The 133,686-nt window shown below is 45.7% G+C and overlaps 1 protein-coding gene across 1 annotated transcript; it reads left to right on the top strand.

Annotated features, from left to right (window-relative positions):
• Nucleotides 1-30,594: 30,594 nt before the first annotated feature.
• Nucleotides 30,595-96,710, top strand: TOP2A (DNA topoisomerase II alpha). Its single transcript, XM_073572624.1, has 35 exons — nucleotides 30,595-30,832; nucleotides 40,793-40,945; nucleotides 48,051-48,141; nucleotides 55,212-55,275; nucleotides 55,377-55,522; nucleotides 58,888-58,985; nucleotides 59,549-59,761; nucleotides 59,877-60,050; nucleotides 60,134-60,235; nucleotides 60,670-60,807; nucleotides 61,454-61,592; nucleotides 61,705-61,862; nucleotides 62,065-62,190; nucleotides 62,333-62,443; nucleotides 62,534-62,639; nucleotides 63,073-63,182; nucleotides 63,367-63,459; nucleotides 63,539-63,653; nucleotides 63,730-63,851; nucleotides 64,249-64,397; nucleotides 64,499-64,730; nucleotides 64,811-64,945; nucleotides 65,019-65,219; nucleotides 65,298-65,493; nucleotides 65,880-65,971; nucleotides 66,539-66,682; nucleotides 66,813-66,896; nucleotides 67,053-67,250; nucleotides 67,970-68,114; nucleotides 68,193-68,339; nucleotides 68,592-68,751; nucleotides 68,864-68,940; nucleotides 78,192-78,350; nucleotides 95,418-95,608; nucleotides 95,781-96,710. The coding sequence occupies exons 1-35, from the start codon at nucleotides 30,812-30,814 to the stop codon at nucleotides 95,928-95,930; spliced, it is 4,740 nt and encodes a 1,579-aa protein (XP_073428725.1). The 5' UTR covers nucleotides 30,595-30,811; the 3' UTR covers nucleotides 95,931-96,710.
• Nucleotides 96,711-133,686: the final 36,976 nt, after the last annotated feature.

Raw genomic sequence — 133,686 nt, 5'->3', positions numbered from 1 at the left:
TGGTGATCCGATGGTGCCTTGGGGTCCACTGGGTGGTACCCTTCTGGGAGGTGTGGAATCGGGAGCCTGGTTTAGCCCTGTTTTGTCTATGTACTGTGACTTTACTTTAAGTAAACTTTATTTATACCTGAAGTTGTGCGGTGTTATCTAGTCCTACGTGTCTTCTTTGTCCACATGCTCAGCTGCCACAGTATCCCGGTCGCTGCCCTTCCCTAGTTCGGGTAGGCCCGGGTCTCCCTCTGTGGTATAGAGGGTCCATATTGCGTCCCCGGGGATGCCCGCCCTTCGCCATCGGCGTGGAGGCGCCTGCTGGGCCGCAGTCGGCTGCAGTCATGACAGATTCCATAGCAACTGATACACATCCAACAAGATCCTATCGAGGCTCATCACTGGTTACCTCCATGCCAGGGACCTCATAATTTAGCAAAATATTTACCTCTATCCCTTTTGAGGTATATCCTTTTTTCCAATGATATGAGGGACTCAGCTTGATTAATAAACTCTCTGGCTGTCAGGGGAGTTGCAGAAATCCAGTTTTTAATAATCAGTTTTCTAGCCATGTATAGTAATCACGCTATGGCAAGTTTCCCGGTCTCAACAGTACATTCATTTACATATCCCAGTATGCAGGTGAGAGGATTACTAGTCACCACGTACCCATAGGTTATAAAGTATTCTAATTTACTGAGATAATGACTTTTGGGTTTTCATTGGCTGTAAGCAGTGGCGGATTAAGTGGACCATGGGCCCGGGGCTGTTCATAAAACCTGGGCCCCAGTACCCCCCTTCCCAGGAAAACATTTTCTGTCAAAATTTTGTGGCTCTTCTCACAAAAACACTGCATATGCTGATTTTTAGGTATACAAATTGTAACATTTATTAGACCATAAAAACAAATAAAAATTATTTTTTCTCACAAGAAATTGTATTGTATGGTCAAACAATATAAATAATATTAAATATTCCTCAAAATCAACAGTCAAAATATATAATGTGGCATATACTGGCCTGTATTTCTTCATACAAGGTAAACATAAGGCTACATTCACCGTACCACATGTAAGTGCAAATAGGAACATGTAAACATAATATTAAACAATAATTCAACATCATTATTTATCTATACAGATGTATATCTGTGTGGGTGGTAGCCTAACAGGAAAAGTGCAATGATCACAGGCAACAATTTCTTAATGGACTAGAAACTCGGATTTTTTTTGACACTGAAGATCCTAAACTGCTCACAGACTTTTTCGGCGAGATTTTTTGGTGCTAAAGTCGTTGATGATTTCTGAGAGGTCTAGACTCTTCAAAAGCTCTTGTTCAATGCTCATTAAAGAGAGATGATTGAGTCTGTCTTGTCCCATTTGACTCCTCAACTCATTTTTAATTCGTTTAAGTTTTGAAAAGGATCTCTCACATGTGCAGTTTGAAACCATCATGCATAAATACAGCTAGCTGAGCGCTGCGGTCCCTGTGCGGGAATTGACAGCCGTACGGACCGCAGCACTTGGTTTGCTGCGGGTCCGTATGGAAAACCCGCCACCATTCCGCCACGTGTGGACATGGCCTAAAAAGACGTTGCACATAAGCTGTAGGCCTACGGCCAATACGCACAAAATCGCCCAACGTGAACCTGGCCATAGGGGACGTGATGTGAGGACCTGAATGGGTTACGTTACATAATGCGTGCAGTGCACTGCTCACTGGTCCAAGGCTGTTCCTAAAGTCTGGGCACCCGGCACCCCTCTTGACCAAGGCCCCCCCCTGCCCACCCCCCCCATGCCCCACACATCCACATAAAGTAGGTGAGAGAAAGATGTGGTAGGCAACTAAGGGCTAAAACACGTGTGCCGGCGATCAAGGATGGAGGCCCAGATGTTATGCGGTGTACTCTTAGAGGGTAATCATCAATAGGCAGGAAATGTACATTCAGTTTATAATATTTAATGAGCAATCAACATAGGGATAAAATACATGTATAACAAAGAGTGTTTTTCCCCACATCCACATGAGTCAGTCATGACATACCTCCGCCCCACCCTGCTGCGACTTACCCCCAAGTTCGGAGAGGTGAGGAACAGGCAGTGCTGCTGCTGCAACACTGTCTACCAGGCACCAGAGAGTTATTCTTCCTCCTGTGATACACAGCGTCGGCTGGGCTGTCAGTTGCCGGGCCCCGCTGTATCTATGGACACCAACGAAGGGGAGGGAACAGAGGAGCCGCTGCCAGAGTGTGAGTGGCCAGCGTCACTCTGATGCAGCCAAAGTGATGCCAGTTGCTGGCCGGAATGAGCGCGGACCCTGCGGAGATAGGGAAGGAGGAACAGGTGACCGATCCAGCCATTCAGCGCAGTGCAGCCGGCGACAATTGCCGCGACACGAGACTATTGGGGGAAGCCAAAATTGCGCTGCGGCGGCGGCTCCGGATTGGCCCCTGTGCCCCCAAAAAACCTTGGGCCCGGGGCGACCGCCCCATCCGCCCCTATTAAGATCCGCCACTGGCTGTAAGCCATATTCATCAACATTAACAGAAATAAACACATGAAAAGGATCACTCTGTTTGTAATGACTCTATACAATATATGAGTTTCAGTTTTTGTGCTGAAGAACTGAAATAAGTTAACTTTTTGATGATATTCTAATTTAGTAAGAAACACTTGAATATTGATAAAACTTTAAGACTGTTTGTGAACTCCTTAACCCTTACATTAGAGACACATCCGACCTTCTTAAACTGGAGGAAGTTGTGATCAAAGAGCAAGGCCGGTGTCAGCACCCGGGTAAGTGCTGAGGCCCTGAGCAGGTGGGGTGGCCCACTCACCATCGGGAACACTGGCACGCTATGGGGGCACCCACCCTGATTGCTCAGGGCCTTGGTACTTGCAATACTTACCTTTCCCCATTCCTCCGCTGCGGCGTCTTCCGACTTTATGATGTTTCAGGTTAGAGTGTGTGATGACGTGACTAGTGTGCGCCCTCTGCCTGAGCAGTCACAGTGCAGAGAGCCGGAAGACAGTGAAGCTGAGGAGTCCGGAGCAGAGCAGTGGCCAGCAAGGAGAGGTTTTTTTTTTTTTTAAATTTGTTTATTAACCAAGCAAAAAGAGAACATGTCACAAATGCATACACCAAGATAATACAAGTGCATTTTGTCAAAATAATTATGGGAAAATAGCAATTCGCACATTAAATTGTTTATACAATTTTAGTTTCACAGGTCTATGAGTTATTGCTTAGATAGTGAATTATTGAACAGATGAACAGAAGCATTGTTAAGCTCTATATCTTTGAGAGTACATATCACAAAAGCACTACCAATCTAATTAAACTACAACTATACCTAACACGCTACCTAGTACATTACACAATATTAAAAAAAATGTGATGCCATAAATATATCTCAATATATTTCAACTATAACAGTCACGATGGTACCGAGCCTCCACTCCCCGATATAGTGAGATGAGAGGAATTCCATCTGTCCCAGATTTTCCCTGATTTTTGTTGAATTTCCCTAGACAGCCCCTGTTCTGATAAAGTGTTCGCTCATATGGAATGACCGAGTTTATCAGGTCAATACAGGCTATGAGAGAGGGGTATGACCCTCCCATCCAACGTAGCGCCAATACCTTCCTGGCCAAAAAAAGTGTCTCGCGTAGAAAAATCCTACTATAGTGTGCCCAAGTCTCCTCGTCTAACACTACACCCCAATTAACAAACTAATGGACTGAGAGGGACAGGAATTTGCACTAAGGATGTTAACAACGATGTTACTTCAGACCAGTAGGAAAGGACAATGGGGCATCCCCACACCATATGTACAAAGTTTGCTTCCATTATATGACACCTCAAACATTCCGAGCATTGGAAATGACCCATCAGAGGTATTTCATTTCATTTTATGTTTGTAGCTTTATATGGGGCCAAGGATATACTGGAGAATTATATGGGGCCTATCATATACTGGACATTACATGGGGCCCATCATATCTTGGAGCATAATATGATGCACATCACATACTGGAGAATTATGATTGGCCTAGCATATACTGTAGCATTATATGGGGGCCCATCATATATGAGGCACAGCAACTAAAATGCTCGGGTGCTCGACTCGAGTAACAAATATAATGGGAGTCAATGGGAAACTCGAACATTTTTCTGGAAGACCCACCTAGGAGGTCTGAGGGGCAGTAAAATCACTATAAGGCTTTGTGCACAGGTGCAGAAATGCTGCGAAAATGTCCGCAGCATTGCTGCAACTCCCGCCACGGGTAAAACGCATGCAAATTCGCATGCGTTTTTCCTGCGAAAAACAAGCATTTTGCAAACGTTTTTCGCTTGCGGAATGCTTGCGCATTCCAAGCATAGCTTAGAAATGTGATTGACAGGTTGGTCTCACTTGTCAAGCATAGTGCTTGACAAGTGTGACCAACTTTTTACTATTGATGCTGCCTGTGCAGCATCAATAGTAAAAGACAGGATGTTAAAAGTAATAAAAAAAATAAAAAATATTGTTATTCTCACCTTCCGACAGCCCCCGATCAGCTCTGCGGCGCTCCCGGCATCTTCTGGTCCCAGTAATGCTTTGTGTGAAGGACGTCAGATGACGTCACGCTCGCGAGAGCACGACGTCATTAGAGGTCATTCGCGCAAAGCATTACTGGGACCAGAAGATGCTGGGATCATGGTGAGAGGCGGGGAGGACTTCGGGGGCCGCCGGTGGGTGATTATATCTCTATTTTTTATTTTTATTCTATTTTTTTTACAAGATTATGGTGCCCAGGGCCTGGAGGAGAGTCTCCTCTCCTCCAGACCCTGGGTACCATACGCACACTGAGTGCTCACTTTACGCATGGTGGGCATAGCCACATGCGTAAAGTGAGCGTTTCAATGCAATCCTATGGGTGCGGAATCACCATGATTCCGCAAAAAGAATGAGCATGCTGCATATTTTTCCGCTATGCGATTCCGCAGTGGAAAAATCCGCAGCATCAGCACAGAATTGCGGAATCCCATAGGATTGCATAGGATGCATTTTTTTTGCGTTTTCGCGGCGATTCCGCAGCGGAAAAACGCCGCAATAACGCAAATAAAAGCAACGTGTGCACACAGCTTAATGGATGGAAAAAGTGCTCAAATGGAATAGGAAAAGCATGGGGAAGATGCCTTAACACATCTCTGACTCAAAGGTTGCTAATGGGAACAATGTTGTCATGGTATTACACAACTTTTACAAAGTGACAATAAAACATCCAAAACCGAAGATAAAATAGATTTTAGAGGAAAAAATATTAGGAAACATTTTTTCCAATATAATGACTTGTATATAAGACAAATTAAAAAAGACAAAAAAAAACCCAGCCTCCTCCACCCCTCAGGCTATGTTCACACATAGTATTTTTGCACTTTCTCATTGCTTTCAATAGTGAAAAAAAGTCCACCAGTAAATCTAATTTTAACATTTTGCTAACTTATCTGAGCATGTAGTGAATGTGACATGATTAGACACATCTTGTTAATTTATGAAGAAGGCACTCTAAATCTTACAACTTACTAATTTTTGGCAGTTCTTGCATTGAATTGCCAAAAATTACAAGGAAGAGCGACTTCAATACAAACTGTATTGAACTGTACAGACATAAAGTAGGGCATCATACACATTCTTTTAAAATTGTTAGGTAGTTGGACTCCTAGACTCATAAAGTCCACACACTAAATGTAAGGATTGCCAAAAATTAGAAGGAGGGCCTCAGAATAAATTATTTGACAACTGTTAAAAGATTGTGAGTTTAAATTGTAAAAGATTGGGACTTTTACATTTTTAAAACATTGTATAAAGAGAGAGAATTTGTCAATGAATGCATGCATAGAAGCTATCATGATGTGGACTGTGGAAGAGATGTATGTGACCAGAAGGAACACTCATTTCTATCAGGTGATACTGACATATGACAATGAGAAATGCAACAAAGATGGGACAGGCAAGGACTTCACTTGGCCTCAGAAAATTTTTTTGGACAGTTTAAAAAAAATTATGAATTGAATAGGAAAAAGACTGAAATATAAGGCCCTCCCCCACGACTACTGCGTACACATTAATGGTACAGTGAAACTATGAATGGTCGCCTGGTACTTAGTGACCTTGGACGTATGAACACAAGTAGGCGATTTTGTGTGCACAGAGGCTGTGCTCGTGATCACCACCAGGTGTCAGCTGATTCTGAAAGCGGACACCCGGCTCTCAGTGCCAGGAGAAGTGCCTGCACCACTCCCGGCACTTTAACCCCCTAAATGCTGTTATTGCTGCTAACTCACCATTTAAGCAAGCAGGCAGAGAGAAGAAAGCCCCCCTACTCTTGGACCGGAGACCCAGCGACGTTATCATGGGGTTCCGATTATTGCCATGGTGACTCGATGTCATCATGACTACATTCGGGTCACCAGGCACTAGGAAGTTAGTTAGATCATGCACAGTGCATGATCTAACTAACTTGCGACAGCAGAGCTGACAGGTTATAAGTTAAAAAAAAAAAAAAAAACTGAGGCAAAAAACTATGCTTTAACATCTACCGCCAAAGAGTCCAATAAAATGCAATCAAAAAGCCGAAAAATGGTATCGCAGAAAACTTCATCTTGTCCCCCAAAACACAAGCTGCCACACAGCTCCATCAGCTAAAAACTAAAAGTTATAGCTCTCAGAATAAAGCAAGGCAAAAATAATAATTTTTTTCTATAAAATTGTTTTTATTGTGGAAAAGCGCCAAAACATAAAAAATTATATTCGGCCTCCCAAAAATCAGATTGGAAAGCAAACAAAAAATTTCATGACCTGGAAAATGGTACCAATAATAACGTAAACTTGTCTCGCAAACAACAAGCTGTCACATGACTCTGTAGGCCGAAATATGGAAAAATGATAGCTTTCAAAATAGGGCAATGCAAAAATTAGTCTTTGAAAAAAAGCGTCTTTTAGTGTGTGACAGCAGCCAAACGTAAAAAAAAATAATACAGAAATCTGGTATAGTTGTAATTTCACCAACCCGAAGAATAAAGTCGTCTAATTACTTTTACCGCAAGAGGAATGGCGTAAAAAAATAAAACCAATTCTTCACCTACTGTTGAGTTGTTCATTCTACCTCCCAAAGATTGCAGTAAGGCTCGGCGCATATTTATCCTGCGCTCTACGCTGAGCATTTGCACAGGGTTTCTGTGTAAATTTCTGAAATATGTGATTCAAACGGAACCCCTGGTGGCAGATTCCCTAAAATTAGAGTTGAGCGAAACGGGTCGGTCAAATTCTTAAGTCACCGACTTTCGCTGAAGCATAACGTGAGGTCGGCCACGAGGTCGTCAACCAGAGGGCCAAAGTCACGTTTCAAATGATGCTTCCAGCGCCCTTTTTCAGCCAATGATGGAGGACGCACACTGTGGGCAACGCAATGACATGGGCATCGGTCACCACCATCTTTGAGAAGGGCATGCAAGTGATTGGCTTGCTTTGTGTGGCATCACAGGGGCTATAAAAGGGCCTGCATGCCGACCGCCATCTTACTTCTGCCGATATTAGCATTAGGGAGAGGTTGCAGCTGCTGATTCTGAATAAGGGAGAGCGTTAGGCAGGGAAAAAGAACAAAAAAACTGCTTCTGCTGTTAGCGATTTCCACTGTATAACACAACAGTTTGTGTGCAGTGACAGGGGAGGCTATATTTTTGTGCATCAGCTCTTTTGGTTATTAGGCTGCCTTATAAGGCTCCCTGATAGCTGCATTGCTGTTTGCACACTGCTGTGCAAACTGCTTTTTTAAAAGCAAAAATACTTTTCTTCCTCTTTTCTGCACAGTTACCAAACGTTCATTTTTCCACACTTTTGGGTGCAGCAGTCCTGCTTATTAGGCTGCCTGCTGCCATACTTGGACTGAGAGCATCATTGTCAGCCTCCTAAAATCTCTAGGGAGCTTCCAATTCTCCCCAGTACTATATACACACCTTGTACTTTGACATACACCAGCCAATTTCAGCCTGTTAAATTGAGGTGTAATCTATAGTTGGCCTGAGATAATAGTTCAGCCTCCTGAAATCTCTAGGGAGCTTCCAATTCTCCCCAATACTATATACACACCTTGTACTTTGTCATACACCAGCCAATTTCAGCCTGTTAAATAGTGGGCCTGAGATAATAGTTCAGCCTCCTAAAATCTCTAGGGAGATTCAAATTCTCCACAATACTATATACACCTTGTACCTTGTTTTACAGTACCACATAGCTGGTGGTATTTTGGGTACATTTTTTCAAAAATGAGGAAATATGGTGGAAGAGGCCATGGAAGTGGGCAGGGGTTGCCAGCTGGTACTGATGGTAGTAGGGGTGGGGGTGCATCTGCTGGTAGTGGCAAAAGCACAATAGCACCGAAGGCAGGAGGTGTTGAGCCTGCGTCATCGTCTGGCTCCACAAGGCCTCGAAGGCTCCCTTTTCTGGGAGTAGGTAAACCGCTTTTAAAGCAGTAGCTTCAGGAACAAGTTTTGGCTTACATTGCTGACACAGCCTACAGCTCTATCGCCTCCTCTTCTGAAGTTTCAAAAAATAAAAGCACTGAGTCGTCAGTGGAGGCTCCTGATCAGGAACAACACATTTCCTTGTGTCCTTCATCCCTACCAAAAGTGAAGGATGCGGCAGGCCACGCTACAGATTACTCCATGGAGCTCTTTTCACATACCATGCCTGGGTTATCAAGTCAAATCGTGAATTCCCGAGTCCAAGATGAATCGGACATGGAGTGCACTGATGCACAGCCACTGCTAGATTTTTCTGCTGGTACATTCACTCAGAGCACTACAATGTCCTCGCAGTGTACCGAGCCAGAATCTGACCCTGATGAAACTCAGGTGCCCCTTCCCGCATACTATACCACCTTACACGGTGACACAGAGGAAGGTGCACATGAAATTGAAGAGGAGGTGATGGATGACCCTGTTGTTGACCCAGACTGGCATCCATTGGGGGAAGAGGGTGCCGCTGCCAATAGCTCAGAAGAGGAGGAGGAGGATCCGCAGCAGGCATTGACATCGCAACAGCTGTTATCTGGCAGGCCCGTAGCAGTCCAAAAACGGTTTACAAAAACCCAAAGAGTTGCAGGACAGCTTGTCCAGACGGTCAAATTAGCACAGCTTGCAAGGCCTCAAAATGTCTTCCATAGTAGGAAGAGTGCAGTGTGGCACTTTTTTGAACAAAATCCTAATGATCAGGCAAAGGTTATCTGTAAGAAGTGCGCAAAGACCTTTAGCCGAGGGAAAAATCTGAGAAATTTGAATACCATTTGCATGCTTAGACATTTAACCACCATGCACTTGCAAGCGTGGACGGACTACCAAACCTCACGTACCACATGTGCACCTGCTTCGAATGAAGGTAGTCAGCAACGCTACATCGCTTCCCCCACTGTAAGCCCACCGGTTAGCACACCACCAGCAGCAAACGTTGAGGTGTCGTCACAAGGCCAAAGCAGTCAGGGAATCACAATGTTATTGCTACGAAAGACTGAATTTAGGCCATCAGCAAGACCACCAACACCATCACCATCACCAACCCTCTCTCAGTCCGCCATGTCCACCGCTAGTTCCACCATATGCAGCTCTCAAGTCCAGCTCACCCTACCAGAGACTCTGAGGACAAAAAAGTACTCATCCTCTCATCCGCGTACACTGTGTTTGAACGCCCACATTGCCAAACTAATCTTGTGATGATGCACTATCGGTTGGTTGAAAGATAAGCGTTCCGTGAGCTCATGGCCTACGCAGTACCACTCTATGACCTACCCAGTCGGCACTTCTTTTCTCGAAAAGCCATCCCAGCCCTCCACCTGCATGTGAAAGACCGCATTGTCCATGCACTCAAGCAATCAGTGAGTGGAAAGGTGCACCTCACAACAGATGCATGGTCCAGTAGGCATGGCCAGGGCCGTTATGTGTCCATCACTGCGCACTGGGTTGATGTGGTGGATGCAGGGTCCACAGGGGACAGCGGCGGTGGGACAGTGCTGCCTAGCCCACGGTATAGGAAACAGTTGGCTGTAGGCGTTCGACCCTCCTCCTCCAGAAGCGAAAGCTCGTCCACAGAGCGCAGTCGCACGAGCACTCCATCCGTAGCTGCCAGTGTTGCACACGAGGTGTCCCACTATCGAACAGCTAGTGGTAAGCGTCAGCAGGCTGTGTTGAAGATGATGTGTTTGGGCGACAACAGACACACCGAGGAGGTACTGGCCGACTACTTGCAGCGACAAACTGAGTCATGGCTGGGCAGTCTACATCTTGAGACAGGCAAGGTAGTTAGAGATAACGGCTGGAATTTTGTGGCAGCCATAGCCCTTTCAAAATTCAGACACATACCTTGCCTGGCTCACACCTTGAACCTGGTGGTGCAGTGCTTCCTCAATAATTATCCGGAGTTAACAGCCCTGCTCCATAAGGTGCGAAGACTGTGCTTGCACATCCGCCGGTCGCCCGTACACTCCAGTCGTATGCAGAAGTTGCAGCGATTGCTCCACCTTCCCAAGCACCGCCTAATTATCAACGTTGCAACAAGGTGGAACTCCACCCTGCACATGGTTGAGGCTGTGCAAACAGAGGCAGGCTGTAATGCATTTGTGGGAGGATATGTATAAAATGAGGATGAATGACCTCATGGAGATCAACATCCAACACTGCGGAGACACCATCACATGTTTCTCAACGCAGTGATGCTAGAGCAATGCCCCCATCCCTTATGGGAAATATGCAAAAACATGTAAATCAAGAGCCGCGGAGACACCATAACATGTTTCTCAACGCAAGCAATGACTAGCCAGGTCTTTCACCGGGAAGGAACAACCACGGGAAGGGTAGTCTCCAATGAAGGAAATCACCTATGCCAAAACATGGTATCCATCCACAGACAGCTGTTTCGGGGTATTGCCCCTCATCAGTGTGGAGTAGGAAACTGGCTAGTGGGAGCAATGCCTAGTAAAGACTGTGTAAAATGAGGATGAATGACCTCATGGAGATCAACATCCAACACTGCGGAGACACCATCACATGTTTCTCAACGCAGTGATGCTAGAGCAATGCCCCCATCCCTTATGGGAAATATGCAAAAACATGTAAATCAACAGCCGCGGAGACACCATCACATGTTTCTCAACGCAAGCAATGACGTTGCAACAAGGTGGAACTCTACCCTGCACATGGTTGAGGCTGTGCAAACAGAGGCAGGCTGTAATGCATTTGTGGGAGGATACACGGGCAGGCAGTTTGAGGGCAGACATGGAGTTGTCTGGTGTGCAGTGGTCGAAGCTGAAAGACCTCTGTAAAGTCCTTCAGTGTTTTGAGGAATGCACACGGCTGGTAAGCACAGACAACGCCATCATAAGCATGAGCATCCCACTTATGCGTCTGCTCATGCAAACTTTGACGCACATTAAGGAGCAGGCGTCTGCAGCCGAGGAGGAAGAGGAGGAGGGAAGCCTTGATGACAGTCAGCCATTGTCTGCTCAGGGAAATCTCCTGGACGAGGTGGAGGAAGAAGAGGATGAAGGGGATGATTATTTAGGGGAGGAGGATGCTTCTCAGGGGGCAAAAGAAAATGTTGGCTTTGCAAGGTCAGGTACAGGGTTTGTGCGTGACTGGAGGGATGTTGATTTGCCAGAAAGTGCTCCTCCACCCAGCACTCGCAGTGCATCATTGACACCTGGAACATTGTCCCACATGTGTGATTATGCCTTGCAGATCCTAAAAAGGGACCCCTGCATTGCCAAAATGATGAACGATGACGACTACTGGTTGGCCAGCATCCTGGATCCACGCTATAAAGGCAAATTCCAAAACATCATGCCACAGGAGAACCTAGAGCTAATATTGGCTAACAAACAAGCAACTCTGGTAAACCGTTTGTTTGAGGCATTCCCAGCACACAGCACGGTGATGGTTCTCCCACAAGCCATAGGGGGCAACATGGAAGAGGTGTTCTTGGTGCACACAGCCGAAGTGGCGTTGGACACAGGGGTTTCATGACCATGTTGTGGACTGATTCTTCAAGTACCGCTCACACGACTGGTAATACTGCATCGATTGAAAGTAACAGGAGACAGCAGTTGTCAACTATGGTTACAAACTACTTCTCCTCCCATATCGATGTTCTCCCTCACAGGTAATTCCCCTTTGACTATTGGGCCTGTAAACTGGACACCTGGCCTGAATTGGCACAATATGCCTTACAGGAGCTCGCTTGCCCTGCTGCTAGTGTGCTATCCAAAAGAGTCTTCAGTGCTGCTGGATCAATCCTGACAGAAAAAAGGACCCGTCTGTCGACCCAAAATGTTGATGATCTAACCTTCATTAAAATGAAACATGCATGGGTTTCAAAAGATTTTGTCCAACCTTCCCCTGCTGACACGTAGGTTGCCAGAAAAATGGCTCGCTTTTGTCCTCCTCTTCCTCGGACTTCTCCAATTCCTCCATTTGCAGCTGCTGAATGTCCAACATCAACATATGCCATTTTTTCAACCTCCCTAACTGGGCTGCCTCCCCCCAGGGCCGGGGTCACCACCTGGCGCACGCACCCGTGCGAGTGCCGTTGCCCTGGACAGGTGGGTGGGCCCACTCTTGGGTGACGGCACTGGCACAGGGTCCCTCATAGTACAATCAAGTGTCTTTGATGGCGGGGGTGCACACCCGCCGTCAAACACACCGGCGTACTATGAGGGGCTAACAAACTATATTATGCCAGTACCGCCGCCCACGAGTGGGCCCCCCCTGCTTGCTCAGGGCCCCAGCACTTGCAATACTTATCTCTCCCTGCTCCACCGCTGTGTAGTCTGGGCTGTTAAATCCTTCACTGGGACTGCCATTACAAATTTGGTGAACTGATAGATGATGGTTAAGACGTAGCTATGCCCTGTCCTGCTGGGCTCTATCTTCAGATGATCAATGGCTTCCATTTGTTATGGACATCGACTCACAATGAGATGCAGTGGTGGTTTATCATCAGCTTTCACGGTTTTCCTACTCACAGACGTGTGACATTCCTGCCCACATTTTTAAATGTGTCCCCTCATGCCAATCCAATAGAATCACCTACGGCCTGTGGCTTCTGTCTTTTGCACTCCAAAGTTACCTGACAGATCATGATAGGCAGTGAGGACAATGTCTACATCTCTCCCTGTGATCACAATTTGATGGTGATGAGTAACGGTGATGGGATCCATGGTACTGAGATACCGCAAACCTTTCTTCACAAAGAACTGTTTTCGCTGTCTCCATAGACAAAGTAATTGAGGGTTAGCATCGCCTCTGAGAATTCTCCCGGGAGTTTTTCCCGTGATTAGTAATTCCAAAATTTCTGCAATTAGTCGACTTTCCGTCTGTACTTGTATCCATCTCGTTTTCTCTTGCGGAGAGTCTGGACTGTCTTACTGAGACTGAAATATATATGAAGATTGAAAAATACCCCAACAGTGTATACTGGTGTACGCTTCGAATACATTACCCTTTTTCTACTTTTTAGATTCTTGTCTAATCCATACTGAGGCTGTGAGTGTCTTTGTCGGACTCCGGAAATATACACGGAGATTTTTAATGTTTAAACTATGCTATATATACCTGTTATCCGGTGATACTGTACCCTTTATCAACTTTCTACAATCTTGTTGAATCCATACTGGGCCTGAGACCGTCTGAGTCTGCCTCCTGATTAGAGATGAGCAGTGTTCGAGTCGACCTGTTTGCCAAGTTCAAATTCGAGCTGTTTTGGGAGGTGTTCGAGCCGTTCGTCGAACTCGAACACTTTTCTTAAAATTCGGCTGTTCGAGGTTCTGTTCGAGAACGGTTCGTTCACCAAAAGCGTAACTTTATTTTCACATTAATAATGGTTTTAAATGTTAAGACAGTTTCATGGCATAGTAGCGGTGTCTGGTAGCCAGCGGTGTAGTGTACCTGTCAAAGAGCTACACCGTGTGTATTTATAATAATTTTTTACCGCATCTTGTCCAGAAAATCCTTTTGGGCTTGTAGCACTGTCTGCTACTCAGCAGAGGAGCCCACCCGTGAACCTAGCTATGCCGTCTGTTTATGAAAGAACCAGTTTTTGACTGCATTTAGCCTAGTTAATAATTTGGGCTTGTAACTGTGTCTGCTACTCAGCAGAGGAGCCCACCCATGAACCAAGCTGTGCCGCCTGTTTATGTAAGAACTATTTTTTAACTCCATTTAGCCCAGTCAATACTTTGGGCCTAGTACCTGTCTACTGCTCAGCAGAGGAACCCACCCGTGAACCTAGCTATGCCGCCTGTTTATGTAAGCACTGTCTGCTACTCAGCAGAGTTGCCCACCCGTGAGCCAAGCTATGCCGCCTGTTTATGTAAGAACTGCGTGCTACTCATCAGAGGAGCCCAGCTGTTAAGCAAGCTACAGCACCTGTGGTTTGGACAATTAATTTTTTCACATTCTTTCTGGAATGCCGGTTAGGCCTAATTCCGGAATTCCGGTTGACCTGTACTTACTGGGAAATCCTCGTTCACGGGGAAGAATTGGAATCCCAGATCACCATCACCAACGGGGTTCAGCGGGTTATCCGCACCTGTAAGCGACACACGCTGGTCCTTTCAGTGTAGCGCGCATGCAGCCCCTGTAAGGGCATGACAGACCTGTTATTGCTCGATCTCGCGTGCCAGAGCCTCGTGTGTCCCTCTAGTAAGCTGGACGCGGACCGCGGGGGCATGCCGGAGTCTCGTTCCTTAACGGAATTAAGTTGACAAATCACTAGCACAACTAAAAGCGGCCATGCACCACCACCCACAGAATCAACAAAGCTTGCAATCTGTCCATCTTTTCCGTAACTGGCATGGTTGAGGTTGCCCGTGTGGAGTCTAATTAAGCCGCAGGCTCCACTCCTGGTGGTGCCCTTCTGGACATTCCTTTAACCCCTTCACTACCAAGGGTGGTTTGCACGTTAACTCCCGGGTCAATTTTTACAATTTTGACCACTGTCCCTTTATGAGGTAATAACTCTGAAACGCTTCCATAGATCTCAGTGATTCTGACATTGTTTTCTCGTGACATATTGTACTTCATGTTAGTGGTAAAATTTCATTCCAATAACTTGTGTTTATTTGTGAAAAAAACAGAAATTTGGCGAAAATTTTGAAAATTTCGCAATTTTCCAACTTTGAATTTTTATGCTCTTAAATCACAGAGATACGGCACACAAAAAACTTAATAAGTAACATTTCCCACATATTTACTTTACATCAGCACAATTTTGGAACAAAATTTTTTCTTTCTTAGGAAGTTATAAGGGTTAAAATTTGACCAGCGATTTCTCATTTTTGCAACACCATTTTATTTTTACGGACCACATCACATTTGAAGCCACTTTGAGGGGTCTATATGATAGAAAATACCCAAAAGTGACACCATTCTTAAAACTGCACCCTTTAAGGTGCTCAAAACCACATTCAAGAAGTTTATTAACCCTTCAGGTGCTTCACAGGAATTTTTTGAATATTTAAAAAAAAAAAAAATGAACATTTAACTTTTCTTCACAAAAAAATACTTCAGGTTCAATTTTTTTTTATTTTACCAAGGGTAACAGGAGAAATTGGACTCCAAATGTTATTGTGCAATTTGTCCTGAGTACGCTGATACCTGATATGTGGGGGGGAACCACTGTTTCGGTGCATGGCAGAGCTCAGAAGGGAAGGAGCGCCGTTCGACTTTTTCAATGCAAAATTGGCTGGAATTCTGATCGGACGCCATGTCATGTTTGGAGAGCCCCTGATGTACCTAAACAGTGGAAACCCCCACAAGTGACACCATTTTGGAAACTAGACCCCCCAAGGAACTTATCTAGATGTGTGGTGAGAAGTTTGAACCCCCAAGGGCTTCACAGAAGTTTATAACGTACAGCCGTACAATTAAAAAATCATATTTTTTCCACAAAAATGATCTTTTCACCCTCAATTCTTATTTTTCCAAGGGTAACAGGACCCTAAAAGTTATTGTGCAATTTGTCCTGAGTACGCTGATACCCCATATGTAGGTGTAAACGACTATTTGGGTGCATGGCAGAGCTCGGAAGGGAAGCAGTGCCATTTGACGTTTTGGGCTGGAATTGAGATCGGACACCATGTCGCGTTTGGAAAGCCCCTGATGTACCAAAACAGTGGAAACCCCCCACAAATGACTCCATTTTGGAAACTAGACCCCCCAAGGAACTTATCTAGATGTGTGGTGAGAACTTTAAACCCCCAAGGGCTTCACAGAAGTTTATAACGTACAGCTGTACAATTAAAAAATCATATTTTTTCCACAAAAATGATCTTTTCACCCTCAATTCTTATTTTTCCAAAAGGACCCTAAAAGTTATTGTGCAATTTGTCCTGAGTATGCTGATACCTCATATGTGGGTGTAAACGACTATTTGGGCGCATGGCAGAGCTCGGAAGGGAAGCAGCGCCATTTGACGTTTTTGGCTGGAATTGAGATCGGACACCATGTCGCGTTTGGAAAGCCCCTGATGTACCAAAACAGCGGAAACCCCCCACAAGTGACCTCATTTTGGAAACTAGACCCCCTAAGAAACTCATCTAGATGTGTGGTGAGCACTTTGATCCCCCAAGGGCTTCACAGAAGTTTATAATGCCCGGGTGTGAAAATAAAAAAATCGTATTTTTTCTACAAACATGATCATTTAGTCCCCAATTTTTTTTATTTTTCCAAGGGTACCAGGAGAAATTGGACTGCAAAAGTTGACCCAAAATGTTGATGATCTAACCTTCATTAAAATGAAACATGCATGGGTTTCAAAGGATTTTGTCCAACCTTCCCCTGCTGACACGTAGGTTGCCAGAAAAATGGCTCGCTTTTGTCCTCCTCTTCCTCGGACTTCTCCAATTCCTCCATTTGCAGCTGCTGAATGTCCAACATCAACATATGCCATTTTTTCAACCTCCCTAACTGGGCTGCCTCCCCCCCAGGGCCAGGGTCACCACCTGGCGCACGCACCCGTGCGAGTGCCGTTGCCCTGGACAGGTGGGTGGGCCCACTCTTGGGTGACGGCACTGGCACAGGGTCCCTCATAGTACAATCAAGTGTCTTTGATGGCGGGGGTGCACACCCGCCGTCAAACACACCGGCGTACTATGAGGGGCTAACAAACTATATTGTGCCAGTACCGCCGCCCACGAGTGGGCCCCCCCTGCTTGCTCAGGGCCCCAGCACTTGCAATACTTATCTCTCCCTGCCCCACCGCTGTGTAGTCTGGGCTGTTAAATCCTTCACTGGGACTGCCATTACAAATTTGGTGAACTGATAGATGATGGTTAAGACGTAGCTATGCCCTGTCCTGCTGGGCTCTATCTTCAGATGATCAATGACTTCCATTTGTTATGGACATCGACTCACAATGAGATGCAGTGGTGGTTTATCATCAGCTTTCACGGTTTTCCTACTCACAGACGTGTGACATTCCTGCCCACATTTTTAAATGTGTCCCCTCATGCCAATCCAATAGAATCACCTACGGCCTGTGGCTTCTGTCTTTTGCACTCCAAAGTTACCTGACAGATCATGATAGGCAGTGAGGACAATGTCTACATCTCTCCCTGTGATCACAATTTGATGGTGATGAGTAACGGTGATGGGATCTACGGTACTGAGATACCGCAAACCTTTCTTCACAAAGAACTGTTTTCGCTGTCTCCATAGACAAAGTAATTGAGGGTTAGCATCGCCTCTGAGAATTCTCCCGGGAGTTTTTCCCGTGATTAGTAATTCCAAAATTTCTGCAATTAGTCGACTTTCCGTCTGTACTTGTATCCATCTCGTTTTCTCTTGCGGAGAGTCTGGATCTGGACTGCCTTACTGAGACTGAAATATATATGAAGATTGAAAAATACCCCAACAGTGTATACTGGTGTACGCTTCGAATACATTACCCTTTTTCTACTTTTTAGATTCTTGTCTAATCCATACTGAGGCTGTGAGTGTCTTTGTCGGACTCCGGAAATATACACGGAGATTTTTAATGTTTAAACTATGCTATATATACCTGGTATCCAGTGATACTGTACCCTTTCTCAACTTTCTACAATCTTGTCGAATCCATACTGGGCCTAAGACCGTCTGAGTCTGCCTCATGATATATAGACATAGATTTTTAATGTGTAAACTATGCTATATATACCTGTTATCCGGTGATACTGTACCCTTTATCAACTTTCTACAATCTTGTTGAATCCATACTGGGCCTGAGACCGTCTGAGTCTGCCTCCTGATTAGAGATGAGCAGTGTTCGAGTTGACCTGTTTGCCAAGTTCAAATTCGAGCTGTTTTGGGAGGTGTTCGAGCCGTTCGTCGAACTCGAACACTTTTCTTAAAATTCGGCTGTTCGAGGTTCTGTTCAAGAACGGTTCGTTCACCAAAAGCGTAACTTTATTTTCACATTAATAATGGTTTTAAATGTTAAAAGACAGTTTCATGGCATAGTAGCGGTGTCTGGTAGCCAGCGGTGTAGTGCACCTGTCAAAGAGCTACACCGTGTGTGTTTATAATAATTTTTTACCGCATCTTGTCCAGAAAATCCTTTTGGGCCTTGTAGCACTGTCTGCTACTCAGCAGAGGAGCCCACCCGTGAACCTAGCTATGCCGTCTGTTTATGAAAGAACCAGTTTTTGACTGCATTTAGCCTAGTTAATAATTTGGGCTTGTAACTGTGTCTGCTACTCAGCAGAGGAGCCCACCCATGAACCAAGCTGTGCCGCCTGTTTATGTAAGAACTATTTTTTAACTCCATTTAGCCCAGTCAATACCTTGGGCCTAGTACCTGTCTACTGCTCAGCAGAGGAGCCCACCCGTGAACCAAACTATGCCGCCTGTTTATGTAAGAACTGCGTGCTACTCATCAGAGGAGCCCAGCTGTTAAGCAAGCTACAGCACCTGTGGTTTGGACAATTAATTTTTTCACATTCTTTCTGGAATGCCGGTTAGGCCTAATTCCGGAATTCCGGTTGACCTGTACTTACTGGGAAATCCACGTTCACGGGGAAGAATTGGAATCCCAGATCACCATCACCAACGGGGTTCAGTGGGTTATCCGCACCTGTAAGCGACACACGCTGGTCCTTTCAGTGTAGCGCGCATGCAGCCCCTGTAAGGGCATGACAGACCTGTTATTGCTCGATCTCGCGTGCCAGAGCCTCGTGTGTCCCTCTAGTAAGCTGGACGCGGACCGCGGGGGCATGCCGGAGTCTCGTTCCTTAACGGAATTAAGTTGACAAATTGCTAGCACAACTAAAAGCGGCCATGCACCACCACCCACAGAATCAACAAAGCTTGCAATCTGTCCATCTTTTCTGTAACTGGCATGGTTGAGGTTGCCCATGTGGAGTCTAATTAAGCCGCAGGCTCCACTCCTGGTGGTGCCCTTCTGGACATTCCTTTAACCCCTTCACTACCAAGGGTGGTTTGCACGTTAACTCCCGGGTCAATTTTTACAATTTTGACCACTGTCCCTTTATGAGGTAATAACTCTGAAACGCTTCCATAGATCTCAGTGATTCTGACATTGTTTTCTCGTGACATATTGTACTTCATGTTAGTGGTAAAATTTCATTCCAATAACTTGTGTTTATTTGTGAAAAAAACAGAAATTTGGCGAAAATTTTGAAAATTTCGCAATTTTCCAACTTTGAATTTTTATGCTCTTAAATCACAGAGATACGGCACACAAAAAACTTAATAAGTAACATTTCCCACATATTTACTTTACATCAGCACAATTTTGGAACAAAAATTTTTCTTTCTTAGGAAGTTATAAGGGTTAAAATTTGACCAGCGATTTCTCATTTTTGCAACACCATTTTATTTTTACGGACCACATCACATTTGAAGCCACTTTGAGGGGTCTATAAATCTGGAGCCAGCCCTACCCCCCCCCCACAACTTTAGCCAAATAACCCCCAGTTTTCAATGCCTAACTATTATAAAGTAAATTAAGGTTGACAAGCTTAAGTAATAAGAATTGATGTTTTTGACATTAAAATGGGCACTGTAGGTGTTTCCTGTCCTCCACTCACTGCCGACTTTTCTTCCCCATTGACTTGCATTGGGTTTTGTGTTTCAGTCGGCCTTCGACTTTTCACGATAATCGGCCGATTTCGTTCGACCCGACTTTTGCTTAAGTCGGGTTTCATGAAACCCGACTCGATCCGAAAAAAGGCAAAGGCGCTCATCTCTACCTAAAATGAGGCAGATGCAGGCTCTGTGGACGCTGTCTGATCTGTGATCCAGCAGTTACCGTCTTTTTTTTTGAGTGCATAAAAGTGCCATTGGCCACAGTTTTGTGCACCTCTGAAAAAAGGGCACCACTCAACAGAGGCCAGATGGAGTCCAGAGTAACTCTGCTGCCTCATTATAGTGAATGGATCTCTCGTTGGTTTCATCTGTCATGTCACTCAGAGATTTAGATAGACACCCCAAAGTAAGTGCTCAGCGTAGAATGCCAGATAAATGTGATCCCAAACATTATGTAAAATGTTTCCAATAAAATCTTCAACTAAATCCACAAAAAAGCAAGTCCCCACTCAGGTCCATCATTTGTCAATGGAAATATAGGGGGCTTCCACATTACTGGTAGTACAAAGGCTCTGGAAAAGTGAAATGGCCCTCGTCCCCAAAAGAAATTCAGCAAATTTTCTGCTCCTAAATCCAAATGCCCCCTCCCTTCTGAGCACCACAGTGTACCTAAACCACATAATGCTTGCACGCTTTTCATTTCTGAAGCAATGAGAGCCCGTCTAACTTACGGGTGCATGCTTCCAGAAGTTCGGATTGGGTATAACATACTGGTCACTACAACAACAGTTTGCAATTTTCACTCGGCAACATTCATTGCTGCTTGTTTCTGGAAAGTACCCATGGAGTCAAAATTGTCACTACACCTGTATATAAATTCCCCAAGGGGTATAGTTTCCCTAATGGGTGACCTGGGGGGGGGACTCTGCTTTTCTAGCAATTAGGGGCTCTGCATAAGGAGTCCACAAACTGTTCTAGGAAAATCTGCGCTCCAGGAGGCAAATAACGAACCATTCCTCCAGCCACACATGGGGTATTGCTACGTTCAGTAGAAACTGTGGGACAAATTTTGGTGTCATTTTTACCCACTGGTGTGAAAATGTAAAATATGGGGCTAAAACAAAATTTTGGTGTGAAAAAATGTAGTTACGGTATTTTGTCTTCATTGCCCAATGGTATAAAATTCTGTGACACACCCATGGTGTCAACATGATCACTGCACCCATAGATGAATTCATTGAGAGGTGTAGTTTGTGGGGGGCTCTGCTGTTCTGGCACCTCATGGGCTCTCCCAGTGGGTCATGGCACCTGCAAACCATAACAGTAAAATCTGGCGCTCCTTGCCTACTGAGTTTTGCACTGTGCCTGAAAAATATTTCCCGATTACATGTAGGGTATTGGCGCACTCAGGAAAAAATGGAGCTCAGTTTGTTGTAAAAAAAAAATTCCTATTAGCCCTTAGAAAAATTAAAAACTTGGGGCTAATACATTTTAGTAGTATAAATGTAATTTATTTTCTTCAACGCTCAGTAGTATAAAACTCTGTGCGGCACATGTGGTGTCAATATGATCACTGCACCCCCTAAATGAAATCATTGGGGAGTGTAGATTGTAAAATGAGTTTACATATAGGGGGTTTCTGTTGCTCTGGCACCTCAGGGGCTCTAACAATGTGACATAGCACCCTCAAACCATTCAGCAAAATCTGAACTCCAATATGGCGTCTCTTCCCTTCTGAGCTTTGCACTATGCCTCAAAAGTAGTATTCCCCCCCCCCCACACATATGGGATATTGGCGCACTCAGGAGAAATTGCACAACAAATTTTATGGTGTAATTTCTCCAGTTACCCTTATGAAAATGCAAAATTTTGTGCTGAAAACATATTTGTGGGGAAAATTTGATTTTATTTTTATGGCTCAACGTTATAAACTTCTGTGAAGCACCTGAGGATTCAATTTGCTCACCAGACATCTAGATCAGTCCCTGAGCGGTCTAGTTTCCAAAATGGTGTTACTTGTGGGGGATTTTTACTGTTTAGGCACATTAGGGGCTCTCCAAATACGACACGACGTCCGCCAATTGTTCCAGCAAATTTTGCATTCAAAAAGTCAAATGGCGCTCCCTCCCTTCTGAGATCTGCTGTGCGCCCAAACACTGGTTTTCTCCCTCATATGGGGTATCTCATGCTCAAGAGAAGTTACACAAAAAAATTTGAGGTCCATTTTTTCCGTTACCCTTGTAAAAATAAAAAAACGGATCTGAGTTTTGTGTAAAAAGGTAAATAATTTTATTTTTCAAAAAATTCCTGTGAAGCACCTGAATGGTTAATACATTCCTTGAATGTAGTTTTGAGCACTGTGACAGGTGGTTTTTAGAATGGTGTCACATTTGGGTATTTTCAGACCCCTCAAAGGGACTTCAAATGTGATGTGGTCCCTAGAAAAAATGGTTTTGTAAATTTTATTGGAAAATTGAGAAATTGCTGATAAACTTATAACCAGGGCTGTGGAGTCGGTAAGCCACAGTTGCGACTCCGACTCCTGGATTTTATCAGGCTCCGGCTCCGACTCCTTCATAAATGGCCAATTCATAACAACAAATTTACTGTTGTAAAATATTAAACATCGTGCTTATTCAGTTTCTCACCATCATATAAGTAATCAGACCACTTAGAGCAAAAACTACATTTATTAGAATACAATTAGAATATAGCAAATAACTTTTATAAACTTTTCTAAACTGTAAATAAATATGCAATAAACACTTTTATGCAGTTAATAAGAAATCTATAAATTTGTCCTCAGAAAAAGTATTGCCTGTCAGATCCTCCTTCATGGATGCCCTTAAATCTGATCTAATTATTTTGAGAGCAGAGAACAACCTCTCTACACTAACTTGTGTTGGTGGCAAAGCAGTAACCACTCGGGCAACATCTCTGACAATGTCAGGATACAGAGGAATCGCTTGTTGCACTGTTATTTTTCATGAACGGTCAAATTTCTCAATTTCTTTTAGTGCACATGAAAAATTCTGCTGAAATGTACTGGCTGTGTTCCTTGATGGGGATGACTATTCTTCTATGCAGGAACGCTTTGCACGGTCCTTGTGATCCAAATATTTTTCGAAATTAAATTCTTCATCAGTTAATGATGAGGGTGAAGATGTGGCAGGACGACCAAATTCTTCTTGTTCCTCCTGACTGTTCTGCAACCCTTTCATCCTTACTGCTATTTCAAACAGAGCTTCTTTTCCTTTACTTAGCTGTTGATCATCTAGAAGAATCCGATGCATTGGGTCTACATAAACAGCTGCCAAAAGAATGTTATTTTGTAATAGTAGCTCCTCTCTCCGTTTCATTGATGTAGCAATGCCACTTGCAATTAACCCTCCTCTTTGGGACAGGCGAAACATCAGGTTCTTCCACTCCTTTAAGCAAATACCTGGAGTTAAGTCCTCTGCTTGTAATTTTTTAGTCACTGTAAATGGGTGCTCTAGCAATTTTTCCAGCTCAGTCACCTGATTCCACTGACTTTCATTTAGCGTCAGTTGAGGGTTAGCCATGTCTACAAGAAAGGTTTTCAGTTCAACCAAGCGCTGAATCATTAAGTACTGCCCCATCGTGTGGCTTGATCAATAATTGCCCCTTTTCCAGCACGTCTCTTCAAAATTGAGTCAACTTTAGGGGTTCTGGCAACAGTAGCCAATTTTCTCACCTTGCCAAAAAGTGCAGCAGCATGTCCTTCTTGCAGACTGTCTCTTATAGCCAGCTGTAGCGTATGCTCAACACAGCGCATGTGATGAATGAAAGAACATATTGACACAGTTTCAACAAGATCATCTAAACTATCATGTTGCTGTTCATCTGAAGCAACTTCAGTTTGCTCCTGTTACAATACTGTGTTCCTCTATTTCAAACATTTCTGTGTCTGTGGACCCAGAATGTTCTTCTAGCTGCTGGTCACCATCATTACTCTCATTCATTAGCTTAATAGTACTTATCATATTTGAAGCATTGTCAGTTACGACAGAAAGAACTTGCTCTTTTTTAAGTTCATAGTCTTGCAGAACCTTTTCCACCAAGACCTGGAGAAACTCACTGGTGTGATGAGCTTTGGTGTCTTTTACTGCCAATGTCTTGGTAACTATTTCATTTTTGTCACAAACAAATCAGACATTAATGGCAAAATAGTTCACTCTGTGACGTGTGCAGGCATCCATTTTAAGAAACAGAAAGCGTCCCTTGAGAGTTTAAGTTCTTCCTTTTGTTTAAAAGCTTCTTCGATTACTAATTTTCTAATACTCTCTCTCTCCAGAGAAACACCAAGCTTGCGGGCCATTTCCCCATTCAGACACATAAAAGCTGGCCGTGAAAATAATGAAATAGGCACACTATCCTTTACAACAAGCTCTATGATCTGTTTTTTTAAATGTATCTACTGTCATTGTCACAGTAACTTTGTCACTGACAAAATATCTTGCAACTGATGGCTGCAAAGTTCTCTGCTCCTTTGTTTGGCTGGAAGAGCTGGGCACTGGTTCATTGGTTTGGATGCAGTATTTCTCATCCACTGCTTTCAGTACTTCTGGATGAAAGCGCTGTAAATGTCTCTTTAGATTAGAAGCTCTGGTAGGAGCATTTTTATCTTTGCCTGAATATGCACTCATCTTGGCTTCACAGCATTTGTTTTCGTCTGGATCATTTGTTATACACTGACAGACATAATGTTTTCTATCTTGAGTGATGGTGAAATGTTCAAATACAGCTGATTTAATGTGATGCTTCTTTGACATTCTCAGGTTTTTAATTCTGCATTCACAATCCAAATGACAATTGTTTTTCTGAAAAACAATTGTACAAAATTATTGCCAGGTCATACAACTGATATAGTGGTCAGTAAGGCCGGTTTCACATTTGCGTTTTTGTGCGCAGCGCATCGTGCGCACCCGTGCGCATGCGCACTGCGCACCTATGTTTAACATGACGTGCGCATGTTTTTGCGCAAAATTGCGTTTTCGTGCGCATGCGTTTTTTTTGTCTTTTGCGCCAGGTGCGCCAGACGCAACATGTTGGATTTTTTGGTGCGCCCTGTCTCGGCAAAAAAACGCATGCGCACGCTTGCGCACGGAATGCGCAAAAACAACACATTGAAGTCTATGGTAACGCATGCGTGCGCATGGTCTTGCGCACGGTTGCGTTTTTTTACGCATGCGTTTTTGAGTGAAACAAGTCTAGAATGTTCTCTAGACAATGGAAAAAATGTCACACCTAAAAACGCATGTGCATAAAAAAACGCAGACGCATGCAAAAACGCATGCAAAACGCAAGCAACGCTGCGTTTTTTTGACGCATCAGCATGCGCATGACGTTAAAAAAACGCGCGTTTGTTTTGCGTTTTTCTTTGCGTTTTTTTCGCACGATGCGCTACGCAAAAAAACGCTAATGTGAAACTAGCCTAATACTGTTATTATTCCTCATGTACTCACAGTTAACTGATGCAAAGTTTGTTGAAAGGATAATACTTCTTACAGTCTTCCTCTTCTGAGTAGCAGGCAGCTGTGAGATGCTTGGAAGACGCACACCTAGTATGATCTAGTCTAGAGGAGGAGCTTTACTACTAAGAATTTGCAACACATTTTCACTTTCAGTTTCATACATTGTAAGTAGGGGGGTTGGGGCAGCATGAGGTTAACCAAGTATAAGATTAGATAAGGGCAGTGGAGAACAGTGACACACAAGAAGTAAGAAATGTCTCTATCTCCAGCAGAACTGCTTATCACTGTTGTTCATAGTTTGATAGAACATATATATTTGGGTAACATTTATAAAATTCATATGAAAGTTCAATTATGAAATATTAATACATTTTTTTTAAAGCTGGAGTCGGTACATTTCTACCGACTCCGACTCCAACCAAAACTAACTCCGACTCCACGACTTCGACTCCACAGCCCTGCTTATAACCCTTATAGCTTCCTAACAAAAAAAAGTTTTGGTTCCAAAATTGTGCTGATGTGAAGTAAATATGTGGGAAATGTTATTTATTAAGTATTTTGTGTGACATACTGTATTTCTCTGTGATTTAAGGGCATGAAATTTCAAAGTTGGAAAATTGCGACATTTTCCAAATTTTCTCCAAATTTTTGCTTTTTTCCCAAATAAATGGAAGTCATACCAAAGAAATTTTACAACTATTAAGAAGTACAATATATCCCCCCCAAAAAACCCTCATAATCAGTGGGATCCTTTGAAGGATTCCAGAGTTATTGCCTCATAAAGTGATAGTGGTCAGAATTGCTAAAATTGGCCTTGTCATTAACGTGCAAACCACCTTTAGGCTCTGTACCCACGTATGCAGTAAATTCCTGACTGAAAACCAGACTCCTCAGAAAACGCACGTTTTTTCCGCGATTTTTGCACATTTTCGCAGTCTCATAGAATATAGTTAGAAATTAGGATTTTTCCTCAAAATTAATGAGCATGCTGCGTTTTTTACCGTGATGCGTTTTTTCTCGACGAAAAAAAGCATCAATATGCACAAAAAGTGCAGAATTCATTAAAATGAATGGGATGCCTCTTCTAAGCGTTTTTGCTGGTAAAAACGCTTAAAAATGCGAAAAAAAAACGCTTTTGTGTGCACACACCTTTAAAGGGGATAAACATCTGCCCCCAGCTTTCACTCTGCTGGTTAAGAAATTACACGGCAGCCCACTTTATTTTTTTCAGAAAAATATTCTTTTATTAACCCCTTTCCGACAATGGGCATAAATTTATGCCGATGTTGGACTCACTCCATTTGATGTGGGCTCTGGTGGCGAGTCCACATCTTTCCCGGCACATGTCAGCTGTTTTGGACACCTGACATGTGACCAGAACAGCCGTGGGTGGAATGATGATCCACCCGTGGCTATTAACCTGTTTAATGCCGCTGTCAAACGTTGACAGCAGCATTTAACATGCGCTTCCAGCAATCGTGCCGGAAATCCTACCCGCCGGTGACCCCGTCATGTGATTGTGGATCACCGATGGGTTGGCATGACAACAAGAGGCCTCCTGGAGACCTCTATGGTTGTCACTGCCGGATTGCTATGAGCGCCACCCAGTGGTCGGCGCTTATAGCAAGTAATTTTGCTGCATACATGTGATCTGATCATCACCTCTATGTAGCAGAGCCGATCGGGTTATGGTATCTTCTAGTCTCCCATGGAGACTAGTGAAGCATGCCAAAAGTTTAAAAAAAAATGTTTTGAAAAATATTAAAAAATACATAAAAGTTCAAATTACCTCCCTTTCGCCCTATTCAAAATAATCATCAGCTTGGCATGCAAAATGTAAGCCCTCACCCAACCCGAGATCATTAAAAATGGAGACACTACGGGTATCGGAAAATGTCATGAGAGAGAATTTCTGTCCGCCAGAAATGATTTCAGGGTTAAATTTACGGCTGACTTCATTCCTCCAGGCATGCGCACTATAAAAATGCGGATCCTGCAGGCAAAAAAACGTCGCATGGTCCGTCCAGGCATCTCGGCGAATGGAAAAAAAATTGACGGATCCGCAAAAAAATGGATCCAACGGATGGCCATCCGTCAAGATCCGCCGGTAATGCAAATCAATGGGGAAAAAAATGGATCCGCAAAAAAAAAATGGCGGATCCGTTTTTTTGCAAAATCGGCAGATTTTGACTGATGGTCAAAAACGGAAGTGTGAAACAGGCTTTAGATAAAAGAGAGCCTAGACATGTTTGGTGTCTATGATCTCGTAATGACCTGGAGAATCATAATGGCAGGTCAGTTTTAGCATTTAGTAAACCTATTAAAAAAAAAAAAAAAAAAAAAAAACAAGTGTGGGATTGCACTTTTTTTTTGCAATTTCACCACACTTGGAATATTTTTCCCGTTTTCGAGTACACGACATGGAAAAAAAAAAGTACAACTCGTCCCGCAAAAAAGCAAGCTCTCACACGGCCATATTGACAGAAAAATAAAAAAGTTATGGCTCTGGGAAGAAGGGGAGAGAAAAACGAAAAGGCAAAACCAAAAATACCTCTTGTCGTTAATTAAATCCATGTACAGTAAGCTGCACACACACTGTACTAATTGTATTTGTCACTGACATGTATATATCTACCTATTCTATATGGAGTTACTGTATGTAATCTTTCTATTCTATCCTGTCGGCTCCTGCAGTGATTTCACACTATCCGACTGCTGAATTCCCGGGTTATCAAAGAACAACGCTGTGTAAAAATTGGACGGCGCACGCATGATCCGAGTGCCATGCGATTTTTTTTTATCACACCCATTGACTTGCATTGGCGAGTCTTGTCAGAGACATGAGGACAACTGCTGCATTTTCTCAGTCCGAATTAGCTTTAAGCTGTGAAAAAAATTGCAGGAGCTGAGTATGAGCCCATAGAAGCCGGTGTGCAATTCCTCAGAGCATAAGGCTATGTGCACACGGTGCGGATTCATCCGCGGATTTTTCACAATTTACCTGCGGATTAGCCTGCGGTTTATCACCTCCACAATGGAGATGGCAAACCGCAGCAGAATCCGCAGAAAAGAAGGACATGTCAATTCTTTCTGCGGATTTGAAACCGCAGGCAAAACCGCGCGGAAAAATCTGCACAGCGGTTTCAATTTCCCATAGGCTAGAATGGTACTGTAAATCACCTGCAGGGCCAAATCCACTGTGGATCCGCAGCAGAATCCACACCGTGAGCACATAGCCTAAGGGTATGTGCTCACGCTGTGAATTCTGCTGCATTTCCGCAGCGTTTTTGGCCCTGTGGAAATGCAGATTTTGCTGCGTTGTACAGTACCTTTATTTCCTATGGAAATAAAAAAACGTTGTGCACATGCTGCGGATTTTTCTGCGCGGTTTTGCTGCGGTTTACAATTTTGGCAATTCTTTTGTGCAGAAACGCTGCGGTTTCACACCTCATCCATTATGAGGTGTAAAACCGTAGGGCAAAACCGCAGATACTGTGGATTTATCTGCGATTTTCACTACAAAATCCGCAGAGCCAAAAAACTCTGTGGGCACATATCCTAAGGCTATGTGCACACGTAGTTTTCGGTGGTGCGGATTTTTCCGCGCGGATTAGCCTGCGGTTTCACACCTCTACAATGGAGATGTGAAACCGCAGCGGATTCCACACAATAGACATGCTGCGGATTGTAACCCGCGGAAAAATCGTCAGCATGTGCACAGCGTTTTTGGCTTTACCATTGGAAACAATGGTACTGTACAACACATCAGAAACTGCTGCGGACCCACAGGGCCAGAAATGCTGCGGATCCACAGCAGAATCCGCACCGTGTGCACATAGCCTTAAGGCTACGCGCACACCCTGCGGAATGGGGTGCGGATTTTGTAAAAAAAAAAAAGACCCGCGGTTTTTTATCTCCACAATGGAGATGGCAAACCGCTGCGGATTCCACAGAAAAAATTGACATGTCAATTCTTTCTGCGGTTTCAAAACCGCAGAAAAACCGTGCGGAAAAATCTGCACCGTCTGCACTGCGGTTTTTAATTCCCATAGGGAATAATGGTACTGTACACCGCAGCAAAAACTGCTGCGGGTCCGCAGAGGCCAAATCCACTGCGGAACCGCAGCAGAATCCGCAGCGTGTGCACACACCCTTAGGCCATGTGCACACGATGCATTTTTCCTGCGGATCCGCAGCGGATTTTACCGCGCAGAAACGCTGCGGATCCGCCAAGTGATTTACAGTACAATGTAAATCAATTTTTAAAAAAAAACCGCTGTGCAGACGCTGCGGTTTTTGTGCGGTACAAAATATGCAGCATGTCACTTCTTTTGTGCGGTTTTCCACCTGCTCCATTCTCCAAATCCACAGGGGGAAAACCGCACAAAAACAGGTAGGCTATGTGCACACGTTGCGGATTCTACTGCGTTCCGCAGCGGTTTTGGCCCTGCGGAAACACAGCAGTTCCGCTGACATGGTACAGTACAATGAAACCCTATGGGGTTTTACAAACCGCAGCATGTCAATTGTTTGGGCGGTTTCACACCTTTAACATCGTAGAAATCCGAAATTACGAGTTCATAGACACCAAACAAGAAGAAATCCGCAGGTCATTTGACTTGCGGATTTCTTCAAATCTGCGCGGAAAAATCCGCAGGAGGAAAATCCACGTGTGCACTTAGCCTATCCTTCTCTCAGCCACCTCAGAGCATACACAGACCCGAACAAGCCGCCATGCAGGTAGTGCGCGTCTCGCGAGCTTTCGCGTATTCACCCAGAAGCTGCCGAAATACAAAACCCAAGCGCAGTATAACCCGCTCCACGCACCCGCACAGCCATTCGGTAGTGAGTCAGTGACCAGTACTATTCCCCGCATTCTATTGGCCCGGTCTTCCTTCAAATTTGACAAAAGTTCCGCCCATCCCCCCAATTTGTCCTCTGATTGGCTATTTTTTTTTTTTCAAAAACAAGGAAAATTACCTCAGACTACGGAAGCCCGCTCGTAGGAGCTCCGCCCTGTTGTCATGTGATTCGAGAATTCAATCCCGGCCTGGCCGCGGATTGGCGGAAGGGTTTTGGCGCATTCTCAGGTTTGAAGTTGTTACTCGTAACGGCCCGATCTCAGTATTCACTTTGTGAGGAACGAAACGAGCGAGCTGTGGGCGAAGAGCCGGAGTGTTGTCGCGATCGACTGTGTCGGTTAACGTTACAAGATGGAGTCTGAACCGCTTAAAGTGAGTATGCCCTCGGCTCTGTCACCGAGATGTTACACGAATTTCTGTTTTATTACACTGGAGCTCGTACACGCCTGTCGCTATGTGCACAGCCTTGAGAGACTTCGCGTGTGTGGAACTACAGGTACCAGCATGCTCGCTTTTGAGGAAATCATTTCAATGTGGGAATACTGCACGATGTGTTCCAGCACACACTGAGATTCAGTCATGGAGCTGCGTCACATAGGATTAATAGTCCTCAGCTGGTGTGATACTACAGCTCCCAGCATGCTCAGTACTGGTCAGATGGAGGTAGATGTGATACTACAGCTCCCAGCATGCTCAGTACTGGTCAGAGGGAGGTAGATGTGATACTACAGCTCCCAGTATGCTCAGTGCTGGTCAGAGGGAGGTAGATGTGATATTACAGCTCCCAGTATACTCAGTACTGGTCAGAGGGAGGTAGATGTGATACTACAGCTCCCAGTGTCCTCAGTACTGGTCAGATGGAGGTAGATGTGATACTACAGCTCCCAGCATGCTCAGTACTGGTCAGAGGGAGGTAGATGTGATACTACAGCTCCCAGCATGCTCAGTACTGGTCAGATGGAGGTAGATGTGATACTACAGCTCCCAGTATGCTCAGTGCTGGTCAGAGGGAGGTAGATGTGATACTACAGCTCCCAGCATGCTCAGTACTGGTCAGAGGGAGGTAGATGTGATATTACAGCTCCCAGCATGCTCAGTACTGGTCAGATGGAGGTAGATGTGATACTACAGCTCCCAGCATGCTCAGTACTGGTCAGATGGAGGTAGATGTGATACTACAGCTCCCAGTGTCCTCAGTACTGGTCAGATGGAGGTAGATGTGATACTACAGCTCCCAGTGTCCTCAGTACTGGTCAGATGGAGGTAGATGTGATACTACAGCTCCCAGTGTCCTCAGTACTGGTCAGATGGAGGTAGATGTGATACTACAGCTCCCAGTATGCTCAGTGCTGGTCAGAGGGAGGTAGATGTGATACTACAGCTCCCAGTATGCTCAGTGCTGGTCAGAGGGAGGTAGATGTGATACTACAGCTCCCAGTATGCTCAGTACTGGTCAGAGGGAGGTAGATGTGATGATACAGCTCCCAGCATGCTCAGTACTGGTCAGAGGGAGGTAGATGTGATGATACAGCTCCCAGCATGCTCAGTACTGGTCAGATGGAGGTAGATGTGATACTACAGCTCCCAGCATGCTCAGTACTGGTCAGAGGGAGGTAGATGTGATACTACAGCTCCCAGTATGCTCAGTGCTGGTCAGAGGGAGGTAGATGTGATATTACAGCTCCCAGTATACTCAGTACTGGTCAGAGGGAGGTAGATGTGATACTACAGCTCCCAGTGTCCTCAGTACTGGTCAGATGGAGGTAGATGTGATACTACAGCTCCCAGCATGCTCAGTACTGGTCAGAGGGAGGTAGATGTGATATTACAGCTCCCAGCATGCTCAGTACTGGTCAGATGGAGGTAGATGTGATACTACAGCTCCCAGTATGCTCAGTGCTGGTCAGAGGGAGGTAGATGTGATACTACAGCTCCCAGCATGCTCAGTACTGGTCAGAGGGAGGTAGATGTGATATTACAGCTCCCAGCATGCTCAGTACTGGTCAGATGGAGGTAGATGTGATACTACAGCTCCCAGCATGCTCAGTACTGGTCAGATGGAGGTAGATGTGATACTACAGCTCCCAGTGTCCTCAGTACTGGTCAGATGGAGGTAGATGTGATACTACAGCTCCCAGTGTCCTCAGTACTGGTCAGATGGAGGTAGATGTGATACTACAGCTCCCAGTGTCCTCAGTACTGGTCAGATGGAGGTAGATGTGATACTACAGCTCCCAGTATGCTCAGTGCTGGTCAGAGGGAGGTAGATGTGATACTACAGCTCCCAGTATGCTCAGTGCTGGTCAGAGGGAGGTAGATGTGATACTACAGCTCCCAGTATGCTCAGTACTGGTCAGAGGGAGGTAGATGTGATGATACAGCTCCCAGCATGCTCAGTACTGGTCAGAGGGAGGTAGATGTGATGATACAGCTCCCAGCATGCTCAGTACTGGTCAGATGGAGGTAGATGTGATACTACAGCTCCCAGCATGCTCAGTACTGGTCAGAGGGAGGTAGATGTGATATTACAGCTCCCAGCATGCTCAGTACTGGTCAGATGGAGGTAGATGTGATACTACAGCTCCCAGTATGCTCAGTGCTGGTCAGAGGGAGGTAGATGTGATACTACAGCTCCCAGCATGCTCAGTACTGGTCAGAGGGAGGTAGATGTGATACTACAGCTCCCAGTATGCTCAGTGCTGGTCAGAGTTAGGTAGATGTGATACTACAGCTCCCAGTATGCTCAGTGCTGGTCAGAGGGAGGTAGATGTGATACTACAGCTCCCAGTATGCTCAGTGCTGGTCAGAGGGAGGTAGATGTGATACTACAGCTCCCAGCATGCTCAGTACTGGTCAGATGGAGGTAGATGTGATACTACAGCTCCCAGCATGCTCAGTACTGGTCAGATGGCGGTAGATGTGATACTACAGCTCCCAGCATGCTCAGTACTGGTCAGATGGAGGTAGATGTGATACTACAGCTCCCAGCATGCTCAGTACTGGTCAGATGGAGGTAGATGAGATACTACAGCTCCCAGCATGCTCAGTACTGGTCAGATGGAGGTAGATGAGATACTACAGCTCCCAGCATGCTTAGTACTGGTCAGATGGAAGTAGACGAGATACTACAGCTCCCAGCATGCTCAGTACTGGTCAGATGGAGGTAATGTGATACTACAGCTCCCAGTATGCTCAGTACTGGTCAGAGGGAGGTAGATGTGATACTACAGCTCCCAGTATGCTCAGTGCTGGTCAGAGGGAGGTAGATGTGATACTACAGCTACCAGTATGCTCAGTGCTGGTCAGAGGGAGGTAGATGTGATACTACAGCTCCCAGCATGCTCAGTACTGGTCAGATGGAGCTGTAGTATCACATCTACCTCCCAGTGTCCTCAGTACTGGTCAGATGGAGGTAGATGTGATACTACAGCTCCCAGCATGCTCAGTACTGGTCAGAGGGAGGTAGATGTGATACTACAGCTCCCAGCATTCTCAGTACTGGTCAGATGGAGGTAGATGTGATACTACAGCTCCCAGCATGCTCAGTACTGGTCAGATGGAGGTAGATGTGATACTACAGCTCCCAGCATGCTCAGTACTGGTCAGATGGAGGTAGATGTGATACTACAGCTCCCAGCATGCTCAGTACTGGTTAGATGGAGGTAGATGTGATACTACAGCTCCCAGTGTCCTCAGTACTGGTCAGATGGAGGTAGATGTGATACTACAGCTCCCAGTGTCCTCAGTACTGGTCAGATGGAGGTAGATGTGATACTACAGCTCCCAGTGTCCTCAGTACTGGTCAGAGGGAGGTAGATGTGATACTACAGCTCCCAGTGTCCTCAGTACTGGTCAGAGGGAGGTAGATGTGATACTACAGCTCCCAGCATGCTCAGTACTGGTCAGATGGAGGTAGATGTGATACTACAGCTCCCAGCATGCTCAGTACTGGTCAGATGGAGGTAGATGTGATACTACAGCTCCCAGCATGCTCAGTACTGGTCAGATGGAGGTAGATGTGATGCTACAGCTCCCAGCATGCTCAGTACTGGTCAGATGGAGGTAGATGTGATACTACAGCTCCCAGCATGCTCAGTACTGGTCAGAGGGAGGTAGATGTGATACTACAGCTCCCAGCATGCTCAGTACTGGTCAGAGGGAGGTAGATGTGATACTACAGCTCCCAGCATGCTCAGTACTGGTCAGAGGGAGGTAGATGTGATACTACAGCTCCCAGTATGCTCAGTGCTGGTCAGAGGGAGGTAGATGTGATACTACAGCTCCCAGTATGCTCAGTACTGGTCAGAGGGAGGTAGATGTGATGATACAGCTCCCAGCATGCTCAGTACTGGTCAGATGGAGGTAGATGTGATACTACAGCTCCCAGCATGCTCAGTACTGGTCAGAGGGAGGTAGATGTGATATTACAGCTCCCAGCATGCTCAGTACTGGTCAGATGGAGGTAGATGTGATACTACAGCTCCCAGTATGCTCAGTGCTGGTCAGAGGGAGGTAGATGTGATACTACAGCTCCCAGCATGCTCAGTGCTGGTCAGAGGGAGGTAGATGTGATACTACAGCTCCCAGCATGCTCAGTACTGGTCAGAGGGAGGTAGATGTGATACTACAGCTCCCAGTATGCTCAGTGCTGGTCAGAGGGAGGTAGATGTGATACTACAGCTCCCAGTATGCTCAGTGCTGGTCAGAGGGAGGTAGATGTGATACTACAGCTCCCAGTATGCTCAGTGCTGGTCAGAGGGAGGTAGATGTGATACTACAGCTCCCAGCATGCTCAGTACTGGTCAGATGGAGGTAGATGTGATACTACAGCTCCCAGCATGCTCAGTACTGGTCAGATGGAGGTAGATGTGATACTACAGCTCCCAGCATGCTCAGTACTGGTCAGATGGAGGTAGATGTGATACTACAGCTCCCAGCATGCTCAGTACTGGTCAGATGGAGGTAGATGAGATACTACAGCTCCCAGCATGCTCAGTACTGGTCAGATGGAGGTAGATGAGATACTACAGCTCCCAGCATGCTTAGTACTGGTCAGATGGAAGTAGACGAGATACTACAGCTCCCAGCATGCTCAGTACTGGTCAGATGGAGGTAATGTGATACTACAGCTCCCAGTATGCTCAGTACTGGTCAGAGGGAGGTAGATGTGATACTACAGCTACCAGTATGCTCAGTGCTGGTCAGAGGGAGGTAGATGTGATACTACAGCTCCCAGCATGCTCAGTACTGGTCAGATGGAGCTGTAGTATCACATCTACCTCCCAGTGTCCTCAGTACTGGTCAGATGGAGGTAGATGTGATACTACAGCTCCCAGCATGCTCAGTACTGGTCAGAGGGAGGTAGATGTGATACTACAGCTCCCAGCATTCTCAGTACTGGTCAGATGGAGGTAGATGTGATACTACAGCTCCCAGCATGCTCAGTACTGGTCAGATGGAGGTAGATGTGATACTACAGCTCCCAGCATGCTCAGTACTGGTCAGATGGAGGTAGATGTGATACTACAGCTCCCAGCATGCTCAGTACTGGTTAGATGGAGGTAGATGTGATACTACAGCTCCCAGTGTCCTCAGTACTGGTCAGATGGAGGTAGATGTGATACTACAGCTCCCAGTATGCTCAGTACTGGTCAGAGGGAGGTAGATGTGATACTACAGCTCCCAGCATGCTCAGTACTGGTCAGAGGGAGGTAGATGTGATACTACAGCTCCCAGTATGCTCAGTGCTGGTCAGAGGGAGGTAGATGTGATACTACAGCTCCCAGTATGCTCAGTACTGGTCAGAGGGAGGTAGATGTGATACTACAGCTCCCAGTATGCTCAGTACTGGTCAGAGGGAGGTAGATGTGATGATACAGCTCCCAGCATGCTCGGTACTGGTCAGATGGAGGTAGATGTGATACTACAGCTCCCAGCATGCTCAGTACTGGTCAGAGGGAGGTAGATGTGATATTACAGCTCCCAGCATGCTCAGTACTGGTCAGATGGAGGTAGATGTGATACTACAGCTCCCAGTATGCTCAGTGCTGGTCAGAGGGAGGTAGATGTGATACTACAGCTCCCAGCATGCTCAGTGCTGGTCAGAGGGAGGTAGATGTGATACTACAGCTCCCAGCATGCTCAGTACTGGTCAGAGGGAGGTAGATGTGATACTACAGCTCCCAGTATGCTCAGTGCTGGTCAGAGGGAGGTAGATGTGATACTACAGCTCCCAGTATGCTCAGTGCTGGTCAGAGGGAGGTAGATGTGATACTACAGCTCCCAGTATGCTCAGTGCTGGTCAGAGGGAGGTAGATGTGATACTACAGCTCCCAGCATGCTCAGTACTGGTCAGATGGAGGTAGATGTGATACTACAGCTCCCAGCATGCTCAGTACTGGTCAGATGGAGGTAGATGTGATACTACAGCTCCCAGCATGCTCAGTACTGGTCAGATGGAGGTAGATGTGATACTACAGCTCCCAGCATGCTCAGTACTGGTCAGATGGAGGTAGATGAGATACTACAGCTCCCAGCATGCTCAGTACTGGTCAGATGGAGGTAGATGAGATACTACAGCTCCCAGCATGCTTAGTACTGGTCAGATGGAAGTAGACGAGATACTACAGCTCCCAGCATGCTCAGTACTGGTCAGATGGAGGTAATGTGATACTACAGCTCCCAGTATGCTCAGTACTGGTCAGAGGGAGGTAGATGTGATACTACAGCTCCCAGTATGCTCAGTACTGGTCAGAGGGAGGTAGATGTGATACTACAGCTACCAGTATGCTCAGTGCTGGTCAGAGGGAGGTAGATGTGATACTACAGCTCCCAGCATGCTCAGTACTGGTCAGATGGAGCTGTAGTATCACATCTACCTCCCAGTGTCCTCAGTACTGGTCAGATGGAGGTAGATGTGATACTACAGCTCCCAGCATGCTCAGTACTGGTCAGAGGGAGGTAGATGTGATACTACAGCTCCCAGCATTCTCAGTACTGGTCAGATGGAGGTAGATGTGATACTACAGCTCCCAGCATGCTCAGTACTGGTCAGATGGAGGTAGATGTGATACTACAGCTCCCAGCATGCTCAGTACTGGTCAGATGGAGGTAGATGTGATACTACAGCTCCCAGCATGCTCAGTACTGGTTAGATGGAGGTAGATGTGATACTACAGCTCCCAGTGTCCTCAGTACTGGTCAGATGGAGGTAGATGTGATACTACAGCTCCCAGTGTCCTCAGTACTGGTCAGAGGGAGGTAGATGTGATACTACAGCTCCCAGTATGCTCAGTGCTGGTCAGAGGGAGGTAGATGTGATACTACAGCTCCCAGCATGCTCAGTACTGGTCAGATGGAGGTAGATGTGATACTACAGCTCCCAGCATGCTCAGTACTGGTCAGATGGAGGTAGATGTGATACTACAGCTCCCAGCATGCTCAGTACTGGTCAGATGGAGGTAGATGTGATGCTACAGCTCCCAGCATGCTCAGTACTGGTCAGATGGAGGTAGATGTGATACTACAGCTGGTCAGATGGAGGTAGATATGATACTAGAGCTCCCAGCATGCTAACTACTAGACAGATTGGGGGTATATGTTACAGAGCTCCCATCCTCACTACTGGTCAGATGGGGAGAGATGCGTTATTAGGCATGTGCACACGTCCGGAATTCCCGCGGTTTTTTTCCGCAGCAAAATCGCATCACAGAAACATACACAGCAGGCTCATTCTTTGTGCGAAATCGCGGGAATCCTGCACACACAGAAATCCATTGTTTCACTTACTTTCCGCATGTGGCTATGCCCACCATGCGCAAAATAAGCGGAAAATGTGCGGATGGTACCCAGGGTCTGGAGGAGAGAAGACTGTACTCCAGGCTCTGGGTACCATATCCCTGTAAAAAAGAGAGAATTAAAATAAAAAATGGGGTTATTCTCACCTTCTGGCGTCCCCCGCAGCATCACCAGGCCTCAGCGATGCTCCTGCCATCTCCCGTTCCCAGCGATGCCTTGCGACAATGACCTTTGATTACGTAGCGGTCTCACGAGACCGCTACATCATCAAAGGTCATTGTCACAAGGCATCACTGGGAACGGGACTTCCCGGGAGCATCGCGAGGATCGGAAACGCTGAGCTGGACTCCGAAAGGTGAGAATAACACCATTTTTTATTTTTAACTTTATATCTTTTTACTACTGATGCTGCATAGGCAGCCTTAATAGTAAAAAGTTGGTCACACTAGTCAATCAGTTTTCCAAGCGATGATACAGATTGCTTGCAAAATGCTAGTTAAAACGCGGGAATTACACATGCGGAATTCTAGCGTATTTCGAGTTGCGGAATTTGTGGGAATTACGCAACTTGTGCATATAGCCTTAGAGCTCCCAGCCTCCTCACTACTGTTCAGATGGAAGCTGATGTGGTACTAGAGCTCCTAGCCTCCTCACTATTGGTCAGATGGGGATACAAGTGGTACTAGAGCTCCCAGTCTCATCACTACTGGTCAGATGAGGAGAGATGCGGTATTAGAGCTCCCAGCCTCCTCCCTACTGGTCAGATGGAGGTAGATGTGGTATTAGAGCTCCCAGCCTCCTCCCTACTGGTCAGATGGAGGTAGATGTGGTATTATAACTCCCAGCCTCCTCATTACTGGTCAGATGGTGATACTGTCTGCTGAGCCGTGCATCTAATCCTATCCTGTGTGATGCTGTCTGCTGAGCCGTATATCTCCTATCCTGTGTGCTGAGCCGTGTATCTAATCCTAACCTGTGTGATACTGTCTGCTGAGCCGTGTATCTAATCCTATCCTCTGTGATACTGACTGCAGAGCTGTGTATCCCTCGTGTGTGATACTGTCTGCTGAGTTGTGTATCTAATCATATCCTGTGATACTGTCTGCTGAGCTGTGTATCTAATCCTCTCCTGTCCGATCCTGTGTGCTGAGCCGTGTATCTAATCCGATCCTGTGTGCTGAGCCGTGTATCTAATCCGATCCTGTGTGCTGAGCCGTGTATCTAATCCGATCCTGTGTGCTGAGCCGTGTATCTAATCCGATCCTGTGTGCTGAGCCGTGTATCTAATCCGATCCTGTGTGCTGAGCCGTGTATCTAATCCGATCCTGTGTGCTGAGCCGTGTATCTAATCCGATCCTGTGTGCTGAGCCGTGTATCTAATCCGATCCTGTGTGCTGAGCCGTGTATCTAATCCGATCCTGTGTGCTGAGCCGTGTATCTAATCCGATCCTGTGTGCTGAGCCGTGTATCTAATCCGATCCTGTGTGCTGAGCCGTGTATCTAATCCGATCCTGTCCGATCCTGTGTGCTGAGCCGCGTATCTAATCCGATCCTGTCTGCTGAACCGCGTATCTAATCCGATCCTGTGGGTTACTGTCTGCTGAGCCGCATATCTAATCCAATATTGTGTGCTGAACCGTGTATCTAATCCGATATTGTGTGCTGAGTCGTGTATCTAATCCTATCCTGTGTGATACTGTGTGCTGAGCAGTGTATCTGATCTGATCCTGTGTGTCTAATCCTATCCTATGTGATACTGGGCTCCCCCTGCAGTCTGTGTCAGAGTGTGGTCTGTGTCAGCACGGTAATAAATTATTTCCAGCTTTACAGAAGGACATAACACCATAGAAATAAGAATAATATGGCTCATTTACCACAACTGTTTATAAGGAAAACTGTTGCTGATAGCAACCAATCACATCTCAGCCTTCATCTTTTAAACAGCTCTGGTGAAATGAAAGATGCTTAGTGATTGGTTGCTATGTGGAGTTGGTGTGGCTTGATACACATACATACAGTGCATTTGGCAAAGTTATGAAATGTCCTATAAATGTGTCCGCTCTATTCCTGATCTTATTAGATCAGACTTAGTTGAGATGAATCTGTGCTGCACTTTATGTACATTCTCAGTAGTGGTCAGTGCTTTGCAATCGCATTTAGGGAAATTGAGGATTCTGTGGATTGGCTTACAGACCCTGGTGGTCATGATAATGTATAAGTCCCTTAGTTCACATAATTTACAAAATGGCAGCGTATCAATAAAAAATTGACAGTAGCCAAAGTTTAACTGCAAATTGGCTTGTTGACTAGTGGACAGCTCCTTATTAAGAACACAAATGGGCTGCATGAAATATCTACTTTCCTCCTGGATGGCACACTGTTCTCAGCGCTGTCACATGGCGGTCGTGTGATAGAAGGGACAATATTATTCTGCTTTTATGGAGAATGTCTGTGTGTTGCTGGTATGTAAAACAGTAGGTAAACTCTGCCTGTTACTTGTTCCTTTGTTTATGGCTGTTCTGTTTTCTCTTCCAGCCCCTCTTTGACAATAAGACCACATTGGATAAAGTGAAGAAAGCTGACAACAAGCGCCTGTCTGTTGAGAGAATTTACCAAAAGAAGACTCAATTGGAGCATATATTGCTCCGTCCTGATACCTACATTGGCTCTGTAGAGCCTTTAACTCAGGTGAGAATAAAGAGCCCAGTCTTCCTTCGTATGAAGTGGTAAAGTTTTGCCTTGGGTGTTTGTCAATGTCCATTGTATCCTACAGAGTAATAGGATTTGCTTGGTCTGAGGTTTTAAAGGGAATCTGTCACCCTTTTTTTGGCCTATTAGCTGCCGGCACTGACATCAGGGGCTTATCTACAGCATTATGTAATGCTGTAGATAAGCCCCCGATGTAACCTGAAAGATAAAAAAAAAAAACACGTTAGATTATATCACCGGAGTGGGCGGTCTGGTCCGATGGGTGTTGCGGTCCGGTCCAGCGCCTCCCATCTTCATACGATGCAGTCCTCTTTTCTTCCTGTAGTGGCTATGGCGCAGGCGCACTGCTCTTCCCTGTTGAGGGCAGAGCAGAATACTGCAGTGCACAGGTGCCAGACTTCTCCCGGCGCCTGCACACTGCAGAACTCTGTTCTGCCCTCAGAGCAGTGCGCCGGAGCCATGACAGGAAGAAAAGAAGAGGACTGCATCGTATGAAGATGGGAGGCACCGGACCGTCCACTCCGGTGAGTATAATTTAATTTTTTTTATTTTATCTTTCAGGTTACATCGGGGGGCTTATCTTACAGCATTACATAATGCTGTAGATAAGCACCTGATGTCAGTGCCGGCAGCTAATAGGCCGAAAAAAGGGTGACAGATTCCATTTAAGTATATTGACTATGAGTATTTACATTATTACCATGAATAAATGTCATACAGTATAATAAAGGGGTTGGGCAGAACCACTTGATTTTTTTTTTTTATTACACACAACTGCATGCTAAATGAAACAGTGGGCAAGGCAATTTTGACACCTAGAAAGTACCTTATATGTGGGTTTTCCAACATTGTAATACGGGTAGCCTATGGGATAACTTTTCAACATCGGATCTTGTGGGGTCTGATGCCCAGCACCCTCTCCAATAAACGTTTGCAGCACTCGTAGAGGCCAGATGTGAACTATGTACAAAGGGGAACACTATTGCTGCGCCACTATGAGGTTGCTGCCTGGTAATGTTTATCGGCTCCTATTTGGATAGGAGCCGCTGTTGTACGCGTCAGCAACCAATAAACAGTCTGGGAGTGTTGGTTCTTGCTGTGTATATCCAGCACTGCAAACAACTAATTGGTGGGGAGGTCCAGGCTATGGAGGAGGCCTTGATTTTAAACTTTTATTTATTGCTTCATTGGGGGACCCAGGTTACCATGGGTGTATGCTGCGGTCACTAGGAGGCTGACACTAGGCAAAGAGAAAAAGGAAGTAGCTCCTCCCCAGTAGTATACACCCACTGAAAGGAGCCAAGAACCTCAGTTTGTGCTTAGTGTCTGTAGGAGGTGGACCTGGATCTTCCCAGCTAATCCTTTATTCCTTTCAGGTTTTATTGTGCGTTACTAATGTTTTCCCTTTATTTTTCCGATACAGCTTCAGGGAAACAGGGTGTAAATTCTCACCCTGCCTTCCGATATTTATGCGGCAGACCGAGCAGTGTGGTGTCATCCACATCGCAACTCTCAGGCCCGCAGGCAGGACTCTATCCCCTGTCCCCCTCACGGGTGCTCCAAGGTGCATTCCGGTGGCTGGTCCTCACCAATTCCCCTCCTCACCCCTCTCCTCGGGAAGGGCTGAGAGAAAGACGGTGGTCACCAGCGGTGACCTCCACACCCCCCCTTCTCGTAAGGTGTTGACGCCGTCTTCTACACTGTCCGGACACTGTGCAGGAAGGAGGATCTTTGTTCCCAGCGACCCTGTGGAGCCGGACATCTTTCAGGTAAGCGGATGCTCTTCACGGCAGACTCCCCTCTCGAGCCCCATAGAAATCAACATTGTCTGCGCTTCACTTTAATCTTTGTGCCAGCACTTTCAGTCCCCGGGTCCCCCTAACTCCTCCAGTGCCCTCACTGTAATTTGAATTTTGCGCCTTTTTAGGCATGCGCCTCTCCAGCTTCCGGGCCCCGTAGTGCCAGAAAATTTCTCTTTCTTAAGGCCCTGCTTGCGGCGGCCATAGCATCACTCAGGTCACATTTCATCCTTGTAATCCTGCATAGCGGCGGCCATTTTCCCTGGCCGTCCTCTCGCTCAGTGGCCCACTCTCCCCCCCTCCCTTCTCCCTGGCCACACCTCCTGCTACCTCACCCTGGCCACTCACCAACTGCGATTTAGAAACGCGTGCACTTAGCCAATAGAAGGGCTTGCCTTGCCGGCAAACTTGGCCACGCTCCCCGCTCCACAGCGCGCCTAATCCCGGCGCACTTTTGCTCCTATCACGAAGCATCCTCTCCTGCCGGTACACACCCCCCGGCGATGCACCAATCGTAGGGATGCCTTCTTGCCGGCCGGCTTATCTTCCTGGCTGGACATGCCCCCCGACTTGTCAGCCAATCAGATTATCACTTTCTTAGCTACGCCCACCACTCTGCATCTTGTGGCTGTAACGCTGTTCAGCCAATGCTTCATCAGTTCTTGTGCTTCAGCAGGAGTTATTCTGTCTGAGACACTACTCCGATAGTTTATGCACCCTCGGTGTCGGACCCTCATTTAACTGTGGAACACCCGCGGTAGGGGAGGACACCGCTATCCTCGCAGCATCTACTCAGTCACTGCCATTGGGTAGCATCTACCCTCTCCCTCAGCTCATTCTCAACAGTATTCCCACAACCCTGCAGAGATTTTCCATTACTTATGCGGTTTATTACACCTGTACCCTTTGTTTAATAAAGTGGTTCTCATGCCGGTTCTCCCTTTTCTCTCCTTCCTGCAACCCTCCTACCATGTCTGCACAGGAACAACTCTACTCCAGGAATGACTGCACACCCCTCCCTCCGGAGTGGGCTGTTGCCATGTCACAGTCGGTCTCGGTTCTGACTAAGTGTATAACAGTCCCAGGTCCTGAATCGTTCTTCACATCCGTCTGCCGCCACCAGTGCTCCGAATGCCTCTCACTGTGATTCGTATGCACCTGACCACGACTTTATGCCTGGGATGAGAGCACACCCCTCCCTCCGGAATGGGCTGTTGCCATGTCACAGATGGTCTCTGACCCGCCAAAATGTATCGCGGTCCCTGGAACGTGTTTCACATCTGTCTGCCGCCACCAGTGCTTCGAACGTCTCAGTGATTCGTATGCACCTGACCACGACAATCACAGGGACAGACTGGGCACAAACCACAGGAAGCGGTCTTTTTCCAATTCCCCTTTAGGATGCCCTCCTCTACCCAGGCCCCCTCCTCGGAGGCAGCCTTTGGGTCGGTTTCCCAGTCTGAGTCCAAGATGGACCAAGTCTCAAAGACACAGGTATGGTCTATAGCATTGGTCTCCACCCTTCCTGACCTCGCGAGCCACATTTGACACTGAGAGAGGGGAGCGAGCCACATCCAGCATCCAGCTCCCATCTCCTTCAAAGTAGTTTCAACCAAAGCCCTCATTACAGGTAACCAAAGCTTTTCCACAGAAATCACTCCAAAGCAGTACACGGAGATCCAGGGGTTCCCACAATACCCCCATTCAGTATTCTCCCATCAAGGACACCCAACACACTGTCACATCCAGCTTTGAGCACCTCCTCTAACAGGAAGTACAATCCTCCAGCGTACCATACCTAAAACATCTCTAAACCCCCAAGACCAGTAAATGTGCATCCAGATCTGTTCTTCTGTGCAGGGCTACTCACAAAACTCACCATTTTGAGATCTACTCTTCATACCTGTTTTCTAGACCTGGACCTAAAGCACCAAGCTGACAGACAGTTGCAAACCACAATTCATGGGACCACGAGCCACATGTGGCTCCCGAGCTACAGGTTGGGGAACCCTGGTTTATAGCCTTATCTTGGCAGCTATCAGATCCCTGAATCTCAGGGAGAACGAGCCACTTGCTCAGGAGCACTCCGTTTCCCTCAAGGGGGTAAAACGTCCCTCCCGAACTTTCTCATATGAGAGGGAATTTGAATCTATCGTGGCTAAACTTTGGGAACATGCTGGAAAGCGCTTTCTGGGAAAGAAGCAGCTAGACATGATCTAGTTGGTTAATGGGCAGAGTCCACTAAAGTGGACCGCTGATTTCTTGCCTGTCTTCCTAGACAGTCTTGTCTCTGCTGCACAGCGTGTCTTAAGGACACTATGGATAGGCAGATTGAGTCTCTATCCCATCTTTGCCTCCGCCTGGTGGCAAAGTTCATGTCTGCCTAGGCAAGAATGTTTCGCCAGGGCATCCTAGCGGCAGCTTCTCTGGATGAGATGGCGGATTTGGCAGAACAGATTGCCTATGCTGGCAAATATCTTTTAACCGCCTCTCTGGATGCAGCCTGTTGCTCCGCTGGGGAGAACGGCAAGACCGCCTCTCTGGATGCAGCCTGTTGCTCTGCTGGGGAGAACGGCAACATCATTGCTGCATGCCGCATCCTCTGATTGAAGGTTTGGATTACAGATCCATCCTCACAAAAAAAAAAAAAAAATTTCAAGAATCAACCTTTTTTGGGTGAACGTCTCTTTCGGTCTCGTTTGCTCATACATCTGTCGCAGGCGTCAGAGGTTTTTTAGGCTGTTTCTTCCCTGCTACACTCAAGTGTAATCGTACCGTTTCCCTGGAAATATCGCTTTTCAGGGTTCAACTCTAATCTTTTCGTAGTCCCGGAGAAAGTCGGATCTCTCCATCTGATTTTAGACTTCAAGCAATCGAATCCCTCACCCCAGCCCAACATCGATGTTTCTGGGATGAGGTTTGACATGGCACAAACCATTTCTTCTTTCTAAACTTGAGTTCTTATCCCTCTACTGAGGGATCCGCACTCTAAGCAACCAGAGTGCGGATCTGTATTCCTACAATACAGTATGAGAGTTCTGGGGAAAATAATTACTGCCATGGAGACATCTCCCTTTGCCCAATTTCAGACCCGTTCTCTTCAGCTGGCCCCCGTGTCGGCTTGGAACAAGAAGACTCTTTCCCTAGACCGACCCACTCTACTGCCTCTTTAAGGGAGCCAGTTCCTAACCTGGAGGACGTCATTAGCGTCAGTCCTTCGAATGAGGTCCTTCCACCCTCTGGTGGCAGGTCTTCACTACTGATGCCTGTCTCCTCAGTTGGGAAGGGTTTTTTCTTCATTATTCAGAGCCGGGTCGCTGGAATTCCTAAGTAGCCGCTTTCCCCTTCAATCTCCTGGACATCAGGGCAATTATTTTTTTTTCTTCTTGCCCTTCGCCACTGTCAGTCCTACCTAGCAAGCCAGCAGGCCCGTACAAAATCGGACGACGTCTCTGCCGTGGCTTAAATCAAGGAGGGACCCGCAACAATCATGTGTTGGCAGAGGTAGCGAGTTCTGCGACGGGGAAGCATCTTGTTCCAGTCATATCAGCTTTACACTCTCCTGAGGTGGAAACTCGGGCAGCCTATTTCCTGAGTCTTCAGGGTCTCGCACCGGTCAAGTGGTCTTTCATTTCCGCCATTCTCGATAAAATATGCCAGAGTTGGGCTCCCCAGACGTCATCCTCCTGGTGTCTCGGATGAACCAAAAGGTTCCTTCGTTCATAGCCAGGTTCCGGGATCTGCTTGTCATAGGATTTGATGCACTAGTGACCACGTGATCACTTTTTCAGTTGACTTATCTTATCCCAGCCTCCAGGTCCACTATTGCCTGTTCCGTTTCATTCGGCAATGTTGGAAGCATACCTCGTTCAGGTCTATCAACTTCCTCCGAGGTTAAATGCTTACTCCACTTCGGCATTGGCAACTGCCTGGGCAGTTTCTCACCAGGCTTCGGCTTAACAGATTGTTAGCTGCGGCCTGGTCTTCATTGTACACTTTTGCGGCGTTTTATACGTTTCAACAGGCGGCGGTTATGCAACGGCTGACCTAGGCTTTTTCTTTGCATTTTTTTTCTGTTTCCCACCTTTGGGACGTCCCATGGTAACCTGTGTCCCCCATTGAAGCGATAAAGAAAGAAGGATTTTTGGTACTAACCGTAAAATCTCTTTCTTGGAGCTGTCATTGGGGAACACAGCACCCTCCCTAATTGTTTGTACCGCTTTTTGGGCCTACGTGCCTTTTGTTGCTGAGTTGGTACATATGTCGAGTTTTTGGTTGCTTCTCCTACTGCTTTAACACTAAAGGGCCTGTCACACTAAGCGATATCGCTATAACGTCACTGGTTTTTGTGACGTTACAGCGATATTGCTAGCGATATCGCTATGTGTGATACTTACCTCCGACCGCTCCCCCGCTGGTTATCGCTGATCGCGCGAGAACGTCCTGGACCGTTTCTCGTCGTCAGCTTCCTGCTGGGCTTCCTGCTGTGGAGACGAGCAACGCATGGACGCGGGCGGGAGGACGTCAGGATCGCCTCGTCTGACAGGTAAGTAGCGACCCCTGGACCCCTGCTATGTCGCTGGTGAGATCTGCCTGTGTGGCAGCTCACTAGCGACCACTTAGCGATGCACCAGCGATCCTGACCGCGACAGTACCTTAATTGAGGTACTTGGTTCCTGTCAGTGGATGTATACTACTGGGGAGCAGCTACTTCCTTTTTCTCTTTGCCTAGCGTCAGCAGCATACACCCATGGTAACCTGTGTCCCCCAATGAAGGCTCCAAGTAAGAGATTTTACGGTAAGTACCAAAAATTCTTTTTTTTTTTTTTTTTTTTTTTCCTTTATCTTGGTAAACCCATTTAAGGCCATTACTATATGGCAGGATGATTTGTTGATCTTATGTTACTGTCATTTCATTCTCCCGAAATGTTGACCATTCCAACGAAGGAAGTAAACTCATTTGATAGCATCTTTTATCCAGACAAAAAAATGATCTCTGCTGGTAGCACGTCACCTCATGTAAACTAGATCTTCTGCCAACAATGAAGCTGAATGTAGAAGAATGGTTTTATGAACATTGTTTTGATAATATTGCTGTAAATGGAAGCAAATGAGCCCAAATGTTCTTAATTGTTTGGCTGTTGTTAGAAGTAGACATTCTGCCTGTGTGAATGGGTATTTACCAAGTTTTGACAGTAGCAAAAATGTTTTCAATGCTCTCGCATCTTCCTGCTATGCCAGATTCCTGATCCTGAAAGTACTGAAGTCTGTTTTATGTCTTACAGCAAATGTGGGTGTATGATGAAGAGGAGGGACTAAACTGCAGAGATGTGACATTTGTCCCTGGCTTGTATAAGATCTTTGATGAAATCTTAGGTGAGTTTCCTTGTAATTTGCTCCATAATTATTTCTCTACTAGTCACACTTTATAAGACAGGTCGGTTGCTCAATCCTCTTAATTTTCACCTAAGGTCTTTGGTTTTGTTCATATGTTTACCATTTAAAACTGAAACCGTGTGTGCCAGAACTGACATCCAACGGACCCAAGTGGGATCTGTTTTGTTCTGTCATAATGTCAGACTTTTTGCTGGAAGAGGGTCCTGTATGCAGAACTTGTCAGAAGTGTCTGACAGTGAGCCTACAAGTCAGATGTATAAAGAGCTATGGATTACATGAGCACAACATGCTCAGTCTGCCCAACCTTTAAAGGGGATGTTACATTTCTAAAATAATTTGTCGGTTTCTGCAGTATGTTTAAAGCACCACTCTAGTGTTTTTGTTTTTTTAGTTATTATTGCATTGCTGGGATGGTACTTTAAATGTAACTTCCTTGTCTCATACTTGCCTACCTCCGCCTTGAGCTGTTTCGACCGTCGCTCCTGACTACTCGTATCTGACGAAAAGTGACATGGAGGTCACTTTTTCAATGCAGCTCTCTGAGAGCTTCGTTCTAGCTCTCATAGACTTCCAGTGAGCTTTTGTGACGTAGCTTCTGGCCTGTCCGAAGCTACTGTCACGAGAAGGCACCATGGGACCGGAGCTGTGCCAAAAAAGTATTAAGGCTGCTTTCACACCCGGCTTTTTGAATCCGGCACTATGCGGCGAAATTTGGAACAACTGGATCCGGTTTTGTTCCATAGAGTTGTATTGTCGCCGCACCGTGCCGGTTGGGTATGCGGCGCATCCGATTTTTGCCGGATACGGCAAAAAGTAGCCGTCCGGCGTTTGCAAAAAACGTTCGCTGCAACGTTTTTTGACAGCGCCGGACCGGTTTTTCTCAGAGCGCATGCGCGGAGACTGAGTCTCGCGCTGCTCTTTTAAATATGGGCGCCACCGTATCCGGCCACACAGGCATCCGGTGTCTCCGGATCCGCCCCTACGGCTTTTCGACGCACGGCGCTGGAGACACAAAGCCGGATGTGTGAAAGAAGCCTAAGACGGGGCAGTGGACTTATGTTGAAATCCCCACTCCAGTACTGTAAAAAAAAAACAAAAAACGGAGTGGTGCCTAAAGAAACATGCTGTCTTCACCATTTGGGCTACCCTTAAATCTTCTCTGCTACTGGTGTCTGGCACTGGATGTGGTTTTGGTAACTAGAAGAATTCATCTAGGGGGATGTTCACATAACTTTAAAATGTGGATGTGCAAAAAAAAAAATTAAAAATTATGCCCCATATTTGTAATTTTCACAATGGTTAATGGCGAAAAAAGGACCGCAATTTCTTCTAAACATGATACCCTATGTGTGCTAAAACTGCTTTGTGAGCACATGGCAGGACTCGGAAAGGAAATAACGCTATTTGATTTTTGGAAATTTGTCTAGAATAGATTGCGAATGCCTTGTCGCATTTGCAGAGCCCCTGGGACATGCCAAAACAGCAGAAACTCACAAGTCTCCCCATTTTAGCAACTAGACTCCTCAAGGAATAGGGGTGTACTGAGCACTTTTAACCTACATGGGATACACAACTTTATATACCGTATATACTCGCGTATAAGCCGAGACTTTCTGCCCATTTTTTAAGGCTGAAAGTCCCCCTCTCGGCTTATACACGAGTCATATACGGCGGGGGTGTCAGGCTCCTTCCTTCAGTGGTCTTCAGATTACTATGGACACTCTGGTCCATGTCAGCTGGAATATATGAGAGAAAAGTCCTCCTTTCCTTTATTATATGAGTGACCACATGATGCACCAGCCTAGGGACATATAGGAGCATTAGGGCTAGCCGTCGAGAAGCGGGGGCGACAATCTCGTTTGTGTGTTGGATGCCAACCTCCGCTGGTAGATTGTTTGTAATTGGGGTTCACATTTAGGATTATGGTAGCCAGCACGTTTGGTTGGCTTGGTAACGTCTTGTGTTTTAATAAGCATAATAAAAGGTAATTTTTACCTCATATAATGTATATATAAGGTTCCTTGACAGAATACCTAGTGTCAGCCTCCTAGCGACAACAGCATACACTCATGGTTACCCGAGTCCCCCAATGAAGGCTCCAAGAAAGGTTTTGCGGTGCATACCAAAAAATCCCTCTTCTACAGAAGTGAATTAATTTGTTTTTGTATTACCATATTCTAAGAGCTGTAACTTTTTTTTTTTTTTTTTTGTTCTCCTGAATGAGCCATATTAGGGCTTGCTTTTTATGGGACAATTTGGCGTTTTTACCTATACTCCAGACTCAGCAATACTAATTATGTGGGTTTTTTTTTTTTCATAAATGCAGAATTTTTAGTGACAAAACACTGTTCTTTTTCCTGTGATATTTTATTTATTTTTTTATTCACTTTTTTACTATGGGACATGTACAATTTTTATACTCCTGATTTTTTTTTTTTTTTTTTTTTTTTCTCTCCATATAGCGCTAACATATTCTGCAGCGCTTTACAGTTTGCACACATTTTCATCACTGTCCCCGATGGAGCTCACAATCTAAAATTCCCTATCAGTATATCTTTGGAGTGTGGGAGGAAACCGGAGCGCTCGGAGGAAACCCACGCAAACACGGGGAGAACATACAAACTCCTTGCAGATGTTGTCCTTGGTGGGATTCAAACCCTTGGTCTCATGTACTCCAGGGCCGGAGGACTGGTCTGTGAGTCACTGACAGCCTGTGTGTCCTTGCTTATAGCTGAATCTCAGAGGTCACCATACCTTGAGGTAATTAGATGACCTAAGTGTACCATGGCAACAATCGACACCCATGAGGGGTCAATCCTGCCATAGTGGGTCTTTTAACCACTAAGATACCACTGTTGCGATTTACAACGGTATTTAACCCCTTCACCCCCAAGGGTGGTTTGCACGTTCATGACCGGGCCAATTTTTACAATTCTGACCACTGTACCTTTATGAGGTCATAACTCTGGAACGCTTCCATGGATCCCGGTGATTCTGACAATGTTTTCTCGTGACATATTGTACTTCATGTTAGTGGTAAAATTTCATTCAAATAACTTGTGTTTATTTGTGAGAAAAACGGAAATTTGGCGAAAATTTTGAAAATTTCGCAATTTTCCAACTTTGAATTTTTATGCCCTTAAATCACAGAGATACGGCACACAAAAAACTTGATAACTAACATTTCCCACATGTTTACTTTACATCAGCACAATTTTGGAACCAAAATTTTTTTTTGTTAGGAAGTTATAAGGGTTAAAAGTTGACCAGCGATTTCTCATTTTTACAACACCATTTTATTTTTAGGACCACATCACATTTGAAGCCACTTTGAGGGGTCTATATGATAGAAAATACCCAAAAGTGACACCATTCTAAAAACTGCACCCCTTAAAGTGCTCAAAACCACATTCAAGAAGTTTATTAACCCTTTAGGTGCGTCACAGGAATTTTTTTGAATATTTAAAAAAAAAAATGAACATCTAACTTTTTTTCATAAAAAAAATACTTCAGGTTCAATTTTTTTTATTTTACCAAGGGTAACAAGAGAAATTGGACTGCAAAAGTTATTGTGCAATTTGTCCTGAGTACGCAGATACCTGATATGTGGGGGGGAACCACTGTTTCGGTGCATGGCAGAGCTCAGAATGGAAGGAGCGCCGTTTGACTTTTTCAATGCAAAATTGGCTGGAATTCAGATTGGACGCCATGTCACGTTTGGAGAGTCCCTGATGTACCTAAACAGTGGAAACCCCCTACAAGTGACCCCATTTTGGAAACTAGACCCCCCAAGGAACTTATCTAGATATGTGGTGAGAACTTTGAACCCACAAGGGCTTTACAGAAGTTTATAAAGTACAGAGGTACAATTAAAAAATCATATTTTTTCCACAAAAATGATCTTTTCACCCCAATTTTTATTTTCCCAAGGGTAACAGGACCGTAAAAGTTATTGTGCAATTTGTCCTGAGTACGCTGATACCCCACATGTGGGGGTAAACCACTATTTGGGCGCATGGCAGAGCTCGGAAGGGAAGCAGCGCCATTTGACGTTTTTGGCTGGAATTGAGATCGGACACCATGTCGCGTTTGGAAAACTCCTGATGTACCAAAACAGTGGAAACCCCCCACAAATGACACCATTTTGGAAACTAGACCCCCTAAGGAACTTATCTAGATGTGTGGTGAGCACTTTGACTCCCCCAGTGCTTCACAGAAGTTTATAATGCCCGGGCGTGAAAATAAAAAATTCGTATTTTTTCCACAAACATGATCTTTTAGTCACCATTTTTTTATTTTCCCAAGGGTACCAGGAGAAATTGGACCCCAAAAGTTGTTGTCCAATTTGTCCTGAGTATGCTGATACCCCATATGTGGGAGAAAACTACTGTATGGGCACACGTCGGGGCTCGGAAGGGAAGTAGTGACGTTTTGGAATGCAGACTTTGATGGAATGGTCTGCGGGTGTCATGTTGCCTTTGGAGAGCCCCTAATGTACCTAAACAGTGGAAACCCCCCACAAATGACCCCATTTTGAAAACTAGACCCACTAAGGAACTTATCTAGATGTGAGGTGAGCACTTTGAACCCTCAAGGGCTTCACAGAAGTTTATAATGCCAGGGCATGGAAATAAAAAAATCGTATTTTTTCCAGAAACATGATCAATTAGTCCCCAATTTTTTCATTTTCCCAAGGGTAACAGGAGAAATTGGACCCCCAAAAGTTGTTGTCCAATTTGGCCTGAGTACGCTGACAACCCCATATGTGGGAGAAAACTACTGTATGGACACACATCGGGGCTTGGAAGGGAAGCAGTGACGTTTTGGAATGCAGACTTTGATGGAATGGTCTGCGGGTGTCATGTGCGTTTGGAGAGCCCCTGATGTACCTAAACTATTGAAACTCCCCACAAGTGACCCCATTTTGGACACTAGACCCCCCCATGGAACTTATCTAGATGTGTGGTGAGCACTTTGAACCCCCAAGTGCTTCACAGAAGTTTATAACACTCGGACGTGAAAATAAAAAAAATCATTTTTTTCCACAAAAATGATATTTTTGCCCCCAATTTTTTATTTTCCTAAGGGTAACAGGAGAAATTGGAACACAAAAATTGTTTTGCAATTTGTCCTGAGTAGGCTGATACCCTACATGTGGGGGTAAAACACTGTTTGGGCGCATGGCAGAGCTTGGAAGGGAAGGAGCACCATTTGACTTTTTCAACTCAGAATTGGCTGGAATTGAGATCAGATGCCATGTTGCATTTGGAGAGCCCCTGATGTGCCCAAACAGTGGAAACCCCCCAATTATAACTCCAACCTAGCCCTAACCCTAATGGGAAAATGGAGATAAATACTTTTTTTTTAATTTTATTATTTTTTCCCTAACTAAGGGGGTGATATCGGGGGGTTTGATTTACTATTTATGGCGGTTTTTGTTTGGCGGCTGTCGCACGCTAAAAGACGCTTTTTATTGTAAAAATAGTTTTTGCATCACCACATATTGAGAGCTATAATTTTTCCGTATTTTGACCCACCGAGTCATGTGAGGTCTTATTTTTTGCGGGACGAGTTGACGTTTTTATTGGTACCATTTTCGGGCACGTGACATTTTTTGATCGCTTTTTATTCCTATTTTTGGGACGCAGAATGAACAAAAACCAGCGTTTCATGAATTTCTTTTGGGGGGGTGCGTTTACACCGTTCCGCGTGCGGTAAAATTGATAAAGCGGTTTTATTCTTCGGGTCAGTACGGTTACAGCGATACCTCATTTAGGTCGTTTTGTTATGTTTTTGTCGGTTTTATGCAATGAAAACTATTTTATATAAAAAATAATTATTTTTGCATCGCTTTATTCTGCGAGCTATAACTTTTTTATTTTTTCGCTGATGCTGTGTGGCGGCTCGTTTTTTGCGGGACAAGATGACGTTTTCAGCGGTACCATGGATATTTATATGCGCTTTTTGATCGCGCGTTATTACACTTTTTGTTTGGCGGTATGATAATAAATCATTATTTTTTGCTTCGTTTTTTTTATTTTTTAAGGGGTTCGCTAAAGTGGTTAACTAATGGGACAGTTTTATAGGGCGGATCATTACGGACGCGGCGATACCTAATATGTGTACTTTTATTGTTTTTTTTTTTTTTTATTATTATTATTATTTCCAAAAAATGGATTTATTGGGGGAATTTTTTTTTTTTTCTAATTTATTTGGCGATTTTTTTTTTTTTTTTTTTTTCTTTATTAAATAGTCCCAGGTGGGACATCACTGTCCTGTGACAGATCGCTGATCTGTCACATCACAGATCACTGTGACAGATCAGCGATCTGACACAGGCACTGCAGAAGGCTTCCTCATGCCTGCGCTTTGCAGGCACTGAGGAAGCCAGCTTCCTCAGGCCCCCGAAGGCCCCCGTCGCCATCTTGGATTCGGGGGCCTGGAGGAAAGGAGCCCCCCGCAGCAGCGCTGCACATTGTGCTGCCGTGGGGGGCTCAGGGAAGCACGGAGGGAGCCTCCCTGCCGATGCTTCCCTTTAACCCCCGGTACACCGCGATCATCTTTGATCGCGGTGTGCAAGGGGTTAACGTGTCGGGGGCGGTCTGTGACCGCCCCTGACACATTGTGCCGGGTGTCAGCTGTGATAATCAGCTGACACCCGGCCGCGATCAGCGGCGCTCACCACGTGGGCGCCGCTGATCGCGCCGACGTACTATCCCGTCCATGGGCATAGGGGCCCAGGGCACATGGACGGGATAGTACGTCGGATGGCAGAAAGGGGTTAAGGATTTAATCAGCTCCAAAACTGACCGGGCAAATACAGCAGGGGTGTCAGCTGTCACCGGTAGGAATTCCGCCTGCAGGGTGGCGTTAGTCTCTTAATCCCAATCGCGTTTTAAAAGGCCCCTTGTTATGCGTATTGGTGGTCATTAAAGGGTTAAAATAGAATGCAGCAAACGACAAATGTTCAATATGACAACACTAATTCTTTATTAAAATGATGCATTAATTTTCAGTAGCTATAACTTTTTTGTTCTTTCTCTCTCCAGTAAATGCCGCTGATAACAAACAAAGGGATGCAACAATGTCATGCATCAAGGTCACAATTGACCCGTAAGTAACTTGCAATTTGTGACCTTTTATCTGCCCAATATGTTGTAATAAAGGAACATTACTGTACTTACTGCAATTTTTTTTTTTTTTGTGCCTTACAGTGAGAATAACATAGTCAGTGTATGGAATAACGGGAAGGGTATTCCTGTTGTGGAGCACAAAGTGGAGAAAGTTTATGTTCCTGCCCTCATCTTTGGGCAGTTATTGACCTCCAGTAACTATGATGATGATGAGAAAAAAGTTACAGGTCAGTGTAGCTCTTGGCCAACTCCCTTGTTGGCTAAACAGTTTTAAATGGACTCTTTCAGCACAGAATAACTGTTGAAACAAAGGACCGGTGCTTGGCGCCTCACGTTGGGGGTCAATCATTTAAATACCGTATATACTTGTGTATAAGCCAACCCCGTTAATTTTGCCACAAAAAACTGGGAAAACTTATTGACTCGTGCATAAGCCTAGGGTGGAAAAATGCAGCAGCTACTGGTAAATTATAAAAATAGATGCCAATAAAAGTAAAATTAATTGAGACATCAGTAGGTTAAATGTTTTTGAATATCCATATTGAATCAGGAGCCCCATATCATAATGCTCCATACAGTACATGATGGCCCCATAAGATGCTCCATGCAAAATATGCCACATATAATGCTGCACAAAGGTTAATAATGGCCTCATAAGATGCTCCATAGAATAATATGCCCCATATGCTGCCCCATAAAGGTTATGGCCCCATAAGATGTTCCATAAATTATGCCCCATATGCTGCCCAATAAGATGCTCCATAGAATATCCCTCCATATGCTGCCCCCATAAGATGCTCCATAGAATATGCCCCCATATGCTGCCCCCATAAGATGCTCCATTGATTATGGCCCCATAAGATGCCCCATAGATTATGCCCCCATATATTGCTGCTGCCGCTACTGCAGGTATTTAAAAAAAAAAAAAAGACATACTCGCCTATTGTCACTGGGGGCCAGGTGCTGGTGTGCTGAGCAGGCGGAGACACCGGCGCGCTATGGGGACAGGTGTCGCCGCTGGCTCAGGACCTGGCACCTGAGATTCACCTGTCCCGGTTCCAATGCTGCTCGACGCTGTCTGCCGGCTGGGTCCCTCTGTCAGTGACTGTTCAGGCAGAGGGTGTGCACTGACAGTATGATCTGCTGACACTCCCCCACCTACCCCCTGGCTATATGACTCGCTTATAAGCCGGGGGGGGACTTTCAGCCCAAAAAAATGGGCTGAAAATCTCTGCTTATACGCGAGTATATACTGTACATATTCCCACCTGCTTTTTTTTCACACTATCTCAGCTCTCCCTTTTTTTTTTGACAGCTTTGGCTTTGTAGAGCCATGAAAGGGCTAAGACTGATGCAGACCAAGAAGGTGGGAGGGTGCACTTAAATGATTGGCCACACTAGGATGTGCTGACAGTCTCCTTTAAAGAAGTGCTCCCATCAAAGTTTTTAACCTCTTAATATATTGCAATCATTGCATTATATAGAACTGTGTACTTGCAATTGCTCATTTTGACTTTCTACCCAGCTAATTCTTCTCTTTTCCTTTAGGTCTATGACATCACATGTATAAAAAAACTGACTAGCTGAGTCCTTCTAAGATCTATGTAAAAACAGGAGGTCAATATTCCATGTATGAGTCATGAGTTGCTGCAAAAGTGCCATTGTAGGGGGGAATGGTAGCTCCTGGGTCAGGAGTTGGAGAGGGAAATGATGAATGCAGGGACAAGAGACCTCCTCTTTCTATATAGGGCATATAAAAGAAGAATTTACTGGGTAGAAAGGCAGAATGAGCAATTGAAAGTACATTGTGCAATATACGGTAATATATATTAAGAAAATAACTTCGGTGGGAGTGCTTTTATCATTTTTGAGGTACTAATGTCACATAGTAGCATTAAATGAGGCCTCAGTCCTGCAACGACGTGAATCTGTTGGAATTAATAGCAGTTAATGAGAAAAAGGATTTTCATCAGTGTGTTACGGCTGGTTCTTCCTGCCTCCTGCTAGATTTGTTGCTTGTGACTGTGCAGCCATCTACATGTGTCTTTTGAGGATTCAAAAAATGTAGTAGTGCCATGGACGTCCACCCTGAATTTGGCAGGGTAGATGGTGTACTTCAGGACCTGCTCCCTTGTCTTCTTATGTCCAGAAACTGGGACCTTTTGCACTGGACCTCAACTGAGAAGTCTGGGAGGAAAAAAAAAGATTTCTGTCCCCCAGTTTAATATTCTGCTTCCATCTTGTTTCCTTAATGTTATTTCAGTCTTTGTAGAGGTAGGGGGGTGTCTGCCCGCTGGGCCCAGTCATGTGGGGTGGACCCTGTGAACTCTCTCCACAGCAAACAAAGGATTGAGGGTATTTTTGCCAATGGTATCCAGTAGCCATTTAAAAAAAGAAAAAAAAATCATCTGGGTCATTAACCACAGCCTTTTCAGGATCCACAACCAGTCTAATATGATTGCGTCTGACTGTTTTGTAGGTCATCAGCCTTAGCAATAAGTGCTGTGACTGCCTCGGTGTGACTCAGTATATCTTTGTGGACTTGGCAGAAGGGCATCTTCCAACTCACTAACTATCTACTGCTGTGGTGCGGTTTGTCCCTTTCTACGTGTCATGATGTATTATAGAAATAGATTCTTGTATATGGCCAACTTGTTCCATCAGAGTATTGAGAGTAAAGTTGCATTTATTGACTGCATTGAGGATATCTTGTAGGGTCCCCCTGGGAAATTTCTTCCCAGGATATCATTTTTCCCTTTAGGATCTGCAGTAGAACAATTACCGTATGCCTTTTTAGGGGATGCCTCTAGCTCGGAGGGATTCAGGATTCAGTCTTCTCCAGAGATAATTCCATAAATTGGGACCCTTCACCAGGTATTCCCTGTGTAGCAGCAGACACTGCCCTCTTGAGCGGGGTACTAGTGGAAGAGAGGCCTGTGGGCAAACTGCTGTAGCTGCGCAGCCACATCTCCTGTGACATCTGTCTATACCTGCCGGGAGTGTGGGCGCCAGCTTGGTTTTCGTCCGGTACCGCATTTTAATTTTTCCCCTTCTTTGGGAATGTCATAATGCTGCAACAGCCCTGAAATCAGCTCTCTGATGTCCAGTGACTTTAAGGTAGTTGGTGAGTGAATCGCTGGTCCCTTCCTTTGCCTCTAAGTTATACTTTCAGGATGAGTGCAGCGGGGACTCGGGGAAGGGACATCTCACCACTCAGCCACAGCCCCAAGTGTGCTTCCATAACATTTTTTTTTCAGTTACCTCATATGTGTGACTTATAGTATTGTGCAAGGTGTTGTATATGATTATGGCAGACAACGGAAATGCTTTGGACCATTGTAGAGACGCGGAGAACCCAATTGGACCCATGCCCTTTAACTATTGTGAGAATAGCACCAGTCCAGGACTGCTCATTTCAAGGAAATATACATTCACCAAGCCCATCTTTGCTGGGCAGCACTATAATGATGGGGGGAGGTGTGAGTTTGATGTACATGTGGTCCTCAACTATCTGTATGTCACAGAAATGAGTGTTCTCTCAACTTACATTTGGCGCCCTGTTTTTTCTTCACCAATTGTCCTCTGTGTGCAGGTGGCCGCAATGGCTTTGGTGCCAAATTATGTAACATCTTCAGTAACAAGTTTACTGTGGAAACTGCATGTAAGGAATACAAGAAAGTCTTTAAACAGGTAGGTTATCTCAAACAGGCCTTGTGAATTTGTATAAGGCTTTATTAAGAAGCTGAAGAGTCTGTTGAATATCTTTTCCCAAGTGTTTTGTGTAAAGTAAATACACACCCAACCATTGCCAGTGGGTGAAAAGATACAATAAAAGCAGATGGTTTTCTGTGGGCTGCTAAAAGGGATTGTTCACATTTAGGAAAGTGGATCTCAAATGCTGTAAAATACCTAATATAACAGAGAAGGTACTTGCGGTGATGTCTCTGACAGCATGCATTACCGCTGCAGTTAATCTTTTATCTCGGTGCTGGACCGAGGTAGATGGCGTGAGCCGCTGAACTCAGGAATTGGCTGCAGAAATGATTTGTGCTGTCGATTTGATGTCACCGCTGCAGCCAAACCCTGAGACTGGAGCAGTGAAAGGTGAGTACCTCCTGTGTTTTTTTTTGTTTTTTTTTGTTTTCTTTTTTAGGTATTTTATAGCTACAGTTTCCTGAAAGTGATCAATCCCCTTTAATTCTTCTAGCTATTTGCTTTTAATTCGCTGTTATTCCTTACTCTGTCTATAACAGACCTGGACCAATAACATGACTACAGCCGGAGAGTCTAAAATCAAAGCCTTTGACGGCACAGATTATACTTGCATCACTTTTCAACCAGATCTCAGCAAATTTAAAATGCAGATTCTGGATAAGGACATTGTGGCACTTATGTCTCGGAGGGCCTATGATATAGCAGGAGCTTCCAAGGGCGTGAAGGTGTTTCTTAATGGCAAGAGACTTCCCGTAAGTAGTGCATTCCTGTTAGTTTGTAACTAATTTCCTTTCATTAGATTAATTTTCAAGTTCGCCCTGTATATTATTAAATTGCCGTGATGTAATCTTATTCCCTCACCCCCAGATCTCTGGCTTCCGCAGTTACGTGGATTTGTATGTCAAAGATAAGGTAGATGAGACAGGTAACGCTTTGAAGGTCATCCATGAAATCGTGAACGATCGATGGGAAGTGTGCTTGACTATGAGTGAAAAGGGCTTCCAGCAAATCAGCTTTGTTAACAGTATTGCTACCACAAAGGTATGGGCCCATAGAGGTAACATTGACTGGATGCAAATTTCTGGTTTAACCATGGTCTTAATGCATTTTTCTTTTGTCTTTAGGGCGGTAGACATGTTGACTATGTTGCTGATCAGATTATCGCCAAAATAATTGATGTTGTGAAGAAAAAGAATAAGGGTGGTGTTTCAGTAAAGCCATTCCAGGTACGTCATTGGTGTGAAACATTTCCTAAAATTCATGAAAGGATTGTGTGGACTGCAGTCTTTATTGTATCCCTATACAGGAGGAAAAATACATCTTTTTTTCAATTGTTTTGCAGGCAAAAAACAATTCTACTTTCCCCAATGACCCTAAGTGAGTCAGACTAGTGATTTGGTCTGTACCCCCCCCCCCCCCCCTCACTCTGTGCAGGAAATTCTAACATTGCAGTATAGGGTGCCCCCCCCCCCTCTATAATCATGCAGCTTGTGGTGGGGACATGGTACAGGCTAACATATCATCAGTGCATTGACTGGAAATCCCTTTTTATTTTTTTTCTATGCGAGATCCAAATAAAAAATAAATATAGATAGATATAGTCTGCAGTGAGTAAAAAGTTCAGATTATGTGAAAAAAATTACTGTATTTCTTTCCTTAGGTGAAAAACCACATGTGGCTTTTTGTGAACTCATTAATTGAGAATCCGTCTTTTGACTCCCAAACAAAAGAGAACATGACACTGCAATCAAAAAGTTTCGGATCTAAATGTGTGTTGACGGAGAAATTCATTAAAGCAGTAAGTATCTTTTGTGAATTATTACTATGAGAAAAAAGTAGCGTCTTGCCTTTCCTAGTATATGCATGTTGCATCAGCACACTTAGACTAATGAATACATGACATTAACGTTAAAAACGTAAAGGTACTTAACATTTATTGATCAAAGAGCACAAAAGCCATCCAACCACATTAAGGAGACCTTTTAATTTGGATAGGCCCTAGCCATTGTCTTATCTCGAGTGCCAAAACAGCCTCATATGAATGGGTAGTGTAAAGGGGCCCTGGAGGAACCTCTTCAGGACTCAGCACCCTTATCCAAACATCCTTCCCACATAAGGTTTTAATTGCAAGCTATGCTTAGATGGTTTGGCACATATGTAAGACCTGTAGTAGCTAGGGACCTTTCACATTAAAAGGTCACTGACGTAGTTGGATGGCTTTTGCGCCAAGTACCTTTTAAGTGTTTAACGTTTTGCAGCAATATTGGAGTTCATGTATTCATTAGTCACTGTGTGCTGAAGCTTCTTGTGTATGTTAGTATATTGGCCACATAGTGTTTTTATGCACCTGTGCATTAATTTAATAACTTTCCATTCCTAGTAGGCAGCATTAACCTGGGCATTAAGCAGTTTGTTTAAATATGTTATCAAATTTGTTGTTTTAGGCAACAAGCTGCGGTATTGTGGAAAGCATCCTAAACTGGGTCAAGTTTAAAGCCCAAACACAGCTGAATAAGAAGTGTTCTGCAGTAAAACACACTAAGATTAAGGGGATCCCCAAACTGGATGATGCTAATGATGCAGGTAATTGTCCTAGAGCTGGTTGGAAAATGGTATAAATTTATATTTACTAGTAGTAAATTACTATTGCACCACAGGGAGCGAAAAGCTCTCAAGTTTGCTTTTTCCATTTTAGGTAGCAAGCACTCTGGGGATTGCACACTTATTCTCACTGAAGGAGACTCGGCCAAGACATTGGCTGTTTCTGGCTTGGGTGTTGTTGGAAGAGATCGGTATGGTGTGTTTCCGCTAAGAGGCAAACTTCTAAATGTCCGGGAAGCTTCACACAAGCAAGTGAGTTATACTGGCTATTACTAGTTCATGATTTTGTGGACAAATGACTGTAATGTCTCTAGATATGAATTTTTATGAACAGATCATTTTGGCTTTGGATTTTCTAAATGCTGTAAAAATTCTCATTTGACTATGTATCCTGTTAGCATAGTCTGGTGACTTTCAGCCTCTTGTGTTACTCACTGGCTTGTACATTGTTTAGATTATGGAGAATGCTGAGATAAACAACATTATCAAGATCGTTGGTCTGCAGTATAAGAAAAATTATGAAGATGCGGAGTCCCTGAAAAGTCTCCGCTATGGAAAAATCATGATTATGACAGATCAGGTGAGGCCTGCATTCAGGCACTAGATGCTAGTCTCATGGATATATTACCATTTGGTGCTTTAAAGAAATGTGGAATTTGTTTTCTGCATTTGAGTAGAATCTATAAATCTGGTATATAAATGGTGATTCCTTATCTTTGTAGGATCAAGACGGCTCCCATATTAAAGGCTTGCTGATCAACTTCATCCATCATAATTGGCCATCTTTGCTGAGGCATCGTTTCCTGGAAGAGTTCATCACACCTATCATTAAAGTGAGACATGTGCCTCTTTTAATGCTTATGTGTTGACAGACTTTTGTTGTGTCCTATGTACATCTGATCCCCCTTTTCCCATCTGTCTAGGTGTCTAAAAATAAGCAGGAACTGGCATTTTACAGTATTCCTGAATTTGAGGAGTGGAAGAATGGCACTGAAAGTCACAAGACCTGGAAAATAAAGTACTACAAAGGTTTGTTCCAAAACCCTGTGTGGTAGTGCTGGCAGGCAAGTAAGACTCTGTTATGTACTCTCATGGTGAAGTGTTCTCACACTGGTGTCGCCTGTTACTCACACATTACATGTGCTAGAAGTCTCTGATCTGTTTTTAATAGGAAAAAAAAAGTTTAGATTTTAGAATAAACTATGATTTTGTAGCCCGGATAAAATAAGTAAGATTATATTGAAGCGATTGAGAGCGTTTTAAGTGTAAGTGCATAGAAATGTCTCTTAAAGATACGTATATATAATGTACTCTAGTGGTCTGCTTTTAGTTGGTAAAGGGGAAACCATGTTTAATTTTTAGAGATTTTTTTTTTTTTTTTTTTTTTTTTTTTTTAAATAGCCAAACTTTTTTTTTTTTTTTTTTTTTTATAAATGTAAACATCTTAAACGTGATTTTATAGGTCTGGGGACCAGCACATCTAAAGAGGCTAAAGAATATTTTGCGGATATGGAGAGACATCGAATTCCATTCAGATACAGTGGCCCGATAGATGATGCTGCGATTACCTTGGTAAGACATGTCTTTTCAGATTTGGACCTTTCCAATCTTCTTATTTTTAATGTTTCCCATCAGCACAAAAGTAGTAAATTTAAATTTTTAGACTGGAGCATGCATATTAATAAACACCATTCAGATTAATATTGAGAAGGGAAAAACGGAACAAATCCAAGTTGTTTTTCTTTAAAACATCCAGGCCTTTAGCAAGAAGAAAATTGATGATCGTAAAGAATGGCTGACAAACTTTATGGAAGACAGAAGGCAGAGGAGAATTCATGGTTTGCCAGAGGTACGACCTTCACCAATGAGATTTTTCTGGAAGCAATATGTTCATGGAAGTGTAAATTATGGCTATCTGTCGTATACAGGAATACCTCTACGGAAAAGCCACCAAGCACTTGACCTTCAACGACTTCATCAACAAAGAGCTGATTCTGTTCTCCAACTCTGACAATGAACGATCTATCCCTTCCTTGGTTGATGGTAAGAAACGTTACTTTTAGTCTCATGGCTCTTATTTAATATGTTAAAGATATGAGCTAATATCACTTTTTAATAGGTTTGAAGCCAGGTCAGAGGAAGGTCCTATTCACTTGCTTCAAAAGAAATGATAAGCGAGAAGTGAAGGTTGCTCAGCTGGCTGGTTCTGTAGCTGAAATGTCTTCGTATCATCATGGTGAGGTAAGAGCTTGGTCTGGATTATGATAAGCCTCTGGTAGATTTACAAGGGCATGTTCGCTGGGACCCCCCCAACAATCCTGTGTAGAGAGGTTGTCTGTTAAAGAAAATTTGTCGCCAAGATTATGCTGCTCAATCTATGGGTAGATAAAATAGTGACAGACCTTATTCCAGAATAATTTGCTTAATTATTGTTGTAATTTTCATGAAATCACTAGTTACCGGCTGCACTGAGCAAAGCGCTTGTCTGACCGGTATTCATGCTCATCTGTCCATTGGTTATAAAATGCACAGAGAAAAGTGCTGATCAGAGTTGGGTGGGAAGAGCCACAGATATTTGTGTGTCAGTAGCTGCAAAACAATCTGCTTTTGAACAGGTTTTTTTTTTTCCCCTCTGTAGGCCTCCTTAATGATGACCATTATCAACTTGGCTCAGAACTTTATGGGCAGCAACAATGTGAACCTCCTGCAACCTATTGGTCAGTTTGGTACTAGATTGCATGGTGGTAAAGATGCTGCCAGCCCTCGATATATCTTCACAATGCTTAGGTAATAAAGACCATAATGCTGGCGATAGTCAGTTTGGACAGTTATTAGTTTTATAAATGAAGCTGTGACTGCAAGTAATGTTTCCTTTATTCATTTTGCAGCACGCTTGCTCGTCTCCTCTTTCCTTCTATGGATGACAGTGTCCTGAAGTTCATATACGATGATAACCAGAAGGTTGAACCTGAATGGTATATTCCTATTATCCCCATGGTACTGGTGAATGGTGCTGAAGGCATTGGCACTGGTTGGTCTTGTAAAATCCCTAATTTCGATGTCCGTGAGATAGTAAACAATGTTCGTAAAATGTTGGATGGCGAGGAGCCTCAGCATATGGTAAGTGGTAGAATACTTAAGGTCATGGTATCTTCATTGATAAGTTTCCCTTCAAATAGCTTATGACCTTTCTTACACAGCTTCCAAGCTACAAGAACTTCAAAGGTGTCATCCAGGAGCTTGGCCCAAACCAGTACATCATCAGTGGTGAAGTTTCAGTGCTGGATGCAACCACTATTGAGATTTCAGAGCTCCCTGTCAGAACTTGGACACAGGTACCTACAATTCAGAAGCCTATGTGTATACAGTGATTGATTAAATTGTTCTAATCTACTATCGCTTTCCCAGAATTACAAGGAGCAAGTCCTGGAACCCATGTTAAATGGGACAGAGAAGATTCCTGCTCAAATTACAGACTACAAGGAATATCATACAGACACCACGGTCAGGTTCATCGTTAAGATGACGGAGGAGAAGTTAGCAGAGGCTGAAGCTGTTGGCCTGCACAAAGTGTTTAAACTTCAGACCCCTCTTACCTGTAACTCGATGGTGAGTTTTCTGTAGTCCTATCAATTTTATTTGGCTGTGTTTAGAAGCCTTTGTTACTTACCAGGGTGTCATTTTTAGGTCCTCTTTGACCACACTGGATGTCTAAAGAAATATGAAACTACTCTAGATATTTTGCGTGAATTTTATGAACTGCGACTCCGATACTATGGTCTAAGGAAAGAATGGTTGCTGGGAATGTTAACGGCTGAGGCCTCCAAGCTCAGCAACCAAGCTCGTTTTATCCTGGAAAAAATCGAGGGCAAAATTGTGATTGGTATGTTCAAAGAAAACTGTATAAAAATGTGATTATCTAAGTGGTGGACATTTCCCCTCAATCCAGAATTAATAAAAATGTTGTCTTCCTATCTATCAAGCAGTAAAGTAATATCACGTGGCTTGATCATTTACTTGCTTGCAAGCCTTATAGCAGACTTTTTTTTTTTTTTCAAAATATTGGTTTGTAGTGGTGCCAGCAGTAGTACCTTCCTCCCTGTCACCGGTCATCACTTTACCTTTCCAGTGGATAGAGGATACTTGGCTTTTTGCCATAATACCTTTTTTTTTTTACGGGGATATGTAATTCTTGAGCAATCCTTTTATTTTGCTGGTGGTTGTGCAAGTGGTACCACTAAACTGATATTTTCACTCATTTCTGCTTAGAAAACAAGCCAAAGAAGGAACTTATTCAGATGCTGGTGCAGAGGGGCTATGACTCTGATCCAGTCAAAGCATGGAAACGGGCTCAAGAAAAGGTACAGTGCCCACTCTGCCAAATTTCAGTTGAAATGTCTAGGATTTTTTCTTACCTGCATACAACAAGTTCTTAAGCTTCTATTCTATCAAACTTGAAAATTTAATGGCACTTCAGAGCGCTCCTCCACCCTAGTGCAGCTCTCTTGCTCATAATAGGTGCAGTCTAGAGATTGTAGAATTGATTCATCGGCCAGGTCAGTTCTCCTTTACTGATAGACTGGAAGCCTGCGACTTATTTCCATGTTCTTCTTTTGATTAGTCGATCTTGTGTGGTGTTATGTGTCTTTCACCCCAGCCCAGCAAATCAAAATCCGTAGATGCCAGGAGGTTAGGAGTGTGCTGCAAATAGATTACCCCTCTGAAGTGTAATTATTCATGGTGTGTTACTGACAGCCATGCTTGGACTTAAAAGTGCATTTGGCTTTTTTTTTTTTTTTTTTTTTTTTTTTTTTTTTCCATCCCCTCCCTAATCCCACCACTTCTTTCCTTCATTCTTCATTTTACGTGAAGGCTTTTACCAGTCATGTAAAAACTGCAAATATATTTGGTATTTTGTTATTTTACAGGAAGAAGCTGGAGAGTTGATCGAAGAAGATGAGGAAGCTGAACAATCAACCACTGGGCCAGATTACAACTATCTCCTCAATATGCCAATGTGGTATTTGACCAAAGAGAAGAAAGATGAGCTGTGCAAGCAGAGAGATACTAAGGTTGACTTCATTTCATTGGAAACTTAGTGATGTTGTGTCCTCCAATTTGTAAATGCTCATTTGAAGTAACTTGTTTCTATCAATTATTTGTAGTATGTGTACCCTTTATTAAGGATTTCTGTCTCTTCAGATTGCAGAGCTGGAGGACCTCAAGAAGAAATCTCCATCTGATCTATGGAAAGGGGACCTTGCTGCGTTTGTTGAAGAGCTGGATGTAAGTCACGACTTTGAATCTTTTTTTTTTTTTTTCTTTTTTTACACTTTACTATTGCTGACATGAGCTAAACTATGTGACATTTATTTTTGCCATCACTTTACCCCTTATATAAAATATGTAGTTTAGTAATTAGACTTGTTCTTTAAATGACAGCGTGTAGAAGAAAAAGATCGTGCTGAGGAACAGCTTTCTCTCCAAGGCAAAGTGGTGAAGGGCAAAGGCGGAAGACCTCAGGTAAAGAAGATGCAGTTACAGGAGATCTTGCCATCACCCCACGGAAGGCGGATCATCCCCAGGGTCACAACAGCTATGAAAGCAGAAGCAACTAAAAAGATCCAAAGGAGAATTAAGGTAAGGTTGGGATGATGGCGCTTGAAGGATTTTGCACCTTTAATTTACAGTAAAAAGAGTTTCTTGGTGGTTCTTCAAATTTGTGCTCCCTTAAAGGGGTTGTCTGTTCCAATTCGATAAGTTTGTGGTCACTGTGTGTGACTGCAGACTTATGAATCCCCTCAGTGCATGCACTGCGGCGCTTCACCGATTTCTGACCTAGTACTGGGAGGGTATGCATCAGTTATAAAGACTCCCCAGCCAGTGGGCGTGGCTTTACTCTCCATGCACTTATATGGAGTGAAGCTGCGCCCTCTAGTTAGGCATGACCACTGGCTGACCACATCACTAGACAGGGTGCAGCCTCGCTCATTACAAGTGTATGTAAGGAGGCCATGCCCACTAGACTGGCACTGGCCAGGTGTATGTATAACTTTTGCATACCCTCCGGTCTCGGGCTAAAAAGCGGCAAATCCCTGCAGCACACAGTGCACAGTTCATAAGGCTGCAATCACATAGAGTGTTATTTGCGTTGCGATTTGGACTGGACAACCCCTTTTAGTAAATGCTTCTCCTATATTCTATTAAATATTTACATTACAAGTATTTACATTGGTTTTTTTTTTAAACATTTTATGGTATTACTAAACTGTTTAAAAGGGGAACTATGTCTTGGCCCACCATTGGAAGATTCAATAAGGCCACCTGTAGTGAACAACCCGGTAATGTGTTTTCCTTAGACTGACGACATTGCTAAGAAAATGGAGTTTGGCGATGATGGTGATGAGCTGCAGGAGAGCCCTGGGAGCAGCCCTCAGACTGGTCATGAAAGCATGTCACTTGCTGAAAGACTGAGCAAAAAAGTCAAAGTGAAAGCTGAGCCAGGTTTGTGTTTTTTATTTTAGTTAAAGCTTTCGTTCAACTGTGCAATACCTTTGTAACTGCCAAATGTAAATTAAACAGGAACCAAGGCAAAAGCAACCAAAGGCAAGAAACAGGCAACCCTCCCATTCAAGCCAGTGAAAAAAGAAAGCCCCCACATGGATTCATTTAGTGACTCTGAACCCGAGGTTGTGGCTCCACGTGTCACTCAACCAAGACGTGCTGCTGGTAAGATGTTAATGTGGCGAGTACGTTTTCTTTGTACTATAGATTGGATATAAATCTAGTAAGTATTGGTCTTGCCTTTAGCAATTATTTTGGTTTACTTTACTTTTTAAATTGTTCTAATAAATTCTGAACCTTAAGGACAGTCCTTGTTTGTAGTACACAGTGAGCCTCATCCATACTGCCCCACAAGTGTAGAGCAATATACCATTAGCTTTTAACTAGCCTGGCTTAATAATTATTTATTCTTTGCAGCAAATGTGAAATATGTGATGGATTCAGATGATGATAAGAATAAGTCACATGATGACAGTGATATTGACAGCGATGCTCAGTTTGACTCCTGCGAGGCTTCCGAGGATGAGTCCTTTGAAGTTTCCAAACCAGCCCGCAAGCCTAAAGCTCCTGCCACGAAGTATGTACTGACTCCCCCCACCTTTCAGTGTTCTTGACAGTAAGATGCCTGTTTGCTTTGTACTGATGTGTAGTTTTCACAATTTAACAGAATATATGTTTTCTTTAATTAGGAAGCTTAAGAAAGATCCTAGTCCAGACAAAGTTAAAGAAACTGCTCCTGACAAAGCACCTGAACCTCCTAAACCAGGTATTTACTATAATTTGGGGGTTACTGGGTGGATAAAGAGTGGGATAGATAGATAGATTTGAATATATATAATGTGTGTATGTGTGTGTGTGTGTGTATATATATATATATATATATATATATATATATATATATATATATGTGTGTATATATATATATGTGTATATATGTATATATATATGTGTAATACTTCTAAAAAAAGAAACAATAAAGGGAACACTGAGATACCAAATTGTAGATATCCCTGAAATATCGAAGCTGCAGATCTTCACTGCATAGTGGCATGCGTTGAGAACAAGAAAACCATAAAAATGATCAATTTAAAACAAAACTAAGATCCCATGGAGGTCTGGATTTGGAAGGATAATGAATATCAAGTGGAAAATCAAATTACAGGCTTACCGAACTTCAGTGGAAAATGCCTCAAGACAAGGAAATGATGCTCAGTAGTGTGTGTGGCCTGCACGTGCCTGTTTGACCTCCCTACGACACCTGGGTATGCTCCTGATGAGTCGACGGATGTTGTCATGATGGATCTCCTCCCAGACCTGAACTAAAGCATCCGCCAACTCCTGGACAGTCTGATTCAACTTGACGTTGGTAGATGGAACAAGACATGATGTCCCAGCTACGCTCAGTCGAATTCAGGTCTGGGGAATGGGTGGGGACAGTCCATAGCTTCAATGCCTTCATCTTGCAGGAACTGCTGACATACTCCAGCCACATGAGGTCTGGCATTCTCCTGCATTAGGAGGAATCCAGGGCCAACCATACCAGCATATAGTCTCACAAGGGGTCTGAGGATCTCATTTCGGTACCTAATGGCAGTTAGGCTACCTCTGGTGAGCACATGAAGGGCTGTGCGGCCCGCCAAAGAAATGCCACTGCACACCATTACTGACCCACTGGCAATCCGGTTATGTTGAAGGGTGTTGCAGGCAGCAGATCGCTCTCCACAGCGTCTCCAGACTGTCACTTCTGTCATGTGCTCATTGTGACCCTGCTTTCATCTGTGAAGAGCACAGGGCACCAGTGGCGAACTTGCCCATCCTGGTGTTCTGTGGCAAATGCCAAGCGTCCTGTGCACGGTGTTGGGCTGTGAGCACAACCCCCATCTGTGGACGTCAGGCACTCAGACCATCCTCATGGAGTTTATTTCTAACCGTTTATGCAGACACATACACATTTGTGGCCTGCTGGAGGTCATTTTGCAGGTCTCTGGCAGTGCTCCTCCTGTTCCTCCTTGCACAAAGGCGGAGGTAGCAGTTCTGCTGCTGGGTTGTTGCCCTCCTACAGCCCCCTCCACGTCTCCTGGTGTACAGGCCTGTCTCCTGGTAGCGCCTCTGGACACTACGATGACAGACACAGGAAACCTTCTTGCCACAGCTCGCATTGATGTGGCATCCTGGATGAGCTGCACTACCTGAGCCACTTGTGTGGGTTGTAGAGTCCGTCTCATGCTACCACGAGTGTGAAAGCACAACCAACATTCAAAAGTGACCAAAACATCAGCTAGAAAGCATTGGTACTGAGATGTGGTCTGTGGTCCCCACCTGCAGAACCACTCCTTTATTCAGGGTGTCTTGATAGTTGCCAATAATTTCCAACTGTTGTCTTTTCTATTTGCACAACAGCATGTGAAATTAATTGTCAATCAGTGTTGCTTTCTAAGTGGACAGTTTGATTTCACAGAAGTTTGATTTACTTGGAGTTATATTCTGTTTGTGTTCCCTTTATTTTTTTGAGCAGTATGTGTGTGTGTGTGTGTGTGTGTGTGTGTGTGTGTGTGTGTATATATATATATATGTATGTGTGTATATCTACTATATAATTGTCTAATTCTGTCGGTCTCTCTGTAACGGAAATCCCCAATCAGCGACAGGTGCAGTCCGGCCGCAAATTGGCACGCCATTACTACCATCGGGAGATCTGCGGCGGTAGCCGATGATCTCCCGACGGTTGCCGCAGGTCATCTCCTGCCGCACGGAGGTCAGCTGCGACGCAGTCAGGAGATGACCGGCTGCGGAAGTATCCCGACTGGCGCTAGCGATCTCGCTCAGTGTGGAATCTGTCACCGGAAGTTGCAGGCCTATGTAAATGGCCTGGGTCCGGTCCAATGGGGGGTGTTTATTTATTATTTTTTTTTCTCCACCTCATCCCTGGCCCCCGTCCACGCTCTTTTCCAGTATTCTTCTCCGTCGTTCGCATGTGCTCAAACAAATCTTGCTTTGCGCACGCGCAGTCTGCTTTGCCCAACTGCAGGCAAAGCCGAAAATCATTACTGCGCATGCGCCGGTACACTGTCTCGGAAGTATTTTGCTGTGTTCCAGGACGTATTGTACTGGCACATGCGCAGTAATGATTTTCAGCTTTGCCCGCAGTTGGGCAAAGCATACTGCGCGTGCGTGAAGCAAGATTGCTTTGAGCACGCGCGAACGATGGAGAAGAATACTGGAGAAGAGCGTGGACGGGGGCCAGGGATGGGGTGGAGAAAGAAGAAACACCGCCCGTCGGACCGGACTCAGGCCATTTAGATAGGCCTGCAACTTCCGGTGACAGATTGCCTTTAAAGGGAAAATGTCACCCTTTTTTGGGCTTGCAGCTGCTGGCATAGACATTGGGGGCTTATCTACAGCATTCTGTAATGCTGTAGATAAGCCTCCGATGTAACCTGAAAAATAAGAAAAACACGTTATATTATACTCACCGGGGTGGGCGGTCCGGTGGGCGGTCTGGTCCGACGCCTCCCTTCTTCATGCGATGACATCCTCTTCTCCTGTCCTGTAATGACTGCGGCGCAAGCTCACTGCTCTGCCCTGTTGAGGGTGGAGCAGAATTCTGCAGTGCGCAGGCGCCGGACCTCTCCCGACGCCTGTGCACTGCAGGACTCTGCTCTGCCCTCAACAGGGCAGAGCAGTGCGCTTGCGCCGCAGCCATTACAATCTTTCAGGTTACATCGGAGGCTTATCTACAGCACTACAGAATGCTGTAGATAAGCCCCCGATGTCTATGCCGGCAGCTGCAAGCCGAAAAAAAAGGGTGACAGATTCCCTTTAAGCTACATACATATACCCGATGCGTTAGAATCGGGCCACCTTCTCGTGTGTGTGTGTGTCTCTATCATCTCCGTCTATATATGAATGTGTGTGTATCGCCAACCAATCACGAAGCATTTTTCATTTCACCAGAGCTGGTTAAAAGTAGCTGAGCTGTGAACTGGTTGCTATGACCAACAGTTTTCCCACTTGACAACACCTCAACAGACACTGACATGGTGAGAGAAATCTAGCATCCCCGGGAACATAAGCTCCCAGCCATTGTCTGCCCCCCTGAAAGGAGCAGAGATCACATGACAGAAATGAATCCCCCCTCCCGTGCCCATATACACATCACACATCCTCCATTTCATAGTCACATCTTCCCTCTTAAAGGGATCATTGGTATGGAATTTAGGGCAAATCCACTCTGCACTTTGGTACTGACCCCAGGCCTTTCTTAAAGGGATCTCCGGTATGGAAGTCAGCAAATCCATCCAGCGCTTTAATTCTGACCCCAGGCCTCTCTTAAAGGGATCTCCGGTATGGAAGTTAGCGTAGTAAATCTCTCAGTGCTCTGATTTCTCACCCCAGGCTTTTATTAAAGGGATCATTGGTATGGAAGTCAGGGCAAATCTACTCAGTGCTCTGGTTCTGATGCCAGGCCTCTCTTAAATGGATCCCCAGTATGGAAGTTAAGACCGTTCCACTCAGCGCTCTGGTTCTGACTCCAGGCTGATGGGATGATGTGGGATATTAGTGGTAGTTGTCCGGTGGCTCTGGCTGATGGGATATTAGGAGTAGTAGTCCGGTAGCTCTGGCTGATGGGATATTAGGAGTAGTAGTCCGGTAGCTCTGGCTGACGGGATGATGTGGGATGATATAGTGAATGTGGCTATGCAGAATGGGTGGGGCTCTACACTCGGCTTTAATTTAATCATTATAATTTGTTATAACTAACCGTAGTTAGTTACTATGCCTGGGGCAGCGCCCGGCTCTTCAGCTAGTTTTATTTATATATTGTGTGTATATATGTGTCCGCGTATATGTGTGTGTGTGTGTGTGTGTGTGTGTGTATATATATATATATATATATATATATATATTAATCTCTTTTTGCCACAAAAAAAACTGGGAAAACTTATTGACTGGCGTATAAGCCTAGGGTGGAAAATGCAGCAGCTACAGGTAAATTTCAAAAATAGAAATAGATACCAATAAAAGTAAAATTAATTCTGATATCAGTAGGTTAAATGTTTTTGAATATCCCTATTGAATCAGGACCCCCATATAATGCTCCATACAGTTCATGATGGCCTCATAAGATGCTTCATAGAATATGCCCCATATGCTGCTCCATAAAGGTTATGGCACCATAAGATGTTCCATATAAAATGCTCCATAGATTATGCCCCCATAAAATGCTCCATAGAATATGCCCCCATATGCTGCCCCATAGAATATCCCCCCGTATGCTGCCCCATAGAATATGCCTCCATATGCTGCTGCTGCAAAAAATGCCATACTCTCCTCGCTGAGGGCCAGGTGCCGGTGTTGCTGCTCGCTTAGGACCCAACACGTGCTATATTCACCTCTCCCGGGTCCATCGCTGCTCTCCGCTGTCTGCCGCTTCCTGTGTCAGTGACTGTTCAGCTAGCAGAGCACACGGCACGCACTATAACCACGTCATTGCGCACTATACTACAGCAGACAGCGGTGAGCAGGGATGGACCCAGGACAGGTGAATATTGGATATACTTACACCCTCCCGGTGTGGTCTCTGCAGATAGATAGATATATATATATATACACGCACAAAGGTATTCAGGCCCCTGGAACTTTTCATCCTTCTCCCACATATCATGCTTCAAACATAAGGATACCAAATGTAAATTTTTGGTGACGAATCAACAAGTGGAACACAATTGTGAAGTTGAACGAAATTTATTGGTTATTTTACATTTTTGTGGAAATTCAAAAACTTTAACTTAATACTTTGTTGGGCCACCTTTTGCTGCTATAACAGCTGCAAGTCGCTTGTGGTATGTCTATCAATTTTTTACATCGAGAGACTGAAATTCTTGCCCATTCTTCCTTGGCAAACAGCTCGAGCTCAGTGAGGTTTGATGGAGATCGTTTGTAAACAGCAGTTTTCAGCTCTTTCCACAGATTCTCGATTGGATTCATGTCTGGACTTTGACTTGGCCATTCTAACACCTGGATACGTTTATTTGTGAACCATTCCATTGTAGATTTTGCTTTGTTTGGGGTCATTGTCTTGATGAAAGACAAATTTCTGTCCCTGTCTTAGGTCTTTTGTAGACTCCAACAGGTTTTCTTCAAGAATGGTCCTGTATTTGGCTCCATCCATCTTCCCATCAATTTTAACCATCTTCCCTGTCCCTGCTGAAGAAAAGCAGGCCCAAACCATGATGCTGCCACCACCATGTTTGACAGTGGGGATGGTGTGTTCAGGGTGCTGAGCTGTGTTGCCTTTACACCAAACATATCGTTTGGCATTGTTGCCAAAAAGTTTGATTTTTGGTTTCATCTGACTAGAGCACCACCTTCCACATATTTGGTGTGTCGCCCAGGTGGCTTGTTGCAAACTTTAAACAACACTTTTTATGGATATCTTTGAGAAATTGCTTTCTTGCCCTCTTCCATAAAGGCCAGATTTGTGCAGTGTATGACTGATTGTTGTCCTATGGACAGACTGTCCCACCTCAGCTGTAGATCTCTGCAGTTCATCCAGAGTGATCATGGGCCTCTTGGCTGCATCTCCGAATAGTCTTCTTATTTGAGATGAAAGTTTAGGGTCTTGCTAGATTTGCAGTGGTATGATACTCCTTCCATTTCATTATGATCGCTTGCACAGTGCTCCTTAGGATGTTTAAAGTTTTGGAAATCATTTTGTATCCAAATCTGGCTTAAGGCTGTGTGCCCACATAGCGGTTTTTTAAGCGTTTCCGCGGCGTTTTTAAACGCGCAATTCTGCCGCGGAAACATTTAACCCCTTAACGACCAGGGGTATTTTTGGTTTTGCATTTTCAATTTTCCCTCCCGTTCTTTCCAGAGCCATACCCTTTTTATTTTTCCATCTATATGGTCATGTGAGGTCTTATTGTTTGCGGGACGAGTTATACTTTTAAATGACACCATTGGTTTTTCCATGTCGTATACTCGAAAACGGGAAAAAAATTCCAAGTGCGGTGAAATTGCCAAAAAAGTGCAATCCCACACTTGTTTTTTGCTTGGCTTTTTTGCTAGGTTCACTAGATGCTAAATCTGACCTGCCATTATGATTCTCCAGGTCATTACGAGTTCATAGACACCAAACATGTCTATGTCCTCTTTTATCTAAGTGGTGAAAAAAAAATTCCAAAGTTTGCTTAAAAAAAAAAAATTGCGCAATTTTCCGAGACCCGTAGCGTCTCCATTTTTAATGATCTGGGGTCGGGTGAGGGCTTATTTTTTTTCCGTGCCGGGCTGACGTTTTTAATACCACTTTTGTGCAGATACGTTCTTTTGATCGCCCGTTATTGCATTTTAATGCAATGTCTTGGCGACCAAAAAAACGTAATTCTGGCGTTTTAAATTTTTTTCTCGCTACGCCGTTTAGCGATCAGGTTAATGCTTTTTTTTATTGATAGATCGGGCAATTCCGAACACGACGATATCTAATGTGTGTGTGGGATTTTTTTTCTTAATGTTTTATTTTGATTGGAGAGAAAGGGGGGTGATTTGAACTTTTAGGTTTTTTAACTTTTTTTTTTTTTTTTTTTTTTTTTTTTTTTTTTTTTACGCATGCTAGAAGCATGCGCAACCCAATCGGCTCTGCTACATATGGGCGATGAGCAGATCGCCCATATGTAGCAGATTTACTGCTGTGCTTTCAGCGCCGACCACCAGGTGGCGCTGAAAGCCATATGCCTGGAACAACCATAGAGGTCTCATTTTGACCTCTGGTTGTCCAGGCAACATGACGCCGACCCCCGATCACGTGACGGGGGGCGGCGATGACATCATTTCCGGCCCGGCGGCCGGAAATGCTATTTAAATGCCCGCTGTCAGCTTTGACAGCGGGATTTAACTAGTTAATAGGCGTGGGCGGACGGCGATTCCGCTCGCGACTATTGCGGGCACATGTCAGCTGTTCATAACAGCTGACATGTCCCGGCTTTGATGCGGGCTCAGCGCCGGAGCCCTCATCAAAGCAGGGGAGATGTCTGATGACGGACTGTGTCCGTCATTGGACATTAAGGGGTTAAGAAAAGCATTCCATTCAATCATAATTGATTCCGCACATGTTGTTCCAATGGTGCGTTTTTTACCGCTGCGGAATCGCTTAGCGGTAAAAAAAACGCAGCATGTTCATTAATTTTGCGGAATCGCGTGCGATTCCGCATACCGTCAATTCTATGGGCTAAAACGCTTGACAACGCTTAAGCGCGCCAAAAACGGCATGCGGTTTCCCGGGAAGAGGGTGTGCGTTTCTGCTCAGGAATATTCTGCTTAAGAAACGCTACGTGGGCACATAGCCTTAGGCTGTGTGCACACGCTGCGGATTAGGTGCGGATTCATCCGCGCGGATTTTGTAAAATCCGCAGGTGAAACCGCAGGTCAAAATACCTGCGGTTTTACCTATGGATTGCTCTGCGGTTTTGCCCTGCGGTTTTTCATCTCCTCAATGGAGGAGATGGCAAACCGCAGCGGAATCCACAGAAAGAATTGACATGTTAATTCTTTCTGCGGATTGAAAACCGCAGATAATCTGCGCGGAAAATTCCGCACCGTCTGCATTGCGGTTTTTGATTCCCATAGGGAATCATGGTACTGTACACCGCAGCAAAAACTGCTGCGGGTCCGCAGCGGCCAAAACCGCTGCGGAACCGCAGCGTGTGCACACAGCCTTAAACTTCTCCACAACAGTATCATGGACCTGCCTATTGTGTTCCTTGGTCTTCATGATGCTCCGTGTTTCAAACAGAACCCTGAGACTATCACAGAGCAGGTGCATTTATACAGGGACTTGATTGCACACAGGTGGATTATATTTATCATCATTAGTCATTTAGGACAACATTGGATCATTCAGAGATCTACAATGAACTTTGGAGTGAGTTTGCTGCACTGAAAGTAAAGGGGCAAAATATTGCATGCCCCACTTTTCAGGTTTTGAGTTTCCACAAAAATTTATAATAACCAATAAATTTCGTTCAACTTCACAATTGTGTTCCACTTGTTGATTCTTCACCAAAAATTAACATTTGGTATCTTTGAAGCATGATATGTGGGAAAAGGTTGAAAAGTTCCAGGGGGCTGAATACTTTCGGTGCACTGTATATACACACTATAGATAGATATAGATATATATATTCATCTAAAAAAAAAAAAATATATATATATATATATATATATATATATATATATATATATATATATATATATATATATATATATATTATAATCTCATCGTGATTACTCTAATCCCGCCCCCTGTACAGTAGCTCTGCCCCCACCACATCACCCCAACACAATCCCGCCCCCCCACCACATTACCACACACAATCCCGCCCCCCACCACATCATCACCCATAATCCCGCCCCCCACCACATCACCCATAATCCTTCCCCCCACCACATCACCCATAATCCTTCCCCCCACCACATTACCACACATAATCCTGCCCCCCCACCACATTCGATAAGATTGGCGTTCTCCTACCTGATTCTGTATTCACACATGGTCAATTATACACTGCATTCTCTAGAGTAACAAGTTGTAAAGGTCTTTCAGTTCAAATTGTACCTGGTAGAAGTCAAGGAAAGATCTTTGAAAATGATGAAAATAACTATACATTTAATTGTGTTTACAGAGAAATTTCAACTTAATTTATGCTTCGTTATGAAATTTGTTTAGATGCTGGAATGAATAAAAAACGCACATTTTACTGAATCCAGTTTGTTTTTGATTTTATACTGTGAATAAAATGTATCATTCAGATTTTTAATTATTATTAACTTCATTTTAATTTACCACCTGCGTAAGCGCTATTGAATGTTGTCATTATTTACTTTTGTCACCAGCAGCGTTAATTAGATAGCAATGAGCGTGCCGAGCTTTAGCTGGCTGGAAACAGAGAGATATATATATATATATTATACATTAAAAAAAGTATATATTTTTATCTATATATATTTTTATTTCTTAAGTGGTGTCCGTGGTAATGGACAGTGATGATGAGGCAGTGAGTAAACAGCCAGTGAGTGTCACTGCTCCAGCAGCAACCAAGAAGAAACTACATCCTGCACCAGAGAAAGCTGCTCCAAAAAAACGTGTCAACAAGGCAGAGTCCACAGCTGCAAAGAAAGGTATGAAAGACATTTATCTTGTTATGAGTAAGTGCACTGTATATTGTTCATCATTTCACTGGTTGAAGATGTCACACACAAGCAGTCAAATAACTTGGGCACCTTTTTATAAAAAAAAAAAAAAAAACCTTAGCAAATTGACTGACTTTACATAACCTAGGTAAGAATGTATGTAGCAGGAACTGCTTCTCGGCTGATGTATGCCAGATATGTAGTGTAACTGGCATCTGCTTGTTGCAGTAGCATCCAGAGCTTTCTCGGATTTGACTGTGGCATTTAAATGATTAAACTACAGCAATCTGTAACAGCAACGTTTAAATGATGTAATTCAGCACCATGCGTGTTCGCTACCAATGTCCCCTCTTTCCAATAATGTAGTGGAATGTAAGGTAAGCAATCAATTGCTTGTTCAATAAGTATGTGTATATATAACCCCTGCTACATTCCCTCTGTATTATGAATACATTTAGTTTGGTCTCCCTACACATCCACATACGAGGAGGAGTTCGAGTAGAGTATACTTTATTTCTAGGGCTGCTGTTCTGGTGCTTTGTGCATTACTTTTATTCCCCACAACGGTGTCCAGTACATGAGAAGAGTGCTTCGGTTACATGGGTTGTGCACACTGCTGGCTTACAGCAGAGCACAAAGGCTGATTGGGCATGTAGTCCGAAGGGAGCAGAGGATTCTGAAGGCTAAATGATGGCTGTGACAACAGAGCTGGAGATAGGAAGTGAAACTAGCATAAAATACCATGAAGCTGGCACAAAAGGTACATGGGGACCCTTAGGCACATTATCCTTAAAGGGATTACCAGTCTGTGTGACTGCAGACTTATGAATCTTCCTAACATAGGCGCTGCTGGGATTTGCTGACCCAGTGTCAGCAAATCCCAGCCTACCTCCAGTAGGGTATGTATACGACCAGTGGGTGTGGCCCCGCTCCATACACTTGTGTTGTGAGGCCGTCCAGTGGGTGTGATCGGCTAGAGGACGCAGCCCCACTCCATACAGCTATATGGAGCTGTCGAGGTAGCTATTTTGGGAGGGCTAAATTAACCCTTCACGGTTGAGCCAGTGATTTCCAAATTATTCCAGTGTTGCTAGCAACTCAAATGACCACACGGAGACTGGGGTCTCTGTACGGGAGGATCAAGGCAGATCACCAAGCCCCTTTATTTTAGTCACATCTTTTATAATCTTTTGCTTAATTATGCAAGGTTCTCAAGTACCAATAGCATCATTTCACTTTATAAGCCAATAATATTGCAAGAAAACCGGAAACTACATATATGTCCGTATCCAAAGTAGTATAATGGCATATTCTTCAGAGTTTAACATTCCCACCTCCCTTATCTTTGCACCTGATGAGAACAATCTGGTTTCATGACAGCCCATGCCAATTCCAAAAATTTATCTTACAACAACAAAACTAAGAAACGAAACCTTACATTGAAATGGAGAAGTGAAACTTAAGCTCTGATTTTAGTATTAACCCTTCACAGAGCAAGGCCAAACCCACCCGACGACTGCCTCTGGCTGGGACTATGTTTAAACACACACCCTCTGGTCCCAGCTCAGAAACCGGCAAATCCCTGCCGTGCGTGCGCTGATTGGGGGGGGCGGATTCATAAGCCTGCAGTCACACAGAGTGCATACTTAACGATTTGGACCAGACAACACCTTTATGCCAAAAAACAGTATAAAGCGAAGGAAACACATGTAATCTAAAATGGTACCAATAAGTGTCATTTCATGGTGCAAAAAAAAAAAATCTAAATTATTTGTTTCAAAGCTAACACCAAAAAGTTTTGTATAGCCATAATGATACTGATCTGGAGAATCATGTTACCAGATTACTCCTACACAATGCCCAACGTAAAAACAAAGCTTCAATAGCAATGGCAGCATTGTGTATGGGTTTTTCTAAGCAATTTTTAATGCTCTTTACCCCACAAATAAACAAGCACTTGGGTGTTGGATGAGGGAGGGTAAAACAAAGTTCAAAAACTAAAAATTATTTGGTTGAAAAAGATTTAACCCCTTTACTCCCAAAGGTGGTTTGCATGTTAATGACCGGGCCAATTTTTAACAATTTTAACCACTGTCCTTTTATGAGGTAATAACTCTGGAACGCTTCTATGGATCCTGGTGATTGTGACATTGTTTTCTCGTGACATATTGTGCTTCATGGTAGTGGTAAAAATTTCTTTCATATGGCTTGCATTTATTTGTGAAAAAAATGGAAATTTGGCGAACATTTTGAAAATTTTGCATTTTCATGCCCTTAAATCAGAGATAAGTCACACAAAATACTTAAGTAACATTTCCCACATGTCTACTTTACATCAGCACAGTTATAAGGGTTAAAAGTTGACCAGCGGTTTCTCATTTTTACAACAAAATTTACAAAACCATTTTTTTAAAGGACCACATCACATTTGAAGCTCTGAGGGGTCTATATGATAGAAAATACCCAAAAGTGACGCCATTCTAAAAACTGCACCCCTTAAGGTGCTCAAAACCACATTCAAGAATTTATTAACCCTTCAGGTGCTTCACAGGAATTTTTGAAATGTTAAAAAAAAAAAATGAACATTTGACTTTTTTCACAAAAACTTTTCTTCAGATCCAAGTTGTTTTATTTTACCAAGGTAACAAGAGAAATTGCACCCCAGAAGTTGTTGTACAATTTGTCCTGAGTACGCTGATACCCTATATATGCAGGTAAACCACTGTTTAAGCACATAGCAGAGCTTGGAAGGGAAGGAGCGCTGTTTGACTTTTCAGTGCAATTTTCCCCTGATGTGCCTAAAGTGGAAACCTTCCATTTTTTCACAAAAATGAGCTTTTCACTCCCCAATTTTTTATTTTTCCAAGGGTAACAGGAGAAATTGGGCCCCAAAAGTTGTTGTGCAATGTGTCCTGAGTATTCTGATACCCTATATAATGGGGTAAACCACTGTTTGGACGCATGGCAGAGCTCGGAAGGGAAGTAGCGCCGTTTGACTTTTCAATGCAAAATTTGCTGGAATTGAGATCAGACGCCATGTTTCTTTTGGAGAGGCCATGATATGCCTAAACAGTGGAAGCCCCCCAATTCTAACCCTAACCCTATACACCTAATACCAACCGTAACGGTAATCCTAACGATAGCCCTAACACTAACGGGAAAATGAAAATAAATACATTTTTTTTAAATTATTTTTCCCAAGCTAATGGGGTGATAAAGGGGAGGTTTGATTTACTATTTATAGTGGGTTTTTATGTTTGGCAGCTGTCACACACTAAAAGATGCTTTTTACTGCAAAAAAATAGTTTTTGCTTCACCACATTTTGAGAGCTATACATTTTACATATTTTTGCCCAGAGTCTTGTGAGGTCTTGCGGGACGAGTTGACGTTTTTATTGGTACCATTTTCGGGCACATGACATTTTTTGATAGCTTTTTATTCCGGTTTTTGGGAGGCAGAATGAACAAAAACCAGCAATTCGTGAATTTCTTTTGGGGCGGTGTCGTTCCGCGTGTGGTAAAATTGATAAAGAAGGATGTTTGGTACTCGCTGTAAAATCTTTTCTGGAGCCTTCATTAGGGGACACAGATTACCATGGGTGTATGCTGCTGTCGCTATGAGGCTGACACTAGGTAAAGAAAAAAAGGAAATAGCTCCTCCCCAGTAGTATACACCCACTTACAGGAACCAAGTACCTCAGTTAGTGTTAAAGCAGTAGGAGAAGCAACCAAAAACTCGACATATGTACCAACTCTGCAACAAAAGGCACGTAGGCCCAAAAAGCGGTACAAACAATTAGGGAGGGTGCTTTGTCCTCCAATGAAGGCTCCAAGAAAGAAATTTTACGGTGAGTACCAAAAATCCTCCTTCTTTCTTTATCGCTTAATTGGGGTACACAGGTTACCATGGGACGTCCCAAAGCAGTCCCCAAGGGTGGGAAACAGAAAACAAAGCAAAGAAAAAAACCTAGGTTGGCCAGTGCATAACCGCCGCCTGTGACACCTTCCTTCCCAGGTCTGCATCAGATGAGACGTGGGTATGAAACTAAACGCCGCGAAAGTGTACAGTGAAGACCATGTCGCAGCTAACAATCTGTTAAGCTGAAGCCTGGTGACAAACTGCCCAGACAGTTGCCACTGCCGAGGTGGAGTGAGCCTTCAACCTCGGAGGAAGTTAGATCTGAACGAGGTATGTTTCCAATACTGCTGAATGGAACGAAATGCGAAAGGGAGCAGTCCTTGAGAGATATACTCAGATAGCTCTGACCAGATCTAACTTGTGGATGGACTTCTCCAGGGGTTGAACCGGGGAGGGATATAGAGAAGGAAGGACAATTTCCTAAGTAATGTGAAGAGATCACCCTATGCAAGAAGGACTGAACGGGCCCGAGAGCTACCGTGTCCTGATGGAGAATCAGGAACGGCAGGACGAAGCCGCTAACTCAGAAACTCTCCTGATGGACGTAATGACAACTAAGTGCCACTTTAATAACAGGAGAGAAAAACTTGAATAGGCTCAAAGGGAGCGCGCTGGAGTGCACCCAAGGATAAGATTAGGATCCTATGGATGCATCAGAGGACGATAAAGGAGGTGCCAGGTGGGCGACTCCTGAAAGAAATGTCTTTACCTGAGGACGAGCAGCCAAATTTCTTTGAGAAAGGATTGAAGAGCGAAAACCTGACCCTTAAGAGTAGTGACCAAATTTATTCGGACTCCCATGACAGCACCACGAGAGAGGGGATCCGCCCTTCGGGAACAGGAAACCTATAGATACAAAAGGGCGGCACCACTCCCAAGCATCAGTTGGTTTCCTGTTCCTGAGGGGACGGGATCCTGCAGATGACCGGATCCCAGGCCGGCCGGCTGGTACAGGTAGCGAGGGGGTCTCCTACCTCGGCCTGGTGTGGAGCTCCTGGAAGACTCCACGGTGGCCCAGGATGGGTGTCACGGCGGTGGCGTAGACAGCAGGGAGCGGCGTCCGGAGGAGGTCCGTCTCCATAAGCAGACCGCACCGGTGAGTATGCCCCCGGGGACTCCCAACTCCAGCGGCGCAATCGCGGTGGCTGGAGGGGGGGGCCGGCGCGGCTGCAGGGCGTTGGGGCCGGGGAGCGCTCCATAGTGCAGTGCCCGGGTGTCCCGCGTGACTTCCGGTCGTGGTGACGTCTGGGGGCGGGGCCGGGGGCGCTTCCGGGTCGGCGGCGCAGGGACCCAAGATGGCGGCGCCCATCGGGAGGACGCCGGTAAGCGCCGGTTCTCCTGACCGGAGCAGCGCCAGCTGGGGAGGGAGGCCCGATTTGGGGGGGGGGGGGGCGCGGCAAGGGGAGGAAATCTGCTGTCCGGAGGAGGAGGGGTATATAGGCAGGACCCTGGATGGGTGCCTTGCCTGGGCCACATTATTGCGTGCAGTAATGGAGAGCAAGCAGCAGCAACGGCGGGAACACCGACAATCTTCATTGCCGCCCCTGGATGACCTTAGGCAGGTCAAACAGAAGAAGAAAGAGTCCCGTGACAGTAAGGAGCGTCCGGGACGAAGTGACCAATCCAGTCATAAAGGCTCCTCTAGGCGGACAGGAGCATCGACTGAGGAAAAATCCTCCTCATTCTCCGGTACTTGATTGTGGCACTGGTAAGTGATCTTCGTGAATGTTCACTCAGTGACAGGGCCTCCTTCTATGTTTTATTCTAGGGGAAGAAAGCTACGAGTAAGAACAAAAACAGGGAATGCGCACTCTGCATGCCCGTTACCAGACTCATGCCCCAAAAAGTTGTGTCCCCCCCTGTATCCAGCAAACAGTGGCAGAGGAGTCGCCCGCAGTAGCAGCATGTTTGAGGGATATAGTTAGGGCAGAGATGAAAGAAACCCTAAAATCCCTGTCCCAGCCAGAAAGTTTAAGGGGTGAGGACCCGGTGGAGTCGGATTCCTCGACAGAGTGGAGGAGAAGCAAGGACTCCCAGGTTTCATCTCTCTCGTCCTCCTCAGAAGAAGAGGACTCTGGTCGGTTTTGCCTGCCACTTGACCGAGTAGACAAGTTAGTGAAGGCAGTCAGAGGGACAATGGAGGTGGAGGAGCCGAAGCCTCAATTATCTATGCAGGATGTCATGTTCGGGGGACTGGAGCAGAGGAAGTGTAGAGTCTTCTCACTAAACGAAAAGATTCAGGATCTGATCCGCAGGGAGTGGAAAAAGCCAGATAAAAGAGGGCCGCTACCACCAGCCCTCAAGCGGAGATATCCCTTTGACGACTCAACAATAAATACTTGGGACAAGGCCCCCAAATTAGATACAGCTATTGCGAAGGCATCAAAAAGATCCTCATTACCCTTTGAGGACATGGGGTCCCTTAAAGATCCTCTAGACAGGAAGGCAGATACCTTCCTTAAAAATACCTGGGAGATGGCAGCCGGTTCCTTAAGACCAGCAGTAGCATCAACATGCACGGCCAGGTCCATGATGGTCTGGTTGGACCAGTTAGAATCACAATTAAAACAGGGAACATCTAGACAGGCGATCCTTGGGGCCCTACCGATAATCCAGGATGGCACAGCCTTCCTAGCAGATGCCTCAGCTGATGCAGTCAGAATGGCCGCCAGGGCGGCAGGGCTCTCTAATGCAGCTCGGAGAGCCCTGTGGCTAAAGTGTTGGCCGGGAGATATTCAGTCCAGGGCGAAACTCTGCACTATCCCATGTGAAGGGGAGTATTTATTTGGAGCAGTCCTGGACGAACTGCTGGAGAAGGCCGGGGATAAGAAAAAATTCCCAAACCTTTGGTCAGCACCTTACCGACGTCCATTTAATAGGAGGAGATTCGGTCAAGGGAGACGGCGCAACCCTTCACCTAATAGAGACCGTCCCAGATGGGAGGATAGAAGGAGAAGAGGTACAGGTTTCATGTTCAGGCGCTCATCGAGAGAACGAAAAAGACAGAACCAATGACTAGCAATTCCCGTGGGGGGTAGACTGTCATCCTTCCTCCCAGCATGGTTACAGGTCACCAATAGTGACTGGGTGCAGAAGGTGATATCCACCGGGCTCAGGTTGGAATTCACTCAGGTCCCACGGGATACCTTTAAAACCAACACCTTTAAGATGTTCACCCCTCGAACAAGCGGCCTTAGAAGCAGAGGTCTTGAACCTGTGCCTGAAAAATGTCCTGATAGAGGTTCCAGAATCTGAGAGAGGAAAAGGGTTCTACTCTCCCTTATTCCTAATCCAAAAGCCGGATAAAACATTTACAACAATTATTAATTTACGTTTCCTTAATGAATTTTTGGTTTATCGCACCTTTAAAATGGAGTCCATCAATGCGACAATAAAGATGCTGTTTGAAGGGTGTTTTATGGCAGTCATGGAAAGACGCGTACTATCATGTACCTATACACACAAATTTCCAGCAGTTCCTGAGGGTGGCGGTATCAATAGATGGTGTAATCCGTCATTATCAATATAGAGCCCTGCCCTTTGGTCTTTCAGCAGCGCCCCGGGTATTTACAAAAATAGTGGCCGAAGTTATGGCTCATTTACGGGAAGTTGACATCTTAATTGTCCCATACTTAGATGATTTCTTGATTGTGGGAAATTCAGTGGGCCATTGCCTATCTCAGATAGAGGAAGCTGAGTCCAGATTAGAGAACCTGGGATGGATAATAAATTACGAGAAATCCCGATTTCAGCCCTTAAGGGTCCAGAGGTTTCTGGGCTTGCTGTTAAATTCAGAAACTCAGCAGTGTCTGTTACCAGTAGAGAAATTACTGCAGATACAGCAGCAGGTTCTTCGGGCAATCAATAAACCCTCCATGACCCTCAGGCAGGCCAGGTCCCTGTTAGGCTCCCTAACCTCGTGTATCCCAGCGGTCAAGTGGGCACAGTTCCACACTAGGGCCCTTCAGAAAGATGTCCTGGTTAATAGCAGGACCTTAGAGGGCTCCTTGCGGGGTCAAGTATTGCTAAGCCCCTCAACTATCACATCTCTTAAGTGGTGGCTCGATGACGGAAACTTAGCCTCGGGGGTGCCCTGGGTGATGCAGATAACCTGTGTAATTACCACAGACGCCAGTCCTTGGGGTTGGGGGGCCCATATGGAGGACACAGTGGTTCAGGGACAGTGGGACTCCGATACTGAGACCTCATCTAACCAGAGGGAGCTGCTGACAATTGAGTTGGCTGTTAAACAACTCATGTATCTACAGGGCCATCATGTGAGGATACTCTCGGACAACCAGGTAGCGGTAGCCTATGTCAATCACCAAGGTGGAACCCGCTCCGACGCCCTAATGCGGATTACAGAACATCTCCTTCAAATAGCCGAAATTTTTTTTTTATCTTTGACCGTGCTCCACATCAGGGGGAATGACAACATGAAGGCAGACTTTCTAAGCCGCAGGGCCCTAAAGCAGGGAGAATGGGCTTTAAACTTAGACATCTTCAACCAGATTGTCCACAAATGGGGTCAACCGGAGGTGGACCTCTTTGCCACCAGAGAAAACGGGAAGGAAAAAACTTTCTGCTCCCTAAATCCCAGGGAAAATCCACTGGCCGTGGACGCCCTCCTAATAAAATGGAACTTTTCGCTGGCTTATGCTTTTCCACCTTTGAACCTTCTACCTCTGGTAGTGAGGAAGATCAGGGAAGACGGGGCAAAAGTCATATTGATTGCCCCCTTCTGGCCTAGAAGGATCTGGTTTGCATGATTGAGGACCATGTCAGTGAGCGATCCCTGGGTACTGCCGAACTTTCCAGATCTCCTCTACCAGGGGCCAGTCAACCACCCACAAGTAGCGGGACTCCGTTTGACTGCATGGTGTTTGAGAGGACAATATTGAAGTATAGAGGTTTCTCAAAAAATGTAATCGATACTCTCCTTAAAAAGTAGGAAACAAACCACCACAGACATCTATGCTAGAACCTGGAGGCAATTTCTGTCTACCTTTGAGTTTAATATCAGGTATGGAATACCCATAAAACAGATTCTGGAATTCCTCCAGAAGGGTCTCGAGTTGGGCCTTTCCACTAGTACATTAAAAGTACAGGTTTCAGCTTTAGGGGCCCTATTTGCATGCGACATTGCCGGCAACCATTGGGTGGCGAGATTCATTAAAGCAGTTACCAGATCGAGACCCATGCACAAGGATAGGTGTATACTTAAATTTAGTCCTGACAGCCATGACCGAGAAACCGTTTGAACCTCTGGACTCTGCTTCACTAAAGATGATATCACTTAAAACAGCATTTTTGGTAGCAATAACATCTGCACGTAGAATAAGCGACATACAGGCACTTTCCAGATTGCCCCCTTACACAGAATTCTTACAGGATAGAGTAATCCTAAGGCCAGACCCGGCATACCTTCCCAAGGTAGCATCTCATTTTCATAGGACACAAGAGATAGTTCTGCCTTCCTTCCTCCCTAATTCAACCAATCCTAAAGAACAAAAACTCCAGGCTCTAGATGTTAAGAGATGCCTACTTAAATATTTAGCAGCCACGGATCTCTGGAGGAGGGAGAACGCATTATTTTTATCCTTTCAAGGCCCCAGGAAAGGGTGTAGAGTGTCAAAGCGCACGTTAGCGAGGTGGATTAGGGAGGCTATCTCTCTTGCCTACACAGCAGGTGGTGGTCTGGCTCCACAGAACCTGAGGGCGCATTCCACTCGTGCCATGGCTTCATCCTGGGCAGAGAGATCGGGAGTATCGATTGACCAGATATGTAAAGCGGCCACCTGGTCATCTCCTTCCACCTTTTTTAACCACTATCGGTTAGACATGGGTGCCTCCTCAGATCTCACCTTTGGGCTAAGGGTGCTGCAGGCTGTAGTCCCTCCCTAAGTTAGTTTACATCTCTGTAATTTTCTCGTGGTGCTGTCATGGGAGTCCGAATAAAGTATTAAGTTACGTACCGGTAACGGTATTTTTCGGAAGCCCATGACACCCTTAGTTCCCTCCCTTGTTCACGTATAGGGGTGTACCCTTTTTAAGTATTGTTTCACGAATTTACCTTATGTGGGAGATGGTTTAAAGAATTGTAAATAGGATAGATAGGTTGTATATATTATATGTCGTGTACTAACCATGGTAGCCTCTCAAGCTCTGTAATCCAACTGATGCGTGGGAGAGGTGCCGCCCTTTTGTATCTGTAGGTTTCCTGTTCCCGAAGGGCGGATCCCCTCTCTCGTGGTGCTGTCATGGGCTTCCGAAACATACCGTTACCGGTACGTAACTTAATACTTTTGTCCACACTCCATTGAAAAAAGACCTTCCAGTATCTGTGATAGATAAGCGAGGATGCTGGTTTTCGTGCCCTAATCATTGTCTGATTAACCTGATGGGAAAGTTCGGCCAACCTCAAGACTGTGGCCTCAACGGACATGCCGTTGAAAAGAGAGATTGACAACTCTGGAGGAAGAGGGGGTCCTGTGAAAGAAAACCTGGACGGTCTGGAAGCCTCCAGAGGGCATTGATGAGCATGTTCACCAGGTCCGCATACCGGGCCCTTCTTGAGCCATGTGGAACCACCAGAATTACGGGCGTTCCTTCCACGTATAACCATATCACGACTCTTGGAATAAAGGGGAGAGGCGTAAAAAGATAAGTCAACTGAATATGTGATCACTAGTGCATCATATCCGATGACAAGAGGATCCCGGTACCTGGCTACGGACGAAGGAACCTTGTGGTTCATCTGAAACTCCAGGAGGATGACATCCGGGGAGCCCAACTCTGGCATATTTTTTTTTTTGAAAATGGCAGAAATTAAAGACCAGTCGCCTGGTGTGAGACCCTGAAGACTCAAGAAATAGACTGCCCAAGTTTCCACCTCAGGAGAGTGTACGGCTGATATGACTGGAACGAGATGCTCCCCCGTCGCAGAACTCTTGTTACTTCTGCCAACACCTGATTGTTGCGGGTCCCTCCTTGATTTAAGCCACGCAGGGACGTAGTCCGATTTTATACGGGCCTGCTATGGAGGACTGATAGTGGCGAAAGGCAAGAAGAAAAAATTGCCCTGATGTCCATGAAATTTAAGGGGAGAGCGGCTGCTTAGGAATTCCAGCGACCCTGCGCTGAATAATGAAGAAAAAAAACCTCCCCAACTGAGGAGACTGGTGTCATTAGTGAAGATCTGCCACCAGAGAGGGTGGAAGGACCTCATTTGAAGGACTGACGCTAATGACGACCTCCTGGTTAGGAACTGGCTCCCTTAAAGAGGCAAAAAAACACAAATATCCTGAACTGAGAAGTAAAAAAATAAACTGCAAATAATGCATAAAGGTAATAATAAGGGTATTTAGTAAACACAAATAATAATTAATATGCAGTTACATTGTGCATACACATTAACTTACTTTTTCAGTTCAGATTCGTTTTTTATTCATTTCATTGTGCATTCAGTGCATATATGGGTGTGACCGCCCTCTTTCTGAGCTGGGAAAACCATCCTGTCTGGCCTAAGCTTTTACTAGTGGTTCAGCTGCTCGATCCTTGTTCACATTCACGTCACTTGGCAAGTGAAAAGGTTTTAAATACTAGAGTAGGGACTGTCCCACAAGAGTTGCCATGACGTGGCGGGATGGCTTGTACATTATTTTGATCATAATTATGTTTACTAAATACCCTTATTACCTTTGTGCATTATTTGCAGTTTATTTTTTACTTTTTAGTTCAGGATATTTGTGTTTTTTGCTTTCTCTGGTTAATGGTCATGTGTTAATATGCACTTACATTGTGCATACACATTAACTTACTTTTTCAGTTCAGATTCGTTTTTTATCCCTTAAAGAGGCAGTAGAGTGGGTCGGTCTAGGGAAACAGTCTTCCAAAGACATACTGATAGGGAATTTAGATTGTGAGCCCCATGGGGGACAGTGATGATAATGTGTGCAAACTGTAAAGCGCTGCGGGATATGTTAGCGCTATATTAAAAATAAAAATGATTATTCTTGTTCCAAGCCGACGCTGGACAAAGGGAGATGTCTCCATGGCCATAATTATCGTTCCCAGATTTCTCATACTGTATTGTAGGAAGAGAGAAGCTCGTTGCTTAGGCTGTGTTCACACAAAGCGTTTTTTTAGCGGTTTTAACCGCGGTTTTCACTATAAAACCGCTAAAAATAAGCTGCACAGTCATTTCTATGCATTTTGCACTGTGTGCACATTGATGCGTTTTTTTTACCGCGAAAAAAACGCATCGCGGTAAAAACCGCAGCATGCACATTAATTTTGCGGATTTTTCCGCGGTTTAGGCTTCTCCCATGCTTTTAGAAACCGCTGCGGTAAAAAACGCATCAAAAACGCGCAAAAACCGCCACGGAAAAATAGGTGCGGTTTCTGGGAAGGGATTCAGGTTTTTTTGCAGAAATTTTCAGCAACGTGTGCACATACCCTTAGAGTACATTTCCTTCGGTAGAGGGATAAGAACTTCACGTTTGGATAGAAGACAAGGCTTGTGCCATGTCCTACCTCGTCCCAGAAACCTCGATGCTGGGCTGGGGTGAGGGATTCGATTGCTTGGAGTCTAAAGTCTAAAATCAGATGGAGAGATCTGACTTTCTCCGGGACTACGAAAAGATTAGAGTAGAATCCTGAAAAGTGATTGTTCTGGGAAGAAGGTACGACTACCTCTAAGTGTAGCAGGTAAGAGACGGCCTGAAGAACCTCTGGCGCCTGCAAAGGATGTCTGAGCAAACGAGACCGAAAGAGACGTCCACCCAGATGGGAAGAAAAATGTTGACTCTTGATGATGATTTTTTTTTTTTTGTGAGGATGGATCTGTAATCCACACCTTCAACCAGAGGATGCAGCACACAGCAATGATGTTGCCATTCTCCCCAGCGGAGCAACAAGCTGCATCCAGAGAGACTATCAAAAGATGTAATCTGTTCTGCCAAATCTGCCATCTCATCCAGAGAAGCTGCCACTAGGATGCCCTGGCGAATCATTCTTGCCTAGGCAGACATGAACTTTGCCACCAGGCGGAGGCAAAAATGGGACAATGACTCAAACTGCCTATCCATAGTGTCCTTAAGACATGCTGTGTGGCAGAGACAAGACTGTCTTGGGAAAACAGGCGAGAAACCAGCTGGTCCTATTTACCAACTAGATCATGTCTAGCTGCTTCTTTCCCGGAAAGTGCTTTCCAGCATATTCCCAAGTTTAGCCACGATAGATTCAAATTCCCTGTCATAGGAGAAAGTTCGGGAGGGGCATTTTACCCGTTTGAGGGAAACGGAGTGCTCCTGAGCAAGTGGCTCGATCTCCCTGCGTTTCAGGGATCTGATAGCTGCCAAGATAAGGCTATAGACCATACCTGTGTCTTTGAGACCTGGTCCGTCTTGGACTCAGACTGGGAAACCGACCCTCTGAGGAGGGGGCCTGGGTAGAGGAGGGCATACTAAAGGGGAACTGGAAAGAGCCCGCTTGGTTTGTGCCCGGTCTGTCCCTGTGACTGTCGTGGTCAGGTGCATACGAATCACTGGAAGACATTCGGAGCACTGGTGGCGGCAGACAGATGTGAAAAGCGTTACAGTACCAGGGACCGTGATTCATTTTGTCGGGTCAGAGACTTACATGGAAACAGCCCATTCCGGAGGGATTGGTGTGTTCTCCCCGGCGTAAAGTCGTGGTCAGGTGCATACGAATCACAGTGAGAGGCGTTCGGAGCACTGGTGGCGGCAGATGGATGTGAAGGACGATCCGGGACCAAGGACTGTGATATACTTTGTCAGAACAAAGACCGACTGTGACGTGGCAACAGCCCACTCCGGAGGGAGGGGTGTGCTCTCATCCCGGGCGTTAGAGTGCTCCTGTAGGGCAGACGTGGTGCAGGACTGCGCAGGAAGGGGAAAGCGGACCTGAAGACCACTTTCATTTGCAGAGGGCCCCGGCATACAGGATCCTAGCCGGCTTAGAGGAGCAAGGGCATAGGTCTGTTGGGAAGAGCAACAGAAGTAAAAGAAATAATGTGTACATATCCGGTCCAGTGACATGGCAACAGTCCACTCCGGAGAGAGGGGTGTGCAGTCATTCCTGGAGTAGAGTTGTTCCTGTGCAGACATGGTAGGAGAGAAAAGGGAGGACAGGCCTGAAAACCACTTTATTAAACAAAGGGTACAGGTGTAATAAACCACATGGGCAATGGAAAATCTCTGCAGGGTTGTGGGAATACTGCTGAGAATGAGCTATATAGGGGGAGGTAGAGGGTAGCTGCTACCCAACGGCAGTGACAGTGAGCAGATGCTGCAAGGATAGCGGTGTCCCCCTGCCGCAGGTGTTCCGCAGCTAAATGCGGGTCCAACACTGAGGGTGCATAAACTCTACCGGAGAGCAGTGTCTGACAGAATGACTTCTGCTGAGGCACAAGAGCTGATGAAGCATCGGCTGGACAGTGTTACAGCCACACGATGCAGAGTGGTGGGCGTAGCTAAGAACACCGGTAGGGTTAACTGTCCGGCTCCACTTTAGAGATGAGGTGAGGATGACCACAGGGGCCCTCGGGTGGAGAGGGTTGCTGGGAACGAAGATCCTCCTTCCCGCACTGTCCGGACAGTGCAGAAGACTGCGTCAACCCCTTACGAGAAGGGGGGAGGTCACATTGTCTAAATAGACAATGTGGAAGGAATTTTTCCGAAACACGCGTTGTGGACAGAGTGCTGTGTTCCTCTAACCCTGGTATGTGCTTTATCTGCTATCATCTACATATGTGGCCATAATATTGGTTGTTTGTTACTTGTGGATATCAGCCTGGGATTATTCCTTCTATTTAGACAATTTGTCGGCCATGATTTTGTTATGGCCCTATGCACCTTACTATGTACCAGCTACTTATAAGAGTTTTGTCATAATTATAATGATACTAGCTGGAGAGCCCGGCGCTGCCCGGGCATAGTAACTAACTGTGGTTAGTTATAGCAAATTATAATTATCCTCCATCCCATAGGCCCGTGCCCATATACCCATCATGCATATCCACGATCCCATAGGCCCGTGCCCATATACCCATCATGCATATCCTCCATCCCATAGTCGAGTGCCCATATACCCATCACACATCCTCCGTCCCATGCCCATATACCCATCACACATCCTCCATCCCATAGTCCCATGCCCATATACCCATCATACATATTCGCCGTCCCATGCCCATATACCCATCATACATATCCTCCATCCCATAGTCCCGTGCCCATATACCCGTCATACATCCTCCATCCCATAGTCCCGTGCCCATATACCCGTCATACATATCCTCCATCCCATAGTCCAGTGTCCATATACCCATCACACATCCTCCATCCCATAGTCAACCATTATGACATAGGTTGCAAACCCCGCCGCTCACTATGCCATGGCAACCATTGACATCATAATGAGGGGCGGGGCTTGATACACACACACACACACACACACTTACTTTCCCCATTATGTAGATAGGGGCAAAATTGTTTGGTGAATCTGAATGCGCGGGGTTAAAATTTCGCCTCACAATATAGCCTAGGACACTCTCAGTCCAGACGTGTGACTGTGCCAAATTTTGTGGCTGTAGCTGCGACTGTGCGGATGCCAATCCCGGACATACATACATACATACATACATACATATTCATTCACTTGAGCTTTATATATTAGATTATTGAGGAAATCACTGTTCCACTGCTGTTTTTGCAGACAACAGGTGTCACTTTTTAGCCCATGTTTGTTACCTATCTGGTTTTATAATAAAGACTTGCATTTTTCTACAATAGTATTACTTTTGGACTTTTTGCATTGCATTTTTCTCTGTGGTTTTTGTCTATTTATGTGCAGTGTGTCCTACACTGTCCTAATAATGTGCTGGAGGTATAATTTTTCAATTATTGTCTACAGTACTTTAAATATTGCACTACTTGTCCTCTCCAGCTCTTTGTGCTGTCAAGTTTCCCTGAAGCTGTATCTGAAAAATAAAGGGAAAGCATTAGTAACAAACAACAAAGCCTGAAAGGAAAAAAGGATTAGCTGCGGATCTGGGGAGATTCAGGTTCACCTCCTACAGACACTAAGCACAAACTGAGGTACTTGGTTCCTGTCAGTGGGTGTATACTGCTGGGGAGGAGCTATTACCTTTTTTTGCCTAGTGTCAGCCTCCTAGCGACAGCAGCATACACCCATGGTAACCTATGTCCCCCAATGAAGCGATAAAGAAAGCAGTGTTATTCTTCGGGTCAGTACGATGACAGCGATACCTCATTTATATCATTTTTTAATGTTCTGGTGCTTTTTTATACAATAAAAACTTTTACAAAAAAAATAATTTTTGCATCCCTTTATTCGAAGAGCTATAACGTCTTTATTTTCCCGGTGATGGAGTTGTTGTTTGCGGGACAACATGATGTTTTCAGCGGTACCACAGTTATTTATATCCGTCTTTTTGATCGCGTGTTATTCCACTTTTTGTTCGGCGGTATGATAAAGCATTTTTTTTTTTTTTTTTTTTAATGGTGTTTACTAAAGGGGTTAGCTATAACTAGTGAGACAGTTTTATAGGTCGGGTCGTTATGGACGCGGTGATACTAAATGTGTACTTTTATTTAGATTTTTTTTATTTATTGATGGGAAATCAATTTTTTTTTTATTTTGAAATGTTTACAATTTATTTATTTTTTTTAATTTAATTCTTTTATACTTTGTCCCACTATGGGACACTCATTTTGTGCAGCTTGATTTTTTCTATAGCATGCTATAGAAGCTGTCAGCACCGCGATCAGCTGTTCTCCCGCCGTGAGCGCGGCTAATCGTACATGATGTACTATACCGTCCATGGGCATTAAGGCCCAGGACACATGGATGGTATAGTACGTCAAATGTCCCAAATGGGTTAAAGGTGTTTTGTTTTTTTTGTTTTTTTTTTTTTGTTTAGACAGCCCCCTATAAATGCTTGGCTAATTGATACATGGAGGTATGTCGCCTTTACTCAAGGAAACCAGCAAACTAAAAAGGGGGCTTTCTAGACCTGACCAATATCAATGCTTGCACTATAATATTCACATTGCTTTTCTCTTGTTATAAACATAATGGTCTCTTTCCAGACAAACAGCCATCCATCATGGAAGCATTGTCTAAGCCAAAGTCGTCCAAATCAACCGCTGCTACCAAGAATGTAGATTCTGATGATGAGGTGGCAAAACCCAAGAAGACGGCAAAACCCCGCAAGAGGAAGAACTCAGATTCTGACTCTGGTTCAGATTTTGGCGTGAAACAAAAAGCAAAACCATCCAAGGTAAGAACCTGTTGAATAGCACCCTAAATGTAATAGTTTCCCTGAAGGATCATTGCATTCACTCCAATAGTAGACTCCATGATGCTTTCTACTAGTCCTGGTAAAACTTGGCTGTGACCTTCATGATCATGTGTTTTTTTGTTTTTTTTTTTTTGTTTTTTTTTTCATTTAGAAATCAAAGGCAGTGGATGATGATGATGGCTTCATCGCAAACTTTTCTGACTCTGAAAACTATGCCAGCATTGCACCAGCTCGTTCTCGAACAGCCCGTGCAAAGAAAACCATCACCTATATTGAGGATTCTGACGATGACCTATTCTAAACTTTCTACACCTTTTCTCTCCCAGTAGATGGCAGCTATAAACTTTACAATAGCACTGCACAAGGGTAGATTTTATCAGACTCAAGACCTTCTGCTAATGTGGCATTTGTGTATCTTAAAATCTAAATATAGTTTTGAGCTTGTTGGATTTTAGGCACTGCCAAGTTATTTATTACCACCCACTCCTTTATAATGACGCCAAAGTCACCATGGGTGTTCGCATTGCTTGCAGCTTTTGTTGACATTTTGATTTTTTTTCTTTTTCTTTGTGGGTACCTGGTTTTAACATTGATACTGTAAAGTTAACATAGATTTTTATCAATTTGGAAGGTGAAGTTTTAACTTTGATGCCCTAATGTTCTTCCCTTGCCCTTCACAGTTGTGAGGCTTCTTTAATCCTTGTGACTTGACCCACTGGTAGTTTATAGCTTACTCAATTAGTAAATGCCATGTTTATTGCGTTTTCCTCATCTAATGTACAGGCACTTGCATATATTTCAATGTTGTTTGTGTTTTGTCAGTGTATTTGTCAAGTTTTAATTACAGTTTGTAATAAAGACCTAGAAAAAAACTGTTCTTATGTAAAGAAAAAAAAAACACACAATCTAAATACTTTGTAACACATTGGGCACACAGGAGCATGATTTCATTATTGTGTGCTATACCTGGTCAGTTTCCCTTACTCATCTTTCTAGTGGTTCCGTTCCATTGCATTTGGTTTAGTTATTGCTGGGTAGCGTCATCTCCTTGATTGCCGTTTTTAACTCCTTCACCTCCCAAGCCTGTTTTCATCTTCATGACCAGGCCAAATGTTAGAATTCTGACTAGTGTCACTTTGAGGAAATAACTCTGGAACATTTTCTTGTGACATATTGTACTTCATGATATCAAACAAATTTTTGCCACTAAGACTTGCGTTTATTGGTGAAAATTTAGCAATTTTCAGACACTTTAAATTCTCCTACGCCTCATTGGGGGACACAGACAGTGGGTGTTATGCTGCTTGCCACTAGGAGGACACTAAGTAAACCAGAAAAGTTAACTCCTCCCCTGCAGTATACACCGTCTCGCTGGATGAGATTTCTCCAGTTCTTGCTTAGTGTCTATAGGAGGCACTTGGGTCTGGTTTCACCGTTTTTATTTGATTTTTCTATAAATTTTTATTTTTTAATTAACGGAGTGAAGGGGACAACGGTTCCTTTCTATGGCCCGCTCTCCCCCGAACCAACAACAGGCAAGCACACGGAGTATTCCCCCTGTACACTTTCCTGCAACGATTGGGGCTGATTCCTCTGGCGATGATCTTTACGGTCCCGGTAATCCACGGATACGAGGGCAAGCGCATGGAGTGCAATGGAGAAGACTGGAACAGCGCTTCCGAATGCCCTGAATCAGCCCCATAGCTCTCCATCCCCCCTGCCATAGGGAGGATCGATTGAGAATACCCCTTTAAGAACTCCAGCTCTGCTTCATCAGCCTGGAGGATGAGAAGACCTGCATGGATGGCCCCGGACAGCTCGGCCTGCCGAGCACTGGAGTGGAGGTATGGGGTCGGGTCCTAGCCCCTGGGAGAAGCGCTGACTTAGTGTCCCCCCATCGTGGCACATCAACCCCCCCCGCGCTCGGGTAGGTCAAAAATTTAGTCCCCAGCTTATCCGACCTACTAGGCCGCAATCTGAATCGCTACGCACGCGCTGTCGTTGCCGCCACCTCCTATTGGCGCCTCTCATTACTTAGGAGACACGCAATTCTAATCTCGGGGGGGCCATGTGTTTTACCTCAGCCTGCTCTGGACACGAGCTGTGAGGCGTGCACTCTGCCGGATACCGGGTGACACCACAGGGCCACCGCTTTCCTCTCGGGCGACAGCACAGGACCGTGGGTAAGCTGCATCTGCCCTTAGATTAAAGCTTAACCCCTTCCCGGCACATTCCCTACAGCTGCAGACACTCTGCCGTTAACCCTTTCAGGAGTGCTGTGTCTCAATTTAAGGAGGCTAAACGAGCTGCTAAGAAGCACACTGTATTTTTTATCATGTATACCACTTGCAAGTCTGCCTTACCCAGTGCACAGACTAATCCATTATGCACAGACTAATCCATTATGCACAGACTGCGACCCGACCTGCGCTCAAACGCCCCTCGCCGCTGCTGCTGACGGGATTCCGGCTTTTAGTACCCCTGAGTGGGCTGCGTCCCTGTCATGGTCGGTGGAGTCTCTGACCCAGGCTATATTCTCCCTCCAGGAGGACTGTTTAAGTCAGAAAGCGTCCTTACCTCCCGAGGAGGGCTCTGGCGTCGGCCGGAAACCGTCCACCAGCAGGGGCTGAACTCGTTCAAGGGATGGTCAGGTCTCTAGAAAGCGGACCCATGATGCGTCCCCTAGTCACGTTCGCGCCTCAGCATCTTTGACTCCTGTCTCGCTCTCCCTCTCCAGAGGTTCACAGCGAGCACGACTCTGAATTCGAATTTGATATGTCAGCCCCTCAGAATCCCCCAACTGATCAAGAGTCGCTTGATTCTCTTATAGAATCAGTCAACAGGATTCTGAAGTTGGATGAGGAAAATATTCCCGCTCCAGCACATCCTATCTCATTTAAGAAAACCAAGCGTGTGCGCAGGTTATTTACCAGCCATCCGGACTTCATGGAAATTGTCCAGAAACATGGGGATCGTCCACATAAGCGGTTCACAGGGCTAAAGTCTACTCGGGCTAAATACCCTTTTGATCCAGACCTAATGATGGATTGGTTACAGTCCCCTCCGGTGGACCCTCCTGTATCGCGTCTTGCTTCTAAAATGCTCCTATCTGTTTCTGAGGGTTCCTCAATCAGAAACCCCTCCGATTGTCAAATTGACTACCTTGCCACAGTTTTTTGAAGCTTCAGGAGCAGCGCTTTTTCCATCTTTCGCGGCAATTTGGGTCACTAAGGCAATGGCCGCTTGGGCAGAAGTCTTGATTACTTCCTTCCAGGGCACCAGTCTATCTCCGGAGGCAAACACTGTCGCCAGGCAGATAATTCACGCAGCGGACTTTGTAGTGGACGCTTCTTTTGATGCCGCCAATTGCGCTGCTCATACTGCCGCGAATGCGATCTCCATTAGAAGATCCCTATGGCTCCGCGACTGGCAGGCGTATGCCATATCTAAAAGATTGTTGACTTCTTTCCCCTTTCAAACTGGTCGTCTTTTTGGAGAGAAATTGGACCAGCTCATTTCTGATACTACCGGGGGAAAAAGTAAATTCCTTCCTCAACAAAAGGCTGTTCGGCCGTTTCGCAACCAACAGCCGACGCGTTTTCGATCTTTTCGCAACAATTCCAGTTGATCCTCTACCTTCTCTTCCGGATCAGGTCGGTCCCCGCACGGTGACAGAGGCTTCCAGGTCTCACACAGACCTAACCGCTCTTGGAAACCCAGGCCTAGAGCTTCTGGATCTAGGGAAGCCAGATCTCATAGATCTACCCAGTGACTTGTTGTGGTATCCGGCGGACACCGACAAAGTAGGCAGTCTCCTACTTTGCCTTCAGCCACACCTGGCTCGCGGTCGTCCACGACAATTGGATCAGGGAGCTGGTTCCTCCAAATACAAGATAGAATTTTCTTCTCCCCCTCCAACTCACTTTTTCACTTCTCCCCCCAAGAAAGAGACAAGAGCCTTCCTTCGGGCTGTTCAGGCTCTGCTAAGGGACGGAGTCATTCCGGTCCCTCATCACAAAAAGTTCAGAGGATTTTATTCAAACCTTTTTGTGGTTCCAAAGAAAGACGTGACGATGCGACCCATTCTGGATCTCAAACGGTTAAATCAGTTTGTCAGGGTATGGCGATTCCAAATGGAATCTCTGAACAGTTGTCGCTTCCATGGAAAAAGGAGAGTTCCTAGCATCCATCGACATCAAGGACGCATACCTTCACATTCCAATCTGCCCGTCCCACCAGCAGTTCCTGCGTTTTGCAATTCACGAGGAACACTTCCAGTTTGTTGCCTTGCCCTTCGGACTCGCCACCGCCCCCAGGGTCTTTACCAAGGTCATGGCGGCTGTCATGGCCATTCTCCACTCTCGGGGAGTAGTGGTGTTACCGTATCTGGACGACCTGCTCATCAAGAGTCCGTCCCTTCCAGCCTGCGAGGAATCCGTGGATATAACAGTAAATACACATTCGCGCCTGGGGTGGAAGATAATCTTCGAAAAGTCTTTCCCGAAACCGGCTCAGCAGATTTCCTTTTTAGGAATGATCTTGGACACTTCCCACGGGTTGGTCATTCTCCCTCCAGAAAAGACCCAACCCTTACAACAGGCAGTGCGGACTCTTTCCCGACCAGTTTCTCACTCCATTCGTTTCAGCATGAGAGTTCTCGGAAAGATGGTGTCTGCAGTGGAAGCCGTTCCATTTGCACAGTTCCATCTCCGTCCCTTACAACATGCGTTGCTGTTAGCTTGGGACAAGAACAGGTTCTCCGTGGACTGTGGGATCCTTCTGTCCCTGCGGGTCAGGCAAGTCCTCAGGTGGTGGACACTGAGGTCCTCCCTGAATCAAGGGAGTTCTTTTCTCCCAATAAGATGGTTGGTAGTAACCACCGACGCAAGTCTTCTCGGCTGGGGTGCGGTTTTTCGTCACCACACGGCACAGGGTCGTTGGTCGACCTGAGTCGCGTCTCCCCATCAACGTTTTGTAGATACAAGCTATCAGATTAGCTCTACGGAGTTTCCACCATCTCACAGGTCACCCCATCAGGATCCAATCCGACAATGCCACAACTGTAGCGTATATCAACCGCCAGGGAGGTACCCGGAGCAGGATGGCCATGCACGAAGTGAGTCACATCCTCCGTTGGGCCGAGACCAACCATTCGCCCATCTCAGCAATCCACATCCCGGGCGTAGAAAATTGGGCGGCACATTTTCTCAGTCACCAAGGTATTGCCTCGGGAGAGTGGTCTCTTCATCCGGAAGTCTTTCAGCAGATTTGTCCTCGTTGGGGGACTCCGAATGTGGATCTCATGGCCTCAAGACTAAACAAGGCACCTCAGTTCATTGCCCGATCCATGCGCCATCGGAACGGACGCCCTAGTTCTGCCATGGCACCGGTTCCGGCTTCCGTACATCTTTCTCCCTCTTCCCTTGTTTCCGAGTGTCATCAAGAAGAGTGGAGGGAGTACCAGTGATCTTGGTCGCGCCAGAATGGCTGCGCCGAACATGGTATGCAGAACTAATACAACTAGTCGCCGACGTCCCCTGGCAACTTCCAGATCGCATGGATCGACTCTCGCAGGGCCTGATTTACCACCCGAACTCCAGGGCCCTGTCTTTGACGGCGTGGCCGTTGAATCCTGGATTTTTAGCACAGGCTAGGTTCTCTCATGACGTGATTTTCCACCATGATTAGTGCTAGGAAGCCTGTGTCCATGTGCATCTATCACCGCACCTGGAAAACCTTTTCGTTGCGCAAGGAGCATGGTTGATCCCCTCTGGTGTTTTCCATTCCGGCCGTATTGGAGTTCCTTCAATCCGGATTAAAATCGGGCCTCCCGCTTAGCTCGCTCAAGGGCCAAATTTCGGCCTTGTCAGTGCTTTTCCAAAATTGCCACCAAACTTCAGGTCAAGATGTTCATTAAGGGAGTTTCCCATGTGGCACCTCCTTATAGAAGGCCATTGGAATCATGGGAACTTAATCTGGTTCTCGGGGCCTTACAGGAGGCTCCTTTCGAACAACTGCAGGACGTGTCACTGACCGTCCTCTCTTGGAAGGTGGTCTTTCTATTGGTAATTACGTCAAACAGACTAGTTTTGGAATTGGCAGCCCTGTCCTGCCGTTCTCCGTTCCTGAATTTTCATCAGGACACAAGGTAGTTCTCAGGACGTCCCCGTCCTTCATGCCCAAGGTCGTCTCCTCTTTCCATCTCAACGAGGAAATTGTTTTGCCTTTTGTCCGGCGCCAGTCCATCGCATTGAGAAGGCCATCCACACCCTGGATGTGGTTAGGGCGCTGAGACAGTACATCTTGCGGACTGCTCCCTTCCACAAGTCAGATGCCCTGTTTATACTTCCAGAGGGGCATAGGAAGGGTCTAGCCGCTTCAAAAGCAACGCTAGCCAGGTGGATACGCTTAGCGATTCAGGGATCTTACCGTGTCAGGAACGCGCCTGTCCCAGCGGGGATTAAGGTGCACTCTACCTGGTCAGTGGGCGCCTCTTGGGCCATTTGGCACCAGGCATCGGCAGAACAGGTCTGCAAGGCTGCGACTTGGTCCAGTCTGCATACTTTTACAAAACATTACCAAATTCATTCTCAGGCCTCTGCGGATGCAACTGTCGGCAGTACCTCAGTGTTGACTCAGTGGTACATGGGGTATTAGCAGATGTATGCTCCCTCCCCCCCCAGGGACTGCTTTAGGACGTCCCACTGTCTGTGTCCCCCAATGAGGCGTAGCAGCAATAGGGATTTTTGTGTACTCACCGTAAATTCATAGAATCGTAGAGTTGGAAGGGACCTCCTGGGCCATCTGGTCCAACCCTCTGCTCAAAGCAGAATTTGCTAAATCATCCCAGTCAGATGTCTGTCCAGCCTCTGTTTGAAGACTTCCATTGAAGGAAAACTCACCACTTCTCGTGGCAGCCTGTTCCACTCATTGATCACTCTAACTGTCAAAAAGTTTTTTCTAATATCTAATCTGTGTCTCCTCCCATTCAGTTTCATCCCATTGCTTCTAATCCTTTTCTCCAAGCCATTCATTGGGGGACACAGCACCCCCACCCTGTTTATGCTACTGCCTCATTGTAGCATTCTTAGGTTTAGACATAGTTATGGTTATTGTTGACTGTTTAAGCTCCTACTGCTTTTTTTCACCGAACTGGAGAAATCTCATCCAGCGAGAGGGTGTATACTGCAGGGGAGGAGTTAACTTTTTTCTGGTTTACTTAGTGTCCTCCTAGTGGTAAGCAGCATAACACCCACTGTCTGTGTCCCCCAATGAATGGCTCAGAGAAAAGGATTTTACAGTGAGTACACAAAAATCCCTATTTTTATGCCTTTTAAACCAGAGCGTTATGTCACACAAAATTGGTTAATAAATAACATTTCCCACATGTCTACGTTACATCACAATCATTTTTTTTTTTCAGGAAGTTAAAAGTTGACAAGCAATTTTCTTATTTTTCCAACACTATTTACAAAATCATTTTTTTACAGGACCCCCTAAGGGCAGCATGGCAGGAGTCAGTCCTATTCATCCTCTAGGGACAGGAAACATGAGAGGTTAAAAGCCTCCCTCCACCTCACCCTTAGTGTGCTCTGTCCTGCTAGGCACAGGAAGGAGTGCAGGAACATAGACTTGCCTTGGATCTCAGGGGGATTGGAGGGGACTTGAGCACTTTCCACCCCGCTGTCAAGAGGCTCCTGGCTGCCTCAGAGGGCGAGGAGTCCCCCAGCCAGTCGGTAGAGCAGGACAGACCTCCCAACTTCTGCCTCTTCTCTCTGGGGAGGAATCTCTGTGCCATGCTGCCATGGCCGGCTGAACTTCCGAGTTGCTTGTATAGGTATGCGTTGTAGCGGTGAAACGTGTTTCCGGTTTAGAGGGATACCGCAGATCGGACCGGTGCAGTGTGCATTTTGCCATGTAACGCATGAAAAAGCTATGGGGGGGGGGGAAGAGTATGAAGTACACCTGGATGAAGTAAGACCCTATAAAAGGGTGCTGTCACTCTGGGTTTGGGTGCACTATCTGAACAGTGGATTCTAATTCTTCACGCTCAGAAGCACCAGATGAACAGTCCCTGGCCAGAGTAAGTAACCTCTACAGTTGTCCTGTTTTTTCTATTTAACAGGAGAGGAATCTCGTAACTGCACACAATTCTATCTTTAAAATAGGACAGAGCGACTCCCTTTAGATCAGGAACCTCTTCTCGCAAAAAGCATATGCAGACTGTATTGCAAAGTTCCACTATTTGTTTGTTTTTTAACTCTTTATTGAAAGATTCCATAGGATAAAGTTACAAACCTAATATGGTCAGAATGATTCAATCAGTTACCTTTTATACGTTCTTAGGCTGGTTTCACATTAGCGTTTTTGTGGCAGCGCATCGGGCGTATGCGCCATGCTCCCCTATGTTTAACATTGCGGGCACATGGTCTAGAGCTTGCACGTGTTCATCAGCGTTTTCGTGCGCTACGCTTTTTCCAGGTGTGTGCCCAGATGCGCTAGACGCTACATGTTGCATTTTTTGTTCCGCCCAACCTCGTCAAAAAAGCGCATGTGCACGCGTGTGCCCGGAATGGGCCAAAAAATCACATTACAGTCTATGGTCGCTGGCGTGCACTTGGTCATGCGCTCTCCGACGCTTTTGAGCGCATGCGATTTTTGAGTAAACAATGTCTAGACACTGGTTTAAACCACCTCCTACACAAAGAAACATTGTTTGGGGGTTATGTAGATAAAAGGTGTTTGCACTGGCAGACCACTATCTACAGAAAGCCTAGAGGAGACCATACAGCCTGCAACAGACCAGAGACATTATTTGGATCAAAGCTGCAACAGCAAGAATGTGAGTATTCTTAAATCTAATGTCTGCCTGTCCTTTCAAATGTATTCTGTACTAATGCCTTTTATTTTTATTTTTTTTTTATTGCAGCATGTCTTCTGGATCAGAGTACACACCGTCCTGTGATGAACTGGCCCAAGCAGAGTGATGATGTGAGTATCTTCCTGCCCTACATTTTGGGTAAGTATAGCTTCTGCATCTACACATGTGTACAATTATTTTTCTTTATCGCCTTATTGGGGGACACAGAATACCATGGGTGTATGCTGCTGCTGCTAGGAGGCTGACACTATGCAAAAACAATAAAATTAGCTCCTCCCCGGCAGTATACACCCACCGACAGGCACCAAGCACCTCAGTTTGTGCTTAGTGTCTGTAGGAGGCGGACCGGGATCTCCCCAGATCCGCTTTTTTCTTTTCAGGTTTAGTCTGAACTTTTTAATTTTTCCCTCTTTTGTCTTTTAGGTTATTTTCCATCGGGAAACAGGGTGTAGTTGTCACCCTGATTTCCCATATCATGCGGCTGAGCGAGCAGTGTGGTGTCACCCACATCGCAACTCTCAGTACCGCAGGCAGGACTTTTCCCTATCGCCTTCCGGTGATAAAGGTTGTGGACAGGTGGCTGGTCCTTGCCGAATCCCCCTCCTCACCCCTCTCTCGGGACAGGGCTGAGAGGAAGACGGCGATCGCAGGTGTTTCAAGCCGTCTTCTGCAGGATGCGGGTACAGAGGACTCCCTTCCCCCCAGCGGCCTGCCGTTTCCCCGTGGGCCCCTGTGGTCATCCTCTTCAGGGACGTCAGGTAAGTGCCTGTACGTTCCCTCCGGCCCCGCATAAGCTCCATGAATGGCAGAAGTTGGACCTTTGTGATTTCAGGTCCACAATTATTTGAATTTCCCGCCCTCTCTGCCTGCCGCGCGCTCACGCCGCTTGCTTCTCACTCCCAGGGAGACACTGGGGATTCCTCCACTCACCACACAGCGTCACAAGCAGGGGAGGCAGACTTCCCAGGGCCACTGTCAGATCAGCTCCGTTATGTCGGCGCTGGCATGGGGCTGCGGCGTCTTCACTTTCACTTTCCCTCACAGTCTCATCGCTGTGCTCCCTCCTCCCTTCCTGAGCGCGCTCTTTTCAGCGCGCCTTTACTAGCCCATCACAGGGCTCCTTTTCGTTTGATATGCCAGCCTCCTCCTTCGGCCATGCCCTCTCCTTCGCTGTTAACCAGTCATGGAGCGGCCGCTAAGCTCCGCCCCCAGCCTCCAGCACAAGGATTTCCTGGTTTTTCACTCCTTCCTGCGCTGTTTGGGGGACACTTCAGAGTTTTCTGCTGCTCACAGAATCTCGGTAGGCTCTGCTCTGAGGCAAAGGTTAGCTCTCCTCGGCAGTTATTCCTTAATTCCTGCGGCCATTCAGTGCAGTTTACTTATGCCCAACCCTTCAGGGGATCTCTGCTTCAGGCCCACCGCTATCTATTACGCCTGTGCGCTCTGTAAAAAGAAGTGGGCATCGGGTCAGTCGTCTCCATTCTGCCCCCCCTGCAGTCCTTCCAATATGTCAGCATCTCAGGAACGCACAGAGTCCCGGGCGGAGGGCGCTCTTCCCTCCTCTCTCCCCCCGGAGTGGGCCGTTACTTTTGTCAAGTCAGAAACAGACTGTGACATTGTATGACAGTCGCTGGTCCAGGTTTTAGAACGATTACCTCAGCTATCCTCAGCCACCTCTGCCCCGACCACCTCTCGGGGTGAGTCGTCCGCACCTGACCGCGACCTTCAGAGAGACAGACAGGGAAGGTCTTCTAGGAAGCGGGCTCTGTCCACTTCGTCCTCGAGCTCGCAGGGCCCTTCTGCTCCCAGGCCTCCTTCTCCTTCCTCGGATGACAGCCTTCAGTAAGGCGATGATTCTCATTCGGAAGCTAGCTCAGAGGGGAACAGCGTTTCTAAAACGCGGGACATGGTCGATAGTCTTCTTGCAGCTATCTTCCAAACACTAAAACTTAAACAGGATGAGGTTCCAGCTCAGGAAAGCTCGGTTGTCCTTAGACGAGCCAGACCTCCGTCCCGAACCTTTCCCAATCACAACGATTTCGATACTACCTTAGCCAAACACTGGGAGCGCCCTGAGCAACGTTTCTCAGGCCGCAAGTATTTGAACGTTCTGTACCCCTTTGACGCAGAACTGCTCTCAAAGTGGTCCAAGGCTCCAGAGGTAGATCCTCCAGTATCCCGGATAGCCTCTAAAACGGTGCTCTCTCTGCCAGACGGGGCATCGCTCAAAGATCCTACTGACAGGCAGATTGAATCTCTGGCTAAGTCTATCTTTGAGGCATCTGGCGCCTCTCTCTGCCCTATTTTCGCATCCGCCTGGGTGGCGAAGGTCATTTCCGCTTGGGCAAAAATCCTTCGCAGAGGCATCTTAGCGTCAGCTCCTCAAGACGAATTGGCAGATCTTGCAGATCAGATTAACCAGGCGGGAAAATACCTTTTGGCCGCATCCTTGGACGCGGCCGGCTGCGTAGCAAGGGCTAACAGCAACATAGTAGCTGTACGCCGAGTCCTTTGGCTAAAGTCATGGAATGCGGACACTACTTCGAAAAAGTCGCTTACCAATCTGCCATTCCATGGCTCTAGGCTCTTTGGAGCAAAGCTGGATCAGATAATTTCCGATGCCACTGGAGGCAAAAGTACTTCGCTTCCCCAGTCTCGACCAAAACGTCCCTTCAACAGAAGGGGGTTTCGACCATTCAGGCCTTTTCGTCCCTTCTCTGCCACGGAGAGAGCCACTCAACAGGATCGGCCGCCTGCCACCAGGGAGCGGGATCAGAGGAAACCTTCCTACAAACCCGCTCCTCGCTGGAGATCTAGAGGACAATATTCCAGATCTGCAGGAGCCAATTCCGGCAGATTTTCGTCTAAGTGACGGGTCACCCCCACCTGGAATTTCTTCCAGGGTGGGCGCGAGACTTTCCTTTTTCGCGGATGCTTGGCTGTCCGTTGTAGACGACGCTTGGGTCAGAGAACTCGTCGCATCCGGTTACAAAATCGAATTTGCTTCACTCCCGAACAGACGGTTTTTCCGGTCTCGGCCTCCGCGACAGCGGGCCCAGATTCCGGGTTTTCTGCAGGCCATTTCCTCCCTTCTTTCCGCCGGAGTCATTGTTCCCGTTCCCTCAGACGAACGGTTTTCCGGGTTCTACTCCAATCTCTTTGTAGTCCCGAAGAAAGACTGCTCTCTTCGTCCTATTCTGGACCTCAAATTGCTCAATCGCCACGTGAAGATTCTTCATTTCAGGATGGAGTCTCTTCGGTCGGTGATTGCTTCCATGGAGCCCGGGGAATTTCTCTGCTCGGTGGACATTCGGGATGCCTATCTCCACATTCCAATATGTGTGCAACATCAGAAGTATCTTCGATTTGCGTTTCAGGGAGACCACTTTCAGTTCACAGCTCTTCCTTTCGGCCTGGCTTCAGCGCCCCGGGTTTTCACGAAGGTGATGGCGACTGTCATGGCCATCCTTCGCTCCAGAGGGATCCTCATCATCCCTTATCTGGACGACCTTTTGATCAAGGGTTCGTCTCGCCAGGACTGTCTCCGGAGCCTTCAGATAACCCTGGACACTCTCAGCCGCCTAGGTTGGCTAGTCAACAAGGAGAAGTCCATTCTGGTCCCCACCCAGCGTCTGACCTTTCTGGGTATGGAATTCGACACGGAGCTAGCCCGTGTTTTTCTTCCAAAGGAAAAATTTACAACTCTGTCCAAGGGCATCAGAACTCTCAAGAGGCCTGCTCCCATTCCCATTCGGTTCGGCATGAAGGTCCTGGGGAAGATGGTGGCCTCCATGGAGGCAGTGCCCTTTGCGCAGTATCACCTTCGCCCTCTCCAGCTGTCTCTGCTTTCAGCCTGGGACAAGACCACGATGTCCTTGGACCGTCCTATTCGGCTTCCTCTCAGAGTGAGGCAGTCTCTCACTTGGTGGCTACGGCCAGCGTCAGTTCTCCAAGGGAGGTCCTTCCTTCCGCCTCAGTGGCAAATCATCACCACCGATGCGAGCCTTCTAGGATGGGGAGCCGTGTTCCATCAGAAAGCGGCCCAAGGACGCTGGAAGCCACAGGAGTCTCTCCTTCCAATCAATCTTTTGGAGATCAGGGCGATTTTCCTGGCCCTTCTTCACTGGCAGCCCCTCCTCCGGCAAGCCGGTCCGCATTCAGTCGGACAACGCCACGGCCGTGGCGTACATAAACCATCAGGGGGGCACGCGCAGCAAACAGGTAATGTCAGAAGTGGCCAAGATATTCCGCTGGGCAGAACGTTACGTTCCGACAATCTCCTCCGTCCATATTCCAGGGGTGGAAAATTGGGCAGCCGACTTTCTGAGTCGCCAGGGCCTAGCGTCCGGCGAATGGTCCCTGCACCCCGCGGTTTTCTCTCAGATATGCGACCGTTGGGGCACCCCGGATGTCGATCTCATGGCATCTTGGATGAACCACAAGGTGCCGCAGTTCGTAGCCAGGTCCAGGGACCCTCTAGCCGTCGCATGCGACGCACTGGTGACTCCGTGGTCCCAGTTTCAACTTCCGTATCTGTTCCCGCCTCTGGCATTGATCCCTCGGGTGGTCAAAAAGATAAAATCGGAAGGCGTACCAGTGATTCTAGTTGCTCCAGATTGGCCAAGACGGCCTTGGTACGCGGAACTGGTCAACATGCTCGCGGACGTTCCCTGGAGGCTTCCGGACCGTCCAGACCTTCTCTCGCAAGGCCCCCTTTACCACGAGAATTCTCAGTCTCTGAGTTTGACGGCATGGCCATTGAGACCGCAATTCTAAAGGAATCAGGGCTGTCCAGTCAGGTTATTCAAACTATGATCAGAGCCAGGAAACCAGCCTCTTCCCGCATTTACTATAGGTACTGGAAGGCTTTTTTCCGTTGGTGCGATGATAGAAGAGTCTTCCCAATGTCGTTTTCTATCCCGTCTATCCTAGGGTTTCTTCAAGCTGGGTTAGACGCGGGTCTGTCCCTCAGTACGCTCAAGGGCCAGGTTTCCGCTCTCTCTATCCTCTTCCAAAAAGAGCTAGCTTCTCTACCACAGGTCAAGACCTTTCTACAAGGGGTTTCCCACGTGGCTCCCCCTCATCATTCGCCAATAGACCCGTGGGATCTCAACCTCGTTCTTAGCGTGCTCCAGAAGGCGCCGTTCGAGCCTCTCCAGGACATTCCTTTGTCCCTTCTCTCTTGGAAGGTCACCTTTTTGATCGCCATTTCCTCCATCAGAAGAGTTTCTGAATTGGCGGCCTTGTCATGTCGTTCCCCTTACCTCATTCTCCATCAGGACAAAGCCGTCCTCAGGCCCGTTCCTTCTTTTCTTCCAAATGTGGTTTCCGCTTTCCATATCAATGAGGATATCGTCCTTCCTTCTTTTTGTCCGGCTCCATCTCATCCTCTTGAGAAGTCTCTCCACAAACTGGACGTAGTTAGAGCCCTGCGTGTCTATCTTGCCAGGACCTCTTCCTTTCGTCTGTCCGATTCCTTGCTAATCATCTCTGAAGGTCGCCAGAAGGGCCTTCCGGCTTCCAAATCCACGATCGCTCGCTGGATTCGTTCTACCATTCTGGAAGCGTATCGTCTTCAGGAAAAGCGGCCCCCTCCGGGAGTAAGAGCTCATTCCACCCGGGCTGTGGCGGCTTCGTGGGCTGCTCGTCACCAGGCCTCGGCCATGCAAATTTGCAAGGCTGCAACCTGGTCATCTTTGCACACCTTCACGAGGTTCTACAGGGTTCATACCCAGGCCTCGTCTGATGCTGTGGTTGGTAGGAAGGTTCTGCAGGCGGCGGTGGCTCACCGGGCGACCTGAGCCTTTCGGTTACTTTCATTCCTTTTTGCTGTTCCCACCCTTGGGACTGCTTTGGGACGTCCCATGGTATTCTGTGTCCCCCAATAAGGCGATAAAGAAAGATGGATTTTTGGTTCTTACCGTAAAATCTCTTTCTTGGAGCCTTCATTGGGGGACACAGCACCCTCCCTGTTTCAGTTGTACCGTGTTGGGTCTTAGAGTCCCTTGTTGGGTTGGTACATATGGTTCAAGTTTTTTCTCGTTGCTTCTCCTACTGCTTTTTCACCAACTGAGGTGCTTGGTGCCTGTCGGTGGGTGTATACTGCCGGGGAGGAGCTAATTTTATTGTTTTTGCATAGTGTCAGCCTCCTAGCAGCAGCAGCATACACCCATGGTATTCTGTGTCCCCCAATGAAGGCTCCAAGAAAGAGATTTTACGGTAAGAACCAAAAATCCATCTTTTTGTCATCGGACACGGTATCAGAGTCCGCAGTGCAGGAGCAGCCAAGCCAAGTCCCGGTGGGGAGACGAGCTGTAAGTATAGACTGAATTATTTTTTTTTTTTTTTTTTTTTCTGTCCTGTTTTTAATCTTCAATCTTTCTTCTTTTCTGTATCTTTTTCTATCTTTTTCATTCACAAATTTTTCCAGGATTATGTTTGTTTGTTTGTTTTTTTTTTTTTTTTTTTTATAGGTTCCACAGCGGGATGAAGAAATCTATCTGGACAACGAGGCCCTGATTCGCCTGGTCCAGGAGCGTATCCCTTTGTGGGACAGCCGTGACCAGCAGCACGCGAACACCACGGTGAGCCAGCAGCTCTGGAATGAGGTGGCGGCAGCGCTTATGGATGGCTGGGACACTGTGAGTCCAAGGGTCCGCATGAATTTTCGGAAGTATTTCATTGCTGTGTGATGCCGCATTAACTCTAGGGTGTGGTGACACAGGTGTGTGTCATGCTAGATATTTTCTAGCATGGTACACAATTGTGTTATCATGGCCAACAGTGAGTGCATTGTCTATTGTATTGCTGTGTGATGCAGCAGTCACCTTGGCCATGATGACAGAGGTGTGTGTCATGCTAGATATTTTCTAGCATGGTACACAATTGTATTATCATGGCCAACAGTTAGTGCATTGTGTTGCTGTGTGATGCTGCAGTCACCTTGGCCGTGATGAGACAGGTGTGTCATTCAAGATATTTTCTAGCATGGTACACAATTGTGTTATCATGGCCAACAGTTAGTGCATTGACTATTGTATTGCTCTGTGATGCCGCATTGACTCTTGGGCGTGATGACACTGGTGTGTGTGATGATAGAGATTTTGCCATCAGTGCATTGTCTAATTTTTTTTTCCCCACAGTGAACAAAGTCAGAACCCATTGGCGCTCGATGAAGGACCGCTTCAACAGGGATGTTCGTGATGAGGGACAGGTTCGCAGTGGTTCAGCTGCAAGGACCAGAACAAAGTACCGCTATCATCGGGAGTTGGCGTTCCTAAGACTGGTCCTTGCCATCAGAGTGTATTTTTTTGTATTGTATTGTTTTTTACTCTGCTTTTCTTTTCCACAGCAGTTGGCGATTGTAAATGCATGATACTAATGTTTTTTCTTTGCTTTTCACAGCATCTGGAGCAGCACCCTGAACCTGTCCCTGGAGCGGTCCTTCATCGAACGACCGCGGACGCGTCCCAGCCATCCTACAGCCAGGAAGCAGCTTGCTGGTCTGCAGCACAGACCTCTGTAGACCAGGAAGCTGGTATGTCAGGCCTTCCCCTGTCCCAGTTCTCTGCCACTGGTTTTGTGGGCACTTCCCACCAGCGGCAGAGGGCCTTGGACAGGAATGTCATGCCCGAGTTCATGCACTTGAGCACAGCCTTTCAGAACAGCCTCAAGGCGCTGTCAGACAGAGTGGAAAGTGGTTTTGCCCTCATGGAACGTGGTTTTAACTACATGGACCACCACTTCCACTCTGTCGACAGTCGTCTTGAACGTCTGGAGGCCAACCTCAACAGACCAGCGCACCATTTTTTCAGCAAAATTGAACGGGCCATGGCGGAACACCTTAGTCCTGATCAGCTGAATGTGATGCAGTCCTGCAACACTGCTTACTTGCAGGCTATGCAGCAGAGTCAGTACATGCAGCAGTCAGTGGTGTCATATCCAAATGTGCCACCACTGACTCGCTTCACCACACTACCGACTTCTGCTGCATACCACTGCACCTGCATTCCAAGCCAAGCCGGACACCACTACACCACCCGAAGTCCGAGTGCTGCTGGACACTCCCCCACAACCACCATGGTAAGCGCTGCTCCTGTCTGGAGCACCGCCACCAATCCTGCTAGGAGCACCGCCACCACTCATTCAAGGAGCACCGCCAGCACAACCGCTCATCCTGCTAGGAGCACCGTCAGCGCTTCTCCTTCTAGGGGCACCGCTCCTCATTCTAGGAGCACTGCCAGCACTCATTCTAGGAGCACCGCCACCACTCCTCATTATAGAAGCACCGCCAGCGCTCCTCCTAGGAGCACCACCACCAAGCAGCAGAGGAGTGACCCCCCCCCTCCCCCAATTCCCTTTTTTTTGTTGAAAGTCACCCAAGTTCCACCAGGTCCAGCCACTCAACAAGGTCAAAGTGGTCACACAGTGCCAAAAGGTCCAGGCAGGAGACTCCAGGACCAAGAAAATAAAAGAAACCCAAAAGTTTGTCCCTCACCCTCTCTTAATGTGTCTCACCCTGCCTCCAATTCAATCCCTGAGCTCCCTTCCCCCCACTACTTTCGTCGCCCTTTCCCCTAGAACCCTGTCCTATCCTTCCAGCCGTTCCTCATCTCTCCACACCCCCAAACATCGTTCCCAATAATCCCTTTGTTTTTGGTTTTTTCCCCCCAAAAATGTAAAATTCTGGTTTCCCATAATACTGTTTGGTTACTGTGTCTTTCGCCGCCTACACACTGCGCCGTACACTTTGCATTTTTTGCCACCACATAGCTCCATTACTGACATGTTTCTTGTGTCATTCCTGGAGATATGAGTGGTCAAAAACACAAATATATGACTTGTATTTTCACCACTGTTCGTGTCTTCAGTCTGCTAATATTTCACAGACTGAATTAGAGGGTGGTGGTGAGTGCAAGGCATATCTATTGTTACCTTGCCAGGTATCATAAAGTGAATTGAGGATGGTGTGTTTTTACCATCATTTCACTATTTGTAACACAAGGCCAGGGGATTCTAGATATACCTTGAAATTAAACACATCTATTCAGTGTGTGGTGAATAAACTGAAGAGATGATGGTGAAAATACACGTCATATGTACAGTACCCTGGCCTCATATCACTATCACACCTAGGCAGGTGAATACACATGAGTTAACCCGCAGCGTCGCTTCAGTCTGCATTATCTATTTCACGCAGACTGTGGTAAAATTCTGAAGTCAGGATGCGTTATTTTTGGCGTCCTCACGTCAGCATGACACCAGGTCTGGGGATTGTAGAAGTTGTATAAACTTTATTATCTCTCCAGTCTGCGTTCATACTCCAGCCACAGTGTTGATCCTACAAATAATATTTATGGTCAGGTGTCATAAAGAGTGAGTGATAGTGCATCCCCAAATCAGTATTTGTAACATCAGGCCAGGAGACACAAATATTAGTTGTATTATCTCCACCGTCGCTGTAAATTGAACACAAACTGGAGAGATAAAGGTCATAAAATTTGTGTGTATGTATAGTCACCTGGTCAGGAGTACTAGTAAATTCATGATGCACAAAACAGCATCATGAATTCACTGGTACACCTGGGCAGTTGATTATTGTATTGGTGTATAAAAACAGTGCACTCGGTCCAAGTATCAAAACATGTTTTTTAATTAACATACAAGGAAACATTTTTGCACCATTTGATCTTGCCATTCCATCTATCCTACATCTGAGATAAAGTAGGCCGCAAATTGGTCCCTCATTTGGCCAACTTCAACGGATGACATGAGAGGATGCTGATTGAATTCAGGCAATGGGTTTGGAGCTGCATCATCGAGTTCAAAGTTAAGGTGCTCTTTAGCATCACAAAATTAAGAACACACACACCTTCACCACCTCATCCACTGTTTCTAGTTTCAGATTAATGGCTGTGGCGAGAATGCGCCATCTGGAGCCAAGAATACCAAAGGCACACTACAGTTTTTCAGGCCCTGGTCAGGCTGCAATTAAAGATTTTTTTTTTTTTTGTTGTTGTGGTCCAAGTCCCGGCTGGAGTAGGGTTTAAGCAGGTTTTGGCACATTTGAAAGGCCTCATCCCCAACCATTACAAATGGCTGTGGTGGACCTTAGGTGTTGGGAAGAGGCTGTGGCATGGGGAAATTGAAATGGGTGCCATATAACCTCTGGCCCATGTCTGAGTTCTTAAAAGCCTGGGAGTCGTTCCCCCGGCCAAATGCCCCAATGTCCACCGCAACAGACAGTCTGCATCCGCAATGGCCATCAGTACTATAGAAAAGTACTTTATATAGTTAAAGTACTCTGATCCAGTTCTTTTGGGTTTTATTATCCGGATGTGTTTCCCATCCACCACTCCCAAACAGTTGGGGAAATTGCAGACTGTCCAGAATTTTTCAGTGATTTCCATCCACTTTTCCGGTGGGCAGGGGCATAAATTCTGGACAGAGAACATCCCACAAAGCACGGCAGGTGTCCGAAACTATTCCCGACAAGGTGCATATTCCAATCCGGTACTGGAAGTGGCGTGAAGATAGTGTCTCTCCAGTTGCCAGGAATCTGCGAAACAGAAAGAACAAAAAATATTTAGGTATAGGGTTTAAAACAATAACATAAAAAAGTATTAGTACCTGGCATAACAATAATTCAGCAGGCTTTTGTTTAATACATAGCAGTACAAAAACAATTATGTAGGCATTGGTTTTTAAATATTACGTACCGTAATGTGACCAGGAGCCGTTCCTCAGGAGGAATCGCACGACGGAGCTGTGTCCTGTTTCCGGATGGCTTGAACACGATCAAGCAAATCCACGAAGCTTTCTTGGGACATCCGTGTTTAGTCAGTAAATTTTGCCGGGTTTCCCTGGAGCTCGCGGTAGAGGGTGTGGTACGCTCCACGGCTCACAGAGTTTAATAATCGGATTTATCCACAAAAGCCCCCGCTGCTGTCTTCGCTGTCTCTCTCCCGAGGCAGATTTTAAGGGATTCAGAAAGATAACACTGGTCAACAGCATTTTTGGTGCCAAAGATATTTCATCGAATTTAGGGTATTTTTGGGGTGCTGATTCTGAATATGTCATCAGTTTTGCCAGATTGGCTCAAGTTTTTGAGATTTTTGGTATCTTATTTATAGCACTTGTTGGTAAATGCGACGCATCATCTCATTAATTTCTTTGGATTAGTACTTGAACTGAGCAGTTCTCAATATAGTTTTGTGTTAATTAGTGTTCTAAAAGTTTGTTCATAGCTTGATTTTTGCACTAACTTTATGTTGTTGTCTGTTTTCCAGTGAAAAGCATGAACTCATCATGAAGAAGTTGTCTTAACGATCCAGACTCATTCTGTTACATTTGTGGTGAATATACACTGCCAAAACATAGAAGAAACATAACACACTTCGTAAAAAAAGTGTATTTTGCCTATTTTGGGGTTATGCTTGGGGACCAAGACAAGTTTTGGGCACCACACATAGTGTGCAAAGCATGTATCGAATTATTACGAAAATGGAGCAAAGGACAAAGAAAAAGCTTCAAATTTGGTGTTCCAATGGTGTGGAGAGAGCCAAAAAATCATCATGATGACTGTTATTTATGGTAAACACAGGTACAGGCACATCTTCACAATGAGGGACAGGCCTTCTTGCAGATTCCATGTTACTCCCATTTTCGTTTCTTATGCTTATTGAATCCTTGCACTTGCACTGCACAGAAATAACAGTCATCATGATGATTTTTTGGCTCTCTCCACACCATTGGAACACCAAATTTGAAGCTTTTTCTTTGTCCTTTGCTCCATTTTCGTAATAATTCGATACATGCTTTGCACACTATGTGTGGTGCCCAAAACTTGTCTTGGTCCCCAAGCATAACCCCAAAATAGGCAAAATACACTTTTTTTACGAAGTGTGTTATGTTTCTTCTATGTTTTGGCAGTGTATATTCACCACAAATGTAACAGAATGAGTCTGGATCGTTAAGACAACTTCTTCATGATGAGTTCATGCTTTTCACTGGAAAACAGACAACAACATAAAGTTAGTGCAAAAATCAAGCTATGAACAAACTTTTAGAACACTAATTAACACAAAACTATATTGAGAACTGCTCAGTTCAAGTACTAATCCAAAGAAATTAATGAGATGATGCGTCGCATTTACCAACAAGTGCTATAAATAAGATACCAAAAATCTCAAAAACTTGAGCCAATCTGGCAAAACTGATGACATATTCAGAATCAGCACCCCAAAAATACCCCAAATTCATTAAAATATTTTGGACACCAGAAAAAAAAATTTTTTTCGTTGACCTGTGTAATTGGAGGGATCCAATGGCTGGATATCCTTAAAGACAAAAATGTCCAGGAAGGATGGGAAATCTTGAAAAATGAAATTCTCAAAGCACAGTTGTTAACAATTCCGAAAAGAGGGAAGAATAGGAAGCATTTAAGGAAACCAGGATGGGTGAACACAGAACTTAAGCACATGCTAAAAAGGAAGAAAAAAATGTTTATAAAATGGAAAGAGGGAGGCATATCTAAAGAAGAATATAATGCTGTCTGCAGAATCTGCAGGGCACAAATCATATTATCTAAAGCTGAAAATGAATTGAGGCTTGCAAGAGATGTCAAAAGCAATAATAAAGGATTTTGGGGATATGTCAAAAGTAAAAGAAAAGTCAAAGATGCTATAGGATTTTTACAGGATGAAAATGATGAAATGGTAAGACCGGATGTTGAGAAGGCTGAACTTTTAAATTCCTATTTTGCATCTGTTTTCTCTCAGAAAGGAAATGTAACACCAACTGTTATTCACTGTCCTATTAAGGGAATAGAAGAATCCAGGATATCTATAAACAGAAAGATAGTGAGGAAACACTTAGCTAACCTAAATGAATTCAAGTCTCCAGGTCCAGATGAATTACACCCCAGAGTACTGAAGGAGATAGCAGAAGAAATTTCTGAACCACTCTCCATAATCTTTGAAAATTCTTGGAGAACAGGAGAAGTGCCAGAAGACTGGAGAAGAGCAAATGTTCCTATCTTCAAAAAGGGGAAGAAGGTGGACCCAGGCAACTATAGGCCGGTGAGTCTGACTTCTATACCAGGAAAGATCTTTGAACAAATTATTAAACAACATGTAAGTCAATACCTGGATAAGAATGAAGTGATCAAACAGTCAGCATGGGTTTGTAACTAATAAGTCATGTCAGACTAACTTAATTTCCTTCTATGACGGTATCACTGATTGGGTGGATCAAGGAAATGCTGTAGATATAGTATATCTTGACTTCAGCAAAGCATTTGACAAAGTCTCTCATACAATCCTTATTGAAAAAATGACTAAGTATGGAATGGACAAGGCAACTGTTAGGTGGATTCATAGCTGGCTTAGTGATCGGACCCAAAGAGTGGTCGTAAATGGCTGCACATCCAGTTGGAAGAATGTCTCAAGTGGGGTACCACAGGGCTCTGTCCTGGGCCCTGTATTGTTCAACATCTTTATCAACGATTTAGATGAAGGAATTGAGGGTAAACTGATTAAATTTGCTGATGACACAAAGCTAGGAGGGATAGCTAATACTAGAGAAGAGAGAGAGAGGATTCAAAAAGATTTAAATAAACTGGAGAAGTGGGCATTAACTAACAGAATGGTTTTTAACAGGGAGAAATGCAAAGTACTACATCTGGGCAATAAAAATGAAAAAAGCATATATGGAATAGGGCTAAGTGACAGCACATGTGAAAAAGACTTGGGTATACTAATAGATCACAGACTGAATATGAGTCAACAGTGTGATGCAGCAGCAAAAAAGGCAAATGCAGTTCTAGGATGTATTAACAGAAGCATACAGTCTAGATCACGTGAAGTCATTATTTCCCTCTACTCCTCTTTGGTCAGACCTCATCTGGAATATTGTGTCCAGTTTTGGGCACCACATTTTAAAAAAGACATCAACAAACTGGAGCAAGTTCAGAAAAGAGCGACCAGAATGGTGACCGGTCTGCAAACCCTGTCTTATGAGGAAAGGTTGCAGGATTTGGGAATGTTTAGTTTGCAAAAGAGAAGACTGAGAGGAGACTTAATTGCTGTCTACAAATATCTAAAGGGCTGTCACATTGTAGAAGGATCAACTTTATTCTCATTTGCACAAGGAAAGACTAGAAGCAATGGGATGAAACTGAATGGGAGGAGACACAGATTAGATATTAGAAAAAACTTTTTGACAGAGTGATCAATGAGTGGAACAGGCTGCCACGAGAAGTGGTGAGTTCTCCTTCAATGGAAGTCTTCAAACAGAGGCTGGACAGACATCTGACTGGGATGATTTAGCGAATCCTGCTTTGAGCAGGGGGTTGGACCAGATGGCCCAGGAGGTCCCTTCCAACTCTACGATTCTATGATTCTCCCTTTGTTGCTGTCAAGCAAAAGCCTGAGCCAGCGCAATGTCCAAATCCAAGTTAAAGTGAAAAATCTTCCAACGCAGAACCATGTTCACAAAGGAAAAAGCAAGCAAATCTGAAGAATTCAAGCTGTAAACAGGGTGTATATAAAGAATTCCCATGACATACACCCACTGGTGTCCCATTGGTGGAGTCTGTTTCAAGAATTTTTCAAGGATTTTCCTCCTGTGAACTGTGACACCTAGATAACGCAAACGCATGAAATCGCATACAAATTCATGCGTTTTTTGTCGTCATGCGCACACTGATGCGTCAAAAAATCGCTGCATTTACATGCGTTTGCAAGTGTTTTTTCATTGCACTTCAAGTGCACACGAAACGCTGCGCAAAAAGGCGCAAATGTGAAAGTAGCCTTATTTATGCACATGCGTTTGATATTTCCACTTTCTTTATCGCTTCATTGGGTGACACAGGTTACCATGGATGTATGCTGCTGTCACTAGGAGGCTAGGTAATACAGATGGTTAGCACTCGGCCAGAGGGTTCGAGTTCGCGGTGCCAGTGAGAAGGAACGGATAGTCCCAGAATCGCATAAACAATGTATAGTGCTCTGGCACCATTGTGCAGACTTCACACTCCACTGAGCCACCAATAATACAGTGGCATATTTACCAGTCCACCACCTCTTCAAGGAACAGGATTTAGCGGCAACTTTGAATATGCTATCAACTCATTTATGCCTAGCAGTGACACTATCGATTTGGAGAAAACAGACCCTACATTCAATTGAAAAGGCGACTTTGTGATAAAGGCCGATGTGGCCGAAACGTCGTTTGATGTCGCTTCCTCACTGTCAAGCAATAAATTTACTTCACATTAAGTACAATCAGCGTGTGCAGTGACTATACATTGTCACTAGGAGGCTGACAGGCAAAAAAAGGAAATAGCTCCTCCCCAGTAGTATACACCCACTGACAGGAACCAAGTACCTCAGTTTAAGCTTAGTGTCTGTAGGAGGCAGACCTGGATCTAACCCCAGATCCGCAGTTTTCCTTTTCAGGTCACCTGTTGTGTTTTAGTAATATTTTCCCTTTTCATGTTCTTCATCTTCAGGGTGACATTAAGCTGAGTTAATAATGGAGAGGTGTCAATAAGGGTTAAAAAAAACAACCACACACATTAATTAAAAAATCTTAATGAAAAAAAATCACCAAATTTTTGACAATTTTATTGTTCAGCTAATCCAAAAAAAAAACAAAAACATGGCTCTGGATAAAAAAAACAAACAAAAAAACCAACAATATACATGCCTCTCCGCAGTACAGTCAGGTTCCACGCTGTAAATCCATCAAAAAGGGTTAAATAGTTTACAGCAGGGACCAGTGCTAATGCGACCAGCCCCGCTGTAAACCAATGCAGAATGAGTTAATTCTTCTCTGCTCAGGCTGACCGGAGATGAACTGATTGGCGTGGGGAAAATTTCCCACGTTCCTGAGTTCACCTCAGGTCAGCCGGGGAGTCCGCGCAACTACAGTGAATACCGCACGAGTTCACCTGAGCAGCGCGAGCAGCATTCGGGTGAACTCGTTTTACAATGAACGGGGTCGTGTTACGACGACGTTCATTGTATCGGCGGCGGTGATTTAGAGCAGCCACATGTTATGTGGCTGCTCTAAACTCTAGATCATCGTGGGACACTCGTTTAATTTGGATTCTGCAGAGGATAGGTATCTTTTGTGGTTTGTTATTTTCATTTTTTTAAGGTGAGCGAGGGCTTTGGGAAATTAGGTGTGTAGGTGAGTATATGGGTTATTTTTTTAATTTTATTTTAGGTGGCGATCGGCAGGGACAGGTATGTATAATTTATTTCCACAGGTAACCACTGGCCACCAATAAAAATAAATTTTGGGGACAAATGTTAAAAAAAAAAAAAAAAAATATGGAGGAAGTTACCGTATATACTCGAATATAAGCCGAGATTTTCAGCCCGTTTTTTTGGGCTGAAAGTCCCCCTCTCAGCTTATATTCGAGTCATATACACCGGGGGGGTCAGGGGGAGCGGGGGTGTTAGGTCATACTTACCCGTCCTGATGCTGTCTCTTGAGCCCCCAGCTTCTCCCCGTGCTCTCTCTTCCTGCCTTCAGCGGTCACGTGGTGCCGCTCATTAAAACTCATGAATATGCGCATATCATGAGTTTTAATGAGCGGCACCACGTGACCGCTGAAGGCAGGAAGAGAGAGCGCAGAGAAGCTGGGGGGTCAAGACACAGCGTCAGGACGGGTAAGTATAGCGATACCTGTCCTGCGTCCATGGCTGCTTGCTGCTGTCTCTGATCGGTCAGTGACTTCAGACAGCAGAGGGCGCGGTGACGTGATTAGTGCGCGCCGCGCCCCCTGCAGTCTGAACGTCACTGACTGATGACGTGGCAGATAGCGGTGAGCAGCCATGGACGCAGGACAGGTGAGTATCTGACACCCAGCGACGGAGAGGTGAGTATGTCATTTTTTTTATTTTTACATGCTGCAGCAGCGGCAGCACATGGGGAAATAATCTTAAGGAGCTTCTAATGGCAGTATATGGGGGAACAATATGGAGCTGCTAATGGGGGCAGCATATGGGGGAACAATATGGAGCTTCTAATGGGGGCAGCATATGGGGGAACAATATGGAGCTTCTTATGGGGGCAGCATATGGGGGAACAATATGGAGCTTCTTATGGGGGCAGTATATGGGGGAACAATATGGAGCTTCTTATGGGGGCAGTATATGGGGGAACAATATGGAGCTTCTAATGGGGGCAGCATATGGGGGAACAATCTATGGAGCTTCTTATGGGGGCAGTATATGGGGGAATAATCTATGGAGCATTTCCCACACTAGGCTTATACTCGAGTCAATAAGTTTTCCCAGTTTTTTGTGGCAAAATTAGGGGGGTCGGCTTATACTCGAGTATATACGGTAATAATATTGGGCCATGAAAAATAATAGTGTGGAAAAAATATTTTGAAAAGTAAGGGGGGGCAAGAAAAAATATTGGGACAAGGCAAAAAAAAAGTGTTTTTTTTTTACAACAGGAACAGTTCGATGGGAAATACTGCTCCCATCGAGCTGAGCCTGCTGCCACTAATAGGGGATCAGACAAAGGCCAATGCGAATAGTAGTCTCATCGGCCTATGTCTGACAGCACACATACACCCAGGGCTACCTGTCATGAACTCATTTTCTGCTCCACCAGTTGAGAGTTCCCCTTCCGTTCTCCCTCTGGTGGTGACAGGAGGTAGTGCGGTTGGTTTAAGTGGTAGTGATCTGCCACCTGATGAGAAAGATAACGAATGGATCTCTGGAGTATCAGACTGGATAGAAGACAGCCGACACCCTCTCCGGGTGCTGGTGATTCAGCCTGCTTCTCACGTCCTGGACTTCAGCTCTCTTCCAGTCTTCTCAAGTTAAGTTTGTTTTTTGCTATTGTTCACTCTTGCGCTTGTTGGTCAATTCATTTTGTTGTGTAATCAGCCTGCCTCTGCTGGGACTATGCTGAAATTCCACTCCTATTAATCAGTATTTGCCAATCTGCTTTTTGTCCCTTATTAGATTGGCCTCTTTTTTGCTCTGTCTCAGAATATTTCAGAGTGCTGATATAGGTTTAGAAGTCTAGTGACTTCAGGGTTAATTTTGCTATCAGAAGTGTTGGACAATATTTTTGTAGGTTTTTTTTGGCAGATTGCAGACAGTGTCTTTCCTTTTCTGTCCTTTCTAGTTAGCCGGGCCCTATCGTTTGCTCAGCCTATTTTCCTGCCTTTGTATTTTCATCTTGTTTCACCGTCAATACATGTGGGGGCTGTCTTTCCTTTGGGGTCTGCTCTGGGAAGTTAGTTTTCCTCTTTTCCTGCTTTAGGCTTATGTAGTTCTCCGGTTGTGACAAGGCATCTAGGACCAACGTAGGAACGCTCCACGACTGCTGCTAGTGTTGCTGTTAAGATCAGGGATCTGCAATCTGCATAGTTACCAACTTCTCTGGTTTTCTGAGACTTAGCTTGTCTTTTTTTCCTCCTCGGTTTCCCATTCATAACAGCTACAACTAGAAATTTCAGGGCCCCATACTGGCAAAATTTTCAGGGCCCCCTTGAGACTCTGTCCAGGCTCCACCCAGCCCCGCCTCCACCCCTCAAACTGTCCACAGTCCCACCGCTCTCTCTTGGAAAGATTCCACTTCTCACCTATCACACATTAACAGTTCCCATCACCAGATCACACATATAGCCGGCAGCTTTTGCTTTGGACAAAAGAGTTTTTTAAGCCGCTACCATAACAGGGTAGACACTTTTGGCCGGGCTCTACTCTACTGTAACCTATTAAATATTTATTAAAATATGCAATACAATTTAGGTATATTTTTATTTATTTTTCAATTTTTAAAATGACCAATAATATCACATACATGGAACAAATACCACTGCACCATGTCCATATCACATATTACCACCAAATAGTGACCTATAATACCACATACAAGCAACAAATACCGCCACACCATGACCAGACCACATATTACTACCATAGTGACCGAATAATATCACATACAAGGAGCAAATACCACCACACCATGACCAGACCACATATTACTACCACAAAGTGACTAAATAATATCACATACAAGGGACAAATACCACCGCACCATGCCCAGACCACATATTACCACCACATGGTGACTGAATACAATACTGATCATTAATAGAAAAACATAATACTATCACCATAAGTGGCATTATACACAGGAGATCTGTATTTAGCATGCAGTGTCTGTGTACAGGTAATATAGTGATCAAAGACATACACAGGAGCTCTGTATATAATGTACAGATAGCACAGTGATCACTGGTGACATACACAGGACCTCTGTATATACAGTAGTATACAATGTATAGTGTCAGTGTACAGGTAACACACTATCTCACCAGTGAAGTCTAAAGGTGAAATCCTTCATCTTTGCTTTTCATTCATCCAGCACAGATCACCATCACGTCTTCCAGCCAGGACTCGTCTCTGCAGGAAATAACACAGTTATCTAGAGCTCCGCTTGCAGAACACATTACTTATTTTTTCCCAACTTCTACATTACACCACATGGAGAAAAAAAGACGACATAATGTCGCTCTGCACAGTAATAGGACCGCCCCCCCCCCATTTAAAACAGTATCCTCAAAAAATTAAATACATCACTGCAGTAATAATATCCCTTAATTAGCCCCTATGGTAATAATATCCCCCATCCTGACCCCCGTGTGTCTCATTCCTGCCTTTAGCCATTTGTTCTCCCATCCCGCCCTCATGAGTATCCATTCTTCCCCATATGATCTCCATCGTATCCATCCTGCCACATGATCCTGTGCGATCTGTCTCAACGCTGCCCCATCTGTCTCCAATCATGCCCCGTATCTCCATTCTGCCCAGTGTCTCCAATCATGCCCCGTGTCTCACATTCTGCTCCCATGTCCAGCATTCTGCTCCCATGTCCAGCATTCTGCTCCCATGTCCAGCATTCTGCCCCCGGCCCCCCCGGATCGCTGCTGTCAAAAAAAAAAAAAAAACAAACAAGTTCTCACCTGGCTGTGCTCAGCGGTGGGCGGGGCTCCGTCCCTCCAAGCTGCTGAAGCGTGCTCTAGCCGGCAACTGACAGTGACGTCAGACGCCAGCGGTGTGCGCACCGTGGCTGACATCAGCTGCCAGCCTCCGACTGGCTGGCGGCTGTTAACTATTGACATGCTGGCCCGCATGTCAATAGTGTTTAGCTGCCGCCCGCAGCGCTGTGCTAAGGGCCCGGTTTACCTGCCGGTAGGGGCCCAGTGAGCAGAGGAAACCGAGCCCCATACGCCAGTCAGGGCAGTAATGCCCTGATGGCGGACCTGCATACACCCCAAATACAACGCTAATACACCACACACACATAGACACCTCACTAATCAACAAAGGCACATCCAGGTCCATCCAGTTATACCAGTCCATGTTGGCAGTCATGATCCAGGAAGACAGGAATTATGGGATTCTTGTCTTCCTGGATTATGGAATGCTCATGGCATGATGGGATGGCCATGATGTCACTTCCTGTTTGCTGCATTTTTAACCGCAGCAAATACGCTTGAAATCCACAAACATCTAATGTATAAAGCTCAAGTGTGTGTGTGTGTATGTATGTCCGGGACAGGCATCTGCACCGTCGCAGCTACAGCCACAAAATTTGGCACAGTCACATGTCAGGACCCTGAGAGTGTCCTAAGCTATGTTGTGAGGCGAAATTGTAACCCCGCGCGTTCCAATTCATCAAACAATTTTGCCCCTATCTACATAATGGGGAAAAAGTGTGTATCAAGCCCCGCCCCTCATTATGATGTCATAATGGTTGCCATGGCGATGCTGATGTCATCATAGGTTGCAAGCCCTGCCGCTCATTATGATGTCATAATGGTTGACTATGGGATGGAGGATGGGTATATGGGCACTGGTCTATTGGATGGAGGATATGTATGATGGGTATATGGGCACGGGACTATGGGATGGAGGATATGTATGATGGGTATATGGGCACGGGACTATGGGATAGAGGATATGCATGATGGGTATATGGACAACGGGACTATGGGATGGAGGATATGTATGATGGGTATATGGGCATGGGACTGAGATGAAGACACCGACTCCCACATATATTGCTTATATTTAAGTGAAAAGTTTATTGTAGTACAATGTGAAGATCAGACATTTAATCATTTCTAGGATACATTAATCAAGATATTTAGATAGAACATATCTATTTATTGGAATACAACTTTAGAACACAAAAAACTGTAATAAATTGTAAATATGTAATACACTGTATAATATCGATTACATACATACGGTACAGACCAAAGTTTGGACACACCTCATTCAAAGAGTTTTCTTTATTTTCATGACTATGAAAACTGTAGATTCACTCTGAAGGCATCTGTTGCGATGTTACTAGCGCACAAAGGGGAAAGACAGACGTACCCGAGAGTGGACCCTCTGGGTCACGGCTCCAGAGCCCCCGAGGGCGAGTGCCCAGGTGAAGACCACCCCCTATACAGGGAGCGTTAGGGCCAGGCCCCCAGGAGGTAGAACCGCGACAGCCGGAACCAAAGGGGCGACGGGTAGTATACCGGAGAGGCGGCACAGGGGTACCGGATGGGTAGAGCACAGAGACACACGGAGGCCTAACGATACACAGGAATGGAGAGCCAGGAGGGAATACCAGGACTGGAAACTGCAAATGAAAGAGGTATAATGAAGTACACAGATTTAGAGGGAAGACACACGGCAGGTGGGTGAGGAGAGGGTGAGCAGGCGGCACAGATAGAGTAGCGAGGCAGGAAGACCCAGGTAGCACGGAGAGCAAAGTGTAGCGGCGGAGAACAGAGGACAGGACGGAGAGCACGGGGGTAGTACGGGCAGCGCAGACAGAGGAGAAGAGAAGGGGCCTGAGAACACAGTGAACGCACAAGACAGGCGTCACTGCATTCAATAACCAGGCGTCTTACCTGAGGAGACGCTGAACATAAATAGCGGTGGGCGCCGCTATCTTGGGGGCAGGGCCAGCACGTCAGACTACCCAGGAGGCTGCGCGCTGAGTGCCAGACGTCGAGGGAGCCGGAGACCAGGCGTGGGAGCCAGAGCACGCAGGGGAGAAGGCAGAGCCGGAAGTCGTGACAGTACCCCCCCCTTTACGCCCCTCACTCCTAATATTGGAGAGAAACCGTCTCATAATGCGGGGAGCATTAATATTCTTCTGAGGTTCCCAAGATCTCTCCTCGGGACCGAACCCTTCCAATCAATCAAAAACAGAGTCTTTCCTTTAACAGTCTTCCTAGCCAAAATATCCCGTACCTCAAAGGTGTTCTCTGAGCTACAAGACTGGGAGACTAGGGAAGGAGCAGCATGGAAGTGGTTGAACACCGCTGGTTTAAGAAGAGATACATGGAAAGTGTTGGGAATCTTTAGAGAGGCGGGTAGCCTCAACTTGTAGGCCACGTCGTTGATGCGACTCAAGACCTCAAAGGGACCAATGTAACGAGGACCTAACTTGTAGGAGGGAATTTTTAACCTAATATATCGAGAAGCTAACCAAACCTTATCCCCGTGACGATATGGGGGAGCGTCTAGCTGTCTCTTGTCGGCATACCGCTTCATTCTGAGACTGGCATTCTCAAGAGCCACTTTGGTCTCCCTCCAAATCTGAGAAAAGTCCACAGACAAGGAATCCGCTGCCGGTACACCCGAGGTGGGGGATACGGGAAGTGGAATGCCGGGGTATTGACCAAAAACCACAAAAAAGGGAGATTTGGAGGAAGCCTCACTTGGGTGATTGTTGTTCGCGAACTCCGCCCAAGGAAGAAGGGAGGCCCAGTCGTCCTGATGAGCGTTGGAAAAATGCCGAAGGTAAGATGTTAGCACCTGGTTGACTCTCTCGACTTGTCCATTAGACTGAGGGTGGTAGGCAGAGGAGAAATCCAACGTTATCTGAAGTAATCCGCAGAGAGTTCGCCAAAAACGGGAAGTAAACTGGACTCCACGATCCGAGACAATATGCTGGGGAAAACCATGGAGGCGAAAAACGTGAAGCAGAAAGATCTTCGCTAACTCCAAAGCGGTAGGCAAACCAGGCAGAGCGACGAAATGAGCCATTTTGGAAAACCGATCCACGACCACCAATATCACCGTGCATCTAGAAGAGGGAGGCAAGTCAGTGATGAAATCCATGGCGATATGAGTCCACGGGTTGGTTGGTACTGGTAACGGATGCAGGAGTCCTACAGGAGAATGTCGAGGAACCTTGTTCCGGGCACAAGACGGACAGGAGGCGACAAAATCTTGGACATCCTTGCAAAGCGAAGGCCACCAGTAATGGCGGGAGACAAATGAGAGTCTTCTTAACTCCGACATGTCCGGAGAATTTAGATGAATGACTCCAGCGAAGAACCTTTAATCTGTCTCCACTTCGAACAAAGGTCTTACCAGATGGTGGGGAGACCAGGCTTAATGGAGCCACGGAAAGGATCTTGGTGGGATCGATAAGATGGATTGGACCCTCCTCCTTGTCGACAGACAGGAATGACCGTGAAAGAGCATCCACCTTGATGTTCTTCTCCCCGGGTCGGAAGTGGAGTTCAAAGTCAAATCTTTCGAAAAACAGTGACCATCTGGCTTGACGAGGGTTGAGCCTCTGGGCGGATTGGAGGTAGACTAAGTTCTTGTGATCCGTGAAAATGATGAATTTCCTCGAGGGCACCCTCGAGGAGATGGCGCCATTCTTCAAGAGCCATCTTTATGGCCAGGAGTTCTCTATCTCCAACAGCATAATTACGTTCGGGAGCGGAAAAAGCCTTAGAAAAGAATCCGCAGGTGAGAGTGCGACCCGAAGATGATTTCTGCAGAAGAACTGCTCCAGCTCCCACTGAGGATGCGTCAACCTCAAGGATGAATGGCCTGCTGGCATCCGGGCGATGGAGTACTGGGGACTTAGCGAATTCTTGCTTCAGGGTTTTGAAGGCAGCCTCGGCATCAGAGGGCCAGTGACTGGGATCGGCTCCTTTGCGGACAAGAGCTGAGATGGGTTTTGTCAAGGAGGAGAAATGCAGGATAAATTGCCTGTAATAGTTGGCAAAACCCAAAAACCTCTGAATTGCCTTCACTCCGAGGGGATGTGGCCATTTAAGAACTGCGGAGACCTTCTCAGGATCCATCTCCAATCCTGAGTTTGAGATGATGTAACCAAGAAACGGCAACGAAGTTTGCTCAAAGAGACACTTCTCTAATTTGGCGAAAAGGTGGTTTTCTCTGAGACGTAGAAGAACTTGGCGAACGTCTCGCCGATGGGTAGCCAGATCGGGTGAGAAGACTAAAATGTCGTCCAGGTAGACCACGACACAGGAGTAAAGGAGATCCCGAAAGGCATCATTAACGAGTTCCTGGAATACGGCAGGTGCGTTGCACAACCCAAAGGGCATAACCAAATACTCGTGTCCATCACGCGTGTTAAACGCCGTCTTCCACTCGTCCCCGGAGCGTATGCGAACCAGATTATAGGCTCCTCGAAGATCCAGCTTCGTAAACACCCGTGCCCCCCTCAGGCGATCAAAAAGCTCAGAGATGAGTGGTAGGGGATATTTGTTCTTCACCGTAATTTGATTCAAGCCTCGATAATCAATGCACGGGCGCAGGGATCCGTCTTTCTTCTTTACGAAAAAGAAGCCCGCTCCCGCAGGGGACGAAGATTTCCGAATGAAGCCTCTAGCAAAGTTGTCTCGGATGTATTCAGACATGGTGTCGGTCTCTGCCGGGGAGAGAGGATAAATCCTTCCACGAGGCGGGGTGGTACCAGGAACGAGTTCAATAGGGCAGTCGTAGGAATGGTGCGGAGGAAGATTCTCAGCTTCTTTCTTATCAAAAACATCCAAAAAATCATGGTACAGCGACGGCAAACCAGGAGGAACAAGGGAAGGACTGGGGACACCTACGGGATGCACCGACAACAGACACCGAGTCTGACAAGACTCCCCCCCCTCCCCCCCCCCCCAGTACAAGATGTTGCCACTATGCCAATCTAAGGTGGGCTCGTGAAGCCGCAGCCAAGGAAGCCCTAGCAGGATAGGATGAGAAATTCCTGCCAAGACATAAAACGTAATTTTTTCCTTGTGCAGCGCCCCTACCTGCAACTCTACTTCATGAGTAACTAGAGGTAACGGTCTCTAGCAGAGGTCGACCATCTACGGAAGCGAGAATTTGTGGGTTTTGCAAGGCCCTTACGGGAACAGTAAGCCTATTAACCTCTTCTAGCCTTATAAAATTTCCGGCGGCACCCGAGTCCACATAGGCCACCAGGGATGCCCGCTTCCCACCAACATGCAAGAGGACAGACAAAGTGAGGGGAAGAGAGGTATCACGTACACCTAGGGAGGCCTCTCTTACCTGGCCTAGGTGGAGAAGTTTTCCGGACGCTCTGGACAAGCTCGGATGAGATGGGAGCCACTACCGCAGTAGAAACATTGACCATGGAGGCTCCTCTCCTTGCGACGCTGGTCAGAGAGCTTTATGCGGTCCACCTGCATAGGCTCGGGCGCCTGGGATGAAGGAAGGCTCCTGGGACGAGGACTGGGTGGCCTGCGGACAGAAGAGAATGGACGAGAGACCCTTCTCTCAGTGGCCCACTCCTGAAACCAGAGATCAATTCGAATGGCTAAGGAGATCAACTCCTCCAGAATCGTTGGGGTGTCGCGGCCTGCAAGCTCGTCCTTTATACGGCTCGAAAGACCTCGCCAAAAAGCGCCCACCAGGGCCTCGTTATCCAGCCTAAGTCGGAGGAAAGGGTCCTAAACTGAATAGCGTACTGGCCTACAGTTAGATAAGTATACCAAGTATGACTAGGACACATGGTAATAATCATTACATATAATTAGTTTAAGTCCCCATATGTCCACTCGGATTAAATATGCCTATCATCAAATATAACATCAAACGGAAAAGAACGATGATTAGAAGGCTTTTGTCATTAATGTAAGAGAAACTTTATTGTTTAGAACCACAGATAAAACATTACATATCAACAATTGGGGGATAAAGGGGAAGTAAACATACACATATGTATAATGTGATTACACATCTAAAAAGACGCACATAACCAGCACCTGAAGGTATAACCTATACACTTCCAATTATATGACTATCCACAATTAACAATTTTGCTGAAAAATAGTACATCAATCTCAGAATGGACACTATAATATTATGTCCTCATATCCTACAACCAATTTAGAAAATTCATATTGAATGACTATTATATCATGCCTCCACCACCGAGAAACTAACCACTGTATATATAACGGCCATAATTACTTGTAATAATAAACCTTATATGGTGTGGTACCTAGATATAGCCACTATCCTGGCCAATCACCCGTAATGTTATCTACAATACCGCCAACAAGTGGCCACTAGACATACCGTGGTGATTATCACCAGCAATAGCCACTGTGTACGACAAATCACTTCACACCATAATGGCCATTCTCAGTAATGGCCGCCACATATATAGGTAGCGGCCCCTTGAAAAAGGCAGGTCCGAAACGCGCGTCGGGGCGGACGCGCTACCCAGGCACCTGTTCACCTCCTGACCACCACTGCCGGTAATCACTGATTTAATATGGGCCGCTACCTATATATGTGGCGGCCATTACTGAGAATGGCCATTATGGTGTGAAGTGATTTGTCGTACACAGTGGCTATTGCTGGTGATAATCACCACGGTATGTCTAGTGGCCACTTGTTGGCGGTATTGTAGATAACATTACGGGTGATTGGCCAGGATAGTGGCTATATCTAGGTACCACACCATATAAGGTTTATTATTACAAGTAATTATGGCCGTTATATATACATTGGTTAGTTTCTCGGTGGTGGAGGCATGATATAATAGTCATTCAATATGAATTTTCTAAATTGGTTGTAGGATATGAGGACATAATATTATAGTGTCCATTCTGAGATTGATGTACTATTTTTCAGCAAAATTGTTAATTGTGGATAGTCATATAATTGGAAGTGTATAGGTTATACCTTCAGGTGCTGGTTATGTGCGTCTTTTTAGATGTGTAATCACATTATACATATGTGTATGTTTACTTCCCCTTTATCCCCCAATTGGTGATATGTAATGTTTTATCTGTGGTTCTAAACAATAAAGTTTCTCTTACATTAATGACAAAAGCCTACTAATCATCGTTCTTTTCCGTTTGATATGGCCTACAGTTAGGGAAACTTGGCATAAATTAAACAAAGCCTCAGTGGTGGAGGCTAAACGGCCCGGTTCATCAAAAACGTGCCGAAAAGTCTCAAGAAAAACAGAAAGCTGGGTGACTACCGGGTCATCACGCTCCCAGAGGGGATTGACCCAAGCCAAAGCATCCCCCTCTAGATGGGAAATGATGAAGGCCACTTTGGCTCGGTCTCTAGGGTATTGCTGGGGCAGCAGCTCAAAATGGAGACAGCACTGATTTATAAAACCCCGACATGATTTGGGGTCACCGCTAAACCGGGGTGGCTTGGCTAACCGCGGAGAGGGATGGGAACCCGCGGTGGAGGGCGCAGATGTGGCCGCATGCAGAGCGAGCAACCGACCATCCACAGAAGCCATGTAGCTGAGGATGTGTGACTGGGTGTCTCGCTGCTGAGCCAATTCCTGTTGTAAGCCAGCCAACTGGGCGGTGTTACCAGGGTCCGAAGACTGGAGAGCGGAGAGACACGAGTCCATAGTTTTCATGAAGGACATCATACGCGTCTGGTTCTTCCGGAGAAAAACTAACTCTTTTTGAGCAGCCGTGGCTCCAGCGGGGGCCATGGCCTGGTTATTCTGTTGCGATGTTACTAGCGCACAAAGGGGAAAGACAGACGTACCCGAGAGTGGACCCCCTGGGTCACGGCTCCAGAGCCCCCGAGGGCGAGTGCCCAGGTGAAGACCACCCCCTATACAGGGAGCGTTAGGGCCAGGCCCCCAGGAGGTAGAACCGCGACAGCCGGAACCAAAGGGGAGACAGGTGTAGTATACCGGAGAGGCGGCACAGGGGTACCGGATGGGTAGAGCACGGAGACACACGGAGGCCTAGCGATACACAGGACTGGAGAGCCAGGAGGGAATACCAGGACTGGAAACTGCAAATGAAAGAGGTTATAATGAAGTACACAGATTTAGAGGGAAGACACACGGCAGGTGGGTGAGGAGAGGGTGAGCAGGCGGCACAGATAGAGTAGCGAGGCAGGAAGACCCAGGAAGCATGGGGAGCAAAGTGTAGCGGCGGAGAACAGAGGACAGGACGGAGAGCACGGGGGTAGTACGGGCAGCGCAGACAGAGGAGAAGAGAAGGGGCCTGAGAACACAGTGAACGCCGCACAAGCCAGGCGTCACCGCATGCAATAACCAGGCGTCTTACCTGAGGAGACGCTGAACATAAATAGCGGTGGGCGCCGCCATCTTTGGGGCGGGGCCAGCACGTCAGACTACCCAGGAGGCTGCGCGCTGAGTGCCAGACGCCGAGGGAGCCGGAGACCAGGCGCGGGAGCGCGCCGGGAAGCAGGAGCGCGCCAGCCAGAGCGCGCAGCGGAGAAGGCAGAGCCGGAAGTCGTGACAGCATCAAAACAATGAATTTACACATGTGGAATTATATAATTAACAAAAAAGTGTGAAACAACTGAAAATATGTCTTATATTCTAGGTTCTTCAAAGTAGCCACCTTTTGCTTTGATTACGGCTTTGCACACGCTTGGCATTCTCTTGATGAGCTTCAAGAGGTAGTCACCGGAAATGGTCTTCCAACAGTCTTGAAGGAGTTCCCAGAGATGCTTAGCACTTGTTGGCCCTTTTGCCTTCACTCTGCGGTCCAGCTCACCCCAAACCATCTCGAATGGGTTCAGGTCTGGTGTCTGTGGAGGCCAGGTCATCTGGCGTAGCACCCCATCACTCTCCTTCTTGGTCAAATAGCCCTTACACAGCCTGGAGGTGTATTTGAGGTCATTGTCCTGTTGAAAAATAAATTATGGTCCAACTAAACACAAACCAGATGGAATAGCATGCCGCTGCAAGATGCTGTGGTAGCCATGCTGGTTCAGTATGCCTTCAATTTTGAATAAATCACCAACAGTGTCGCCAGCAAAGCACCCCCACACCATCACACCTCCTCCTCCATGCTTCACGGTGAGAACCAGGCATGTAGAGT

The sequence above is a fragment of the Dendrobates tinctorius genome, unplaced genomic scaffold (assembly GCF_039654945.1).
Source record: "Dendrobates tinctorius isolate UK_male_01 unplaced genomic scaffold, ASM3965494v1 ptg000032l, whole genome shotgun sequence".
Taxonomy (NCBI): Eukaryota; Metazoa; Chordata; class Amphibia; order Anura; family Dendrobatidae; genus Dendrobates; species Dendrobates tinctorius.
This window is presented reverse-complemented; position numbering and strand designations above follow the sequence as displayed.

Excerpts from the sequence above, each read along its gene's own strand:
- TOP2A (XM_073572624.1), top strand. The coding sequence starts at position 30,812 with ATGGAGTCTGAACCGCTTAAA. Across the intron at positions 66,897-67,052 it reads CGTTTGTTGAAGAGCTGGAT|CGTGTAGAAGAAAAAGATCG; the intron begins GTAAGTCACGAC and ends TTTAAATGACAG. Across the intron at positions 68,941-78,191 it reads ACCTGAACCTCCTAAACCAG|TGGTGTCCGTGGTAATGGAC; the intron begins GTATTTACTATA and ends TTATTTCTTAAG.